Source organism: Notechis scutatus, chromosome 2, assembly GCF_049901735.1.
Source record: "Notechis scutatus isolate UNSWTSFEM ecotype Mainland chromosome 2, rNotScu1.2, whole genome shotgun sequence".
Classification (NCBI taxonomy): Eukaryota; Metazoa; Chordata; class Lepidosauria; order Squamata; family Elapidae; genus Notechis; species Notechis scutatus.
In genome coordinates this window covers 105,071,566-105,215,744 of record NC_142010.1, presented here as the reverse complement: position 1 = coordinate 105,215,744, position 144,179 = coordinate 105,071,566, and the positions used below count along the sequence as shown (strand labels likewise).

Here is a 144,179-nt window from a genome sequence, read left to right as displayed (position 1 = left end):
GTCGGGAAAGGCAGAAAGACCCAGCAGAAAAGGGGAAAGGAAGATATTAAGAAAGAGAGGGATATACACTGGAATGAGAAAAGATATGGGGAAAAGAGGGGGAGGAGAAGCAGTAAGAAACAGGTGCATGAAATAAAGAAATACGGAAATAGTAAAATGTTGAAAAGAAATTGTTTTTTCAGAGATAATGGTTGATGAATTAAAAGGGGGATTCTGCAGGGTGACAAGGGGTAATAAGAATATTTCTGCAATTAAAAATATTTATAAAATAGGGTAATATAGATACTGATAGCTCTTATTAAAAATCAAGGGGGGGAAATATACTGCGGAATCCAAATGAAAAGATGTAATGATTATTATTGTAATTTCTTAAAAATAATGGCTTATTGGGAATCAAGATGAGGGAATAAAGGTATATTTTAATCATTGAGGTGTCACACTCAAAGCAGTAAAAGGGGGGAAACCTATAATTAATAAGTTAATATAGACTATTAAAAGCAAAGGGAGACATTGGTTACCTTTTATTATTATTATTATTATTATTATTATTATTATTATTATTATTATTATTATTATTATTATTATTATTATTATTATTATGCAAACATATTGTTTATCTTTATTTTTAAAATAAATATTAAAGGATTATATTTGAAATAATTGAAATGAAACAAAAAGTTGTTTCGAAAGAGGCTAGAATTAGTGTGTTTGTTTCTCTCCTTACTGAAAATTTGGAATGGAAAAGGTAATAATAGAATTAAGTATGCATATATGAATGTATAATTGCTGTCATATTTGTATGTAAAGGTGATGACCTGGAAATATGTTGTCCACTAAAAAGAGATTTTTGTTTTTAATGTGAAAAACTGAATAACATTTGTTTAAAAAAAAAGAATTGTACGTAGTAAAATAAATATAACTTTTAGAAAGAATGGATATGAAATGAACGTGGAAATCATACAAAAGTGACTATGCAATATTTATTGAGTACGTTGAGATATTTTAATTATAAAGAGAGAATCAATGAGGATCAGATTACTAGGCAAATATAGAAAGAATGCCATTGGGTATTGGCCAACTTCCGGGTACTATTCAATGCACAACTTTGTTCAATGACCATTCAAAGTTACAATAACACTGAAAAATGACCAGTTAATGATCATTTTTCACACTTATGACCATTGCAGCATCCCCATGGTCACGTGACCCAAATTCAGACTCTTGGCAACTGATTCATATTTATGACCGTTGCAGTGTCCCAGGGTCATGAGATCCCCTTTTGCAACCATCTGACAAGCAAAGACAATGGGAAACTAGATTCACTTAACAGACATGTTACTAACTAAACAACTGCAGTGATTCACTTAACAACTGTGGCAAGAAAGGTTGTAAAACGGGGCAAAAATCACTTAACAAAACTGTCTCACTTAGCAACAAAACATTTGGCCTCAATTGTGGCTGTAAGTTGAGCACTACTTATGTACTACTTATATACTTAGAAAAACCTAAATGCCTTACACCAATGTTTTTCAATCTTGGCAACTTTAAGATGGGCAGATTTTGACCCCAAATCCCCTAAATCATGCTGGTTGGAGAATTCTGGGAGTTTAAGCCCACCAGTCTAAGTTGACAAGACTGAGAAATACTGCCCTCTCTGATTAGGATATCATTGGAAAATGTACCCTTATAAGTCTGTCTGGCTTTCATACATGTTTTTCTTCAGCAAGGGGTCATATATCAATTAACATATTTTAATTGCTTTTTTAAAATCTACCAAGGCTTTTCTTTTTGGTTCATTTTTACTTTAATTGCCAACCTTTGAATAAGTGATAGATGACCAACCAAATAAATACAGACAGATTCAACTCAGCACCATAAAACAGTAATTCTCAAAGTGTGATTCCTCTAGAGTCCTCAAAACCCTTTCAAGGGATCCACAAAAATGAAATAAATATTTTTAAATTTCTCTGCTTCAATTTCTAATACAGTAAATATCAATGGCTATAACTTGAATAAACCAAAGTAATTTGAGATCCCCAATCATTTTTAAAAATATATAAGGAGTCCCAAGACCAAAATGTTTGAAAACTGCTACTGTAAATTATTGTGCACTACATTACTATATCACTAGAATTCCCTCTTCAGTGATATTGACAAGTTATTCTCCACTGTTTATTAAGTGATATAGTGTGACATTGCTGGTTGCAGGTTTTATTTTAAACAAATTCATAGTATTTTAATCCTAAAGTATTTTTATTCTTTTATGGTTCTCATGTACTTGGGCCTGCTTTCTCCTAAAGCATCACATGCTCCATAAACTTACTTTAGCGTCAGCTGTTTGTGATGCCTATTCCAACTCTGAAGTAGTAAAGTGGATCTTACAGTTCCCCAGGCAACTCCTGAACTTTTACAAAGCAGCTGGAAGACACAGGGATTTCCCAGAGACACTAGCAATATATTCTCAAGGGCATGACCATTTTATTGCTTGCTACTTTTTTCCCTGTCAACTCTTCTGTCATTACTTCTCTCTTATAAAATGCATGATATTAAACATAAAGTTGAACATTGTTGTTAGCAATGCCTGGTGATCCTGCGATACAGAGACTGTAAAAGGTGATGGGATAATCTTGCTTAGTTTTCACAAAAAAATGAACATCTGAACTGCCTTTTGTATCAAGAGGCAAAACTTTGACTATTGTCAGTGGAAGTTACTCTGGATGAAAATACCAGCTTCTAAAGAGTTCATGAAAAAGTTTTTTTTAAGAGACAGTGTAGCACAACAAAATGGACCAGATTCAAATCATGTATTTAAATGTGAGTCAGACTCACAACCAAGGCCCAGGTTTCTCAAAAATGACATCCTTCTTCACGCCAGTTTATAGAACTAAGTGAAAGCTCCTCAGCAGTGAGCAGAAAGTTGTGACTACAGATCACAACTTCACTTAAAACCAAAAGTTGGGATCAGAATTTCCATTCCTAAGCAAGGTGGTTGTTATGCAAGTTGTGCCTGATTTGATGACCCTTTTTTGCCACAGTTGTTAAGCAAATGCTACAGTTAAATGAATCGAGCTTCACACATTGACTTTGCTTGTTGGAAGCTGGCTTGGGAAGGAATCAGATGGCTATGACATGACCATGGGACACTGCATCCATCATGAATATATGTACCTGAATTTTGATCACATGGCCATGGGGATGCTCTGATGGTCATAAATGCAAAAACTGGTTGTAAGTCATTTTTTTCAATGCTGTTGTAACTTTGGCACTAAATAAATGGTTGTAATTTGAGGCCTATCTGTACAACAACACTGTACAATTCCTATATGTTCCAGATCTGTGAAAAGATGGCATGCATTTGAAGAGTATTGTTTCATATCAATGGCTACTATATAAATCAGGCAAGTGGCATACCTCCCTCAATATACAATATTCTATCATTGAGCTTCCATGGTAAGATGGCTTCCATGGTAAGATGCTGACTCTGTGCACCGCTGAGGTCAGCTGCTTGATTCCCGTGAGCAAATAAACTGCCTAGGGAAAAGAAAGGAGCCTCCCCTGATTGCCTACCAGAATTCAGGCATCCCACGGGTAAAGATAACACCACCCAAAAAAATTCCTTTCACAGAGACAGCCAGTCACTTCAGTGATCCCTAGCTAACACATGTCATGCGCCAATTTTTTTTTTTAAAAAAAAATCCTATCCTCTTTCAATTTTCCCTTTAACTTGGAAATGTCACCCTTAGCTTGCCCTCTCAGTCAGATAAGACATAAATAAATTAGAGTATTAATTGCTTACCACTTGTAAATCAAGTAAGACTATATAGATAGATACTCTTATACTTATATATTAGCATACTGGAACACTCAGAAGTAAGGCTATTAATAAGTTGTTTTTAAAATAAACTTTACAATTATTAGGCAGGAAAAAAAGAGTAGTGCCTCTATCCTTTCCAATTGCTCTTGAGTTTTTCAAGGCAGGGTTGGCAATTTAATGGAAGCATGGATTTTTCCCTCAGGCAGACTGCCTTAGTATAGACCAGGATGCTCCAAAGTTGAGGACTTCCACTCCCAGGATTCCTCAGCTAGCCATACTGGCTGGGGAATTCTGAGAGTTGAAGTTCATAAGTCTTAAAGTTGTCAACTTTGGAGACACCTGGTATAGACAGATGAAAATACTTCATCATTAGACCTTGGTTGATTTGACCCTCCACCCCAAACCCAGAAGCATGGGTTAGGAATCATCAGCATTGACACTTCAATAAATGTAGAGATACGGTTTTTCAGGTTTCCAAACAGAAGCTTGTTTTGAAAGCTTCCCTGTCAACTCCTCATTCCCATTTCCTGAGCTGTGTGATGAGATTTCATCAATATGGTCTCTCTGACTTGAATAAACAACCTTGGAATCTCCCTATACTGAGCCTTAAATGATGGCTTGAACCACAAATTTTTATGACTAATGCAAGACCTGGTATTATATTTTGAATTGCCCAGTTTGAGAGGGAAGTTTGCAGCTGTTCTGAGAGAAGACTGCTTTATGCAACTGGATTGGACTCTTTGTTTTTCAGATGGGTTATAGATGGCTCTGTGTGCTATAAATGGCAGTACAGCTTTTTCCTATAAAATATATGAAAGCCCTTCACTGTTTTTGTGAATTTAGCTTTCCCACCCAGAGGCCACCAAGAAGGAGCACATGGAAACTTTTAATTAAACAGAGGACTGGATTTCTTTCTGATAGAGCCAAGTTATTTTCTGGGCTGCTGGAGAAAGTTAAGAACATTCAGGACAGAAAAGAAAGCTTGCTCTTTAACTTAGAAGTTTTGATTAAACAAAGGCAAGAGAAAGCCTTTCTCATACCTTTGAACTGAAGTGGAAAAAGCATAATTACTCTTATGGTGTATGAAACTACCTTCTATAAATGAAATGTGATTATGTGTAGCTTCCATTCATGTTAATGGTATTACACAGAAACACTTCCAAAGGGACTGATGTTTAGTGGTTTTTAAAACCACAAAAAATATGGCAACAGCAGGGAAAAAAATAAACAAGAGAAAAATTGTGAAAAAGAGGCAGAACAGCAATATACTTATTGCTGACATGATTAGCCCTTCTGTAGTGCTTTTCATGTTCAGCAGTCAACATTCTTCATCTTTTCTTCCAAAGTAATCTTTGAAAACTTATTTATCTCAGTGACAGAGAACATGATTTGCATGACTCAAATTCAGATCCTGACATATTTAAAAGGATCAGGAAAATAGAAAATAGTGATGAAAAACATCTCAACCTGAGATTTTGGTGACAACTACTGGAGACATCACAGACCTAGATGAATTACTGATCTGAGATAAATAAACCATGTTAATTTATTAAGTACTGTAAAAATATTTGGTATCTGGCAAGAAATTGGCCTGAAAGTAACCAGGTTCATCTTATGTTGATTGTGGGATACTTCATTCAGATTTCTACCCAATTCTTGATTATGAATATGGCAACTTGGAGGTTTGCCCTCCCTTCATCTAGATGGAATTATATAAATGCATAATAGTATTTACTATTACTTAAAGTTGAATAGTCAAAATTTGTAGAAAAGGCAGAGCAGGATTAGAGGACAGGGCCCACTAAATTTCATAGAATTCAATGTAGGAGCTCTTATGCTTTTGAGTCTTTGTGATCAGATGGATATATTTCCAAAACTGTTTGCTGGTTATTGTACTGATGCAATAAAAAAATCAGTCAAGTTATGCAAGAATTGAACTTTTACTTCTTTTTATATATGCAATATATCTGTGGCATTTTATGGCTTGGATTCTGATATTGTGGGTTTACCTGGGATGATAAAAACCATGCGGAAAAAAAATGTTACAAATTGAGTAGAATATGAATAAACAATAAGTATAAAGATAGATATCCTGGCCCTGTGTAAAATTGATGAATTGATTGATTTTTTTAAATTGCTATTTCTTTACAATAGCTGTCAAATAATTCTTTCCCTTTCCTACAGAAGTTATGCATCTAAAATGAAGACAGGTGACAATAATTAAGAATGTAAAGATAATTAAGAATGTAAAGAATGTAAAAAAATAATTAAGAATGTAAAAGGAGTGAAAACTATTTAATACTCACAATACTTTTCTGGTGTTACAATCATTTAATGCAATTTCCTTTATTTTGGCTAGGGGGTCTTGAAGTTTTAGAGGAAAAACTAGATCCCTCTTGCCAGAAAAAAACAGTCACATAACATGCAGAAACAGTATATATCTATATAAAATTTATATAAAAATCAATACAACAGAGGTCTCAACTTTTCAGTATTAGGCTTTGTTCTTTAACCACAAACTTGGTCCTATTGACTCCATTGAGACGTACTTGTTTGCAAACATTGGATGAGACTTGGAGTAAGCCTCACTGAATACAGTGGAATTAACTATCTAGTCATTTTACATATTTTATACTAGTGAAAAAAGACCTAATACAATTGGGGAGAAGACTAGAAACTATATCACAAAGCAGCAGTACCTACAGGGAAGTGATAAGAGTACCAAAATAAGATAGTTCTCTAGATATTAAAGATTTTTAAAAAATATGGTAGAGAAGGGGAAGTAAAAAGACAAAAGTTAGTTTTATCAATAAACAGAGATGAAATAAATCATGATTTTAGAATCACTAAACTGCAGAAACTCCTTTAAAGGAACAAAATAAAAGGTTAGTAAATAAGACTATTATACAGGTAGTCCTCAACTTATAACAGTTTAATGACCATTTGAAGTTACAATGGCACTAAAAAAGTTATGACCATTTTTCACACTTATGGCAGTTGCAGCATCCCCAGGGTCACATGATCAAAATTCAGATGCCTGGCAACTGACCCATATTTATGACTGTTGCAGTGTCCCAGAGGGTCATGCGATCACCTTTTGCAACTTTCTGACAAAGCCAAATGAAGCCAGATTCACTTAACAACCATGTTACTAACTTAACTGCAGTGATTCACTTAACAACTGTGGCAAGAAAGGTCATAAAATGGAAAAAAATAACTGTCTCGCTTTGCAACAAACATTTTGTTAGAATTGTGGATTGTTAAGTTGAGGACTATTTGTATTGCTCTGTCCTCAGCCTAGTTGGGTTGGGGTCATAGCTTCTTTTGGTTTCAGGAAGCCATGGCATGAAAATTGAAAGTTCTTTTAAAAGGAAGTATAAGACCCTAACATTAAAAAATAGAACATAATAATTAAAGCATATTCAAGAATATTGAAAAATGTGATAAAATGAAGAAAAACCTTATGCCCTTTCTGCCAGTCAAGGAACACTTCCCCCTCCCCCCCCCCTCTCTCTTTCTCTCTCTCTCACAAACAAACACACACACAAACACACCGAACATCAAAGCTTTCAAGGCCAGTAAATATATAGCACTCTCCCAATCAGCTCTGCGTCAAAGTTCCATCACAGAAAGATTTCTGATTAGCTTTCATAGGTTCCAAACCATAATTAAACACACTTGCGTTTCAATGGTCTCAATTCACTGAATTTTGCTAAGGTAAATCTATCTGTCTATCTTAGATTGGAATGTTTTGCCCTCTTATTAAGAATGCTAGAATGCGGCTATTGAGGTTCAAGGCTGGACTTCAAGTCCTGCCAGGAATGAGATAATGGAGGTTAAGGAGTCTTTGTTTATACCAGGTGATAATGAGACTAGATCACAGTTAGGGACTATTTGTCAGGGTTAATTGGATTGAAGATGTAAAAGATCATCCCTCTTACACAGGTGTCTCACCAGGGACAAGACAGAACAAATATAACCCAACTATAATCCATCAGCAACTAAAATGAATGCTTGCTTACCTTTGTACTACAATACTGAGCCATAATATAAATCTATAAAATTGTATGGATTTCTATGTACCATGGAAAGGGGTTCACGCCTCTACTTAATTTGTCTGCATCAATCTTCTGGCAAAACCACCAACACTACAGCTGTCTCAGAGTTTAATGACATACTATCATTCTCTCTATTACAGATTACAAAATAGGAAAAAAACTGAGGTTTCAGGCTTGGCAGAAAGAAAGGCATCTTTAAAATAACTTCATTTAATGTGTGGCTGGAATTGTCTATGTTCACATGAAAGGGCTATTCAATCAATTTCTGTAATAACACAGTACAGTACATTAGTACTGTGCATTAGTACTGTACACACTGTTCTCAAAAAGATGAGCCAGAAAATTTACTGGAGAGTCCACAGTGTGTATATGATTGTATCTGTGTGCATCTGTACTAAATGGGGTAAGCAGAAGATGCCTGACTGACAATACTTGATTTTAAAAATGGGAAGTAAGTTAGAAAGCATTGGGCAGCACCAGGAAAGGGCTGGGCTTTAGACCTTGTTCTGGCTGTGATTTCAAAGTGTGTGTATGCATGCTTCCATGTAGTCAGGCTGTGTAAAAATTCAAAGGATCAGTATTGTTTCATACACACAACTTCTCTAAAGCAATTCATTTCCCCACTTCTAAAGAGCAAAACAAAGCTACTATGTTTGTCTTGTATTTAAGACTTATTTCAATAATCCAGCAGCAGAAACAAATATTAACAGTTGATTAAGTGAGGTACCATGTGATTGCAATCAATTTTGTGATACTTTTTGTCATGGCCATTGAGTGAGACATCACATCAATGCGATTTGTGATCTTCTCTGCTGGCTTCCCATTGACTTTGCTTGGAATTCAGTTGAAGCCCAGCTACGAAGGTTGCAAATGGTGATCATGTGATTGTGGAATGTTGTGATAAATGTGTGACAGTTGCTAAGCAAATTGTGATCACATGACCACAAGGACATTAATGTTGTATGTGTAAGGGCCAGTTGTAAACCACATTTTCCAGGACTATTGTAATTTCAAGGACTACAAGTATGCAATCTTTCACAAAGTAGGACCTTCTGAGAAGTTAGGACAGCCCTTCAGCCTCCCAGAGGCTATCCCTTCCCAGAGGTCATTTGATGACATCTTGATGTCACTTGAAAGAATATGGTATTGAAGAGAAACTTGGAACAAGGAAGTCTCAGATAAGTAAAACCTTTACTAATCCCATTCCCCCACCCCCATCTCAGTCCAAAGTCATACCACTGAAAACAGAAACCAAAGTTTGAAGATCTGTGGTCCAAAAGTGGGGTTCTTGGGGGCTGAATGAACTGTGGTTTGGTCTTTTCTGACTTAGGGGAAAAACACAATGGTGGCCTTGCATATGGATGGAGTTGTTTGCAAGTAGGCTGCACAATTAGTCAGAATGAGACAGCCATCCAAGGTAGATAATTTCAGATATTATAAAAGAAGTCAAGGTGCTAGTTATTTCTTAACATTATATTTTTAATGCTGAGGAGGAAAGTGGCATCGTACAATTTTTTTTTTACCAATGCTATCAGTAATATGGGCAGGAGAGTGTCAACTCCAACTCAAGCCTTCTATTACAGAGATGGAGTAGAAAGAAATCCACCCAGCTTTTCTTTGGCCAAGAGTGAATTTTGCACATGGATTGCTTAGGTACAAACCCACTCATAAACTATTCACTCATTATGTGGTTTGTTAAGTATTGGCTTAGCCTGTTGTGTGAACCCAGCCAATTGTGGCTTACTCAGCATGGTAAAGCAAGCCATAGCTTAGCTCTTTTTCCTTCCCAATAAAAACAAAATGAACACTGATGAATCAATCTGTTGCTGCAAATTGGCTATTTACAAATGATTTGGCAGAAATAGCCTTTCTTCCACATCTTACTTTCCGATTGGTTATAGATGGATATTTTTCAAGCAAGGTACTTTGGCAAGAATACTGGATATTTTGGCAAGCTAGGATATATTCTGGGTGATTTGAATGATTAAAAGAAAGAGAGGAGGCAAATTGGATTATAGCCAGAATTAAAGTGTGCCCTGATACAGGAAAATATATACTATTTTCTTAAACTAATCAAAAGTTCACTCCAGGGAGGAGGAACAAGTTAAAGAAACAATGATTGCTTGGGGGGAAAATTTTGGATATGGGATTGATTTAGAAAAATGGCAAAAAATGTGGTCTCAAAATTATAAAATGACAATGTCAACTGCATATAAAGAAAATTTGTATAAGATGTTTTATAGGTGGCATCTACCCCCAACGAGACTTGCGAGAATGTTTAAGAATAAATCGGATAAATGTTGGAATGTCATCAGATAAATGTCATCAGATACCTGGTTCATATTACCATATGTGGTGGACATGCTCGGACGCAAAGAAATATTGGACTAAAATCCACACATGGTTGGAAAAAATGATAAAACAACATATAGACTTTAAACCAGAGATCTTTTTATTGGGAATTATACCGGAAATATACAACAAAGAGATGAAATATTTGGTTGTAAATGTACTAACAGTGGCTAGGATTGTATTTGCTAAGAATTGGAAAAATGATAAAATACCTATGCAGGAGGAAGTTATTAAGAAAATTATGGACTGTGCTGAAATGAGTAAATTGACATTTGAAATTAGAGAACAAGAAGATAAACAATTTTATATGATATGGGATTTGTTTTAGCAATGGTTGGACAAAAAGACATGGTAATGTAATAGACTAGATAATGTTGTGATAGAAATTTAATAGATTGATATAAGACATAATATAGACATATATAACCATTGGTTGAAAGTATAACATAAATTCTAAGATAAAACTTGGAACATCTCATATAAAATGATGGAATAAATAGTTTAGTCATGGATGATTAATAACTGATAAATATACAAGCATATGTTAGTTTGACAATGAAAAATTGATATAAATTGTGAGTAAATGACTACAAAAGAATAGCACAAAAGATTTGTAATCAACTGACACACTGTATGTATATAAAATGGAAGATGGTTTTATGTTTTTATGTTTTGTATGTGTATATTTGTTTTTAAAAATAAAAATTCTTTAAAAAAAAAGTTCATTCCAGGGAATAGAACCACAAAACTACAAAGGGTGTAACTGCCAGAGTCTTTGGTGGGCCTAATATACAAGAGTTTTCATAGGATAGATACTATTGTTCCTATCAACCTAGTAGTTGAGTCAGGCTTTGAAAGAGTAAGGAAGGAAAAAAAAACCTAGCCTGAACAAATGCTTTGCTGATACACAGAGCTCTCATCTCTGCAACATGAAAATCTAAAAATATCTAGGAAAAATGTGTAAAATAATCCAACCCACCAAGCAAGCTCCAAATTCTACCTGTATAATGATGCAAAGAAATTGGCCATATACTGTGTGCTACAGAGGAATCTTTGAACTATAAACTGGCAAACAGTCTGTAAAGAACCTCTGCCTCTCGGTGAATTAAAGCATTCAGCCACTTTCAGAAATTCAAGAAAAGGTTGCGCTAAGGAAAGCTGCTGCCAACAGAGTGGAAGAACTGCAAATGTTTTCAACATGCCATGTGGATGAGGGAGAAAGTATGTACAGTATTTGGGGACAGACATGAATTATTCTGTGTACATATAAATAAAAAATTTCCCCCAGCTCTGCTTCTGGCTCCCATCCAGAACATTGCAGATTCATTTTTAAAAAATGAATGGCACTGTGTGTTAACAAGTAGTTGATGAAGAAAACTACCCTAAGGGAACAGCCTTAAAAATGGAACCTTCAGTGGGAGTTGCTTGGCTCAAAATGGCTATACGAGAATGTAAACACTATTCCTATTCTGATTTATGCTGTTTTTAAGACTTTTGAAAGAAGTGTTAAGGAATGTGTGAGATACGAACCCCCCCCCCCCTTTAAAATAGTTATAGCAACTGTATTGTTTTCTTTTTTGTGTGTGGCTCTAGACAGTTACATTTAAAGCTGTTTTTGGATCTCTTTCATGTGACTTGAAGTTGCCTTGAAAATCTGAAAACAAATCTGCTTTAATGCTTTAGAGTTGCATAGCACTAGCAATTTTTATGTCACCTCATGGTAGCAAGGGCTATTTGTTAAGAAAGCAATCTTTCTTCATGTTATCCACTGCATTTCTCCCCAGAACATTCTTATATATGGGATCCATTCAGGGATTTTTCCTCTGACTTATTTGTCAATTATAATGAAAAAGTCACTAAAAAGACTAAGTACAGGTAGAATTTCTTCTCCGATTTAATAAGATTTGTTACTTCTTGAAGTCTTCACTGCAAAGCTTATAACTCTTCAAGTTTCCATGAGCAGACATCTTTAGATTCACTTCTAGTTCTCTTGCAATTAAAATTGAATTAAAGCAGAAGAATTTCACTGTTTACTAACTATTTTATTTATTTATTTATTTATTTATTTATTTATTCATTTATTTATTCATTTATTTATTTATTTGTCAAAAGCTTACACTATAACAGAAACAAGAATAAACATAAGTTTAAATATAAGAAATAGGAACTAATAATTGGGGACAATAGGACAGGGATGGTAGGCACGATTGTGTGCTTATGCATGCCCCTTACAGAGCTCTTAGGAATGGGGTGAGGTCAACAGAGGTTAGTTTGAGGGTAAAGGAGTGGGGGTTTGAGCAGATGACAACAGAATCAGGTAGTGAGTTCCAGACATTGACCACTCTGTTGCTGAAATCATACTTCCTGCAATCGAGTTTGGAGTGGTTTACATTTAGTTTATATCTGTTGTGTGCTCTAGTGTTGTTGTTGATAAAGCTGAAATATTCATCAACTGGTAAGATGTTGTAACATATGATTTCATGTACTATGCTTAAATCTAATCTTAGTCAGATTAGTAGTTCAAGGTTGTCTAAGCCAAGAATCTCAAGTCTGGTGCTGTAGGGTATTCTGTTGTGAAGAGAGGAATGTAGTACTCTTCTGGTAAAATACTTCTGGATTCGCTCAATTGTATTTATATCAGATATACAGTACAGATTCCAGACAGCAGAGCTGAATTCAAATATTGGTCTAGCAAAGATTTTGAATGCTCTAGTTAGCAAAATAGTATTACCAGAGGAGAAGCTTCGTAAAATTAAATTTACAACACTTAAAGCCTTTTTGGCAATACTGTTGCAGTGAGCTTTGGCGCTTAGATCATTCGATATGAGAACTCCAAGGTCCTTGACAAAGTGAGGGTCATCAACAAGGTCAAATCCACCTAGATTGTATTTGGTATATATATATATTTTACCAATGTGTAGGACAGAGCATTTGTTGGTAGATATTTGGAGTTGCCAATTGTTAGACCATTCAGACACATAATCAAGGTCTTTTTGAAGGACGGTAGCATTGACGGTGGTGTTGAATAGTTTTACATCATCAGCGAAGAGGACGCAGTTGCTAATAAGGTGATCACAAAGGTCATTTATATAGAGTGTAAGAGTGTGGGTCCTAGAACTCTCCCTTATGGGACACCGCTGATAACTGGTGCAGGGTTTGATAGGGCGTTTCCTATTTTTACTATTTGTTGCCTGTTTGTCAGGAAGGCAGTAATCCACTCGTGAAGGGATCCAGACATGCCGTAAGAATTTAATTTTAATAGTGGTTTGTCATGTACCACTGAGTCAAATGCTTTGCAGAAGTCAATGTAAATTACATCTATTACTTTATCCTGGTCGAGAAGTGTAGTTCATATGTTTTTGCAGTATAGAAATTGCAAATTGCAAGACAATTTTTTTCTGAAACCAAATTGATTATTGGAGAGTAAGTTGTTAGACTCTAGGTGGAAGGTAATGCACTGATTAATAATTGATTCCATAACTTTACATGTAACACAACACAATGAGATTGTGATATATTGGAGATATAGAAGATTGTATTAGATTTTTTTAGTGATCTTGATAATCCTTTGATTATCTTGATAATCTTTTCCTTACCCGAAAAGACCTTTCTTTCAAATTTAGTCAAAATATTTGTTTGCCTATTTGATGTCTAGGTTGCCCAGTCTGTTCTGTTGGCAATAACTCTGCATTGAATGAATGAATGAATGAATGAATGAATGAATGAATGAATTCTTTATTGGCCAAATGTGATTAGACACACAAGGAATTTATCTTGGTGCATATGCTCTCAGTGTACATAAAAAGAAAATCTATATTCATCAAAAATCATAACGTACAACACTTAATATAGTCATAGGGTACAAATAGGCAATCAAATCATACTAAGAAACAGTCAATATAAATTGTAAGGATACAAGCAGGAATTATTTGTTTAGCAGAGTGATGGTGTTCAGGAAAAAACTGTTCTTGTGTCTAGTTATTCTGATGTGCATTGCTCTATAGCATCGTTTGGAGGGTAGGAGTTGAAACAGTTTATGTCCAGGATGTGAGGGTTCTGTAAATATTTTCACAGGCCTCTTTTTGACTCATGCAGTATACAGGTCCTCAATGGAAGGCAAGTTGGCAGCAATTGTTTTTTCTGCAGTCCTAATTATTCTCCGAAGCCTGTGTTTGTCTTGTTTGGTTGCAGAATCAAACCAGACCATTATAGAGGTGCAGATGACAGACTCAGTAATTTCTCTGTAGAACTGTATCAGCAGCTCTTTGGGCAGTTTGAGCTTTCTGAACTGGTGCAGAAGGAACATTCTTTGTTCTGCTTTTTTGATGTTTTTGATGTTAGGTGTCCATTTTAGGTCTTGAGATATGATGGAACCTAATAATTTGAAAGTGTCTACTGTTGATACTGTGTTGTCTAGTACTGTAAGAGGTGGTAGTGTGGACTTCATTATTGTGGCTATATAGTGTATAGTTTTTTTCATTTGTGTCTCTTGCAAAATAATTTAACTTTTGTATTGACTGTTCTGCAGTATACATTACATTTTTATCCTGTCTCTTCACCTGAAGAGCTGTAGGCAGCACTGATTGTTCTTGCACTGATATCACTCATTCATGGACAACAATCTTGTGAAGGTTAAGTTGTAAGACAACTAGCCTTTAGACATTAATGTGTTTCATGACTATGGGAGAATATGAACCTGAATCTGCCTGATGCTAGAATGATAGGTACACATTCCTCATCCTGATATGTTGGATTTCAACATTCATCAGCCTAAATTGGGAGGAGCTGAAGTCCAATACATCAGGAGGGTATTATCCTGGGAAGGTTGCTTTGAAGTATATATCATCTGGGATTATTACTTTGAGATTACTAGTATAATGAAACTCAAGTCTATCAAGCATCTGTATTATTACTTCCACCATACCTAATAATAGATATAAATGACTTCAAACAATGTTTTAAAATCCAAATCCTATTTTTTAATTTTTTAATGTTTATTGCAAAATATTTATGGATAATTAATTTGATATATTTATCAACACATTTGAAATTATATTACGGGAGTTCCATTAATTTTCCCCATTGTAAAAGTGCCATTCTGGCAATAAGCTATATTTTATAGGATCTTAACGAACTCTTCAAAACTTTCTGACATAGTCAATAATATCACTACCTTCCTCTAAGGTTGAGGTCACTCAAAAGAATAAGTGAAGGTTAAAGAAACATACGTTTCTGCTAGTTTTGTCTTGTTCATATTGCTAGTTCAGAGTTTTCCCCCAAAACCTATTGTTTTCTTCTCTGTCAAAGACTGGCTTAATTATTTTTCGTACACTCTCATGATCTCATCACCCCCCCCCCCCAAAAAAAAAACACCTTTAAATCGTTCAGAGTGCAGAGCTGGGATGCAAGGGAGGTTTCAACCCTCTCCACAAAGCTAAGCTTACAAGGTCTGGAGATTTTCAAACGTTATCAGAAAACAGCATTTTGTGGCATGAAGTCTGTAATATGAAAGAGAACATAAACTGTACCATATTAAATAGAAAGAACTTTGGGTAATAAGGTGAAAACATTTGTCAGCCTGATAAAAATGAGTGAATATGTTTTTCAATATCCTGAAAATCCTCCCCTATTCTAGTGTTGATTCATTTGTAATGAAAGCATATGTAACACAATTTCACCAATATAAAATTATCTCCATTCAGTGAAATAGGTAAAGCAAACATTGGAGTTCTCCTTAAATTGACCTTGGGTTGTCTTCATAAGTATAAAAGGATTATTTATGGAACCCCTGCATCAGCAAAATAATTGCATTGCTAGCCCTATTTATATGACTTGGGAATTATATTTCCATTATAAGCCAGTCAGCTCTACTGACTGATATCTATTATTAACATGGAAACTATGCATATATAATGTAGGATGGAAACCTCCTTTCCTCAATAAATATTTGTTTGTCTGAATTTTTGAAAAATCTGAATTTTCTAACAATGTCCCTTAAATCAGTAATGCTCTACTATGGTTTTAAGATATTCATTCTGTATCCAGAGGTAACCAGAATAAAATTGATACTGTTGAGAAAAGAGCTTGAAAATTCTGATATTCAGACAATCAGAAAATTTGACAGAACTGAAACAGCAATTAGATTCAAATGAGTGAAACAGAAGAACAAGATTCACAGGATGTAATTATCATTACTGTATAGTATATTGTTCATTTGGTATCTTTTTTGTGGATCAGCTGTTGCAGCCTTTCTATTGCAAAAATAATGGTGGCAGGATACTTATATCCTTATCAAGTGTTAGCAGCCACTCATGTTTTTAGTTCATTGTTAAATATGGATAAATGTGAAGAAAAGGTGTAAGTGAAGTTGGATGAGAAGCAGGCAAGGATAGAGTATATGCAGATAAAGGTTTGTAATTGAACTTTAAGCATGTTTGGAGACAGATGGATATACATTCAATGCCCTTCAAAAGCAGGCGAAATATATGCAGAATGAATGACTGGATAAAAATGACTGGTTATGATGATTATGTGCCACCAACTCACTTAGCTCTTAGCAACTTCATATATTTTTTACATAATGACCTGTCCCTAACCTGGTCTTGCAGCTGGATATGGAGAAGATATAGATATATTAATAAATGCAGTGTGTGTGCTGATAGAGATTGAAATATGAGTTGCTTGCAAATGAAGATGGAAGGACACACAGGTCTTTTTCAAATCAATCATACTCGAAAAGAAGCAGCAATGTATCTGAAGCTGCTTGAAATTCCTAAATGTTATTCTCATCTAAAGCAATCAGTAGGAAGAAACTGTTAAGATCAAAAGCTTTTGGCAGAACCATTATTCTTTCTGAACTTTTCTCCTTCAAATAGTAGAATGTTACTATGGTAAAAAAAAAAATGCATATGCTCGACTTTTTAAGTCAAGATTTCTATAGGTTATACAAGCATATACATATTGTCAAACCTCGCAAACTAGGCTGATAAATCAGTTCTAAAACCATACACAATTTTCAATTATGGAATAGCACTTTATGAAATACACTGACAACTACCTTTTTAAAAGGAGCTATAAAAGTCTACTATAATATCTACTCCCCTTTTTTGTACTTAAAAATATCTGCTTTGAATAATTCACCAAGTGTCTGTGCTGGCATAACTTCAAAACCATTTTGGACTGTTAGCATAGTTTATAGTGTGTGTGTGTGTGTGTGTGTACACATACCAAGCCCAACAAGCCTAGTAAGGTGGCTTAATGGTGTTCTATCCATGAGGAAAGGTAGCTTTGAAAATAAAAAGTAGTTAAATTTGCTTTTTGTCCTATGAAGTCAATGCATTTGATTTCAAAAAAATTACGTTTTCCAGTCCTATTTACGTTTGATACTAATAGAAAAGTAACTGCATATTGCTGTTAATTTGTTATAATTAACATTAATGTGTTTCCTATTGTTAAATATCACAGATCACTGCAAAGCAAGATACACAGTGATGTGCTGTTTATATAGCACTTAATGAAACATGAGCAATAAAAACAGCAGATCTCATCCATTAGCTTAATAAAATATAGCCTATTAAAAGGTGTTTTAGAAGTAACATCTGACTTTGAGCTATAATAGAATATTATCATTAAAACATCAAAGCCAAACAGGAAGCTGAAAATACAAAAGTAGCCAGCCTCAAAGGAATAATCATTAACTTTCTATAAGAAAATATTTGAACAATTAGGAAATGAGTTAAAACAACACATCCCATTTGACCTCATAAAACCATTCTTTAGAGAAAATATGGAGTCGTTACTCTAAAGAACGGACATGCAAAAATTAAGGGAAAAAATAAGCTTATGCATAAAGCTTGGGTATTGGGAAAAGGAAGCTTAACTACTATACGGGAGTAGGAATTTTTTTCAGACTTATCTGAATTTTCAATAATCAAACTTTGCTTTTACATATGTACGTTAGTTGCTCTTTTACTAGATCATCAAGATAATTTGGCATCCTGCATGTATCATGGTTTTAAAACTCCATAATTCCTAGTCAGCAAGCTGAAAAATCAGGAATCATTTGGGAAGGTTTTCTTTTCACGAGATTGCTTTAGTGTATATTTTTAAAGCAGGCTCTTATTCTAATCAGCCCTTCTGACCAGCCACAGCTATACGAATATAGGCCAGAACATCCCAGTTAAAAGTTTCTACCTGGGAGTAGTTAAGTGGAGCAATGACAGTTTGCGTTGTGGCCACAAGCCATAATAACTTTCCTGAAAATCTAACCTTTGTCTGGATTGATGACATCTTGCTACTCGGCAATTTGAACACTTGTTGCAGATACTGAGCTTCCAATACTTTTGTTTACTAGTATGACTGTAAATATTCATCAGGATTTGTCTTGCTATTTCAAACCAGGCAGGGTGGATGAAAGTTATAAAGACATGAATCTATGAAGCGTGATGGCACAGAATCTATGAAGCGTGATGGCAAGCGTGAATGCAGTACTGCAGTCTAATTCTGCTGACTGCCGGCTGCTAGCAGTTCAGCAGTTTGATTCTCACTGGCTCGAGGTTGACTCAGCCTTCCAACCTTCTGAGGTTGGTAAACTGAGGACCCAGATTGTTGGGGGCAATATGCTGACTCTGTAAACTGCTAAGAGAGGGCTGTAAAGCACTGCAAAGCTGTATATAAGTCTAAGTGCTATTGCTATCTAATCTTGATAAGTAATTTCCATCCATAATTAAGGGAGACTATGTATTTGGCCAAAGAAGGGCGTGGAATTGTTCGAAAAGAAGATTTTCTGTTATTGACAATTAATTGGAAAACTATTTGGTGACACTAAAATGTAATAGTTCAATAGAATGATGCAATGGATAGAAAAAGTGGTAAAGAAGCAAAGGAGGTCTCTAGACTTCTCAGAATAATCCACCCTTGCAGTGTCAGGGACTGCTTTCCTGACTCCAAAGAATTAACATTTGATACAATCAAGCACACCACCCTTTGAAAATGGAAGAAAATGGGTAGAGCCAAATAAAACCTATAGAGCAAAACCGCAAAATTATTGGTGAGCAAATTATTTTATGCAGAACCTCTCAATTTTAAATCAGTAGGGTACAGTAACTTCAGAAACATTTTGTTTTAACAGGCAATTGGATCGATAAATGGATTATGGTTATAAATACCATTCATGGAGAAACACAATGTTAAGTAAATTACAGAAGGTTCTGACTAGCATGCCTGATATCAAAAATTGGATTAAACTCCTTTAGATACTTAAAAATGCAAATATGACAATTTCCCTCAAAAGTAGCATTTATAATGAAAATTACAATATACACATAGGATCCATTATATTTAGAATCAGATCATAAGGCAACTTTTATTTTTAAAATTTCAAACAGCTGTATAAAAACATATACAGGGTAAAATACACATATTTTCAAAGTAACCTTCCAAGAACTAATAACAGCACGCACATTTTTTTAGAAAATTAAAGAAAGAGAATGGAGAAAAAGAAATGTTGGGATCCCTTGAGAAGTCAGTTTAATTAGATGACAAATTAAAACAGTACATTACAAAATAAAGCCATTCCCAAACATTCTGGATTCTTCCGCCTTTTTTCCACTGTTCCACATTGTCCCTTTGAAGTTCCTGTCTCAGGAATTAAAAGCAATTTAAAATTGGGTTAATTGCATAGCTGCCATACTGAAACCATTGTAATGTTTCGCTTGCTACGGCCCTGATCCCCTTTTCTGGTGTCAAGAAAGACACAGGCAAACAAAAAGTGTTGTGCAGAACAAGAGTGTGATGTCCCTGCAGACTTTTAAAGAAAAAGTAGGCATGAAGCACCACCTGAGAGTACTTGGGAAGTTCAGCTCATAATTGGCAGGTAAGCAGGTTACCTGGATAAGTATCCATTCTCATTCAAAACCTTGTTGACAATTTTGAAGAACCAGTACCTTGTTCCTACCTGTCAGTCATTTAGAAAAATGCATATATTTTCCTTTCCCATGGCAATAACCAAGCAACTTTCACAAGTCAGTTGAGAACCTTCTGAGCTTATAAGCCAAATGTAGATAATCAGCCATAGACTGTATTGTGACCTTAGCACCCTCTCTTTTATTCTGCACAGTGTTTGGGAAATGCTATGAAAATAAGCAGTTTATTGAGAACTTGATGGATTAACATATCCGGATGTTTGGAATTAGCTTGGAGGCCTACAAGTTTAGCAGGTCTGTAAAAAACCTGTGCTGTTCCTTATCTTTATTGGAACTACTGCAAAGAAACAGCCTCTCAACAAGGATTTACTTCAGCACTTAAAACTGTGATGAATGTAAGGAATGTCCAAATAAGCCAGAGTCCAATGGAGAAAGGTTATTCAAGGCTCTCGGCATTTTGCATCCCACTTTTTACTACAAAGGCAGAGAAATCCAGACCCATTCAAAACTCCTCGGGGAAGGTAAACACACAAGCTTCCAGCCTGTCTATAATTCTGAAACCAACACTAGATTATTTGGCTAAGCAAATGAAAGAAGCTTCTGAATACTTTCCATCCACAGTTTCTTTGGGGAATACCAGAGAAGCTTCTAATATCACAGTAATCAACAGAGTGTAAACATGCCAGTGTCTAACCAAAAATGTAGCCAAAGGATGAAGGATCATGCTACATGACCTTTATATGTTCTCTTTGTTTGCAGCTGCATTTTTCAGCCATGAGGGGACTGAACCATCTCATATTATACCTTATTGTACTATAAAAGGTTCCCCTCTAGTCATTTCCAGCTGTAGGGGGTGGTGCTCATCTCCATTACAAAGCCGAAGAGCCAGCACTGTCCGAAGATGTCTCCATGGTCATGTGGCTGGCATGACTAAATGCTGAAGGCGCATGGAACACTGTTACTTTCTCACCAAAGTGGTCCCTATTTTTCAACTTGCATTTTTACATGCTTTCAAACTGCTAGGTTGGCAGAAGCTGGGACAAGTAAAAGAAGGTCACTCAGTTACACAGCGCTAGAGATTCAAACTGCCGAACTGCTGACCTTTCTGATCGACAAGCTCAGCGTCTTAGCCATTGAGCCACCACGTCTCTTTTACAAGCTGTTTAACTAAATCGTCTGGCTAGGGAATTCTGAGGGGTTGAAGTATATCCATCTTAAAAATGGCTGAGATTGAGAAACATTGATCTGATAGTTCTACTGAAATACTGTAGGAATTATCTAATACATTTGGCTGGCATTTTTAAAACTTATATTTAGCTGTTTTCTGGAATGTAAAAGTCTTCAGATATGCTTCTAAGAAGATAGATAACTTACTAAAGTGGGTAATTAAAAAAACCATATTCTTTCACGTGAGAAAGGTATTTTATTTAGAAGTTGACCAAATATGTATAAATGGAAATTTGAAGTGGGAATGTTTTTACTATCAAAGTATAATAGAAGAAGTAAGTGATCCAGAATATTTGTTGTCCATGATTTAATGATTTACTATTCTGTATTTATTATGGTAGACTATATGTTTTAGTTTTGCATTTTGAATATCATTTAATTTAGCTGAAGATCTGGTAATTATGACTGGGAATTTTAATCAAATTTTCAGTCCTTGAATCGTCTTAATGTTGTTCCAGCTAAATGTAGTTATTGTTCATAATAAGTATTAAAACTTATGCTGAAATGTAATTTGATAGATATATAACAACTGTAGAGTCCTTAGTGATCTTCGAGCTTGGTTGTTTCTTCATCAGAAACCTATGAAAGTAACATCAGATATAAGACTTTTAAATGTATTTTTCTCCAAACTCTATCAGACTTGTTTCTTACTTGACTATTATTTAAGTATTTCAATTTTAGTCATTTAGGCAGATAGGTCCTACAATATCCAATCATGCTCTAGTAACATAGTAATTATAAGAGAAGATCATCCTATTTTTTTCAGTGAGGTATTTAAATGGCATTATTTGATAAAATATTTTATAAGACATATCAAACAAGATTTTTTAATATTTTCAAAATAGCTATTGTAAGACAGGGATAGCCATATCCTGGGCAGCAGCCCACTACCGAGCCATGGCCATTCAGGACATGGCTGCAAGAGCTGCTGGCCAGCGCATGCAGTTCAACTTGCACTAACAGCAGGCTGATGCGTACAGCTTGTCTTACGCAAGCATATTTTTGTCCCACTACTGGTGGGTGCATACTGCTATATACTGGTTCCCCACTTTGGGCTGCCCAGCCATAACAATTGGAGACCACTGCTGTAAGTGTTCTCTGATTAACTGAAATGCTTGTAAAACATATTTGTGGACATATTACTGTTTCTTTTTTGGGTGATAAGAATAAAAAAAATGTTGGAAAATAAAATTAAGTAACTTTACTTAACTTTGTTGAAGTAAAACAACCAGAATTAGTTATAGTTGCTAAACTGGAACTTAAGTTTCCTGGTATAGACTAATAATGAATTGCATTCTGAGAATAAGAAGAAATAAATGGTAAATTATTGCCCTCTGGATTGAAATAGCAACAATAAAGTAGCATCATTTCAACTATTAAAGATGCAGTTAAGTATATAATGACTCTAATAAATCAGCAGTTTGTTTAGTAAATTATATAATGCTAAATCAAAGATTACTGAGAAAACTTATTATTTGAAATGATGAAAAAGCTGCTTAGTTACCTGTATTGTACATGCATACCATGAGAAAATAATACACTATTAAATCTGTACAAATAGTTTCAATGTGTCATATGAAACTAAGGATGCCTTTTAAACCTATTTTTTAATGTTTATTGGAATTTCACAATGTGTTTTTAAAAAATGGGCTATCAAATTAATTTTGCTGGAATTGTGAAAAGGAGAGTATACTTGTATTTTATCCCACTAATCTACTGGTTTGGTTTAATTAATATTATGCTTCTTAATTAGATTTTGGCAAGAAATAATGTGATTCTGAATTGTATAACAAAAAGTTGGAATTATCAGGAGCAAGAAATCAGGAGCCATGCTTAGGTTCAAAATGACTACAAATTTATTTCCTGCTACCTCTAAACAAGAATCTGAACTACTAGTGGTCAAGGCAAATTGGTGGTAGATGGAATTCAAGGAAGGTTAGACTCTTGTGGGCACAAAGGACTCCAAACTGATGATACACTTGACCCTTCAGGCTCAGCCCGATCATCTCTTACAGGTATATACTTCATTATATGAAGATATTTATTTATTCAGGAAATTTATATTGCTGCCTATTCGCACATGGTGACTCAAGGCAGCTTACATGAATATAAAAACCTAATATAAAAACAATGAGAGAATCATGTATTAAATTAATAAAGTAATAAAAAATAACCCCCCATCCCCACCACCATGGCGACAATACATTACACAAGCCATTTAATGGGCTCCATGCCGCTGGGTTCCCCAGGTCCGCTGGCAGAACCAGGTCTTCAGCATCTTTTGGAAGTGTTAGACTGGGGGCCATATTAATCTCTGGGGGAATGATGTTCCAGAGAGAGGGAGCCACCAAGGAGAAGGCCCCTGTTCTGGGTCCACAAGGTTTATCTCCCTAGGCGATGGAACCCGTAACATTCCCTGCCTCCTCACTCTGGTGGGTCGGGTAGATGTGACCGGCAAGAGACAGTCCCTCAGATAACCTGATCCCAAGCCATGAAGGGCATTAAATATACCCATTTCTCAAGAATGGGATGTAGCATATATGACTGCTCTTTTATGATTACAATTTGCAATTCATGATATTTATGTGCACTTATGGAAAGACTGATAAATATAATTCCATGTGGTCATGATTTAACACTGTTTAAAAATAAAAGTATTTTCTATTTATTTGTATTTTTTTTTTTTTTGTATATTAAAAGAAAGAAATCAAATGTTTAACTAAGGAACTTATTTGGAACTGATGGTTCAAAATCAAGCTTGAGCAATTGTGGTAATTAAAATAGAGAATCTAGCTTCCAAAACAAATCAAATATACACAAGTACTTTAATGTATCTTGCTCAGGATATGATATATGAATAAGCTGATGAAAAGCTCAAGATTTTGGTTATAGATAACAGCTTTCAGCACCTTTTCCAAAGATACAATGTCACTAAATTTACATTTAAAAATCTAACCAAATGAAAAAATAAGCTTGGCAAATAAAATCATTTTAAACATTCTTCACTTTAAAATGACCAATTTAGCAAGCCAAATGCTGGTCAAAAACTAGGCAGCAAAATAAATAGTAAGATGGAGGTAAAGTGACATCCTGTTGCAAATTAGGAAAGCCATCTAATTTGGTATTCTATTAAATCTTGGCCTTGATTTGTGATATAACTGTTCTGTTTTTGCAGTGGAATGTTTGTGTAGTACCGTATATTATGTTCCTTGGTATAGAGATGGAAGTTGTATTGTGTTATGTAGTGTTTATATTCACTGAATATAAACTGCTCAGAGATAGCATAAGATAATCAATAATTTGATCAGGGACAGCCTTATTTTGGAGCCAGGAAAAATGATTTTTTGAACAAATCATTGGGAAACTACAATGGGAGAAAAGATTTCTTCAGGTATGCTATACCAAGACTATTTGCTATAAAAGCAAATAACATTCAACACTTATGTTTATGCTGACTTATGCACAAAAATGCAGCATACAAATGCTAAACAATACAAATAAAAAGCAATTTGTATAATGAGTACAATAAAAGTCAGCATATGCAATTGAAATTTATATAACTAATCAAAGGCTATGTACCTCAGAATTAAATTAAGCTATTAGTCATTCCAGGTCTGCCAAGGAAAAGCATTAAGTACCAGACACAGGAATTTTGGAAAATTCTCTTTGCCTTTTATTCCACAGTAGGAACACAGGAGAAAGCCAAAGGTGGTACAATAAAAATGTGTGAGTAGTTATTTCTGCACATACATAAAGCAGCATTGATTTGTTTAAACATAGACCACATGGTGGTCTATGCCAAGAATTTTCTAAGCAAATGGAAAAACTTACAGTATTTTTTTTATTGTGAATGGTACATTTGATTTACTACTCTACTTTTTTTTCTTTCATGAGAACGTATTTGGGCATCAACTCTACAATTTAAGACCTGAATTGTATAAAAATGCATTTCGTTCCCCAGCAAAGAAAAACAAATGGAAATATGCTTAATCTAAGCTATTTGAAACCTATTTATGTTCCTATTTTTCAACATATAACGATCCTTCCAAAGAATCTTAAAACCTGTCTAGGGCTATTTCTAAATGGTTTTTTCCTATACAAGACTTGACAGCGAAGTTTTTGTGGAAGATTCAAACGGACATGACATTTGCTTGCCCTCCTCTATTTTTAGGAAGCCTTCTCTATCTTGGCCACCCCCAAATTAAAAGCATCCCCCCAAAAACGGGCAGGGCTTTTCGTCACCACAAACCAGCTCTTAGAGAAGGAATAAAGACCGGGTGTGGTGTGCGAGAATTTGGAAGAGCTGCTTAGCGATTGACTGAAATCTTTGCTCAGCCGTGCAGTTTGCTGAACGCTTCCACCTTCCAGCTACTGTGCGAGAAAAGAAACCACCTTTGCCGACTCGATAGCCATTGTTGCAAGCTTTTCAAGCTTCGTTAACACTAGAAGTAGCAACCTAACTTCCGCGGCAGCGCAAACCCACTACCAGCCTTTAGGACGCCACGTGGCAAAATCTCCCGTGGTGCTGGCCGGGGTGGGTGGGGAGTAAGGAGGCGTCAATCTTGCGAACGAACCTTTCCCGAACTCCTTTCGGCTACAACCCGAGCTTACTTGCTTGCTCGCTCTCTCCGGAAGACCCCGCCTAGTAACCCGGAAACGAAAAGAAATCTGTAGCCGGGAAAGGTCGTTCTCTTGTCCAAGATGGCGGCGCCCAGAAAGTCGCGTTGAAGGAAACGAAGGGCAGGCTGAGCGTCGGGGCCGTGGCCGGTCCCTCCGTTATCCGCTTTACCTCAGGTTAAGTCCGGCTCCGAGATTGAAACGCCTCAATCCGATCGTAGCTTTTGGTTCACTTCGCGGCGGTTGGAGGCGGGTGCCTCAAGGTAACGACTGTGTGGGGGAAGGTCAGTGCCTCGGACTCCCTGGATTTATTATCCCCACAAGAGCGGTGGATTGGAGTGGTTGATGGGGAGGGAGAGATGCTTCTTCCACCCATCATTTTTTCTTCGTCAGATTTCTGCTTTTTCTCCGGATGTTTCAAAGGGTGATTGGAGGTCACGATCGTTTATTTTAGGTAACTTGTTTCATTGCTTTTCAAGGTACCGTAAACTTAGAGGTTTAAATCAGATCATTCTCGGGCAGCTGTGAAGCTCTAGCTAATAAGAGGCGTTAAGCCATAATTAAAGGAAAGGGAAGGATTTTCGATTCATTTTATGTCGCTTATCCTGAATCGAGTTCTAGTTCCCGTTGACAGCACGGAGAAAGAGTAGCCGTCTTGATCGGTCCTAACATTAAATCAAAGCTCTTGCAAGGATTTTTTTTTTTTTTGGCAATCCATTTCTTTCTGAGTATTTGTACAATCATCAATCTTGACAAGCATCTTCATTTTCTAATCCATTTCAAAATATTTCTCCTTAATCTTGTAGTGCAAATTAGTGAAAGTAATACTTTCAATAAGGCAAATGTTTTAAGTTTTCCCTTCAGTGTGAAAAAGCTTCTCATTTTAAAATGTCTATGTGGCTAAAAGTGTCTCTTTGCTTCCTGGAGACATGTTCCATTAAATACTTGTATGCTTTTAATGCTTATGTAAAAATTAACACATACATAGAAGCTTATTTGATGCCTTTCAGTCAGTTTTTGACTTCTCACATCATCATTGATAAATTGCTACAGATTTCCTGGCAAGATTTCAAAAGTGGCTTGCCATTGGTTCCTTCCTGAGGCTGAGACAGAGTAACTGCCTCAAGGTCAGCCAGCTGGCTTTGTACATAAAAAACAATTGGAACTCAAGGTTTCTGGTTTTCTACTGGGGTTATTTAACCACTATACCAAACTAACTCTCAATAAATAAATATAAATAAATTGCATATGGATATTTTATATGTGTGTGTGTGTGGGCAGAATCTCATCTGCCATCATCAGGCTTTTTATATATATATAAATATATATTTATATATATATAAAATATAAGGGGTGGTCCTTGGTACTCTCTGAGCTTGCTTGTTTTCTAATAATGTTACCTAGTTTGGTTAATGAAAAGTTTGCAAGAAAACAAGCAAATTCAGCACCAAGGACACCCACCCATTTCACCCCGAACTATAAATATTCTCCTTTATTGATATAAAATATAGTTATTAAAAGGGATTTTTTTTTAGTTTGAGATTACTGAAACTGATTTTAATGGGTGTTTAGCAGATCTATAATATACGAGTTTGAACAGGAATATGTACTTTGGATTCTTAAAGCATTGTTTCAGCGTTTTGCTTAGTTGTCATGGTTTTTTACTATGACAGTTAAAAAGCTGAAGCTTTATGGTTGCTTTATATCATAGCAAGTAATTTTTAAGTTCTGTAATAAACATGTTTCAGCTGGTTAAACAATAAAATAAAACAATCCTGATGTTAATGTTCAGTACTTTTATGAGCTACTTTTAAACAAATGTTCCGTCTTACTGATGCTTGACTAATTTTAAACAATTTTGTAGCCAATGGAACTAGTAAAAGAACTTAGCTTGGTTGTTTGAAAATAAATACTAAATGATTTTCCTTTGTATTTGGCAAATTGTATGTAATTTCAGTTTTTTAAATCTTATTTCTCTTGTGCATCTTCCTCTTGCTACTGAATTTGAAGATCTACATAATTTTATTTTAGGAAATGGAAATGTCATGCACAAAACAACTATTTTTGAAATGGTTTTGTTCAAATTAAAGTGTATGGTTGGATATGGATTGAAACAGTCTAGCTATGGTCTAAAACATAGCCGTTCTTGCACAACTGTTGTGGTTTAGGAATGGAGAAAACCCTAAAAACATTACAGTGATAAGTGAAGCAAAGAAGGAAAGGAAATATACTGGCAGGCAGGACTTTAGGACATGTCACCTAGGATGGAGACAGTGGCAACCAAGAGAAGGGAAAATTTGGCAAAGATCAGGGGGAAGTAGGCTGGTGAGATATAATGAATTGGGATATTGGTCCCGACAAATGAGAGGAGGCAGAAGGAGGTGTGAAGAGAAAACATTGGGAAGATTAGTGCAAGGTTAGGTTTGTTCCTAGTTTGCCCATATTTGATAAAACTATGAAACCAGTGTTACTTGAGAGAGCATCTGGAGTATAATGGTTGCCATTGAGATTTGTATGGGTAAAGGTTTCTAATGCATATTTTTCCATTTAATATGCTTTGTAATTTGTATTTTATTGTTTTATAGTTTTTGTTTGTATTTTATTTTAAGTAACTGCTAGAAGTAGCATTGTGAAGAAACAATATACCAATATTATTAAATAAGTAAATGGCTTGTGCCAATGGTAGAGGCGAAGGAAGGAAAAAATGGATGGATGAAAGGATGCTGGGAAGTATGTGGGCTAGTGAGATAAACTGTCTTCAAAATAGTTTCATGGAAGGAAAATATGTATACTTTCTTGCACTGGGATCCCTGCAGACTTTATTTAGGCAACTGAAAACAGCAAAGAAGTTTTTTAATTTATTTTGCTGAACAGTATATGATGGCTTGGCAGAACTTCTCCTGTATTACATTTAGTGCATACACCTGTAGCATGCTGTAATATTTATTGTAAATGTTTTAAAGAGAAATTCTCTTTTGCAGGAAAATTTTTGAAGCACATCCAAGAAAATATATCATGCAACAGATGCCATGCAAGTTTGCAAGTTTCTTTAGAGTCATCAAAGTAAAGGGAGTTACATTTCAACAACTAAACTTCTTCAGGCGAAAAGTAAGCTTATATAACATTGCATGCTATCTCAAAAGCTGGAATTGATTACAGCTATACAATTTCTGGATTGATTAATTGATTATGAACCACTATGTCACTGTCAACTCTTAGCAACAACATAGATAAGCCATCTGGCCTTTTCAGCCTCTCACCATTTTGCCCATCACAGTTGTAATTGAGTCCATCCATTTTGCTGCTGTTTGTCCTCTTTTTTCTTTCTGTCTCTACCAGCACCCTTTCTTTATGCTCATATCCACTTGGATATGATGGCCCTTCAGTATTCGGAATTTACAAATGGAGATGAAGATACATTTGTTAAATATCCCAAAGAGAGAAAAAGTAACACTGGGATAGATTAAATTGTTGTTGCTCTTGGGTTATATTTTAGTCACATCATCCATGGATTATATTCGTATAGCAAGGAAGAATTGTAATTTATTTAAGGTAGCATTCATATGTGCTGTATAGAATGTAGCTAAAACAGGGCTGTCAAACTCCAGGTTCATCATGTGCTAACCACACCCACGTGTGGTTTAGTGAAGGGGAAAAAAATTCTGATAAGTCACGTGACACTGCCATGACAATGTGAGTTTGATACCCCTGAGCTAGAAAAACAGGTACATCTTTTATTTTCTATATATTTCTGTAAGTCTAGTGATGTTTAATGATTCACAGAGTATTAAAGTTGAAACTTTCAACTAGAATTTAAGGTATTCTTAGTAATAATCTTGCATTATTGTTTTAAAATATAAAATAATGTAAGATAAAGAAATATCCCTGGATGTGTTACTAGGGGAAAAAAGCTTCCCTGAAATTATCATATATAAATTCAATCAATATAATGTGACTTTTTCAGGAGTACATAGAACAAGAAAAGTGTGATTTGAAGAAACCTAAATATGTTAAAATGGCTGTTTTACAAAAAAAAATGTTTTTCTTTTCCAGTATGTAATGCAGCATAAGAAAACACTTTTTCAGCAAGCAAAGCTGAAGCCAGCATCAGCAGTACTGCCTTGCCTGGAAAGACAGCATTCAAATGAAGAGACAATGATTGTCCATGAGGTGAAATCAGTTCCCTTCTCAGAGAAACCAGTGATGAATGAAGAAACATTGAAATTGACAGCAGGTACTACTACTGTTGCAAAAACTGTGGAAGAATCAGTATCGAAAGAAGAAAAAGATTGGAAAGAAATGAAATTAAATTTGGATACTTTACCTAACATTTTGGCTCGTTTGACCAAAATTAAACTTACAGGTAGGTCTTTTTTCTTTTCTTTTATGGAACTGTTTTCATTACATGTATTTTCTTATTTGTATTTGTTTATTTTGATTTTTCAATCATTTTTTTTTAAAAGTTCTGCAACCTCATACAGTGCCTCCCAACTATTGATTAGTTACCCAAAATTTTGTGAAAGTGGTTTATCTTTGGACAGTGACATACAAACCCATTACCCAATCACAACAGTGACATTTAAATAATCTTAAAGTGGGGGTGTCAAACTTGTGTCCTCACAGCATCATCACATGACATATCGTGACTTTTTCCCTCTTCATTAAACCAGGCATGGGCGTGACCAGGATGTGATGCATCCAGCCCACAGGCCGCGAGTTTGACACCCCTGACTTAAAGTATTTTACCTACATTGCAGAGGTGGTATTCAGCAGGTTCTGACCAGTTCTGGAGAACTGGTAGCAAAAAATTTAAGTAGTTTGGAGAACCGGCAAATACCACCTCTGACTGGCCCCACCCTCATCTATTCTCTGCCTCCCGAGTCCCAGCAGATCAGCTAGGTCTTCTTTTGTTGCCCTGCACTGGAGAACAGAGCTGGAAAGCAGGTTAGTGGGGTGAGAAGGGAATGGAGATTTTGTAGTGTCCTTCCCCTGCCACGCCCACCAAGCCACGCCCACAGAACTGGTAGTAAAAAAAATGAATCCCACCCCTGCTACATTGGGTAAAAAGGAATTTCAAATCAGCATTTTTGTGTAATGAAGGAAAAAGTTTGGAAAGCACTTGTCTAATCTTGCATCTATTTAGCAAAAATGAAGAGCTGTGAATTCAGTAGACATGTTTGGCATTGCAGCCTTATTTCCTTGTCTATTATTAGTCATTTCATGTAAGGAAATGTAGTATTACAGAGTTGGTTTTTATATTCTCACATAAAGAAGCACAGTAACAGATTTCCATTTTTTGTGCTTTCAATTGTTCATCACACAATATCTCAGTGTTTCAAGTATAGTTCTTCATAAGCTGCCTTGAATTTCTTTGGATTTAAACTTGTTATTTGTAGAGAACATTTTCATTTAAAAGTATGGACAGTTCTATTTTTAAACTAAAATTGAGTTTTGGGGGAAAACTTCCATAGATGAATAGGGTTTGTATTGATTTTCTTTTAACTGCGCTCTTCATATATTTCACACACAGAAGAAAAAGAGAGAGATCCACAATTTTTCCAAAGGCTTTTAAGATTTTGAGATATCTGCTAGAATGAGATCAGTAGCTCTGCATCAAAACAAATGTTTTTGCTAGTTTTGCTGTATGCTTCTGCTATGATATTCATTCTGCCAGGGAACATTGGTGCCTCTGTATCATCAGAGAGCCATTTAGTTAAATGGTGGAGAATGGCAGTAGGGATGGGCAGAAACTATTTTTAAAGCACATTAAGCACACAGATAATCCTTATTTAATGTTGGTAATTGGGCCAACATTTCCATATCCAAGATACGCAGTCCTAAAGCACAACTTCATGTGACTGCAATGCTTAGCACTATAATGTTCCAGCACTATTCATTGCCATGATTAAATGAATCACCTTTGGTCATTAAATGAGGACCTCATGTGTCTGTAACTTCTGTTTTCCTGCCGGCTTCCCCATTGACTTTGCTTATGGGAAGGTTACAAATTGTGATCATGTGACCATGGGACACTGAGATGGTCAAAAATACAGGCCAGTTCGCAAGTGCTTAGTTTGCAGTCATGTGAATGTGGGGTTCTGTAAAGAACCAACTGTAAGTACCACTTACTCATCAGTGTTCTAAGTTTGAATGCTTGCTGAATAAATGCTAGTGTTAACCAAGAATCACCTATGTGTTTTTGTATGGGGCAAGGGTTTGTCTTGAAATATTGAAAAACAATATAGCTGATTTTTGGCAGTTATCCTTGTTTGCCTATACAGGTGAAACTCAAAAAATTAGAATATTGTGCAAAAGTTCATTTATTTCAGTAATGCAACTTAAATGGTGAAACTAATGTATGAGATAGACTCATTACATGCAAAGCAAGATAGTTCAAGCCGTGATAACTGAGATAATTATGGCTTACAGCTCATGAAAACCCCAAATCCACAATCTCATAAAATTAGAATATTGTGAAAAGGTTCAATATTCTAGGCTCAAAGTGTCCCACATCTAATCAGCTAATTAAGCCATAACACATGCAAAGGTTTCCTGATCCTTTAAATGGTCTCTCAGTCTGGTTCAGTAGGAATCACAATCATGGGAAAGACTGCTGACCTGACAGTTGTGCAGAAAACCATCATTGACACCCTCCATAAGGAGGGAAAGCCTCAAAAGGTAATTGCAAAAGAAGTTGGATGTTCCCAAAGTGCTGTATCAAAGCACATTAATAGAAAGTTATGTGGAAGGGAAAAGTGTGGAAGAAAAAGGTGTACAAGCAGCAGGGATGACCGCAGCCTGGAGAGGATTGTCAGGAAAAGGCCATTCAAAAGTGTTGGGGACTTTCACAAGGAGTGGACTGAGGCTGGAGTCAGTGCATCAAGAGCCACCACACATAGACGGATCCTGGACATGGGCTTCAAATGTATTCCTCTTGTCAAGCCACTCCTGAACAGCAAACAACGTTAGAAGCGTCTTACCTGGGCTAAAGAAAAACAGACCTGGTCTGTTGGTCAGTGGTCCAAAGTCCTTTTTTCTGAAGAGAGCAACTTTTGCATCTCATTTGGAAACCAAGGATCCAGAGTCTGGAGGGAGATTGGAGAGGCACACACTGCAAGATGCTTGAAGTGCAGTGTGAAGTTTCCACAGTCTGTGTTGATTTGGGGAGCCATGTCATCTGCTGGTGTTGGTCCACTGTGCTTCATTAAGTCCAGGGTCAATGCAACCGTCTACCAGGAGATTTTGGAGCACTTCATGCTTCCTTCCGCAGATGAGCTTTATGGGGATGCTGACTTCATTTTCCAGCAGGACTTGGCACCTGCCCACACTGCCAAAAGCACCAAAACCTGATTCAATGTCCGTGGGATTACTGTGCTTGATTGGCCAGCAAACTCGCCTGACCTGAACCCCAATAGAGAATCTATGGGGCATTGCCAAGAGAAAGATGAGAGACATGAGACCGAACAATGCAGAAGAGCTGAAGGCCGCTATTGAAGCATCCTGCTCTTCCATAATACCTCAGCAGTGCCACAGGCTGATAGCTTCCATGCCATGCCACATTGAGGCAGTAAATGCTGCAAAAGGGGCCCAAACCAAGTACTGAGTACATATGCATGCTTATACTTTTCAGAGGTCAGATATTGTTCTATGTACAATTCTTGTTTTATTGATTGCATGTAATATTCTAATTTTCTGAGATTGTGGATTTGGGGTTTTCATGAGCTGTAAGCCATAATCGTCACAATTATGACAAATCATGGCTTGAACTATCTTGCTTTGCATGTAATGAGTCTATCTCATATATTAGTTTTGCCTTTTAAGTTGCATTACTGAAATAAATGAACTTTTGCATGATATTCTAATTTTTCAAGTTTCACCTGTAGCTGTCCATGTTTGATGGAACAGTCAAAAATGCCTCCAGGATCTACAAGTCCACAATCCTTGTTCGCTAAGTCCTTGAAGTGAGAAAAATAAAAAGTATAGAGAGAAAGGGTAAGAGAGATCTTCATGCATTCAGATATGTTTGCTTCATGGAGACAGCAAATATATTTGAATGTATGAATTATTACAAATTAATTTTATTTAGAAGTAATTTGTGAATAATTGGCTTATTTTTGTTAATAGCTATTTTGGAGTATATACAGTGGCTTATTTCAATTATCAGATCCGTCTTCTATATTGCATTTAGGTTTTGGACAAGTTATTTGTTTATATCAATTTGCACTTTGAGAAACAGGTATTTAATTTAGTGATAAATGCTATGTTTCCACAGCAGCTGTTCTATGACAGAGCACATCGCTTTCAAAAGAACAATTTGTGTTCACAGTCCAAGAATAATTTGAATCTTCAAATTATTCCAAATACTATAGTATGTGTATTAGTGAGAAATCTGCTACATATCGATAGGTAGCTTATTGAATGCCTCGTTTAGCACCCATTTGAAGTTACAATGGTATAAAAAAATAACCCAAGAGGTCAGGAGGTTGTAAGCCTTTTGCAAGACATGATATTCTGCTCAGCAACTGTGGTTGCTAAATGAGGACTACCTATAGTGTTAAAATATTTTTCCCAGTTAAGTGACTGATAACAGACATCAACATGATTTGCAGATTCAACAATAATTCTTCTTTGCTTGGATCTCAGGACAGCAAAGTTAGAGTATTATATCTTAGCTTATGTTTTAAGTAGTTTAAATTAAATTTTACTAGTTTGAATTTGGAAGAAAAAGAAAAAATCAATATCTTATTTTATGAATAACAAAAAAAGTGTGGATTCTAGCAACTTTTACATAATATCTAAAAATACTGATTTAACACATTCTAGTAAATGGTTACATAAATTAGCAAAATTTGGGAATTGTTTGCTAGATGATACAACAATTTAGAGAACAGAATAGGTTTGCAGAGGCTTGTGTAATAATGATCCTGATTATGGTGAATGTTGTTAGCATTACAGTGTGCTTTTTTCAAGACAATTTTTTAAAATAGTTTGACTAACATTTGGTTCAAATACTGTCAATTGTGAGAATATTTTAAGCATATGGACTCTTTCTAATGTTCATGATGTAACTGCCGGTGGAACAACCATAAAACGAAAAACAAATCTAAGTATACTATGTAAACAAATTGGTGAGTCTTTTACCACTAACAATTACTCTTACCAAAGTGTGAAAGTGCAAGAAGAAAAATATTGATACAGACATTTTTTTGTAGCTTTCCTTGGGGAAATATTAAAATTTAGAGTAGTATGATGAAATTCTCCAACTATTCCCATTAAAGCAAAACTACATTTTCTTTCTTATTTTCACTACACATTTATTATAATATTTGTGATAATGATTTGTATGCAGGATTGTATGATGAAGAACACCATGACTTAGGTGGAGGTCTTTTAGGCAGTAGGCTGAGTGAGGTGGGGGGAAATATAGCAAATATTGTCTGCCACCCCAGAATTTCCAATCTCATAAACTCTACCTAGTTCTTTTAGACCTCTTAATGACATTCCACAATAGATAATCCTCAACTTACAAGCATAATTGGCCCAAAATTTATTTTGCTAAGTGAGATATTTACTAAGTGAGTTTTGCCCCATTTTACAACTTTTCTTGCCACATTTGATAAGTGAATTTCAACAGTTGTTAAATTAATAACATGGTTGTTAAGTGAACCTGGCTTTCCCATTGAGTTTGCTTGTCAGAAGGTCACAAAAGGTGATCACATGATCTCAGGATACTATAAACGTCATAAATATCCAGTTGTCAAGCATCTGAATGTAAATCACATTACCATGCGGATGCTGCAATGGTCACCAGTGTGGAAAATGGTCAAAAGTCACTTTTTTCAGGGATGTGGTAACTTTGAACAGTCACTAAATGAACTGTTGTAAGTCATGGAGGCTTGTACTTCCAAGTGTTGGTAAGTACGAGCACAGGTATTCCTCATTGTCTGACCATTTGTTCAGAAACCATTTGAAGTTACCATGGTGTTGAAAAAAAAAACCTTTATGGGCTGTTTACAACCTTTGCACTATACCTTAGTCATGTGATCACCATTATAGTCAGTATGTATTGTTTCCCTTTTTTTCTCCCTTCTCAAGGCGTAAATTAATTGGAAAGAAAGGGATTGCAAGAAAGCCCAGAGCTGGAAGTTGTACGAAAAATATGCAAAAACCTTACAGGACTATTTTGAAATCTTTTTCTTTCCAATCAATTTCAAATAGGAATTCTCTCCTTTGCCTGACCCTTTCCTGCTTCCAGCATAATTGTGTGGTTCTCAATGTCTACAAGAACAAACAGCTCATAACCCCAATTCAGACCAGAACTTCTATCGCTAAGGGAGGTCATCATTAAATGAGACATACCTGATTGTACAACCTTTTTATTTTGCAATGGTCGTTAAGTGAATCACATGATCATTAAGTGAAACCAGCTTCCCTCATTGACTTTGCTTGTCAGGAGCCGGCTAGGAAGGTTGAGAGTTGTGATCATGCGACTCTGGGAAAGAGATGCTGGTTGCCAAGCTTCCAAGTTTTGATCACAGGATTGTGGGGATGCTGCAGTGGTTATAAGTCCAGGGACTGGGTCATAAGTCACTTTTTATCTTTTGATGTGTAAAATAGAAAACCGTTTCCTCGCTTGAAATCTATCTCTGCTCTGAAGTGTGGGGGATAAGAGTCAGGCAAAGGAGAAATTGCTGACACAGATTGCTTGTTTTTTTTTCTCCTCTGCAGAGCAGAGTAATTGGAGAGGAGAGGAAGAGAGTTCAAAAAAGCGTGTTGGTTGCATAGTGCACCCAGTGCCTAGCCTCAAGTTGTGATTGATTGCATTGCTTTTGATGTATACAAAACAGTACACAGCACTTGAGTAGTCCACAGGGCAAGGGAGTGGTTAGAAGGCAAACAAAAGCTGAAAGTGAGAAAGTGGGTACAGCTTGTGTCTTTTCAACTGGAAAGCACAGGGGTGGTCACTTGATTTTCCACTGCTTAGCAGTGGAATTGTCAATCCCAAGTAAAGTCTTCAAATAAGACTCACCAGTAGTATGCTATGTTGGTTCCACTGCTGCCTAACTGAATGGATTTAGTCGAGGGTGGGAAGCTGAAAGGTAGTCCCAGAGGTTCCTTTATTTCAATAAAATTCAGAATAACAAAGTTGGAAGGGACCCTGTAGGTCATCTAGTCCAACCCCCTGCTCAATCAGGAGACCCTGTACCACTGTGTCAAACTCGCTGTGTCATGTTGCTGTCATGTGATGTTTCGCAATGTTTTTTTCATTTGCGGAGCTGGTCTGTGTGTGGCCTGTGCGTGATGCATCTGGTCCGTGGGCTGCCAGTTTGACACCCCTGCCCTATACCATTTCTGACAAGTGGCTGTCCAGTCTCTTCTTGAAAGAGTGTTGAAGCACCCTCAACTTTTGAAGGCAAGCTGTTCCATTGGTTGATTGTTCTGACTGTCAGAAAATGTCTCCTCATTTCTTACTTCCTATTTCTCAGAAAATGTCTCTTTGTCTCTCTTTGATCAGTTTCCATTCATTGTTCCTTGTCTGGCCTTCAGGTGCTTTAGAAAGTAGATTGTTCCCCCTCCTCTCTGTGACAGCCCCTCAAACATTGGAACACTGCTGTCATGTCACCCGTGGTCCTTCTTTTCACTAGACTAGCCATGCTTAGTTCTCACAACCATTCTTCATATGTTTTAGCCTCTAGGCCCCTATTCATTATTCATACCTTTTACTCCTACTTTTTAGCCATATGAAACCTTTGGGGGATGTCAATCAGCTGGATAGGATGAGATGATAATATTCAGATATACATCATTACCCAAGCCATAGTGGGGATCCTGTGGAAGTCTTGAGCCAATGTCTGGAGGCTGGGAAGGATTGGAAGAGAAGCATCAGCCCTACAAGTAGGCCAGACTAAGAATCCAATGCTGTATAAATCAGAACTATTACTGTAATGACTATAGTAACTATAATGACTATAGTAAAATCTTGTAAGACTGAATTTGCTTCTGACTTCCTTCATATGAAAAGGCTTGCCTGAGGCATTCCAAAACTAATTTCTTGCCCTAGGCCCCATTACCTTCGTAGTTACTCTTCCACCTGTCATTCAAGGCCATTTTTAATTCTGTGTACAAGAAAGAAGAAATGAAAATCAAATTCTTATAAATAGAGGTACTATTTAAAATTTTTGATCTGATTATTGTTAGCCTGAGGTTATTACTGTGAAAAAAATAACAGTGCCAGATAACAGCGTTCTTTAAGGAACACTTTTGTGACTGAGGAGCCATCCTAGATCCATAATTTACTACTAGATACACAAGTGGAAGGACTGGGTAGGCGGTGTTTGCACAATTTCAGCTGGGTGTATCAGTTATAGTTCTGTTTGGAGGTTCTGATAACTATCACCCATGAATTTATCAGCTCTAGCAAGGACTATTGAATTATATTCTACATGGGGCTGCCTTTAGGGACTACCTGTCTTGAAACTGTAGTTAGTACATAATGCAGAAGCCCATCTTCTGGTGAGTGAAAGCCTCTGGGATTTTATATATAACACCAATGCTGAGGTACTTTCCTGATTGCCTCAATTTCCAAGTACAATTCAGAGTGCTCTGGAGCCCTGTGTGCCTCAATTCCTAAGTCCTTAGAATATTCCCTACTCTCCTACTCTTCTACTAATAGAATATTATTCCCTGTTAGGAAGCTTAAGATTTGAGATTTAGGGAAGAAGTGTGAAGAAACAAAGCTTCTTGAATATACTTTCCATTCATAAGAAATTCCTTACTTTTAGGAGTTACTTTCAGATTGAACTCTCCTTGCTGATTTTTAACAGGGTATTCAAGTGAAATTGTTCCAGAGAATATTGTACAATTGTTCTTGAAATGGATGCCAAAGGTGGTAATGCTCTTTGTAAGACTTCATGATTATATTGTTCTTGATATATACAAATCTTCAGGAATCCCAATGGAGTATATGGAATACAGAGGCTATAATTAATAAATAAATAAATATGTGAAATCCTTGTATTCAGTAACACTATCTTATCTTGGGTTAGTTCACCATGTTCTGTGGCAACTATACCCTTCAAGAAGCTATAGGAAGTTTAACATAAGAAAACTTTATAGGAGTCAGCTTTAAAGGTAAACACATATTTATTCGCTTTATCAAAGACTGAGATGATGTACTTGACCCTAAGAACTTTGTTTATGGATATAAGGTCTGAGCCAGCTTACAGCTATAGCTAGCCAATTGGATAAAATAGAATGTATTACAGCTGCTTTCATGAGCTCCTGATAAGTTACAATGAAATTAACTTGGAGAAATCAATGAAGGTTTTAATTAGAACACTGGCTCTGGTATGGTAAATTCTTTGTGGGCATTAAAATAATAATGTTACACAGACTGCTCCTCATTTCCCTATTTATAAATGGGCTACTATCTTGCTATTATACATAAGTTTAAACAGTCTCTCTGATAAGTTTTAATTAAACTTCTAGTTGCAGTGAAAAAGAAAATATATGCCTTATTAATGGAAACCTTGTACGTGTAGCAAAACTTGATAAAAACCAAATAGAAAGTCAGCAATATATGCCATTTGCATTTTTAGCTATTCCCATTCTGTTTCTATGTTGTATTTTTTGTTGATAAGCCGTCGAGTTGCTACAGAGTCAAGTGGCCTCTAAATGTGGATGAATAACTACAGATAAAATGTGGATGAATAACTGTCAGTACAGGTAGACCCAACTTACGACCACAATTGAACCCAAGATTTCTGTTGTTAACTGAGGTCATCTTAAATTTTTTGCCCCATTTTATGACTTTTCTTGCCCCAGGTGTGATCCCGGGACACAGCAACTGTCATAAATATAAACCAGTTGCCAAGCAGATGAATTTTGATCACATGATCATGGGGATATTAGAAAGGTCGTAACAGTGAAAAACCATCATAAGCCACTTTTTTCAGTGCCGTTGTAACTTTGAACAGTCACTAAACAAACTATTGTAAGTTGAGGACTACCTGTACTAATTTTAATGGTTATAAATGTAGAAGGGCAATTTAAAATTGTACCTGTATTCTCCAGAGCTTTGACCCTAATAATTAAAGGATATTCCCTAGAGTAGATTACCATGGTAATTCATATAAGATGCACAATTACACAAGGGGAACACATTTCTGTGGGAACATCTTTGCTTTTTAATTTTTTTAAGAAAAATAATATGACTAAATAAAAGAATGAACAGTCCAATGCACAATTTTAAAATAATATAAAAATAATATAGATGAAAAATTTACAAATGGTAAAATATAGTCTAATGGCCAGCAAAACTAAAATGTTATGGCTAATATATACTGGTACATCTATTAGAAATGTCATTTCCATTTTTTTAATCAGAACAATGTTCTCTATTAACCTTCAAAACCTTCTGATTAACATAACAGAATTTAAATAATTAAAGAAAAAGGAAGAAAGAAGCATAGACCTTATTTCATCAATGAATTGTCAATTAATTATAAATTGGGCTTAACAAATATCCATTATTGTGTATTGTAAGATTTTAAAATTAGGTCATGTTTCTCAGTATTCTCCCTTGTCTTAGGCGATTCTTTTGTAGCAACGCTACTTATTTTAAAATACTGGAAACAGTTAACCAGAATTTACCCTGTTTTTCCTGTATTCTGTTAAGGCAAAATGCAGGATTATTGCTGTTCCACAAATATGGCACTGCTATCCATGATTGTTGTTCATTACTATCTTATTAATAATGTAACTGACATGTAATGAATGCAAGAGTGTAAATTATCTTCCATTTGTTTATTATTGCTGAATTGTTTATTTATATTTCAGTCCTGGTTGTAGGTACGGCTTCAGCTGGATTTGCACTTGCACCCGTGCCGTTTGACTTAAGCTGCTTCCTATTGGTCACCCTTGGAACAGGCCTGTCATCGTGTGCAGCTAATTCCATTAATCAGGTCAGTGTTTTATTAATACCTTTTTCACATATTTAGATCAGCAGCAACTTAACAGTTTTCATTTGTACTGATGAGGTTATACTATGGTGAATCAATGGGTAAGCATGTGGAAACAATTGTTTATGTTAGGAAAATAAAAATGTGATTTAAAGCAGCATAAGTGATATCAGGAATGCACGGTAGAAAAGGAACGAATTGTATAAAGCTAAAGGTACAGTTAGATATTGGCGGTGTTCTCAAATCTACTGTTATCTAATGTCTGAGTAAAGGACTTTCTTTCTATCTTTTGATTATGTGGTGCAAGTAATACGTGCCTTGGTGCACTGATTTAAATTGAAGGAAACTCAGAAAGTGTTGTACAATTCCGTTTTTTCTTGGAAAGTCAGATGTTGATGCACAAAATCAAAATTTCTTAAGCTTTATAGTGCTATAGAAACATCACACATACATCTTTCTTTAGTTGCATTGGCAACCAAAGTTTAGTTTTAACAGTCTTTGGAATAGCCACCTAATCCAAACAGATAATGGATAGTTTGCAGCATTGCCCAAAGGTGCTTTTTTCAAAAGGCAACTGGACTTTGGTTTTCCTTTGTTTTGAAAAGAAAGCACTTTTGGGAGAACCATGGCCTGCATGACTGAAAATCTCCACAGACATTTGAAGCATTGCCTGTCATTCCAGCAGGTATTGCTAATGAATCCAAACTTTCTTTTTTTTTAGGTTTAAGAAACAGTTTGAAAACCCTCCCCTCCCCACCTACTCCTGAGAAAGGAATAAAACTTTTGTCTGCATTCTGCACACTATTGCTTAATTTTCAATATAGAGAGTTCAGCTTCATTGGAATGAATTGAAAGAGAATTTGAAAGAAATGATAGGTGTACAAAATAAACTCATCATTAAAATGTATCACTAAATAACTTTGTGTCATTACATATATGAGTCTAAGTCTCTTGTAATTCTCCCTCCCAAGCCAAGAAAGACTACCAGAAGGCTTCTTTTCATTTTTAAATAATTGTAGCTTAGAATTATGTCCAACTCTCAAACTATAATTAATTCAAATTATGGTCTATTCTAAGTCAGCACACTGATTTTAATTAAACTATATTTCGTTTTAAGGTTAATTGATGTTAAGGTTAGTTGACTGAACACTGGCTAATTGAAAAGGTACATGAAAGAGAATAAGGATACTTACAAAATCTGCAGACTCATCATGTAAAAATAAAGTACAGTTTATTGCTACATTCAAACTAAGTTTATTGCTACATTCAAACCTATAATGTATAGGTTGCTTTGAATTGTAGTCTTAATTGAGAATGTGTGTTTTTCAGACATGATAGCAGATTCCGGAAAGTAAAGTTCATATAATCATAAAATATAAGGATTGGAACATATCTGAGATCATCTAATGCAAACTCCTCTAAAATGAGAAATCTATTACTACCATGTCTCAAATACTATGTCCAGACTTGGCAGATTGCTGATCTATAGCAGGAGTTTTCTTTTCCTTTCTTTTTCTGGATGTGAATGTTAAGCCGGGATTCCCCAACGGGTGTTAAGGAAAACAAACTAAACAGAACGTGCAGCGAAGTCAGATAGGAAGACAGGTAAATGTGTGAGATAAGCCTTCTCGTTAACACGCAGTAAAAATACAGATACGCTTGTGCTATCAAAATTATAATTTATTCCATTTAAGAATTATAGCATAGTCATGTAAACAGTCCAGTAGTCATATATCAATTTCAGTCAAGTCTTGTCAGGGATACTCTATTTGCAAAGTCCGTGTTGAATAGCCAATGTCAGTACACTTACAATAAATCAGTCCAATCTTCTCTCCGTTGAGAAATATCAACACACTTCTTCACTCCCCGTTTCAGCAAGAACGCAGTCTTCAATAAGCCAGCCAGTAAGAGCCAGAGAGTGCCTTGCTGCTTATATAGTACTTTTACAGCTGCACCCTTAATTACATTCCTTTAGCTTAAAGTCACATACACTTTATCTGACAAACCATGATTCATCATTTTATTATCTTTACCCAAAACAGTTAGGGTAAAACAATGTTATCCCTAACAGTGAACATTTTTGTCCCCTGGAATGCCTGATCATTTTTTCCTTAGTTTCCTGTGGGATCCCATCAAGTTCTCTTGGGGTCATCCTAGGGTTCCAAGCGATACAGTTTGAAAAATCTTATATATAAAATGCCTCCACTGCCTGATATAGGATTAATTCAGTTTAAAGGCTTTTGGGTCAGACTTACAAAGTGTCTTCCCAGTATATTTTTCACAGCTCTCATGAGGTATATTTCATCTCTTATCAGGCATCTGTCTTCATGAAAATTCATACCATGTTTAAAGAATCCAAAATATTTCCACAGTTGTTCACTTCCAGTATTCCTCCTTGTAGTGTTGTCAAAGCATGAATGGCCTGGATCAGTGGAAGGAGATTTTTCTTCCTGTTCAAACATGTTATCCATTTCTTCCAGGCATATGGAATAATATTCCATAATAAGAAAGGCAAAAGGAGTAATCTGTTTCATTTTCATTCAATTGCTGCTTTAAATAGTATGTAACACACAGATACGATTTGTTGATTGACTAATTCAAGCTATGATGATGACTCAGGTTTAATTGGTCAACATTTGTTCAGTACATTGATTTGATTTTTGATCTATGTTGCCTTTATCAATTTTAAAGTGACCTTGATTCAATACACAGAGAAAAGTTATGGGAAAACTGACAGTTACAACTGTAAATTGCAATTTGCTTCATTTAATTATAATGATGCATGAAAACAACTGTATGCAAGATTGATGTGCCATTCCTGGAGGTCTCTCTGTTTCATTACCTATTTTTTTAAAACTTAAGGGTGCATACTTGCTTTTCTCCTTTTCATTTTTTTAATTCACTCATTAATGTCCTATGTAAAAGCATTTTTATCATCTAACTGTATTATACTGTACTACTGCACACTTGTTACAATATGCATTTGACAGAATGCTGCTTAGGTTTCAGTCACTTCCTCCTCTTTGGGGCAGAAGCTTGAATCCACTCCTTTTCAGAGCTGAACAGTCCTCTTCCTCAATCCCTGAGGCTTTTGGCAGCCGGTCTTCACTGGAGGACTAGAAATAGTGTTAGCAAGAAGATTCTGGGATGCCTTCTAAAGCTGCAAAGAAAAAGAGCTTTCCTTTGTGTCAATTATTCCATCTTAACAACCCTTCCACTTGGTTTTCTTTCATCATCTGGGAGACTTAACTTTGTTTGTCTGTACTAGACTTTTCAGTGCCCAGTCCAAGATTTCTAATTTTCTATAGTAAATTTGAGGATGAACAGTTTGTCTTTAGCCTCTTCATGCCCTCTGCTAAGAAGGCATTTAGGTTGCCCTTATCCTTTACCCTTCTTTAAGTCTTGGTTATATTATATGGAATGTTAAAGTTAATTATGGATAATATGCATCTTAACTTATTAGATTTCAGACAGTGAACAATTTCATATTTGATGATACCAAGGTGTATGGTATATACTCGTAGATAAGACAAATATGCCAAAATCCATTAGATCAGTGGTTCCCAAAGTGGGTGGTACCACCGCCTGGGGGGCGGTGGGATGCCTTAGGGAGGCGCTGAGAGGCAAGGGGACCGGCAGGGGGGTGCTAAGAGGCGGTAGGGGGGCGCTGGAGGTGAGCGGCAGGGCACAATTCAGGGGTGAGAAAAAATGCCGCTGCCGCCGCGTTCGAGGCAAGGCCCCGCAGGATCATCCCATTGACTTGCATGCTCTGGTGCAAGGAGCTCCGCCCACGAATGCAGCGTTGGGAAAGGAGAGCAAAGCCAGAGTGCCTTTGCTCTCCTTTTCAAACATCCCACTGCCATGTTCGGGGCGGCGGGGCGGTGCCCCGAACGCAGCGTTGGGAATAGGAGAGCAAAGCCTTTTCAAACATCCCACCGCTGTGTTCAGGGCAGTGGGGCTGCGCCCCGAACACAGCGTTGGGGACAGGAGAGCAAAGCCAGAGTGACTTTGCTCTCCTTTTCAAATATCCTGCCGCCACTGTGTTTGGGGCGGCAGGGCAGTGCCCCAAACGCAGCATTGGGAATAGGAGAGCAAAGCCAGAAGGGCTTTGCTCTCCTTTTCAAACATCCTCCCGCCACCAGGTTCCACCCCATTGAGCCCCTTGCACCGGAGGCACGTGCCCAAGCAAATCGGAACGGAGCAGTGCACGAAGTCAATGGGGTGAGCCTGAGAGAGGGAAAGAGAGACAAAAGAGAGAGAGAGAGAAAAGGAAGAAGAGAAAGAGAAAAGGGAAAGAAAGAAAAAGGGACAAAGAAAGAAGGGGGATGGAAGGGACAGAAAGAAAAAGAAATAAAGAAGGAGGGAGGGAGGAGAAAGATAATGAGATATCTATTCTAGTCCAATCACCTGCTCCAGCAGGGTTAGAAGGGAGTGTGTGCGTGTGTGTTCTCCTTGTAATTTACCAGTACATTTTGATTTTGCCTTCTTCAGAATTGGCACTGTAATACATTGGGGAAAAGTAATTTTTTAGGGTGGAGATCTGGTGCAATGGATCCTGTTTAAAGCCTCAACAAAATGTGAGAGCTTCCTGATAGTTTTGTCCACAAAACCTTTAATTAATAGAAGCCAAAGATTTTTCAATGTGCTGGCAAAGATGCTGGCAAAGATGTTTCAATGTGGAAAAGGGCCTCTAAACTAGGCCTCATTTCAATCTGATGCATCAGGTCTCTCTCTCTCTCTCTCTCTCTCTCTCTCTCTCTCTCTCTCTCTCTCTCTCTCCCTCCCTCCCTCCCTCCCTCCCTCCCTCTCTCCCCCTCCCTCCCTCCATGCCCCCCTTCTTTGTTCCTTTTTCTTTCCCCTTTCTCTTTCTTTTCTTCCTTCTCTCTTTTCTCTCTCTCTCTTTCCTTCTCCCAGGCTCACCCCATTGATTTGGTGCACCGCTCTGCTCGGACTTGCTTGGGCAGGTCCCTCCAGTGCAGCGGGATCAATGGGGTGGACCCGCAGGGCCGGCACCTAGAACGTAGCAGTGCCGGCACGTTTGAAAAGTAGAGCAAAGCCAGAGGTCGGTAATTTTTGCTGCAAAGAATCACAAAAGCTTCTGGGTTGTGCACAAGAAGGGACACACATGTCAATACAATTCAGCAACATAAAATAAAGAAATGCAAATAAAACAAAAGAATCAGCAAAGCATCTCTGATTAGATTTTATTCACTACTAGAATCTAATCAGAGATGCTTTGCCAATTCTAGTCCAATGACCTGCTCCAGCAGGGTTAGAAGGGAGTGTGTGTGTATGTGTGTGCATGGCTGTCAAAACTCCAAAAACAGGTCAAATAGTTCTGGGGAGGCCAGTCATAAATTAGAACACTTGCTAAGCAACCGGCCATTAAGTGAGGACCACTTGTATTTGGTTTGCCAGTCACCAAACCACACTCACCCAGTCACATGACCAGCAAGCCATACCACCAGTCACATGACCAGCAAGCCATGCCCACCCAGCCATGTGACCAGCAAGTCACACCTACCCAATCACGTGACGAGCAAACCACACCCTCAAATTAGGCCATGCCCACAGACATTTGAATCCCGCCCCTGGGTGGGGGGCATTGAGGATGAATTTGTAGCACCAAGGGGGTGGTGGACTGAAAAAGTTGGGGAACCACTGCATTAGATGATCGTTTTGAATTGACACACTAAAAAGTGTTGCATGGCTCACTGTTTGAGCAACCTCCATGACTAAGAAGTCCTATTAGTTTTGTGTGTGAGTGTGTGTGTATTACTTATACATTTACTAAGTGTTTATAGGTTTTATGTTTTTTTATTTAGGATATGCATGTGTAATTGATTAGTGATAGTTGTAAGAATAAATAGGAAATTGTTTTTGGGGGTGGGACAAAAAGCTAATTGTAGTATCCATTTTTAGAAACAAATTCCATTCATTATGCTGTACACTGGAAATTATATTGTAAAGTGCATTAAATGGAACTTCTTCATCCTAGAGAGACAGTGCCAGTCTTTCTGAACAAGTAATTACTTTGGCCTCTTACAAAGGCTGGAACAAAAGGCTTGTTGAATTATGAAATATATCAGCTCTAGGATTTCCAAATTATGCCTCCCATTTTGCTTTTATAACCCTTATCTCCCAAATAAATAAGAGAAGAAAATAAAATCCCACCTTCCCATCCCATTTCTCTTCCATAAATATTTTATTATTATTTTCACAATATGAATCACATTTCCAACCTGGGTTTTTTAGTGAAGGATCCATTTTAGACTTGTAAATCTGTTGTCCAATCTTTATGAAAATTGAACATCAGGGCTATAATAGTGTATAACCCTTTATGTGGAAAAATACAGTATTAAAATTGAGCAACATTAATCTTTGTGTTATGCCACTCCAGTGGAGATAAAACCTGTAGTGTTTACAATAAAATCTATGGCTTTGAAATCTTAAAATAAGTAATATGAATTCTTCTCAGATTGGAATGGTTCAAAGTAGGAAAATGTTGAAAAAGAAACCAGGATGTTTAAAATGATTTGATTATAGTGGTTGAAATATAAACAATTGTGGTTGGGTTTGATAGATAATAACTTAAATTTCAGGTAAAACTTGGAATGGATATGAAAGTAAATGTGGTCAGCTAGAAGATTAAACAAATAAAAAGGGCTAAGGTAGATTCTCCAGAATTGATAAAAAGTATGTGGTAATTTGATGTTAAAATCTACCTTCCTCCCTCCCTCCCTTGTGTTTTTTAAAAGCAAAGTGCTGGATTTTTTGTGTGTTAATTATATTTCCTACTCTAGCAGTATATCCATAGGTATAGAACCTTACTTTAAAAGATCAGTGTGCTGCACATGGAATGTTGCATTGTCTAAAAACTATGGATAAAGCAAAAGAAACGACACAGTTAAATGGATTAATATGTCTTCTACTCCAAAACAATTTCCCTGGTATTTAATTCCAGAGAAATTGTTTCGGAAAAGAAGATAAATCAGATCCATTTAACTCTGTCATTTCTTTTGCTTTATCCATAGTTTCTATATTTTGCAATTCACAATAGTTCTTTACCTCTAAAATTCTCTATGGAAGTTATCATGGCATAATCATTTGTCTTGCTATATTTTTGAAACTGAAGAGATGGACAGAGATCATTCTGGCATCCTTGCAGCAAGATCTTCCTTGTCTGTACTTATAGTTTTTGGTTGAAGCCTGTTGAGAAATTAAAATGTTTGGTAACATTTCAGCCAATGCAGGATTTAAAATCTTTTATGGTTTACAACTGTTGCTGCTCTTGAGGGCCTCAACTAGGTAGCAGTTAAACCTGCAAGCTTGTCATAGAGAAGCTTCCTTGGCTCTATTGCTTCCAATATGCAATATCTGTAGCAAGAGATGGGGTATAATTTTAAAAATGTGGAGTGCTGCCTCAGTAATTTTACATTCAAAAGCCCTCCTTTATGAATATATGAATCTTATCAGGTGCTCCCTCTAAGACCTTATTCTAATCTCCTCTCTCTCCCCCAATAAATAATTTATTTATTAAATTTATATGCACCAATCTCACTCTCATTGAGACTGGTGCACTGTCATCCAGACTGTCACTGTCTGGGTGGCTTACATGGTAAAACAACATAATAACATTATATAACATTAAAACAATAAATATAACTAAAATTAACAGAGAATTGGCCAAAGTAGGGGGCAATATATGATGGGTTGGAGGTGGGATCTTCTGTTTAATCCACTAACCACTTCTACAGTGGCATGCCCTGGGGGCAATTAGCAGAACCAAAAGTTTTAAAGACCTTTCAGAAGGTGAAGAGGATGGGGGCAGATCACCTCAAAATATATGATGTTCCAGAGTGCAAGAGCCATAGCAGAAAAGGCTCTTCTCCTGGACCCCGCTAGCCAAAATTCCTTGACTGACGGGATCTGCAGCATGCCCCCTACTGCTGGCGCATGTGGAGAGGCCAATCCCATTGCAGTGAGATGGGAGTAAAAAAGAAAGAGGAAAGATCAGTGATAAACAGAAATTCAGTTTTGTTTCACTTTCTAGTGCCTGACTTTGGAATTTGATCAATGGGGAAGCTTTCGGATTTCAATTTTTTTTCTATTTGTTCAGGAGAAAATTCTATTTGCTAAAGATTCTTAGGTGTTTAATTTTAACAATATCCAGTATTGATTTCTTCTCTCCTTTTTGATACATTTTATTGCTATTATTTTCCATACTTTCCAATTTTTAACTTCAGTTAATAAATAAATATGTGGTTAATTCAAATATCAATGGTCAATTCAATTTTCATTTTCTATTTAATTAGCCTAATCTCTTAATTTCTGTTAATCTTGGATTCTCTTCCTGGATCAAGTCAGTCTTAGACTTCTCCAATTGAAGTCCATAATGCCAAAAGGAAGCCATCTTACTGCTGGTGCTTGGTCACCCATCATATCATTTATTCATCTAAATCAATTAGAAAAATCAAAAGCAAGAAAACTAAAAAGTAAGCAAATTCGTAATGATCTTTATTAGATTGTATTGACTGATACAGCCTAAGTAACTGCCCATATTTCATAAATTGAGAGGAAGAAGATCAGCTTGTTGTCTTTTGGTTAGAACACGATGAGAAGACTTCATTAAGCATTACAACCTGCATTTCGCTTTCTCTGTATTCCCCAGGAGTAAAAATGAAATTTGTTCATGTGAGAATGTCTCAATTTAATCTGGATAAACCTTTCAAGTTACATGCAATACATTGTGATCCTTGGATGAAATACGTTAAAAAACAAGACTAGTAGCCTCGTAATATTTTTGAATGAATAGAGAATGGGGAGTCAATGCGTGTTACTTCTGTGTATTTCATTTAAGATTAACACCTGATGCATCTCTGGTTTTCTCTGAAGTTTCTTTTTGTTTTGACTGAGCTGAGGGCCCGCAGCAGGCAGCTCTTCCTTTCATCTGTCTCTGATGATCAAAAAATTCCCAAGTTGTGGTTATTAAAAAACTGATGTTTAAGTTCTGGAGGACAAGACTGTTGGTGTAGGAGGCAGCCGATGATGTAATTTATAATATGTAATAAATATCTGGGAAGTGCAATGCTGGAATCTATCTCTGTTCTCAAAAAAGTTCTGATATATGTTGCTTTGATATTTAACTGCTTGGCAGGCTTCATTAGTGGTTACTTTGAGACTCATAACTTATGAGTCGTATAATTCATAACTGGAACTCCACAAGATCAAGTGAGCATGAAGAAATATTCAGTATTGAGGAAGAATGGCTCAACCATAAGCAGTAAAAATGACAAGCACTTAGAGACCCAACCTTCATAAATACAATAAATTTTAAAAGCAGAGATCATCTTTCCAAAGCACGAATTATTTGACCTGTGACTGAAACTTGATAAAGTATCTTCGGTAGAATGTAATAAATTAGTGAGTGATGTTAGGAAGACATCTTGAGTTATAAGCATGCTACAGATACCCATGGAGCACACAAGTGATGGGTGGGAGGCTTTTCTAATATTTGGTCTCTGGGTTTATTTTATATGCCAAATTAAATGGCTTTTAAACTAACAAAATAATAAATGTAATAAAGTAAAGAAGATATCTTTCTGATACTACTTTATTTACTTGTGTGATTTCAGATCACTAGAGTGGAGCAATGTTCAGGTTGCTTGCAATCTCATAATCTTGTATTCTCTCAGCTGTATTTTTTTTCTTTAAAAAACAATTTTCAACTTGGGTGAACGTTCTGCGTATTTAATAGTAGAAATCAGAATGCCAAGGAAACAATTTGCCATACAATTTCTGTGATGTAACTCAATTCACTGGGAATGCTTCTAAGCTAAAATGTATTGTTTAAGCACTCATTTCATTTGTTTAAAAAAAAAACTTGCAAAAAAAGTAGACTTAGATTTGTTTTCATTACAGAGTCTCTTCTAACAAATTCTAATAGATTTCTTTTTAAGAAAATGAAGGGAAGATGCAGGTACTACATGAGAGTAGGAAGAGAAGGCACAGAGACAAAGCCAGCATGTTTCTTAGATCCTGCTAAATAATATTGCTTTACAAGACAACCTGGAGATATCTGGTGAGATAGCCAGAACTGCAGAGAAATGGTCCCAGAAATAACCTAGTTCTAGCACCTTAATTTAGATCTGGAAGCCCACTGGGAGCCAATGGAATATGTGAAGCAATATGCTATATTAGTTAGGCATAGCATGGTGCACCCAAAGCTGCTCACACAACTGCATTCTAGAATAGCTGCAGTTTCTGGATGTTCTTTAAAGAAGGTCATGAGTAGAGTACATTACAATAATCAAGGTGGGATGCAACTAAGCCATAGTGACTGTGAGCAGAATTTCCTGTTCCCAAAATATGACACAGACTTACTGTACATAGCCAGGTAAGATGAATTAGTGCAAAGGACCTATTCTCTATGCTTGCCATGTGCTCTTGAGCAGAACTGCAAATCCAGAAGGAACTCCCTTAAAACCCATACCATTCAGTCTTGCTAAAGTTGAGTTGAAGCTTGTTCTTCCCCATCCAGACATTTATAGCCTCCAGACATTGCCAAAAAGTGATGGCATCACTTAGATAATGAAGGGCAGAATATAGACAAGTGCATTAGTATGTGAAGGCATTTAAGCCTGTATCAATAAAGGACCCTATTCAGCAGCTTCATGTAGATGTTAAATAGGAGTGAGGAGGAAGTGGAATTTTGAAGGTGGAGATCCCAGAGTGCAGAGATCTGAAACTAGAACAGTATCACCAATTCCTTAAGGCAGTCCAGAAGGGTACAGTAATGAATGATACTGAAAACTGCTGAGAAGTCAAGGATACATGCAGAGTTTCCATCCTGAGATTGCCAGAGTTCATACACATGCATCATCAGTGCCATTTGGTACTATAGCCTGGCCTTGAACTTGATTGAAAAGAATCTAGATAATCTAGAAACTGCAAGTCCACTACCCTACTTAACAACTTTCCCTAAAAGGAAAGTTTGGAAATCAAATGAAAACTCTTCAGTTCAGTAAGATTCAGCAATGGCTGAATTAGCAGGATCCAGCTATATGTCATCTTCCAGGAGGCTTTAGCTAGCCAGGTAGGAGGGGGATCTAATGTACTGTACTTAAAGGCCTAAGAACCTTATCACCTTTACGAGGACAAATCAACTCAGATTCCTCCCAGATAATAGAATAAGATCATATCAAGAACCAGAATGGATCAATTAAGTAGGTCCTTCCTCCCTTCGTAGCAGGGACCATGATTTGTTTGGAATAAGGGATTAACATAAATCCCACCCCCCAATGTCAGAGTATGTTATTACTGCCCTGATACCAAAACCAGATTTACTGTGTGGCTTTTGCAGAGGTCAGGGCATCAATAGATCAAGTCTATAATGGATATATTGAAGATCCCCAGAAACAAGTCTGGGAATTTTAGTGCCAATGCATTTATAATGACAAGCTTCTTAGAGAGGAAAATACCTATGCAGGAAGTGGTTTATGACAACTTGCCTCAGGACAACTAGCCATGGCCAACTCGCCTCAGGACAATTCATCGCGGGACAAGGGTTACACTAAAAACAAAGAAATTGTGTAATATAATCATAGAAAGGATGGAAAAGGAAGAACAAACAGTTCTACATTCTAACAGTTTTGCGCCATCACAGCTCAGTGTGTAAGCAGCAATGTCATCTGTTCCTTCAGGCCCACTTCATAAAAAGAGTTTCATATCAGACTATCTGTAATGTACCATTACTACCCCACAATCACAGCTGGTGTTATGTTAAAAAAAAAGTTGGGCATATCTCTCTCTGAGTCCCACCCAATTCCCAGCCAAGTTTCAGTAATTCATATTCGGTTGGCCCACTGATTCACAATTATGGACTGGGCAAACCATATTACAAATTGATTTTAAATTAAGCAGCAACTACCAGAGGTTGCACATTGACTCTTGGGTTTAGTGGTTTGTGCATGTATGTGTGCATGAATTGCATTCTATATTAGTTCTACTAATATAGAATGCAATCTGTATTCTCTCCAGATGTTTTTAGAGGCTGTGGTAACTGCAGTGTGCTGTCATTTAACTAACCTTTTTAAAGTGGGAGTTTGGAGAGAGGGAAACAATTTACCTTTATGATGGATCATCAGGAAAACTTCAGTTGAAGTGTTCCTTTTCAGATGCACTCCAGATTTTTCCTGTAAACTCTGATGGCTGGAAGAACAAAGACATATTAAAGAGCAGCAGCGATGAAATGTAGAGATAACATCAGACAAAGGGAATTTAATAGTTAATAACATTAATCTGCCCATGTAATCTACAGTGGCCTTGCATTCCAAAATATACTAGGCTCTTAAAACACAAGAATTATTAGGTTTCATTCTGTAGGCTGTATCTTTATTGTTTTAAATTAAGAAAATATGTTGTATGGCACAAACATTAAAATTTAATATTAAATGTATGAAAAAAAATAGCTTACTTTTTAAAGTAATATAACATGGAACTATATTTCTATATTTCTTTTACCATTCAATGTGGTACTCACCATTAACACCTGATATAGGTCCAGAGTGTTGCTTCTGGGAACATTACACTTTGAACCTACAAAGATTTTCAGTGAAAGTATAAATAATTTTTTGTTGCTTTCTCTGAAGCCCCTTTCTACTACTTTCTCTTTTTCTGTGGGAGAAGGAAAATAAATAAAATCGTATTGTCCTTTCTTCTGGAGATTTTTATTTTATTTTAAGAACTCTCCTTGCAAGCGTCTAGATTGTGAATAAAATTTATTTCATTCTCTGTGTAACATTGTGCCAGGAGTCTAGTATTAGTAAGCATGAAACATATATGTTGGTCCGATTTAATCTCTCCCTCCCTCCCTCCCTCTCTTCTAAGTCTTATGAGTTTATAAAATCATAAAAATTGAAATAAATTGGTAAACAATTTTATAAGAAAAATACCCACCAATAATTTTACATGTGTGTTTTAATTACAGTGATCTCTTTACTATAACACATTCCACTGCATGGGAGAAATAGGTATCAGGATTGATATAAATCAATAATTTTGCCTGTTGTTAACAAGTGCAAAGTACAGGTACATTATTCTAACTTTTAAGAATAGAGTTCCAATAGTCCTTGCCCAGGCCTACCTATAAGGGCTGATAATATGTATCATAGTGAATACCATGAACACAAAAACACTGGCCAAATTTTTCTGGTCTTTTCCCAGGCTTAAAAGAACAGTTTTTGTTGTTTATCACAAAAACATAATTTCCGTGGTGCTATCATTTTTATCACTGCTAATGTAATGCCTTACTTGCCTGACTAATTCTTGTTTGAAGCAACATCAAGTCATAGAACAAATCCATCCACTTTCAGCAAACAAACAAGTTTGGTGCAAAAGTAACCCCAATTTACAGGATCAATACCACTTGGTCACTATCCTAAGGAAAGAGTAGGAAATAAACATTGTCTGAAATAGTGCAACATTTTCTAATAATGGGAATCTAGTATTACACTATTTTATGCATAGTTTAAACACCAAGTCGTGTACAATTTACAAGTACACAACAGTTTTCACTGTTTTGTCTGTTCTGTATACGTGCAAAGAAATGAATGTTTACTTTCATGAAATGTCACTAAGAAAAAAATATTTCTGTAAATCAGCTTCTTTATTATTATATATAAAATATATTTTATCAGAAAGACACCTAGCAACCCAATTCAACACTGTTTTCTCCTCAATTGCAATCAGATTCTACCCTCTAAAACTGATCTCTTTATTTAAGTTCTTTAGTTTCAAAACTTTAGCAGGTGTGCGTGTGTATTCTAATAATCTTTTACAAGGTACATTAGTAGTTCAGAAAGAAAATCCTCTTTTTATTACATAGTGCAGGAGACAAAACAGTTTCTTGGAAGTGCTCCCTTTTGCAAAAATATTTGAGAAATACTTTTGGCAAGCTGATTGAGTTAATAACTGGGGGGAAAAGTTAAACACAAACTTAGCATCTGCCCTCTTTAACTTGTCACTTTGTGACAGGTACAGCCTGATGCTCTGGATGTTTGCATCCTAACGTCTACAAAATTGTAGGCAGTTAAAGTGTGATAAAAAGAGAGCAGCCTGGTTAATCCTGGCTGTCTCCTCTCTGACATTGAAGTTTTTCTCATTGTAAGCAATTTAAGTTTCTTTATGAGTAAGACTATAAAGTTCCCAGTAGTAGTACATGTCTCAAAAACAAAGTATTTCCTGTAGGGTATTTAATTTTCATGAATGTCATTAGAATTTCTGATGAAGAATTTTCTGCCCTTATCCTTCATTGAACATTTTCATTGACAGTGGATGTTAAGTTTCAAAATAAACACAAAACACAGCATAAATAAGACTAAGATTGTGAATAAGATTGATGTTGTAATTGCTATTGCTTCTGCTAAATTACCTAAAATATATGTTCATGCTCTAAAAAGAGTTAGAATCAAATTTATGTGTGCTTTTCCCCATGTATAAACAGTAATGCTGGACAAACTGTTCAATTGAGTACTTCGCAATGCAAGCAAAGAGCTCTTTCAAGGCACCACTTTTCTTTGAGATGTTTAAAACCCTTTCCTGGTTTTCTGATCATGAATGTCTATGACCAGCTTAGGAACAGATCATCATGGAGCAAATCTATGGGGCCGCCAAGAGTAGACATTGACTTATGCTAGGGAGAATTGCAACCATTAAAATGAACTTCTTGCCAGGAATACTTTTTCTCTTTCAAACTATTCCTATTAAATTAGACAAATTTTTTTAATGAATTAAATAAAATTACTATGAAATTTATTTAGTTAGGGAAAAAAGCAATAATAAAACTAAGCTCATTACAAGATAATAGATGCAGAGGTGGATTTGGACTCCCCGCCTGGGAACTATATTATAAAGCAGCAGTCCTAACAAGGATTAAAGAATGGGCCAACCTGAGAAATAAAAGAATTTTAACCCTAGAAGGGCATGATCTGGAGGCGGGGTGGCATGCCTTCATGTGGAACCCTGGAAATAAGAGTTATACACACTTTAATAGGCACGTAATCAGAAGCTCACTATTGAAAGTGTGGAAAGAGATTAAACATAAACATTATATGAAGATTCCAGGGTGGGTATCCGTCATGGAGGCAGTGATCCACCCCAATGCTTTAGAAACAAGAAGAAAGATATTACAATGTCTTAAATTCTCAAGGAGGATTAAAGACAAACCAAGAACTTAGAGAGCAAGGGATGAAAATAGAGTGGTGGTCTTATATGCAACTTAAGACGAGGTACAAAAAAGACATAGAAGAATTTGGAATTGAGGGAAAACCGAACCAATTAGATAAAATATTAGAGGGAACGGATGAAAAATTAATTTCTAAAATGTATAATTATCCATCAGAATTTGAAATGGTGGAAGAATTAGTTAAAGGCCCAATGATTGCATGGGCAAGGAATGTAGGGCACAACATTAATCTGGAAGACTGGAAAAAAGTTTTGAAACAAAATAACAAAATCGCCTGTCTATAAAGAAAATCAATATAAAATGTGTTACCGGTGGTACCTGGCACCCTCAAGATTAGCTAATGTGTACCCAAACTTAAGTCCGACTTGCTGGAAATGTAAGCAAGCAAGAGGTACCTTCTTCCACATTTGGTGGCTTTGCCCAAAAAGTAAAAAATACTGGAAAAAAATTAGAATTTGGATAAAAGAAATTACAAATATCCAACTAGAACTTAAGGCCGAAATATTTTTGTTGGGAATGTTAAAAGGGGACTACGCAAAAAAACCAAAATATTTAATTCTCCATATAATTACGGCAGCAAGAATTGCGTTGGCACAATGCTGGAAGGGTGACCAAATGCCAACATATAATTTGATTATTCAGAAAGTTCTTGACTGCACTGAAATGGACCTACTTACACAAAAACTTAAGGAAGATTCAAGACATAGTACAGCTTGTGAAAAATGGTATAAGTGGATTAAAGATAAAACTAGGGAATTAAAAGATAAAAATTTGAAAAATGAAGTGGTTAGATTAAGTGTGTTTACCAAAAATGAACTGAATATTAGTAAAATTGTTTTCAGTAAAACATCACACCATCTTAGTTGGTTAGAAATGTATACATTTTATTTTTATGTTTATTTGTTATGTAATTGTATGTTGATTTCGTTTGTAATGAAAGGTTGTATTCTATGTATTGTACATATTTTTCTTTTTAATTTTAATAAAGTTTATTTTTTAAAAAAGAGTAGACATTGACTTGATACCACATAATCAATCAAAGTCTATCACCAGAAGGCATTTCTCCTGGGATTTATGCTGTAGTGAAGCACATATGTTCAAAAGACTGAGAAAAGGCCTCCAGGTGTCTCCTCTGAATTGTTAGTAAAGCCCTAATAAACAGAGCACAAGGGAGAAGTATACAATTTAGTGTTTAGTGTTTCACACAGATTGTCCTGGCTCTTCCCTTACCTCTTTAATGATTTTCTTGTCTGCTCCAGGACCATGAAATTGCTACTATCTTGGTTGCCTGTAAATTGTGCATGTAGGTGGATAACACATGGCTCCTTCAGTCTTTATGTTTACTTACTGCCATTTTAATCTTACCATATTTGCTGGACCCTTAATATTTGATTTAACAAAGTTTTATTGATTGCTTCATGTGATTATTGTGATATGAGGGGGTCCTTGGTGCTCTCTGAGATTGCTTGTTTTCTTGCAGAGAAATTAGGTAATGTTATCAGTGGTAGTACTGGCACTGATGATGATGCTTAGTTTGGGTAATGAAACATCTGCAAGAAAATAAGCAAGCTCAGAGACCACCAAGGACCTGTCATATCAACCCTGATCTACAAATATTATCCTTTATTATTGTGATCCTTTACGTACAGTTTTTCCATTTTCTACTTTTACTATTTCCCAATATTGTAGTCTGAGTTATTTTAAATCTTCCTCTTTTCTTTTCTTTTTCTATGCACTACAGATTCCTGCACAGCCTATTATTTAGAGCTATGTCTTTATAAAGTTTAATTCTGACTTTTTTGGCACTGCGGTGTTGTACTCACTTCTCTACATTATTAACAGATACAGCCAATAAAGGATGTTTGTTCTTGGCACTTTTGGCTATTCCTTTTATTCCAATAGCAAATTCAAAGCTAAAGTCAAATCCCACAGCTTTGAAATTCACTCCCCCTACTCAGTGAATGATGGATGACATTTTAGTGTTTAAATCAAACTGTAAACATGCTGTAAGTCCTTCCTGCTAAAGAATTCCATCTGATGGAACCTAGGAGATGAGCCATTTCTGCCATAGCACCTACCTGTTTGAACATCATCAGCCCTGAGGTGAGGTTAACTCCAATTCCTATAGCCTTTCAGAATTCTCTTAAAATATGTATTTTCTTCAGAACTGGGGATATCCTGACAGCAGGGAGCCCCTTTGGCGGCTGAATCATAAACTTCCCGATTGTGATCCTCTCACAAGTTATGTCAGGATTCCGGCAGTTACGTCCATTTAAATCATGAATCATGAGCCAAACTTCCAAATTAAATTGTTTTAATTGGTTTTATAATACAGGTAGTCCTCGACTTACAACAGTAATTGGACCCAGAATTTCTATCGTATGTCATGATGGTCATAAATCAAGACACTCATATGACCACCCAATTATACAACTTTTTTTTTGCAGTGATCTCTTATGTCATTAACCACTTTGCTGTGGTTGTTACCTTCATCCACAATTGGCACCTTTGCTGGAAATGGGAAATAAACACTGATTTTCAGCAAAAAACAAACAAACCCACAATCATAAATAGTGATCATGTGACCAAGAAGTACTGCAAACAGCCATAAACAGCTGGAGTGGGTAGGGGAAGTGAATGTCAATGGGATGATTAGCTTCCTGAAGTAACGTGGTATGCCATGCTTTAAAGGTAATAACTAGCACCTTGAATTGCACCTAGAAGGAAATCAGTAGCCAGTGCAGCTTGTGCAGCAGTGATGTAGCATGGGTCGCCCTAGGGACCACAAGAACTCACTCTGCCCCAGTTGAAGTTTCCAAATGCCCTTTCAGAGTAGCCCCACATAGAGTGCATTGCAATAGGCATGAGATGACCAAAGCTTGAATGATTGAGCACAGGGACTCCCAGTTCAGGAAAGACTGCAACCAGCACATAAGGCAAAGTTGTGCAAAGGTTCTCCTAGCTGCAACTGACACCTGTTCTTGGGAGTCCAAGAGAACCCCCAAGTTGCAGACCAGGTTTGTCTGGAGTAGCACAACTCCATCCAGAACTAAGTTAGTTAAACTCCCAGATCTTGAAACTCTGTGCAGACAAAGCCATTCGGTCTTGCCAAGTCTGTTGTCCACCATCCAAGCCTTCACGGCCTTTTTTAAAACTATTATCTACTTAAAACTTTAGAAGTGATAGGCTAAATAGTTGGTTCTTGTTGCCTTATTTCTATTCTTATAAGCATTTCCTAAAAACCTGCAATTTACTATTACAAGTCACAAATGATTATTTTTTACAGTTATTTGCTATCTGTCAGAAATGGGGTTCTATTTTCCAAAATGCTATAATCTCAAAAAATAAAACACAGCACTTTGCAGCTCTTGGTGTTTCTTAATTACTTTAACCTTACCAACTTCAAAGACAATAAAAACTCCAGTCTACATTTATCTATTTTCATGTGAAAATTAGTAGATATTATATATTTCCATGGGAATTTCTTTGGTTTAATAATTTCATTTCTAGACAATTGTCTGAAGTCAGTTTTCTTTTTACAGTTGTCAAACTGCTGTCAAATTAAGCTATTTTATTCCTATGTTCATTTACATCTTGTGCCATTCTTAGACTGTCTGCTTCGTATCTTAATAGAACTAATGATTGAACTTCAAAATTCAGTCATCCTTCCCCACAGACAGTCACACCCTCTTGTTCTTTAAGTGGTTAGGAAATAGCTGTGTTTCTTCCAAACTTATTAAGGGTTAGTGGTTTTAGAATGGAATGCTGTCTCACTAACAGAAAACAAAAAACGTAGCAGCCGTAACTGTAATGTAATTTTGTAATATTTCACTCGAGAGCTTTTAAAACGTCTCTAAAATTCTAGTTTTTAGGCTGCCGGAGAGAAAAGGGGGAGAAATTAACATCTGGGAAATCCCCAACATCTCTTGGGTTTGCACGATCATTTGTGATAGTCGCTTTCTACCTTTTAAGTAATTTTGTATGCTTTAATAAAACAGATAAGTTGGAATTAAGTGGTATCTGCCTAACAAGGCTTTATTTATTTTTGAAAATATCAAAGGATTTCATTTTAATGAGGGAATATAGACATAAGTGGAATCCAGTTTTGTAGCATTTTTCTTGGTGTAAATTTTCATACAAAGGTGACATATTCTGGATTTTTTTTGAAGCAGCAACATGATCAAAGGAATACATTTCTACATGCCATTGATGTCTTGCTACAAAGTAAAGTAGCCTAAGGTTACTATCTGCTTTATAAGCATTCCTTAAAGACAGGTTGGACTTTGGGGTTAAATGAGTATTTTAGAGTTCAGTACATTTTCTGCATTAGGATTCACTAGAAATACATTCGCAAGTATTTCTGTTCAGTATTGAACTGAGTCTTAGAGAGTCCTTTTGAAAAAGTAACCTTCAATCATAGCCACCAAGAATAATTCAGTATGGAACTATAATTGTTTTATTTATTTATTTGTTTCCTGCTTTATTTATTCTCCATCCTACTATTTTTCCCACATCAATTCTCTGAGGTGGATTGGACTGAGAAAAGGCTGAGGGGATTGTGGGGACTGGCCCAAAGTTACTTAGCCGGCTTTCATCTCTAAGGCAGGACTAGAACTCACAGCTGTAATTACATTATGATGAATAAAAGCTACTTCTTGAAAATACAGTATGGTCTCTTTCCCTCTCTCTCTCTCCCTCTCTTTTGAAAGCTTATTGATGATTGTAAATATTTAAATATTCTGCATTTTCTCTGGTTAAGGAAAATAATAAAGTTGCTAAGTTATATTCTTTCTTGGACAGTGATTGGTCTTTTTCATATGTGGATTCAACTAAATTACAGTAAAGTGCAAGGCAAGGTGAAATTGTATGCTAGCTGGGGGAACAGATAAAACCAACTGAAAATTAATTGCAGCTGTGAAAGTTATTGATAATATCATGCTTACTTCTTAGCAGTCTTTTGGTAAACCACATTATTCATTACCAGATGTGTCATGCTATATCTTCAAGGTAAATCGTCTATTTGATTCTTGTCACATATTTTATCCATTAAAATGGTTAAATAGGTGTTTTCCAACTGGTATACCAGTTTGTGGTATTCAGAGAAATAAAAGTGTGTTGTCTTTTTATCTGGACAAAACAGTAAATGTTGTATTGAATAACAGCTGCTAAAATGTTAGCAGTTAAACTTTTACGTTTTTGTGGACTGATTTAAGTTTCCATCTTTAACATACTAACACACACATCTCCCTAACATTGTGCATAGTACCCTTTAGAGCATCAACCTTTCTTTTCTATCACCAGGTAAAAAGCAAAATATTAAGTTCTAAGTAATATATCATCAGGCTTCTGTATAGTGTCTGAAACGTTGCTACAGCTTTAAAAGCACAACTATAATGACATGGGAAAATACCCCAACAAAGCTGAATACCATACATATAGATACCCACAAAAACTTAAGAAAACAAACATACACACACACACATACATACATACATACATATGTGGATTGCTTATGTAAGTGATTTTTATATATAATATTAAATATTAAAGTTTATTCAGAAAATAATTGTACTTTAAATGATTAATGATTAAATGATTAATCATTAATAAATGATTTTATTATATTTCAATTTGTGATATAACTAGAGCTATAATCTGCCAGACAAAGCTGCCAATTTTATCCTTATCAAGAAAAATATTAATGCAAAGTATTAATGTTTAAGACAGGCAAAACCTGACTTTAACATTAATACATGAGCATTACAATTAATTGTTACATTCTGACTGTTGACTTCCTGTGTATATAATTATACCCCCCAAAAAAACACACAGAAAAAAGTTTAGGATTTTTATTCTCCACTGCAACAAACAGATACTGAAAACAATTTTTGCCAAAATGTGAGAAAAATTGTGAAAATTAAAATAAATTCTACTTGCATGTAAAACATTGCCTAATCAATCTCATTTTCTGAATCTGAAATACAATGATTATAAGCAGAACGTCTGATTCCCCCCCATAATTTTTAGTGATTTTCAAAATCTGAAACATGGCTTGCATTAAGGAAGGTTTTTTGTACACTTTAGCATACATTTATTCACCAACTTAGTGTTTGGGTAATCTTTTGCTGTTGTTATTTTGTTTTCATGGATTTGGCTAAATGTAAATTTGGCTAAATTTGTTTTGTCCCTGCTAGTTCCCTTGAGTGTTAGAAGAATGTCTTGTTTACTTAAAAATGAAATTAAAGGAAGGGAAATATTTGGCAATCATGAAAAAAAAGTAGGAGTAGAGTAGTGTACTCTATAATTAGGGATAATGATCTACAAAGAGTAAACTGGAAGACTGTACTGGAAACTCTTTCTGCTAGTTCTATAGCATTTAACAGATTGGGAAAGGCAGCCTCTTAGGTATCCATGATTTTCCATTTTGATCTGTATTTTGTTTATGGTGGAAGAGGAAACAAAGGAGTACTTTGTTTATGCTCTTGAACCAATGGTACCTTCTAAGATTGATGTTTCGTAGAACAACAGAATTGGAACAGATAAAAACAAAAAGAATAAAGAATCATTCATTTATTCTGAAACAGGACTTACACATAAAGTCCAGTATTACTTCTCAATACCAGAGTCTATACTGAATATGAATTGTCATTTAAGGAGAAGAGAATGAAACTTCTAAACTAACTATATAATTAAAAACAACAAACCTTTTCCACCTGAGTTTTACCGATAGCATCTGGCTAGCAATATATACTTTTACAGGTTTCTGTTGACTGAGAAAAGATTTGAACTAAATTATGAAACCTTATGGGTTTTGTTCAACTTGGTACCTAGTAAACCTAATATGAATACATTCAAACATTTATTTGTACACTATCCCCTTTCTACCTCTTAATGCTTTCTTAACCATGTATTTTCCTGAGCATGCACAATTACTATGAACATGCAGGGAAAAAGTGTCTCCCACATAAAATTGTTTCAACTGTATTGTTTACTATTATGTTATTATTTGCATGAAGTAAGTCTTACTAAAATCTCATAATGACATTTTTATAAAGAAAGCATAGTGTAATAAAATGTCCAAATATATGCACCAAAGTTAATATGAGCAACAGTTAAATGTCACATTAAGCAATGTACCTGTTCTGTTTAATGTAACTATAACAGAGTTTGAATTATATTAAAAAAACAAATCAAAGCTCAGTGATGATGTCAATCATTTTTTAAATAATGGAATTATACAAGTTGTCTGATTTCCTTAGCAATTACATATTCTTTGCTGCCATTTTGTCAAACATTCAATTTCAGATCCTTTATATCAGCAGTCCCCAACCTTTACAATTTGACAGTCCAGCGAGGGGGGATCTGGGCCGTGTGAATGACGGGCTGCATGCACGTGCACAGCTTGACTTGTGCAAGCAGTGGGTTGATGCATGCAAGGACTTGCCAGTCCACTGGTCATGCAAATTGAATTGCTCACACACGTGCTCTCCGGCCAGCCACTCACGTGGCCTAATTCCGAATAAGCCACGGCCCAGTAGTAGGCCGTGGCCCAGTGGTTAGGAATCCCTGCTTTATATTAAAAAAAATTATAGATGCATTGTAGTCAGTTGCTGTAATTTCCTAGGTGTGTGTGTGTGTGTGTGTGTGTGTATAGTTTGATATAGATTACAACTATATATAGTTCAGCTTTGCAGAATCAACATTATTCTTTTGCTGTTCCTGTGATTTCACCACTGGAATCTGATGCAAAAGGGATATCTAGCATTTAAGAATCCTAAATAGAAGCATTTATTATGAACACTAGCAAACAGTGGCAGTTGTTCCACTAAAAATGTGCTCTTATTATTCTAGTTTTTTTTCTTTTACAGCAGTATCATTTGGAGTAGAACTGAGTTATTTGCTGCTTTAATGGCTTTATTGTTGCCATTTATCCATGTACCACTATAATCCTTATAGATTCTAGACAGGTTACCAGTAATAATAATAACAGCTTACAATAACAATAATCAATAATACAGTTAGTTTACTCATTAAAACTAATAATAGACATAGATACCAATGGATCCACAGTTAGTCCCTGAAGACTTTCTGGGACATCCAGGTTTTTACCAACTTCTAAAAGGCTATAATAGTAAAGCAATCCTTGATTTAGGGAGCAGACAGTTCTAAAAACAGAAGACTGCTACAGACAACAATTTCCTTTCGCCCACTCCCACTGCACCTCCTGCTAAATGTGCACTATTAATAGGTGATCTTTAGTTGTCTTGATTAGGTGGGCAGAATCTGTCAGGAGAAAGCAGTCTCTACACAGTTTTAAAGTTAATAATCAGCACCTTAAATTGCACTTAAAAACATGCTGATGGCCAGTGCAGCTCCCAAAGTAATGGAATGATGTAGTAGAAGCAAGTGGGCTTTCTGCTACCTGAAGTGTTGAGTTTTGGAAAATAGCCCATATTATAAAATTATATCAAGAGTATGAATGATTGTACTTAGTTGATCCTGTTTTTCAGGTAAGCTTACAAGTGGTTGAAGCTGAACTAAAGGTCTTCTAGCCACAGCTTTCACCTGCTTATTAAACTATAAGTTCAAGAGAATCTCCATGTTGCAGATAAAGATGGTACTGTCCTGGAATCAGTAGACCTCTGAATTTATATTAATTCTATTTTGCTTGGATTGAGCTCTAGCATGTTTTGCCTCATCCAGATTGGAACATTGGACCAGGGTTTCTACTACATTAACCACTGGTCCTGAGGTGGTGAGGTATAGGTCGGTAGCATTAGCATTTTAATAACATCTCACTCCAGATCCAATTAGTTATCAGATTTTTTTGTTTTTGCCCTGTAATTCATGGAGAAGCTTATCGTTAGAGCCTTCTAGCTATCCTGAATAAAATTATGTTACTTAAAGATTAAATGTGCTAAGCAATGATACCTACATCCTATTCCTTTTTTGGTTCTATATCTTTAATTCCAGTCCCATAGAAGCAAGTAACCTTTTAATGCTATCACATTGAAAAATAAATGAGAAAAGAAATCCATGATCTTAACTTTTGCACTATTAATTTAATAATTTGACCCCTGAAAACTGTGTGAGGTAAAATAATTGACTTTATTAATGAGTGAAATTAAACCTGTAACAGGAATTTTCTCATCATATGACATAGTTGTGTAAAGGTTGAAAATACATAAAGCAAGAAGAGTTATAAAATACAATTTTATGTATATCATAAAGTTAATTATACAAAATTGTAATAAAAATTTTAATTGAACAAACATTATTTTTATGAGGTACTACTACATAGGTTTATTTTAAAGTAAATGGTTTTATCCCCAAGGAAACTATGAAATAGAGGCATAAATCTCCTTTGTTCTAGAGCTAAGCATTTCAAATGTATTCTGTATTAGTTTGGTATCTATAGTTTAGCATGCTCAGTTTGCAATAAAGCTTGGGTGTTATTACTGGTGCAATAAGCGTATGTAATTTAGTTTGAAAGCCTAGAAAAAAACTTAAATCTTTCCATATAAAATAGGTATTTTTTTATTCTGTCTTTTAAATGTGCTAGTTACAAGCATATTATGTATCATTATTTTATGTCTCTTTGCTCAGTTCTGTTTTAAGAATGCAGCTTAACTGCTGTTATCAAGAAAGTAATTTCCTTCATCTCCCAGGTTTGTGTTATATGCCTTTGAAAAAACAGCTACAGTAGTCTTTTACTAAAATAGCGCAAATAGAATAATCTTATAGTAATTTTACTCCCTAACAACTTCTGGACTGATTGATTAGATCAGTTAATACTTTCTGTGAAGACAATCCAGTTTTACAAAATATTTTGTTATTTTTAAGTTTTATACCATGGTTGCTTTCTTTTACTTATGAATTGTGGTTTAGTGGGAATGAATTAATATGTATAATGTGTTGATAATTTCCAGGAATCTCTATGAAGTACAATGGTATATATGAGGTATTTAAAGTCATATAAACCTATTATTTAATTATTTACACTTTAATACTTGGAAAAAGACGTGATATATTCTGATCAGATTGGATTTAATCCAAAGATACACATGATAGATAACATTAAATATTTTGAATGCTATTGATTATATAAACCAGATTTAAAAACATGGACTTTTTTTACATATGGAGAATGCCTCTAATAATTTGGAATGGCCTTTTTTATTTACAACTCTGAAAAATTAACTGGTAAGAATTTTTCTTACATAGAGGTAGTCCTCAATTTACTATCACTGGGTTTGTCAAAAACAGATAATGCCAGACAAATCTTACTGCATTCTTGGACAAAGTGACAAAGTTAGTGAATGAGCAAAATGCTGTGAATATAATTTACTTGGACTTCAGTAAGGTATTTGATAAAACTGATCACAATCTACTACTTGATAAGATAGAAAAATGTGGGTCAGGCAGCATCACCACTAGATGGATTTGTAACTGGACAACCAACTGCACTCAGTGTGTAGTCCTTACTGGAACTGCATCTACATGGAGGGAAATAGGCAGTAGGATATTCCAAGTTTCTGTCTTAGGACCAGTACTTTTCAATATCTTCATCAATAATTTAGACAAGGGGATAGAAGTGGAACTCATCAAATTTGCAGATGACACCAAGTTAGCCAGTATTCCAGAAGATAGGGTCAAGATCCAGAAGGATCTTGACAGACTTCAATATTGGTCCCTACCTAACAAAATGAAATTCAATGGAGAAAAGTAAGGTTTTACATTTAGGCAAGAGAAACCAAATGTACAGGTATAGCATAGGTGGTACTTGGCTCAATAGTAGTAATTGTGAGAGGGATCTTGGAATCCTAGTGGACAATCACTTAAATATGAGCCAGCAATGTACTGCAGCTGCCAAAAAAAGCCAACACAGTGCTAGGCTGCATTAACAGAGGAATAGAATCAGATCACATGAAGTGTTAATACCATTTTATAATGCCTTGGTAAGACCACACTTGGAATATTGCATTCAGCTTTGGTCACAATATAAAAAAGGTGTTGAGACTCTAGAAAGAGTGAAGAGAACTACAACAAAGATGATTAGGAAATTGGAGAATAAAACATATAAAGAAAGGTTGCAGGAATTGGGTACGTCTAGTTTAATGAAAAAAAGAACTTAGGGTGATATGATAGCAGTATCTGTCTAAGAGACTGCTATAAAGAAAAGGGGGGTCATCCTATTCTCCAAAACACCTGAAGGCAGGACAAGAAGCAATGGATGGAAACTAGTCAAGGAGAAAACGAACCTAGAACCTTATAAGGATAAATTTCCTTAATTAATCAGTGAAACAACTTGTCTCCAGAAGTTCTAAGTGCTTCAACACTGGAAGTTTTTAAGAAGAGATTGGACAACATTTGTCTGAAATTGTATAGAGTTTCCTGCTTTAAAAGGGGTTTGGATTATAAGACCTCCAAGGTCCCTTCAAACTCTGTTATTCTGTTAAATAAAAACTATGCTTAAAGTTGGTGTTTCAGCTTAGAAGAGTACTAGTTTTTCTTTTTCTTCTTCTTGTTTTCAATTAAAAGCAGAAACCAGTGAACAAATTAGCTGGGATCATCAAGTTTGGTGGGTACCTGTGGCTGCAGGGACAGTGGCAGCCATCCATATGACATAAGACATTAAAGAACTGAAAAAAAAATTGAGAAATGAAAGAAGTGAGCTAGTAGTATACCATCCCTTCTAAGATTATTGTGGAAATCTTTCTTACCACTATCACTGTAAATGGTTACTACATTTTGTTTTTGCTACCTACTCCTTTTCATGAACAAATATTTCTATAGTTGTAATCAAATTGAAAAATGCAGCTCTAGAATGGGAAATACATACTAAATATTACAGTTGAATCGGTAAGGTACTTTTTGCTTTCTGATTCAAGACTTTCTAGTAGATAATGTTGGCCTTGGATTGCATATTGTTCAGTTAAAGGTTAAGGTTACAATAGAATAAATATTTAGCACTCTCCAGTTTTAGAGCTGTATAAATTCCCTTTAGCTCACAAGATTACAGCATGAAATAACCTATGATATTCACTATTCAACAGTCAGTCTGTACTAGTATAAACTCTTATTAGTTGCTGTTTGTGCCTAACTGGGTGGTCCTCCAAACATTATAATCAGCATGCACAATCTTTCTTATCAATGTGCAGTTTGGCACTATAAATTTATTTTTATCGTGTGGTAACAGCAAGGCTTTACTCTCAGAGTTGTGTGAAACCATCTGCAAATAGTTTCTCAAAAGTGACCATTATGAATTGCATTTAGATTTGGATTTTCTTTGCAGCTATGAAGATATTCCCCTGGCAGCTAGCTGTAGTGGTGTTCTAATTTTTATTTTTATTTTATTTCATTTCATTTCATTTATAAAGTTTGGCGGGGGGGATAGGCAACAGACTTATTTCTCCTCTGCAGCAGATTCTTGTTGTTGGAATGAGCCGTAACAGCTAAGCTGATTTTTTTTTCAAATTAACATCCATTTGTATTGATTATTATAAACACATGCATGCTAGAAATAATTATAATGGACATTCAAAATTAGTTTGATGATAGGTAGGCTATGAAAGTATTATGAAAATTGAAATAACACATATCCATTATTTTATTGGTTGCTTAAATAGAAGTTTTGAAATACTGCTGTGAAATGTGTAATCCTAACCCATTTTGCTTCAGCACAAAATTACATTGTTTGTAAAAGGAAGCTGAAAATCAGGTTATTAAGTTGAGTGAAATATTACAGATAATTTAAAGCAAATGATTAAAGTAGCTCCTTTCTAAGATTTCTTGATACGTATGTTCTGGAATGTTGAACATTAATCATGGAGTGAGAGTCTTTCTTTTCTTTTCCCATTCTTCCCTTCTCTTTGGGTCTTCAGTGAAAATAAAGAATACCACCCCCACCCCCCCCCGACAGTACGAAAAGAGTATATTGACCTATTTCTTTTATGGTTCTTTTGAGAAGGTTCCACTTTTAGTCTGCAAGCACTGAGAGGATTTCAGAATTAATGTTCTGGATATCAGAAGACATCTTACCCCCACTTTTAGTTTTTGAAATACATGTCAGTCCTTAAGTTGGGTAGACAGCAGCACTAATCATATTAAGCACAGTCTCTAAACTCATGGGGAATGCATAATTAATTCATTGTTTTAGTTGTGCCCATTTACTGGTCAAAGGCAAGTGGGCCAGGCAGAGCTTCCCATGTGGATAAAAAGAAGAAAGCCAATGCACTGTTCAGTATGACATTGCTGTTCCCTCTTCCCACTAAATCTTATTTGTTACACCTCTGCCATGAGCCAAAACCATCAAGCAGTTTCCATTAAAGTGCTCGCCACAAAGAGGGCTAATTCAGTGTCAATTAGAAAAATGCTTCAAATGTGGGGAAGGGGTGCAATTAAAAAGAAGGATCTATTGATTTGTTACTAAGTCCTCAATCTTACTCTTCTCCCTTCACCATTTTGCAGTCTTGTACCGTACTGCAAACTGTTTTTTCCTCACATTTACTGTTCTAAAATGAAGCATATTAAGCAATACTCCCAAGCATGCCAACAAAAAATACTTGTGTAAAAGGGGTATACTAATAAACACTTACCTATTAATGAATTCAAAATTTGAAAAGTTGTAAAGATTTTTTTCACAACTGTTTTGAACTCTGAACTATTCACTTCATTGCAAATTAAAATGAGAGAATAATAAAGTAATTAATGAAATGCATTTTAAAGTAATTAGAAGCAAATAAGGGTGTGACTAATAGAAAAAAGTCTGAATTCAGTTCAAAGTAAACAAAAGCAATTGCACAGAGAAGTGGTAGACTCTCCTCTCTGAATGCACTTATATAAAGGCGAGATGGCCCTGTGAGTGGAATATTTTAATTTATATTCCTGTTCTTGGATTTGATTTTCAGTGGTCTGATACCAGTGTTAAAAATAGGAAGTCATGTTATTTGCTGAAAATTTAGTTTTGGAAAAAGATGCATGTTTCTGCCTGACTTTTTCTTACTGAGGCATAGATATGATAGTTGATGTGATCATCTTAAATTCAGTCTTGTCTTTCTTTCTTTCAGATAGATATATTGAGCTGAACCAATACCTTAGTAATACAGATAGATTTCTTCATTTATTGCTTTTTTATTTTTGAAGTGAATGCAGCTTTGTATTATAAGGCATACAGACTTAAAATGTCTAGTATTGCAGCAAATGAAGAAGCTCTGGAATGTATGGGAATGCTAGAGGCTGAAAATTTTATTCTGATGTTGTATCTCCTGGGTAACTGTTATTTGCTTGTATTAGTTTCTTTAATAGATTGGTAGTTGATTAAACAAGAGAAGTACTTGTTCATTGCAATGAAGACATGCAAAAAGTGTGATTTCCCCTTCCCCAATTTTTATTGGAGCCATTGTTAATAAATTTGGTCCAAATGATTCCAATTGAGAATTTAGGATATATTTGTTCACAGTCAGTTTGCTTCCCTCTCCCTCTCCCTCTCCATCCATCCGAATACAGGTGCCCTTGGAAGTTTAACTAATGCTTGAGGCTATCCTTAAAAGTTTTATTTATTTATTTATTTATTTTTGACTGGAATCTACATTGTTGTCAAACTATAGTTGTCAACATAGATATCTTCTGAGTCTTAAAATCCTCATAGTGGGAGATCTATATTGTCTGGTCAAGCAGTGAAATAAGGAAGATACTTAAGATTCTCTTGAAGTTGGGTATTCTGGGATTTATTGGATTTGGCTTGACCTCTAGATACTATTCAATGAGTAACTTTGAGAACAAAACCAGATGAACACTAATAATGCCCACCAATTTTAAATGGCTTTAAAAATTGATTTGACAAATGCATGGAGATTTAATCTATCAAAATCTAAAAGTCATGGTGAACTATTACCACTGATATGAGAGGCACGGGTGGTAGTTGTTGTCTTTCTATTGGCATATTGTTGGCTAGCATGAGAATACAAAGCTGAATTAAATGGATCTTGGATCTGAGACAGCACATTTTTTCTGGTATGATTATTTGTATCCAGTCAGTATCGATAGCATCCATGTCAGGATAAAAGCTATGAAAAATGCAGTTATTGGGTAAAATATGTACAAACCAAATTAACAATGCAATGACTAGTAATGTATGAAATACCATTTTCATGGTGCCAAGTTGTGCAAAGTTTCAGGCATAGTTTGGCAACTACATATATTGACAGAACATTACGCAGTATCTACTGTATTGTTCATTTCTGTATATTATCCATAGTGTTAAGATAATGTATCCAACCACTTCACGGTTGAGCACATTTACCATTAAATTTGCCATAATAACATGATCTATAGCAACAAAAGCATGCAAGCATTGCATGAGATACTCATTGACTTTAGCGTAACAGCTGCTTCCATACACTAGAGATATAGTGTGCGCCGAAGCTCTGCCTGATCAAGGACTTGTTATTAACTTCACTTGAGGGACCAGCTTCGTAAATCCCTATGGTATATTGAGCTGTCCTCTCCTTTAACGTGAATGGGGAAGCCAAATTCTCATGGTAGCTTTGTGTGTGCTGTGGGAGTGCATGTTGTACAATAGAAAAAAAATGTTTTAAATGAAAGCAAAGTTCTGTTTTTCCAGTAATGCTAGAAAGTCTTGTGCAGCTTCAGAAGGAATTTAATTGGCTATTCTAATTTTCTATTGAGATGTCTTCGTTATAAATAAATTTATACATTTCACAAAGATAGTGTAGTCTAGGAAATATTGATTAAACATCCACATAATTAAATTAATTGTCTCATCTACAATTTCTTTTTTCTTTTTTGAAATTTTATTTGGGTTTTCACAAAAAAAAAAACCATAATACAAATAAAACATCTTTTTTTGAAAATAGCATGGTCCCGGGTTACACTTCTTCATACAGACACAAACTCAATTTCATGCTCATTTTTGTGTTCTATTCAATATCTTATTACTGTTTTACATTTTCTACATAGTTTTTCCCCTCTTTTAATTTTCTCAACTTTATTTTGATTATCTCATCTCAATTCAAATCATTATATTTATACTTTTGTCTGTCCTGTTTCAATTTCATATTATTTTTTCTCATTAAACAAATTTTCTCCTGTAGTTACTAATTGGAGTATGACACCTTTATATCTTTTAATTTTATCCATTCAACTCTTATTTAAACTTCAATGTATACCTTTAAGATTATAACATTCAATATAATACATAACTTCCAATCGAATTCTGCTTGGTACATTATTAAAATACACACTATATTCTTTAAAAAAAAGATTATATATATATGTAAATAAAAAACTCATTCAATTTCAATTCAATTCTATCATTAATATTCATTAACATCTTAACATCTTTAACATTTCTTTTCAATTAAATATCATACTTCCTTGGGAACACTTATAAACTTTCCATAATTAATTTTTTCCATATTTCTCTTCACTTATATTTTATAAATCATTAATAATAATTAAAATGTTCCCATCCTTTCCTAATTTAATTCTCTCATTCACTTTATTTCATTTGTTTATTAACAAGCATTTCACGAGATTACAATAAATATTTTATCCATCATTTTAAGCATATTTTCAAAGATTATTTATATTTGTAATACAACAATACTATCTTATGTATCTTTGCAGAATCCCTTTTACAATTAAGTTTCACCCATTATCTCTAAACAGGCTTATACTTTCAATTCTTATACCTTTGCCCTGTTTCTCTATATCTTGTTTCTGTGCTTTATAACTTCTTTTCCTTTCTTTCTTACCTCTCTTCTTATCCCTCCCTTTTTTACCCCCTTGTCTCTCTACTTCTAATTCTCTCTTCTGTAATCCCCTCTTCTGTTGCTTTCTAATATACTTATTTTTCAAACTATTCTTCTTCTTTTTTTTTGGTTTTTTTTCAAATCTTAAGCTTTTCATTCTCTTCCCCCCTTTCCTTTTTGACCCCCACATAAAATTAAAGATGACTCCTTCCTTGTCCCAGTCTTCTTGTTCTGCAAGCGTTTCTTGTTGTTTCTCATAGTTCCAGATCTCCATTTCTAAGAGTTGAAATATGAAGCCAAAAGAACCTCTCCCTTCTTGTGCATCTTCTTTGTACCTTTTAAGTTCCATTTTCAGTTCTTCTAAAAATGGTGCCATTTTAAACACTTTTAAACAACCACCCAATTGATTTTAGTCATTTAAATGCAGTAACCAAAAATCCAAATCACCAAGTAATCCAAATAATCCCAAGCTGTTTCTTCTTGCTTCTTTTTTCCATTTTCTCTTCCTGGGGTTCTATTATTTTGTTGCCAAGTTTCAGTTAAAATGTATCTTTTAGGAATCTTGTTGAGGTTTTAGTTCCAGGCAGTCTCTTCCATTTTTCCAGATCCTGCCCTTTTATTCTTTTTCTCTCCTTTCCTGCTTTTAAAAGCTTTTAAGTATCCAGAAATCTTTATTATCCCTTTGACATTTTATTTTCAGCTTAAATGCCTGTTGATGTCAAAGTGGATTTTTTTCAATTTCTTGCTTAAGTCTCTTAGCTGTCAGTATATGGAAGGGAAGAGAAAAAACAAAAACAAATCCTTTCCCTTCCCTCTCTCCTTCACTGCTTCAAAATCTTCTTTGGGAACAATGTTATTTTTTTTTATAATTTAAATTCCAGGGTACCTTACGTTGTTGCTTTTGCAGTTTAACCCGGTCAACCAAGACTTTCTCTTCTTATCTTCCTCCTACACATTCTTTTCCGGTCAAGTTCTTCTTTGAGGGGGCCATTTCTGACCACCGCTGCAACCGCCTTCAGGAAAGGGAGTAATGGCCAGCTGAGGAGGAGAGATGAAGCTCTCCTCAACCCTGCTGGCAGTCTCCCCCCTCTTCACCACCTCTACGGGGTGGCTTAGCCCCGAAGCCAGCTGGCTCGGGGCACTCCGGCGGCGAGCATGGATCAAAACTGCGCACGATCGCGGTTTCGATCTGTCCACGAAGAAACTCAAACCAGAAGTCTCCTCATCTACAATTTCAATCTATCTGAACACACTTAAAATATAGATAGATTTTAGGAGAAGCCTTCCTATTCTAGCACTTCTTACAATATTAGGCAAGACAATATCAACAATAGAGACCTTTAAGTTTCTGGGTTCTACAATCTCCCAGGACTTGAAATGGACACCTAACATTTAGAACCATCATTAAAAAGAAACAACAAAGAATGTTCTTCCTCAACTCAGAAAGCTCACAGTGCTGCTACAGTTCTGCAGAGGAATTCTTGAGTCTGTCATTTGTACTGCTATAACTGTCTGTTTAGTACAGCAACTAACCAGGTCAGGCACAGACATCACCGGGCAGTTAGGACTGTGGAAAAAACAGTTGGAACCAGCCTGCCTTCCACTGAGGACCTGTATACTGCATGAGCCAGAAAATATCTACAGATTCCTCACATCCTGGACATAAACTGTTACAACTTCTCCCCTCAGGATGCCGCTATAGGGCAACTAGACACTAGAACAGTTTTCAAGTTATTATTTATTTCAAATTCTACCCTCCCTCATTGCTGATTATTACCAATTAGTATTTGATAGGAGCTTGAGTACAATAAGTTTTGGAAAACCATACATTGCTATCTTTCTTGCCAGGTAACGTATTTGAAGGTAGAGTTTAAAAGCAGTGGAAAGCACTTTTTGAACACACAGGTGCTTTTTACTAATAATTCATTTTAATAAGCATCAATAGTTTATAAAATCAAACATCAAACATGGCTATAAGGTTATACAATTACCACATTTGGGACAATCAGACTATATGTCACTGCTTTTAGCACCAGCATACATTCCTCTTAGGAGACGGGCTCTTCCTATAATAAAGACAGTGAAATCTTGGCCAGAAGATGCTTCCCAACAACTTCAGGATTGTTTTGAGAACACAAATTGGGATATCTTTTACCATCCTGACTCTAGAGGAGCACACTGCAACTGTTCTGTGCTATATCAAACACTGCACAGACACTATCATTGTGGATAAACGTATTAGGATCTATCTCAATCAGAAACCCTGGATGACCAAGGAAGTCCAGTGCCTCTTGCGTGACAGGACCAAGGCCTTTAGGTCCGGTGATGGGGCAAGATACAGTGTTGTCAGAGATAATCTGAAGAAAGGTATTCGGAAGGCCAGGACTGATTATAAGAGGAAGATTGAGGATAATTTTTATAGCAATAACATGAGGCAGGTGTGGCAAGGAATTCAACAAATTACAAACCATCAACCGACCAATGTCATCCCTGCTGAAGGGGATGCTTCATTGGCAGAGGAACTGAATCATTTCTTTGCTCACTTTGAAGTGGAGACATCAGAGACAAATAAAATACAACCACCAGCCAATTGTAGCCCCCACCTCATTGTGGAGGAACAGGAGGTGAGGAGCATTCTGAGGGCTGTGGACCCTAGAAAGGCTGCCAGTCCTGACGGTACCTCTGGCCAAGTGCTTAAAAAATGTGCTGATCAGTTGGCAGAAGTCTTTACCAGGATCTTCAGTTATTGAAGATAACTGGCTATCAATAACCTCAACGATTACAGACCAGTGGCACTCCTATCATCATGAAGTGCTTTGAGAAATTGGTCTGCCAGCACATCATTTCTGGTCTTCCGCATACATTTGATAAACACTAGTTTGCATACAGAAGAAATAGATCTACAGAGGACGCTATAGCCGTCACTCTTCACACTGCTCTGACTCATCTAGAATAGTGGGGGGGGGGGCTATGTGAGGATGCTTTTTGTAGATTTTAGTTCTGCATTTAACACAATTCTTCCACATAGACTACTGTCTAAACTTCTGGGCCTTGGACTTTCTTATTCAATCTGCCTTTGGATTATGAATTTCCTGTCTGGCCGCTCACAGAGGGTCAGATTAGGTAATCATACCTCTTCAGCCCTTATTCTTAACACTGGTGCATCATAGGGTTGCGTGTTAAGTCCCTTACTCTATACTCTTTATGTGCATGACTGCATTCCCACTCATGCTAGTAATACTATTGCTAAATTTGCAGATGATACAACAGTGGTGGGACTTATCTCCGGGGGATGAGTCTACCTACTGAGATGAGGTGGACCAGTTGCTTTTGTGGTGTGGAGACAATAACTTGGTCCTCAACACCAATAAGACCAAGGAGCTTATAGTGTATTATAGAAGGAACAGATCAGACATCCAGCCCTTGCTTATCAATGAAGACCAAGTGGAGCAAGCGGTCAGTTTTAAGGTTCTGGGTATCACCATAAAAGAGGACCTGACCTGGGATGCTCACATTGCAGCACTGGTCAGAAGGGCCCAGCAGAAATTATAGTACCTGAGATTTCTCAGAAAACAAAAATTGAATGAAAAACTGCTGGTGACCTTCTACCGCTGCATCATAGAGGGTATCATAACTTATTGCACCTCTGTATGGTTTGCCAATTGCACAGTGGCAGATAGAAAAGAACTCCAGAGGGTTAACGTCATTGCCCAGAAGATCATTGGTTGCCCTCTCCCTTCTTTGGAAGAGCTTTATAGCTCCCGCTGCCTTAAGAAAGTTCAAAACATTCTCAAAGATCCATCTCATCCTGGGAACCCTTTTTTTGAACTATTACTATCTGGCAGACAGTACAGAATAATAAAAACAAGCACAAATAGGCTGAAAAACAGCTTCTATCCCAGGGCAGTAGCTCTTTTGAATTCTTCTGTATAGTGCAGTGTTGGTGAGGTATTGCGGGTTTTCGGTTCAGTGTGTACAGTGTGAAGGATGTGTGTTTGCGTTTATTTTCATGGTCATGATGTGCACTGAAGATGGTGTTTGATTTTGTTGACGAGGTGCAATGACAATAAAGTAAACTAAATAAAAACTTTGCTTTCTTTTCATCCTATCCCTTTCCTCACTAATAGTAGGCAACACAATAAATTTTGATAATTATTTTAAAGTAATAGAGATTCACAGTTTTGGTAATTTAGTGTATTCATAATTTAAGTAAATCTTCAAAGGATCACATTTTTGCAGTCTGATCATAAAAATATTTTTTAAAGTAATGATAAATAGGACTTTTTCTATCATCAATATTTTTCAGAACATTGACTTCTTTTTTCATCCAGTATAATGCAATTCCATGCAGATATTTTAAAGTACAAAATTGTTAGAAAAAAAATAAAATAAGTAGCAGCACTTGTTAGAACAATTTTCTTAAATGGACACTTTTTATTGCCTGAGGGGGGGATGGTCTGATCAGAGTAGTATTTAAAAAATAAGAAGTGATGTTTAGCAAGTAATTCTTGCCCCTATTCTGTGTGGTGGCATTGTTTTCTATGACTTTAGCCCAGCTGAAATTGCACCCTTAGGCAAGAATGAAAATACTATGCAATGTGAAAAATAAGCTCAAAGAGGGAGCTTATTAATTTGTTGAATTGCTGACCCTTAAATGAACATTTCAGTTGACTATCTGCTGATATATATTTAAGTCATATTCCTGGAGATTTATCTTATATTGGTTTTTGTTAATCTGCTACAGTGTACTTATAGTTCACATGCTTCTGAAATTAAAATAAAATATTATTGTAATAAACAAGGTGAAAATTATGTTGACAAACTTTTATGTTGAAAAATATATTTGTTTTTGTGAAAACTACTTATTTTAGTCCTAGCCTATACATTTTATCCACTGAAATATTTCTCTCATTTGTTATTATGAGATCTGATATTTCCATAAATATGATAGTTATAATGATTTTAAAATGCTACTTTTATTACTATAGTGGGAAATAAGGAATGGATTTACTTCTTTCCTATTACATGAAACTAGTATTTTGAAAAAAATCTGAAACTCTCCAGATGTTATCATCAATTTCTTTCCTTTTCATGTACCTTTGAATCAGTTAAAAGGCTATAATTCCTAATGATCTTTACATTACTTTATATATTATCATATAAATATAATTTTCTTGTATAACCTTATTTAAAGAAAATATAACTCTCAGCATAGAGTTTGCTTTCATGTTTAACATTCTTCTATTTTGTTTAGTAATACAATGCTATTTTATTTTTAGTTGTTTAAATTGAACAATTGTGAATATGTTTTACTATCAACAATATTTAATCTTTTATAATTATTAAATCTTTGGAAAAGTAGATTTATTTTATACAGAAGTCCTGGGAAGAAAAATAATCCTAATATTTTTAAAATATAAAGGCTCTGAACAACATCAGTAACAGTAATGGAAGGCTAAGGCTGTAATGTAGTACACGCTAACTTTAAAAGCTGTTCCATTGAAATAATAAATTTTCTTTTAGGTAGACATATTTAAGATTGTATAGTAAGCTGAATGACATTTACCACATCTTAATAGAATGTTGTATATATTTCTGTGTTCCTCTGATTCCATACAAGTCCTACATTTTATAGCCAGGAAGTTAAACATGAATAGTGTTTAAAGTTCTTTTTAAATTGCTCAGGATTTCAATACTTTTTTCAATGTTTTTGAATTGATTTGTAAAAAGTAAATTTTAAGTTCTTAAGCATAATTGCAATGTATTTTAAAACTTCTACAATATTAGCTTCTTTGGAATGTAAATGGTTATGATTGATAGTAAGTCTGGAAATCGGAAAGATTGATAAGCAAAAGTACAACCTTTGTCTGATTTACTTACTCTGTAAAATTTAATTTCAAGTTTGCAGGTTGGTGTATGAGAAGTTCTAGTATATTTTTTAAGAAAGGAAATTGAAGATAATATATGTTTATCTTCAAGAAAAAAAAATAGTCCTGCCCTGCAAAATTTTAAATAATATATATTCTTACTTAGTAATCTGTGTAAAATTTCTTATAGCCCAATGATTGCATTCATATGTAAAAGATTTAAAGAAACTTTGCCAAATGTAATAATACTATTTAAACATTTACCATTTTTGTTGTTGAAATAAATACTAATTTGGCATCTTTTCATCTTGAAAATTAACGCTGTGTAAATCAGTGTAATCTTAATATTCAAGGGTTATCATTTTATTACTTTCTCAGTAATATTCACTTTAAAACCCTTCCAGAAATGAGCAGAAAAACTGATGGGTCAAATCTGATTCATCACACTAACTCAATATGTAAACTTATTGTAATATCTTATTACAAGAAAAGAATGTCAAATCATGTAGTAGGGTTGTATTACTATTATCCTTCTCATCTTTCCTATTATGGTATATATTCTTTTAGTATCTTACAACTATAACTTTGTTGTTTGTATCTTATGATTTATGTTGATTGCTTTATTTAGTATCCTGTCTCCATTGAAGCATTTTGTAGCATAGATTCCAAAGATTTAGCTACAGGCAATTCCCAGTGGCCCTGATTATTCTCTTTTCATGGCAGGCTACTACTCTCAAATAGACCTTTTGAGTGTTCGAGTGAGCACTTCTGTGTCAAGTGGCTGCTTGAGCTTCTGCAATTTCTAAGCATTTTGTGATGTCTCCTACAGCATCTCCTCTGTGAGCTTTGATACCATTTAAATTATGGCTCGGGATCTTCTGGCTTGCTAGGGACCTGGCCAGAAAAGTATATAGTTTTGCTTTCAAACCACTGCTATTTAAGTGGAGGAAAGTACAACCACTTAGTTCTTTATTTTCTTATAATGCCTTCATTTTTATTTCATTATGCAAAGTGATTGTTTGAAATATTAGATCAAGTATTATTTGGGTGATTCACATACTGGTATACCTGTATGCTGAACGGCTTCTAAAATTACATAGTCAATGATATATATCCTGTTGACATAGTGAAACAAATGTAGAATGTGGAGCCGTTGTGCAAGGCACAATATTTGTGTATGCAGATGACATCAGTATTTTTTCAGCTTTTCAGCAGACTTTCTACAGTTCCATGGATCTCCATCGTCCATGTGAATTAACAAGCCTATGTTGTGTTGTCTTCATTTGATGTGGATACAAAGTGACAAGCAAGAGAGTAGTGGTGATCTCAGCAGTTGGCAGGAGCAAAGTCAAATGGTAGAGACCACAGGTACAGCTGCTGAAAGCTGTCAAAATGTTGTCTGGTTTTCTACTTAAATGATCTTCAGTGATGGTCTCCCTTCATAGCTGGAGACCTTTCTCCTTAAGTTTCTGAGCAGAATCACGTGGTGTTTTCCCTGGAAGCATGGCCAAGATTTGATTTTTTTTTTTTTTTACTTTGCATGAAAACATCTGTGCTTTCATTCCTTCAACACTCTGAACTTTGCTCACTCCATGTCCCTAATATTTATTCATTTTTCCCCCTGGGCACGGCTTTCCAATCCTTTCCCCTTTTTTATTAATTAAGTGAAATAAACAACAAAAGCAAAACCATACAAACACACATACCCACACACCTCTACAATAAACTTCAAACTAGAGGGAGATTGAAGTGAAAATATTATTAAAAAGAACACACATTTTAAAAAGACAAAACAGACAAACAGAAAATACAGAAAAAAAGCATGCTAGTAGCCTCCTTTTTTTCCTCCCCTTTTTTTCTAAATGGTAATCCCTACTTAAATGGTTTTATATGCTTTGGACATCTGTGATTGTAACTCGTTTCAATTTGGATTATTTAAACTATTTATGTTTTTCTTTAAAAATAATATTGTTGCATAATATTCATTTGTTTGTTCATCACATTTATATGGCTACCTATCTCATAAAATATGACTCTGGGAGGCATACAACAGGCATATAAAACAGGGATATAAAAAACAATCAATGGATCCAAACAATTAAAACTTGTGACTAAAAGCTAAAAAAAATATTAACTGGTATGTAATCAAGCCTTCTGAGCAATTCATCAGTCCCTTAGGGCCCTCAGGCCTAATGGCATAACCAGGTTTTGAAGGACTTCTGAAAAATGAACAGAGTTAGAAGCAATTTTACTTCAGGGAAGATGTTATTAAGATGAGTGCCATAGGAGAAAAGGCCTTTCTCCTGCATCCCACCAAATGCATCTCTGTGGCAAACAGGACTGTAGTATACCTCTTCTAACAGATGCGATCTGAGGGACAGATGTAATCAGAGGGATTGATTCTTGCTACTGTCAGATATATCTTAATAAATTGTGGAATTTTTTATTTATTTCCTCTGGGCTAATACCTGATAAACTATTTGTGGTTTTAAATTGAACTTGATTTTCGGAACTTTCTAGATGTTTTGGTGTATTTCTTTCCAGTACTTTTATGTCTTTTTGCATAACCACCATGTATAGTAAAATGATCCTTCTTTGTTCTGACATCTCCAACATTTATTGTTGTATGATTTGTTCATCTTGGTAATCTAACTGTTTCCTTGGTAGGTTTCAAAAGCAGTTTGGCTGTGTGTGTGTGTGGGAGAGGGAGAAGGAGAGAGAGAGAATTGCCTTTAAAAGTATTTCTTATCTATCATGTATTTTGATGGCTTCCCTGATTATTCTCTTGTTGAAGTGTTCAGTATTGGAGATTAATTTGTTTCCCTCAAAATTAATTTCATGTCCTGTGGCTTTAAGGTGCTGGAAAAGGGAAATCAGGGAAGCCATTGAAATAGAGAAACACCCCATAACATGAATAAACGGGACGATACCTCCCACCTACCAGACATCTGGAAACTAGCCCCTATCAACAAACGAGTCCCAGCCATGAAAACCAACACCAGACCCAAAACAACACACGATGCCACCACCAATCTCCTTCACCAGATTCAAACCCAAACCCATCCCATAGACGAAAGGCAACCACCGTCCAGAAACCAGACCACAGCTGCATCACCATTTGCCACACACCCCAACCCCCAAACCAAGCAAACTGACACACGCCATGAACACATAGTCAGACCTCAAACTCGAGCCAAACCAAATCCCAGAACGTTGCATCACAGCCACCTGCTCAGGATATCACATCACAGAACTCAGGAGGTTACACCACAAAACCTCAGGATGTTACAACACAGCCAACGACCCAGGAGATTACAGCACAAGACCCAGGATGTCACAACAATCAAACTCAGAAGGTCATTACACAACCTGTTAGGAATATGAGTCACCTAACAGCTATTTGGGTTAGAAATATATAAACCAGGATAAACATTTTAAAACTGTATCTTTAAGAAAATGCAAAACTGTAATTAGGTGTGGTTTCTCAAACAGCCATAAGATGGAGCCAGAAACCTGTGTTGTTTAGCCTTAGTCTCAGAAGAGAGTGTGAGTGTATCTCTGTTTCCTTCTGTTGGAAAGTATTGCCGTTCCTCCATTTTTTCTTAATTGACTGATATTCATGGATTTAATGTAAGTCTGATACTGAACTGTTTTTGACACTGGACTTTGTTACTGGATTATCCCTGGATTGAAAAACTGACTGATTTACCTGTGAATGACTTTTGGACTGCTTATCTTGAACTTTGCTTAAACTGTCTGGAAGCAAAAACCTACATTTACTGTACAGTGTATCTGTGTACTGTGTGTGTATTATTCAAACACTACTCTCAGATACGTCTCCCTGTATGCGCTCATTCTCCTAACGGGGAATTACCTCAACACAGCCCACTACCCAGGTCGTTACAACACAGGAGGCTGATAGACACACAGCCAGTACCTCAGCCACACATGTTCTTACGAAAAAGCCAACCAATCTGCAAACATCAACTCCATCAACTAATCAAGAAATAACAACACAGCCAACCAGCCCGCTTACAACAGAGCCAGCACAGCGCACCTCCCCACCAGTATTTATAGAGAGACGTCAGCTCCGATCACACTTTGCTTGCACAAGCACGAAGCCGAAAGCACCATCCTGAAGATGGCGAGTGGGACCGTGTCGAAATGTCACCAAGATACTCTCAATCTTACACAGGAAAAGACCCAAACACGCCAAGACCTGCATACCTGTACCCGTGAAAATATATATATGTATGTATGTATGTGTATATGTATGTATGTATGTGTGTGTGTGTATGTATGTATGTATGTATGTGTGTGTGTGTGTGTATATATATATATATATATGGCCTTCAGCTTTGTTCGGGTATTTTCCCACGTCATAGTAGTGGTGCTTTTAAAGTTGTAGCAACGTTTCAGCAGAATCTCATCTGTCATCATCAGGCTTCTGTATTGTGTCCGTCTGTGAGTCAGACTTTTACAGTGGTTTCAGATTTAAATTTGGGGCAGCCTATTGCTGTGCCAGAATGGTTTTTTTCTTCATCCTGATTGGTTGGGAGTCTTGGTCTGTGTTTATTGGTCTCGGAGTTTGCTGTGTTCTGCTTGATTGGTGTCTCTAATATCTTCTGTCTGTTTTTTGGCTCTTTTTGTATCTTGATTGGCTGGCAGCATTGTGTTACTTTATTGGAGGCCTTTAGTGCAGCTTGGCTTCGGGTAAATGGACGACATATATATATATGTTTTCTTAAGTTTTCGCGGGTACTTACATGTATGGCCTTCAGCTTTGTTCGGGTATTTTCCCACGTCATAGTAGTGGTGCTTTTAAAGTTGTAGCAACGTTTCAGCAGAATCTCATCTGCCATCATCAGGCTTCTGTATTGTGTCCGTCTGTGAGTCAGACTTATATATATATATATATATATATATATATATATATATATATATATATATATATATATATATATATATATATATAAGTCTTAAGTTCGGTACTTACATGTATGGCATTCAGCTTTGTTCGGGTATTTTCCCACGTCGTTATAGTTGTGCTTTTAAAGCACAATTATAATGACGTGGGAAAATACCCGAACAAAGCTGAATACCATATATATATATATGTATATATATAACTGTTTCACCTCTTGTTCAGTGACAAATTCTGATTTCGTGGCAATTAGTAGTAAGTTATTTCCATAAAGAACCACAATATATCAGTTTATGAGTTATTTAAATGAGTATTGTTTCATAAATACTCAGTAATCATTACTATAAGCATTCCAATGAAAACAGTGGAAATAATTCATCATAACACTGTTCTTATTTGTGTCAGTACGAAGAAAGGAGTTAATGAATCAATTGCTGCCCTTGCTACACTACAATCTCTAAAGATTTGGATTTATTGTGGTTATTTCTTATTCTGGAGGTTCACCTAAATTCGTCTTTTATCCATTAACACTGTTTCCTATCAATGAATTAACTATAACTTTACAGCCTATCAGTATTTGGGAACTCTCATTTCTGAATTCAAAATTGTATCTGTCCATTTGCATATAGCATGTTTTACTACTCTACTGTTGATTTCTTTCAAATATTCATTAATAACATTATCCCTTTTATTGCTTTTACTATTCTAGTGGAAGTCTACAATACACTTTTTTCTTAGATCCCGCAGTTATTTATTATTTATTTATTTATTGAATTTATATTGCTGTCTATTTGGCCCATGGCAGCTCAAGGCGGCTTACAGAATATAAAACCACATTTAAAACAATAAAAACTAACAAAAAGAATCAAATAAATTAATATAGTACAATATAACAAAATCACCCCCCAACTCCCATCCCCCACCCCAACAACAGCAGATCACACAAGCCGTTTAATGGGCTCCATCCCGCTCTGGGTTGCCCAGGCCTGCTGGCAGAACCAGGTCTTCAGCTCCTTCTGGAAGAGTATTAGAATGAAGGCCATTCTAATCTCTGGGGGAATGATGTTCCAGAGAGAGGGAGCCACCACAGAAAAGGCCCTTCTTCTGGTGTATTTCCCTCGGGGATGGAACCCGCAACATTTCCTGCCTTCCCACCCTGATGGGTTGGGTAGGTGTGATTGGCAAGAGACGGTCCCTCAGATAACCTGAGGGACTATGTTTCAACAGCAGGACATTCTAATCCATTATCATCCGTCATATCTAATGAATGTTTGATTTTTGCTTTTTCCCCTGACAAGACAATATACATGGCCTGATCTTCTCTTTAGAATAAGTTTAAGGTATTGATACAGTAAGTCTTGCTGCTGATAGCTGAATTGAATGAATAATGCCTCCATAGAAAGGTGTTCTTTTTCCTATATTTCTTGCTGTATCTCATAAGATGTATAAATAAATGGAAGTATTACTTGACTCTGGTGAAGTAGAAATGTATACATTTTTCTGCTAGAAATTAGATTAATTAAAGGCCTTTTCTCTTTCTCCTGTTTTTTTATTTACACACTTCATTTAAAATGTGAAATTTCTATAGCATAAAAATAGCTATTTTCTGAGTAGAAATTCTTCTCCCAATTTCCCTACAAATCTTTAATCTAGATTTCATTTGGAGGACGCACCTATGTAATTTAGTTAAGGAAAGATAAAATGTAGCCTAAGCTGCAAGAATGAAACTTTATGTAGCATCCATCCACATATTTGGAGGGGGGGGCATGCAGAAAATGAAATAGAGGGAAAAATCAAATATTTATAAAGCTTTTACTCATAACCAAGTCCTCCAGCTTACAAAATTCCCATAAAGCACATGCCAGTTGCCTCTTTTGCCTTCTGTAGAGATAGGCAGGCATTTCTAATATGGTGTTTGCTTCTCTGTGTGCCAGAGAAATGGTAATATATTTGTTGATGACAAAACCAACAGGTGCCAAGGCTGTTGGGTACTGAAGCTATTTGGCTCTTTGCCTATAGTAACACAGTAGATATATTGTATGTCTGTAGCTTTTGTGTGTTTCTGTGTTCTTTTGAGCAATGGGATAACCCAGTTGAAATATATAAACTCCAGAGGGATTAAATATGTTTCCTTTCTTTTACAGTTCAGAATTTTACAGTTTCTTTTTTGGGGGATTCTCAGATTGCTTAATGATTTGTTCCCTCTTTTTTTGCCCAGATGTGAGTAATGGCTGTATTTGAACCTTACTAGGTTTAGTAATTTTATTACTCAACATATGGTATAGTCCTTAATCCCCCCCCCCCCCATTGTATCAGTCTTTTGCTTTAGGGGGCCAGTAAAACATGATGGGAGTCTTACTTTAATTGGATTTCATGAATTTAACCTTTAATCTTTTTTTTGTCGAGTTTCAAGGTAGCAGGACTTAAGTTTCATTTTAACTGTATTTGAAAAAAAAATATTCTCAAGAAGCTATTTAGATATGGCTATCACAATTTTAATGTGGTTTTCAGATGCCATAACCTTTGAATTAAGTGCAACAGTTTTCCTGTTTAAATACAGTAGTTTATGAGTTTATTATAATTGACTATGACATACAACCATTGCCAAAATGTAGACAGCATTTTTGAAAAATATGTTTAAAGATTGTTTTTTAACCAAACTAATAATAAGCTAGAGTCAGTCCCTTAAAAGAGCAAAGGCCAATTCCTAGATTATTTTCTCCCCCGTATTTCCAACTTTTTTCCTTATCCCTCTAGTTAGAGACTGAGTAAGGTATAAAACAAATGAGCTATGTAAGAAGGACCAGTAATGAGCAGGGTTCCATTTTGCATATCTTTGTTAACAGTTTTATACTTGGTAGGCAACTACAAAACATATTCTCAAGCCACTTTGTAAATTTAAAGAGACCATAGCTTATCCCTTATCACATATCACTCTGAATAAAAACTAAATCCTAATATGGTTTAACACAGAGGCCCCCAACTATTTGGGCACCAGGAACCGGTTCCATGGAGAAAGGTTTTTCTGTGGACCAGAGGGGGCGTGGTTTCGGTGCTGCCTGCATCCCATAGATGGGACTTCACTTGCGTGCACAGCCCAGTTTCTGGCATGTCACAGCCCACTGCCAGTCCACAGACAAGGGGTTGTGGGCCCCTGATTTAAAAGATTGGGAACTTAGCCAGTGCATGTATCAGTGAAAATGTTATACCATGCTCTCCATGATATTTATTACTTAGTATCTACATCACATCAGGATCACAAACTAATCTGCTTGCCCTGAAGATTATTGCCACTGGTGCCATAATTCTGGATGTTCTTGAATTTGATTAAGAGGAAATCTATTAACAGTGATTCATTCCATGGAATGTATATCCTTTATACCCAGGATTTCTACATGGTATTTTTGAATGTCTTCTTTAGCTCTTCATAATCACTTTGTTTTTATCTATCTGATTCCTCCTTCATAATCACTTTGGTTTTCATCAGCTGGACTCAGATGTTATGTGGACCAGTGATTTTCATAATAGCAATCTATTTGAAATATTCTTTTTAATTGTATATCCTTGCTACATTCCAGTTGAGATTGAGTTCCCATATCACATGTGTTGTCCCCAGCTCAATGCTCTTTACAAAGTGTGTCATTTTTTTTGGTCCAGTATCTAATCTCAACTTTGAAGGGAAGATGATTGAGAAGATGGTTGCACAGTAATTTCAGAAGCCCTTCAAAGAGGTGAATTATCTGAATCACACTATGAGTATGACACAGAAACATCATTGGATAATCTCTGGCAAGGGTAGAACAAAAATTATGCATCTTATGCATCCATTCTTGCTCTACTTAACTTCTTCACAGAGCTTTCAAAACCATTAAGCATGGAATAGCTCTGAGGATTGGGGATGGATAGCAGTGTTATGCTGGTTCACCTCCTTCCTCCATGGTCCAGGGCAGTGATTGGGAGGAGACATCTAGTCCTTGGTCTCTACTCTGTGAGATGCCACACAGTTCAGTACTTTTCTCTCTTTTTGTTTAACATCTACACGAGACTGCTAGGTGAACTAATTTGTTGTCATAGGGTGGAATATCATCAGTATGTTGATGACACCCTATTATTCTATCCTTGATGAATTTAGCAGTGCTATGAATGTTGTATCCTGGAAGCTATGAGAGTCTGGATGGGGAAAAAAATCTCAACCCTAACAAGACTGAGTGGTTTTGGCATTGGGGGCCTTCAGGTTCTAGGAATATGCCATTTTATGTTAGATGAGGGGTACGGCCCCAGAGAAACCCAGTATGCAATTTGAAGGTCCTCTTACACTTATGACTCTTGCTCAAAGAGCAAGTGGCAGCGATAGCTAGAAGAGCCTTTGCATCTGCCTTCAGGGTGAAGACTGCTCCTACCCTCCTAACCTTCCATAAGCGCCTGAAATCCTGGCTCTGCCATCTGGCTTGGGGTCAGTGGGGAGTATCACACTGAAGGTGGTTGATGGACCAATAGCAGTTCCCACCTCACCCCTGCGGCTTCCTTCTCCATCTTTTAATTATCATTTGTATTTTAATTTTTAATTAATGTTATTAGAAATATTTTTTTATTGCTTTTTTTTGCATTCCACCCAGAGACACCTTCTGGTGAAGGTGGGCAACAAACAAATTTAATAAAGAAATACCTAAAATAAATAAATGGCCCCTATAGCCCCAAGAGAATTGAGAAAGAAAAATGTTCCTAACATGTTTTAGATTAAAAAATTATTTCCCCATGCTTTTGCCTTCTGAATTAAATCAACTGCTTCTGAGTGTGCAAATTAAGAAACTATAGTACAAACCATCCTTCCAAACCTAGATTAAAAATTATGTTTTGATGCAAGTTCAAATTCCTAGCTATACCAAGAGCATATGCACCAAGACAAATGCCTTGTGTGTCCAATCACACTTGGCCAATAAAGAATTCTATTCTATTCTATTCTATTCTATTCTATTATTCTATTCTATTCTATTCTATGTTGAGTAGAATGAATGGAGTGCTTAAGGGATAGTTGCTGTTTTACTCACAATTCTGGATGAACATTATAGGTTCAGAATTGTTAGAATATAGCCTGCTACACACTTATTTTCATTTCAGTAATCTAACATTCAACAAAACATTGACTGTGCGCATTAAAACTATATTTTCCCATAAGAAAAACTATGCCCTACAATGACATTTTTGTGATAATTTTGTTGTTCTTTACCAGTACTTTCATGTTACATTATAAAAAAACAAATTATAATTTAATAATTATAATAACAATAAGTTGTTGGCCCAATTTTTTGAAAATAAACTGTTTGAAAATAAACACTTAATTTGTCTACATTACAGAGGCATTGTGTCTTAAATAATTCAGTAGAAAGTCTGAAGAACTTTTAATTCTAATAGCATTTCTGAAGTGTGTGTATACCCATCTGTCTTCCCAGTTTGAATAGTCACATAATTTTGCTTTGCTACTAGCATATCTTTTGTATTTCCTCTATGAAATTGGGATAATTAACTCCCTGCAAGGATACTCAAAACTAATTTTAGTGGTGCTTTATGTTGCTTAGAAGATGTGAAAAATTGTTAATGTATGCCAGTGCCTTTATTTAAAGAATAACATGTTTAACTCTAGCATAGTGTGGAACATTTAGTAGCCTCCATGAATTGTAGATTGTGAATGCTAGAAAAATTAACTGTACAAAGTATTTTAAGTTATTTAACATATTTATATCTTTCAGCACAAAGCTTTCCATAGGCACCTTACAACTAGATTCATTAGTTATTGCAAAAACATGCTTTCAATGATTGATAGCTCAATCTAACTTTAGTGTTTCCAGTCCAAACTCTAATGACTATTAGCCATTCAAGCCATACTTTTCGTTTATTATTTAGATAAAGATGTGCCTGCTTATAAAATTTTGTTATGAAACAAAATGAAGGGGCTATTAATTTGAAGCTTAGTAGTGTTCAGATTTATCAATTTTATTCAGATAGGAGTCCATCAGGGTTGTAAAGTAGACTAGGAATTAAAAACCACCACCACCACCAGCAGCAGAAGGCAATAGCAAACCACTTCTGTACAGTACTGTTGGCAAGGAATCTGCATAGCCATATCTGGAATGGAATTTTATTTGATGGACTAAACTTTACTTTCATTTAGGTGTGGTTTACACTTTTTTTCAAAGCCCTTCAGATGAATTCAAGGCAGTAATTTAGCAGGTCATAGAAGTTTTCTGAACACAGTCGAAAGCTCCTGGCCTCAACAACAGTGACTGAGAATAGAAAGGAGAATTTACAGAGTGTTGATTTTTGTGGTATATGTCTTTAAAGTTAGTCGATCAACTATTTCTGGCTATGCTATCTGGAATTTTTTACACAATCGTCTGACATTAAATAACTTTATTTAAAAAGCAATTTGTATTTTATAAACCTCATCAAGCTTATATAAAAGTAGAACATGTAGTTATTAGAAACATTATGTATTTTCAGTCCTGAAATTAGATAAGATTTTAAACCTTATAAAAATATTTCTATGCCTTGAGCAATAGCATATATTTTTGTTCATCTAAGTTTTCAATATAAATTCAATTTATTTAAGCTGTTTAGAATTAACCCACCTAGTTTCTCTGCTTAACAATATGTTTATTGTTAAAAATAGAAAAAGCTATGTACGCCCTCAGATTACTGTAATTCTGCCAGTAAAAAATTTGAAACATAATCCAAGTGAAAAGCAACACTGGTCATTATTAATATTTAGAGTAGCTAAGAGCAAACATAGAGTGGATAAAATGGTCCAATAAATCCAAGGCAGCAATCTCTATTTCTTAAAAACAATAATCAAAAGAAACCACAATCTTACTTTAAAATACTCAGAAAAATTAATATCACAAGGAGAGTCTCAAATCATATTTTTAGCATATGAGAACTTATGTGCAGAGCAGACCCACAGTTTAATGGATAATGTTGCTTGACAACTATTTTACATTACTCAGATGGTTTTGAAAAATAATGTATTTTTGAATTATTCCTCAAAACTATTATAAATACTTTAAAATTGAGGATTCACGGAACACGGTCAATGCTGATGCCTCATTGGTAGAAGAGTTGAACATCTTCTTCTCCCGCTACAAGGCGAAAAGACCAGACCACATAGCCTCTGCCTGCCAGCCTTCTGATTTCCAGCCACTCACCCTATACGAACCTCAAGTGTGAGCTGCACTGAAGGCTGTGAATCCCAGTAAAGCTGCAGGTCCAGATGGGGTGCTGGGGATAGTGGTAAAGACTTGTGCTATCAATTAGCAGGGGTCCCGACAAAGTTCTTTAACATCTCCCTGCAAATGGCCTGTGTTCCATCATGTTTGAAAACAGCCACTATTGGCCCAGTCCCCAAGAATACAGCAATTAACTGTCTAAATGACTACAGACCTATCACATTAACATTAATAGTGATGAAATGGTTCTCCAACATCTTAGAACATACCTCCCACCAGACTTTGACAAATATCAGTTTGCCTATGGAGGAACAGGTTGACAGACGACGCCATAGCTACTGCTTTACATACTGTAGTGAGCCATCTGGAGAAACCCGGAAACTATGTCAGGATGCTTTTCATTGACTAAAGCTCAGCCTTCAATACTATCCTGCCGTGCATCCTTATCGAAAAGCTGGCTGACTTGGATTTTCCCTCTTCCATCTCCGACTAGATCAAAGACTTTCTGAGGGACCAACCACAAACAGTGAGGGCTGGGTCTGTCACATCCACCTCCCTGAAACTTAGCACTGGCTCCCCACAGAGCTGTGTGCTCAGTCCCTACCTGTACTCACTGTACACACATGATGTGTATCATCTGACCCATCCACTGTGATCATTAAGTTCTCAGATGATACTACCATATTGGGTCTCCTTACAGGTGGAAACGAAACAGCATTCAGGAGGGAGGTTCGAAAATTATCCTCATGGTGCCAAGAAAACAACCTGCACCTAAACATCAGCAAGACAAAGGAGATGGTGTTAGTCTTTCGGAAGAAGAGAGAGGAACCCACCCCACTTTACATCGAGGGGGGCTATGTGAAAAGAGTTTCCTCCTTTAAATTCCTGGGACACTACCTCAGTGAAGATCTTACATGGAAAATCAACACAACCCAGGTGGCCAGAAAGGCCCAACAGAGGCTCCATTTCCTTAGGGTCTTGCAAAATAATAAAGTGGAACAACGACTGATGACCTTTTACCAGTCCACAATACAAAGCATCCTCACATATTACGTTATGGTGTGGTATGCTGGCTTGACAGCCGTGGACAGAAGACATTACAGAGGATGGTGAGCACAGCACAAAACATCGTGGGCTGTTCCCTGATACCACTAGATGACATTGCTAGGGCTCGCTGCCTTAGAAGAGTGAGGAAAATTCTCAGGGACGACTTACATTCCGGTCAGCACTTCATCTCCTGCCATTGGGTAGGAGATATAGAAGCATAGTCCCCCGTACAGGCTGAAAAACAGTTTCTATCTGTGGGCGGTCAGACTTCTGAATGGAAAATAACACAGACTTGCGGGGCCGGCGTGTTATACAACAAGGTCACATAGTGTAATAAAATTGGGACTGGGTTAGGAACTTCTGTCCTCACTGTAAGTTGTGTCAGGGGGGAGGGTGCATGAAGGGCGGCTCAGCCAATCTCATTGTACACATGTTGTCCTCTGACAATAAAGGTAATAATAACACAATTCCTAGTATCACACAAATGTACACTCAAGTCCACCCTACTAGTTCCTTCTATGGTAGTAATGCAAAATGGAGAAAAACAGGGAAAACAGTGGACAAATAAAGGCAGGGAAAAGAATAGGAAATATAGAAAAAACTAATGTACATCAATACTATTTACTGTACATCTTCTGTCCTTGAAAAGCAATTTTGCTTCTACCTCATCTTCACATAGGATACATATATCATATTTTCTTCTTTAAGCTTCTCACCTCTCTTTGAACATCTTGTCAACATCATTTCTCCACAACTTTCTCTATCATTCCTTTCCCCTTAACCTTTCCACCTTTCCTATATTGGTTTTACAAAGCTGACTTTATTATGTGACCACCTGCTTCTTTTTTTCTTTCATTCACACACTTCTTACTCTTTTTTTTAGTCCACTTTCATTCAGCATTCTTTTTTGGAAGGATGGGGATGTTATCTCACGCACAGACACTTCTTTAGTGTTACATTTCCAATGCATCTACTCTCAGGTCCAAATAACAATGTGCCAAAAAAATGCTCTTAGACATAGCTATTTTTGCTTTTCGACAAACATTCATTCCTTACCAAAGGCCAGAGATAAACTTTCTTCTCCTTTCTACCAATATTTGCATGACTTCAATTTTCTGTATTTGCATGACTTCAATTTTCCTGTCTTCAGTAAACATTCTACCAAAGTACACACATTTATCAACCTGCTCTGCTTTTCATCATTTATAACCTGCAGTTTTTCATTCTGTTTTCCATGTCAGTCATAACTATCTTGGAGATTCTTTTTAAATTAATTTGTGGAGCCATTGTTCTTGCTAAATAAAGGACAGTGTTTGTTCTATGCTAAAAGAAATCATCAATTTTCTGAAAAATGCTTTGAAATCCGTTGTATGGTATTAAGTGTAAGTTTTGTTATATTTTGCTATATCATTAGGCTTTCACCTAACTTTGAATATGCTGTAATTATTTTATTTATTTATTTATTTTAAAAAGCCATACTTTTTTCTTAACCTTCTCAATTGGAAGGATGTTTTGATAAACTTTTTGCATATTCCACATACCCATCAATTATATGTCATTTTTGAGGTATCTCTTACTTTTATGTTTGAATACAAATGTTAAAGGCAGAATATACAATAATGCAAAGTACTTGAATCAGGTAATACTTGAATCAGAGGCTTGTTTCAGTATCTTAACAGGAAATACTATCTAATCTGCTTTAAGAATAAAGCAAAGCCTGGGTGCACTATAGCCTCTCATCCTCCAAAATGTTCCTTAAACAGAAAAGCTTTGTGAATGTTACTTGATTATATAACTGACTTAACCTACATACTCACATGTAAACTAATTCTAAACTGGTCCTCATAAGCATATAGTGCATATGCTTGTTAATATGTCTAGAACCTATTTCATTTAGATCATTTATACATAATGTTGTATATTTTGGGTAAGAACTACAGCAAAGCTTTATTTAGCATTTAATTGGAAGAATACTGAGTTAATATTTTACCACTTTGACTGGGGACAGAGTAGTTGCCTTCTATTTGGGAAGATCAAATAATTGCAGGTTTTTGTGTAAATATTATACACAGGCTGTGGCTATTTAGTTTTTAGTTCAAGTGAAAGCCTAAGCAACCTACCGTCTATGGTATTCTCTTTCAGTTTAGCGTACCTTAAATGCATGTTGAACTTGTTTTTAATTTGAAGCTAATTTGAAGTGGAAAATAATGAAGAAATTTATAAATAGCAGTTAGTTGCATTGAATTCATTTTTAGCTGCTTACAAATTTTAATAAAGATCAATTTCTAATCCCATTGGTTCTGCTTTATGTTCATATATTGAGGACAGGCAAGTGTTAGGTGCAGTTTCTGAAATCAAACATTCTCTACTATTCCTACTCCCAAAAGACTTCTGAGATTTTCCTTTGATGAAATTGTATAGGAAGTTTTCAAGATTTGCTCAGTCTGTGTTGTAGACTTTTGTTTCCCATAATAATTAGTCAAAACACAAAAAATAATCTTAAAAATATATAGGTGGAAAGTGATCTTAAAGCTATTAAAAATAATAAAAAGTATAGATCTCCTTTGAATCCTATCACTTTATGGACATCTTTATGCAGCTTTTTTCCCCTACAAGAAAATTAGTTTTGTCATTTTCTTTTGTCTGCAAAATTGATCCTTCTGATGAATTCTGAACAAGATCTAAACCCATTTAGTACAGCAAACATGTGCTATCTATATATTTTCTCAAAGACTTTTCAGCATCTAAAGACAAAATTACAAATAGATCTTTTACTTTTTATTGGAATGTAGTAAATATACCAGTAATCCAGGGGTCTTCAAACTTGACAGTTTTAAGACTTGTGGACTTGAACTCCAGTCATGTTAGCTCAGGAATTCTGGGAGTTGAAGTCCATAAGTCTTAAACTTGCCAAGTTTGAAGGCCCTTGCACTAATCTAATATTATCTGCTGCTTGCCTGGTTTTTATAAACTCTGTTTGATAATTCTTAATAATGAACAATATCACTTACTGTAATTAAGTTGATAGCTATTAATTCATGATTGCTGTTAAGTTTTTTTCATCAACGTTAATCAGCAAGATTGGACAAGAATTAGCACATTGAGTATGATCTTTACCTGATTCTAGTGTAATTGCAATATAAGTGCCTCTGATAATATTCCCTTATCAAGTATCTCACTATTTAATTTTTTAAAGGGAAGCAACTTCTTAGACTTAGCCAGAAATGAGACAAGGATAAGATTTTGTTCCTCTCATGTTAGAATTCAGGATTATCTAATGAAATGAGTTAATGGGAGATCTAGAACAAAGAGAGTATTCACACAGTGCTTAAATATAGAATACTGTAGGTTGAGCATCTTTTGGAAATGATTTGGAAGAAGGCCTTTGGAATATGCAAGAGTGCCATTTCTGCACCTCCAGCAGCATTTTTTTTTTCAAATTTGCATAGAACATGAGCTGTTTTAAATGAGTGCTGCACTTGAGCGTTCCAGATTCCAAAACATGTTTACCAAATTATTTTCAAAGGTTGCACAGCCATAAAAATCAATATTACAATAAGACATTAATTTGAATAACTTTAAACTATAATTATACGGTATAGTAGAACATAGAGCATTAGTTTTTCCATAGATCTTTTTTTGTAAAAGCTGTATATTACAATTTTATCCTTTCTTTTTTTACCCTTGCTAACCGACATGACCAGGAAGCTACTGTTGTCCAGCTTGTTTAATTCCCCTGTTGGCTTCAGTATTAGTCACAGTAGAAAGAGAAAGCCATAGTAATTAAATCTTTGATCTGATTCAGAACAGTTTTTCTTATATTCTTATTATACTATAGATTCACTTCTTTCATTAGCAAATAAGTTATGAAACTTTTACATATGTCACAATTATTTTTCATTTTGCCCTTTCCTCTGTATTTCTTTTTCTCTGCTTCACTGAATATAGATATATAAGAATTATTTTCTTTTTAGAGTGACTTACCAAAGACATTTAATAGCCAATAAAAGAGAAAAATGTGGCAGTGTCTTAAGTTGTCCCATAACCTATTTGTAAGTCATGACCCACCATCTGAAAACCACTGAGCAAGAGAGCTCTTTAATCTGGCTCTAAATCCGATTGATACTCAAGCATCAGTTTTATATTTGTATGTAAAATCTAACATTTTCACACAGTCCTAATTCTTTCATAAACATGATAAGTGAAGGCCAGTTCAGAAGAAAACTGATGAGAAACATATGATTGTTCGTAACATTAAACAATAAAATAGCAGTTGACCTTACACTTTTAGAACCACAAAATGTAATTAGGTTGTCAATTCAATGAAAGCTATGTAATGGGAATGATCTTTAACAGAAGTTTACCCACAAGTCATATTTAATGTGGTTTTTCTCAACATCATGATTTAAATATTTATTTCTATTGATTTCAAAAGTTCCGTATACTCTTAATATCACAGCCAAGTTATGAGAGTTAATGGTACTCTATCACTGTAGATTTAATTCTCTCTATATCCTCCTGCTATTGAAATTGCCAGAATTGTAGGAAAGGTAATATTCTGCATCAGTCAAATGAAATGATGCATTCAGACTTCCTGAGAAAACAGCTTTTTTAAGCAGCTAAAATATTTATTTATCCAGGTTTCATCTTATGGTTTTTTTCCCCAAAAAACAAGCAAAACTCTCAAGTCTTGACCCCTGCTTAGAACTAGATATGAATGACATTTGAAATACATTTTTAAAGAAAAGTAGAGGGGTACTTTTGCCCCCAAACATCTGGGGGAAAGTACAGAAAATCTGATAACTGATCCCTTACTGACATTATTTGGATCTGAAGTGATTGTATACACTTTTTCTTAGATACTGTCTATTTATAAAAATTACTGTTAAATATCGCAGAAAGACAAATTGAGGTAACACATTAGGAACTAGGTTTAACATACAGTATCTTACAGACTTTCCTGTCACCCACTATACCCACCTAGAGAAAATGGAACAATGATACTGGATAGTCCCAAGGAATATGTTACTTTTAATTCCTGAACCTAAACCTTTAGCAGCTGAATTATTTAAAAAGCTAAATTGTATTTTCTGCATTACAAAACAAAATATTGAGTACTTTAATGTGTCGAAACATAACAAAGATGTGCTAGATTAGACTTAGACCCATTTAATCTAGCATTTTTGTTCCCAATCCTTCTTTGGAGACAGGAATATTCTCAAAATATCTGGTGTTTAAACGCATCCTTAACTGAACCTAACAACAAACAATGATTTGAAACAATTGATAGCCATATCCTCTGTGAATTCCCTATTAGAGAAATGCAAATTGGTGGCTATCATTTTATTTGATAGTAAAGATACGTAAATATTTCTCTTTTCCTTCTCAATAGCTTATCATTCAACTACACTGGAATGCTTCTTTTATTGTGGACATATTCCATGTATTTGTGAATAATAAAATATTTTCTCGGTGTGACTAGTTGGAGATGTGAGGGTCAAAATTATTGATAATGGAATAACCATGACATAGAAATCTATCGGTCTGTGTCTGTCAATCTAATCTATTTAATTTAATATAATCTTTTTCCCAGTAGAATAATCTAATAAAAACACTAAAAACTTCATAAAACTCAAAACAATTATACATATTGTCTAAATATTGATAGTTTGTTATGATTCCTTAAAATAGTCTCTACTGAAAGTTTTTATTACTGAACTATGAAATATTAAACACCACTCCTGTCAGAGGTGGTATTCAGCAGGTTCTGACCAGTTCTGGAGAACCGGTAGCGGAAATTTTGAGTAGTTCAGAGAACCGGCAAATACCACTTCTGACTGGCCCCACCCCTATCTATTCTCTGCCTCCTGAGTCCCAGCTGATCGGCTGGGTCTTCTTTTGTTGCCCTGCACAGGAGAACAGAGCTAAAAAACAGGTTAGTGAGGTGGGAAGGGAATGGGATTTTGCAGTAAACTTCCCCCTGGAGTGGGGAGGGAATGGAGATTTTACAGTATCCATCCCCGCCACCCTAACCAAGGCACGCCCACCAAGCTATGCCATGCCCACAGAACTGGTAGTAAAGAAAATGAATCCCACCACTGAGTCCTATCCAATTAAAATTATTTTTTTCAATGATTGCTCTTTTTACTGTCTAAGAAAAGAAGGTCCAGATACTTTAATACTTTTTCATTGCCAGTGCATTTTTTGCCATTTTTTTTTCTTGATTCCCTCCCTGTATCTAGTTGGCATCAGTTTAAAAGAATGTTACAATTCCTGCACTGATTTGCTTGTCTGTCCCACTTGAAAGAAAATGAATTGTCAGGACTTCCGGTTTGAGCTTCTTCAGCGACAGACCGAAACTTCTTCTCTGCGAGGCTTCGATCCGTGCTCGCCGCTGGAGCGCCCCGAGCCGGCTGGGTTCGGGGCTAAGCCACCCCGTAGAGGTGGTGAAGAGGGGGAAGACTGCCAGCAGGGTTGAGGAGAGCCTCATCTCTCCTCCCCAGCTGGCCATTACTCCCTTTTCCGAAAGTGGTTGCAGCAGTGGTCAGAAATGGCCACCACAAAGAAGAACTCGACCGGAAAAGAATGTGCAGGAGGAAGATAAGAAGAGAAAGTTTTGGTTGACCAGGTCAAACAGCAAAAGCAACAAATAAGGTACCCTGGAATTGAAACTGTTAAAAAACAATAACATTGTTCCCTAAGAAGATTTTTAAGCTGCGAAGGAGAGAGAAAAGGGAAAAGATTTGGTTTTCTCCTTTTCCTATACTGACAGCTAAGAGACTTAAGCAAGAAATTGGAAAAAAATCCACTTTGACATCAATAGGCATTTAATGCTGAAAATAAAAAGTCAAAGGGATAATAAAGATTTCTGGATAATTAAAAGCTTTTGAAAACAGGAAAGGAGAGAAAAAGAATAAAAGGGTAGGATCTGGAAGGGAGGAGACTGCCTGGAATTAAAAAAGAACTTACAGCAAAATCTCAACAAGACTTCCAAAAGATACATTCTAACTGAAATATCACAACAAAAACCCCAGGAAGAGAAAGTCGAAAAAGAAATAAGAAGATATAACTCGGGACTATCTGGATTACTTGATGATTTCTGGATTCTTGGTTATTGTTTTGAATGACTAAACTTAATCGGGTGGTTGTTTAAAACTGTTTAAAATGGCTCCACTTTTAGAAGAACTGAAAATGGAACTTAAAAAGTACAAAGAAGATGCAAAAGAAGGGAGAGGTTCTTTTGGCTTCGTATTTCAGTTTTTAGAAATGGAGATTTGGAATTATGAGAAACAACAAGAAATGCCTACAGAACAAGAAGATTGTGACAAAGAAGAAGCCATCTTTAATGAACAAGTAATCTTAGATGGGGGAGGAAAGGGGGAAAGAGAATGGAAAGTTTAAGATTGGGAAAAACAACTTCAAAAAAATAGAGTGAAAAATAAGTATAAAATCATAAAAGCAACAGAAGAGGGAAATGCAGAAGAGAGAATTAGAAGTAGAGAGACAAGGGGGTAAAAGGGGAGGGAGAAGATGAGAGGGAAGAAAGAAAGGAAAAGAAGTTATAAATGACAGAAGCAAAATATAGAGAAACAGGGCCTATTTAGAGATAATGGGTGAAAACTTAATGGAAAAAGGGATTCTGCAAAGGTACATAAGATAGTATGTGGTTATATTAGAAGCAGAAATAATTTTAGAAAATATGAAACAATGTATGATTAAAATGTCTGATAAAATAGCTATCGTAATTCAGTGGAATGCTTGTCAATAAATAAATGTAACAAAAGGTATATTTAATGATTTATAAAACATATGTGAAGAGAAATAAGGGAAAAATTAATTATGGAGATTATATGCGTTTTTAAGGAAGTATGATATTTAATTGAAAAAATGTGTTAAAGATGTTATGGTTTTAATGATTATTAATGATAGAACTGAACTGGAATGGAATGAAGGTTTATAATTACATATATTTACAATCTTTCTTTTTTTTTAAAGAATATAGTGTGTATTATAAGAATGTGCCAAGCAGAATTCGATTGGAAGTTATGTATTATGTATTATATTGAAGGTCATAAACTTAAGGTATATATTGAAGTTTAAATAAGAGTTGAATGGATATAATTAAAAGATATAACTACAGGAGAAAATTTGTTTAATGAGAAAAGATAATATGAAATTGAAACAGAACAGACAAAAGTATAAATATAATGATTTGAATTGAGATGAGATAATCAAAATAAAATTGAGAAAATTAAAAGAGGGGAAAAACTATATAGAAAATGTAAAATAGTATAAGATATGGAATAGAATACAAAAAGGAGCATGAAATTGCGTTTTGTGTCTGTATAAAGAAGTTCAACCCGGGACCATGCTATTTTCAAAAAATATGTTTTACTTGTATTTTGTGTGTGAAAACCCAAATAAAACTTTATTTTTTTAAAAAAAAGAAAGATAATGAATTGTCATAGAAAATTATTTGTTAGCAGTGACCAAAAGCATAGCATGAGCTAGCTGATACCTTACTTATTTTCTTCTGTCAGCAACATTCACCGACTGTGAATGCAAGCCTTACCTTTTGCTGCTTTCAGACAACAGAAATTTCTTTTATGTTTAAGGTTTTCTGTTAAAGAAACAGTCACAAGGTCACCCTTGAAATTCATATGAATAATTTCATAAAAAGGATGGAAACCTACTGAAACCTGTTGCTAATTATTTTATATTGCTTTCATGAATAAATAAAAAAGATAGACATTTTTGTTTCCCTAGATTTTGCTTTAATAGCTATGGACATGTTTTCTTTGCAAAATGGATTCACAGGATTATATTAGGCTGAACTGCCATGGAGTGGAAAAGGATTCTCTTTAGTAGCAGTAGCATATGCTAGAATAACTGACTCTTGACTGGGTAACACAGACCTCAAATTTTGGTAATCTTAAATTGTTACACTATTAATCTTTAAAACAAATAACTTGCAATTAACAATGATTGTGCACTGTTATTTAAAAAATATGCAGAAGGAAGAAGGTGTTTTTATGGAAGAATTGTCAGATTTGCCAAAAGCTTTGAAGGGAATGGATTTTTGGGGGGCTTATTTTCAAAGTTTTTGTTCATGCAGTTCCCCTGTCCTTTAAGGAAATGTAGGAAAAGTTACATATAAAATAATATTGCACTATCTCAGTTGTACCTTGATATATTTTTTTGCATGAAGACCAAGCAGATGCAAAAATAATTCATACTTTCAACAGCTTGAATGCCTCTTAAAATTCTTTTCTTTTGTAGTTCTTTGAGGTTCCATTTGATGCAAATATGAACAGGACAAAAAACAGACCTCTAGTACAAGGACAGATCAGGTAAGATTGCACATATGCTTTCTTTAAGCAGAAATGTTGCTGTATGTATTTCCCCCATTTTCAATCTTCCTTTGTGCTTAGTTAAATAAAGAATAAAAGGCATGGAAAGAAATCATTTTGAATGCTTTGATGATTCTGACACTTATAATGCCACCTAGAAAATACACCAACTTGCCTTCATCATGTTCATAGGTTGCATAAGGACCATTATAGATATGCTTATTAAGAGTTACAGACTTCAACATTTTCGTATAAAAATAAACAAACATCAGAAGCCAAATGCTGATCCTACTGGGACTTGAAGATTTCCAGAAAAGCTAAAGTCTCCTGCATTAAATCTTAAAAGAAACTTACCTTACCTAACACAAGTAAATAGGCTTATGCTCTTTAAATATTTGGATACAAACCACATAATACCTGATCACTGATTTATGATATTCTAGTAGATTAGAAGCACAATAAGTTTTCTACTGCCAGTGACATAATCACAGGAGATTTACATTATTAGAATGATTCAAGAGCCCTGGTAGTTTCGGAAATAAATAATATATAATTGTGATTGCCATGAATTAAGGATAACATTTTGGGACCAAAATGTACACATACACAATTATTCAAAAGTAACATAAAGCATTAATATTACAATTATGGATAAGTGCTGTACCATATCACAGCAGTTGGAACTAACTGAGAATGTGCTATTTCCTGTAACTGTTGAACATGTTAGCCCTGCATTCTGTTGGGTCCTTGGTGGTCTCTGAGCTTGGTGGTTTTCTTGCAGACATTTCATTACCATACACTGTGATCTAACTAACATCATAAGGCTGATGATGTTACCTAGTTTGGTAATGAAATATCTGCAAGAAAGCCAACAAGCTCAGAGAGCACCAAGGACCCCACAATTTAACCTTGAACTACAAATATTTGCTTCTATTGGTACCTGCATTCACTTCCTACCTCAAATCTTAATTGTATCATTTTATACATATTACATTTAATGATAGAGAACTTTTTAAACTTTCCATTTAAAATAGTACAGCTCTGTAAATGAAGTGTGACTTATGTGAAAAAACTTAGATAACTGAATGTATATCAAAACTTGTTCATATCTTTTTCTAAAGACCTTGAGAATATGCTGCTAAATACTATATATGAAATATAGTTATCCTTTTATAAATCATTTTAACACTTTTTGCCAAGATTTTACAAAAAATAATTCTTAAATATGTCTCATCTTTTGTGCATACACTTTTCTTTGTGTATACATATAAATAAAAAGCCAAGGTCCCAGGAGGCTTCTGTTTGAACATAAAGCAACCTTGATTTCTGCTTGTGTGTCTGTTCAGTTTCTTAAAGGATTCAGTTCCAAGTTCTAGGGGGATGGAGAATGCTGCACCTTATTTGCAAACTTTAAACTAAAGCCCTTATTCATAAACTATTCAACAAACAATTTTCAGATAGCATTTCCATGATTTGTGCCAAGGATTATTTATAACAAAATTATGTTTTCCCTTAGGCATCTATGAACAGTTGGTCCTATTTATTTCTGTGTTTTATCCATCATCTTTGGAGGATTGAAGAAAAGTGATGGATGAAATTACATGAAAATTGAAACAAAATAGTAAAGCAAGCCCTGGGGGTAAACTCACCCTCACTGTAAATAGAGTACTTTAGTAAACTTGTTCTGATTTGTTCTGTGAGGTGGTGCTAATTATAGATTTCTAAGTTCAGTTAATTTTATTTTAAAAACATCAGGAGGAAAATTTTAAAGAGAACATCTGTTGAGCACACAGTAAGCCAAAAATTGAGCCCAGTCAAAATTCAGTGAAATGGATCTATACCCTTCACTCTAGTCTTTGAATTTGGTTAGGTAACTATATATGAAATAAAATTCCTCCTTTCTCATTCCCAGAAAAAATTAAAGGTTTTTTTTTTTCTGATCTGAATTACGTTCACAGTAACTCACACAGGCAATCCAGTGCTTGCATGTGTTTCCTACAGAAAAATGTTCTAAAATACATTAAGGGACAGAGCTCTCAATTGCTAAAGCACATATATAAAATACCTGTTTCCCCACATTATTTAGATGAAATTGGAAGGATTTGAAAGAAACACCATTTGGCCAAAATCATATATTTTTTTTTTAAAAAAAGAAACTATATATTGTATTTAAATTGTCCTCTTTACCCTGCATGCTGTAATCATTGCCTGGAAGGGCGGGGGGGAGTGGTCCCAAGCATGTATTTATAGTATTTAATGATCTTTAAAATGTACATAGTTTAAATGATAAATTCCTATAGATTTCATGTTAGTTCAACTGCCACTATTTCTTCAGCTGACCAAAAGTATGCTTAGCACAAGATCCATCTTATTGTGGGGTGCTGTCCTAATGTTTGAAATCATCATCATCATCGTCATCATCATCATCACAGTCAGCCAGATGTTCAAACTGGGTTTGGCATTTTTGTCTACCTATTGAGTCAATAGGCAAATCAATATTGAGTCCTTACTCAATAGGCAATAGGCAAATCTGGATGTTTGATGGTATTATCATCATCATCATCATCATCATCACATTTCTTCTACAGTTAACACTGAAGGCAAATCAAAACTACATAGAGATACATAGAGTATTTGAAAAGTTGGTATGGTGTATTCTGGGAATCATTCCAAACATGTTTGGGGCATGTATAAGGAATTTTGCATGCCTTCAAAGCATTGTTGGGTGGGGGGGCGGTGTTGTGATACATTTGACTTTCATCAAGTTTAATGATGGGCTAGTTTATTCTTGTTCTTTTAGTTTAACTTTTTGATGATGTAAATACAGAGACAACTACTGAGAAAATGTTTTGAAGTCTATTGATTTTACATAGCATACTAAACTGTGCAATTTTCGCTGATCAAAATACTTTAAGATTCATGAATGTATAGATCATCTTTTGATACCCTTCTCAAATATATATATATTTTGCTGTCTTCAGATCAATAGAGGGTGAGGTTTTCACTATGAAGCCCTGTTAGCAATGACTCACTTTCCCTTCATTTCACATGTTCATATGCCTCTCTTCTCTCACATCCTATCAAACTTTTTAGACAAAAACAGCTTATTTCCGTCTGTTCTGATTTTATGCTTGATGCATAAATGGATGCATCTTGATTGAATCAATAGGCTCAGTTAGATGCCTACTCTCTACAACTATTAAATCCATTGGATTTTTAAATTATTTGTGAAGATTATTGTGCAATCCAGCTTCAATTATTTTGTTTTTTTATATAATAGAGCTATAATGGACCAAACTTTGTAACTATTTTAGATTTAATGTTAATTGTTTGTTTGTTTGTTTGTTTAGAATATAGCTGCTTTTTTGACATAGCCATGACAAATATTATGTAGACTAAATATGAGATAACATTGGGCCACATTTTCCTGTCATGGTAAGCTATAATTTGGGAAAGAGATCTTATTAATTGTTCCAACCAGAAATTGCCCCAAGGCTAAGGAAATTGTTCAAGTTATTTATTCTTCCACAGCTTGTGAAATGAGTCACTGTAAGCATGAGTTTTGGCACAACTCCACCACATGACATCAAGGAAGCCAGTCGGATGTAGCAGTTACAAATGTGATCCTTATGAAAGCATTACACTCCTAATTATTATTAGGATAGTAAATCCATCACTTCTGACTGAGTGACAAAGAAACATTTATATTTGCTAGGCATATTTTATCCTCAAGTAGTTTTGACAATGTATCATAGACATTTGATAGTTTGTTAAAGTAATTCCATTCAGCACCCAATCTCAACTTACCATCTTGGTAAATTTCCTTTCCACTATGCATATTATCCTCTGAAAAACTAGGGCTGTGAGTTTGTATGACATGATAAGATTCAAATCTATCTAAATAAAGTGCAACTCAACTTTCCCTTATGTGTTTTTCAAAGTTTTTTTTTTAGACTTTTACCATTGAATTTGCATGGCACTTGAAACATAGGAACCCCAAAGGATTTCCTATAGACCTACTTTATGCTCCTTATGTTTTTCTTATTGCTTGCCAGGCCTAGTACCTCTTTTAATTTATGCTTAAATTGCTTTTAAGATATCACTGTTGGCTTTCTGTGAAATTACTATTTTGTTCTACTCTATGGAGACAAATAAATTGTTTGGCATTTGTAGTTTAGAGCCCATCACTACTTTGTAATTAATTATTTTCCCTGATTCAAAAGAAGCAAAAGTTTTGTTTCATGAACCAGACTTAGTGTTAAGTTGTTACTTGTTAATTTTTCATCCTCATCACTTTATCCTCTATGTATTGTTTATAGATTGGCTACACCTATCATGGTTGCTTTCCAATAACAGGGCCCAGACCACTGCCTCAAAATTCCAAATGTGTTCACTTGACTTGAAAAAGTTGGGAATCCTACACTCCTCATAAAGATACTTGAAAAAAAAACACCCCAATTTATAATCTGCTATTATGTTGATTTAAAAAAAATTAAAAATTCTGTACTTTTATGAGATTTCTCAGTGATAAGAAAATTACAAATGAATAACTTGGATACCAGACTGTTTTAAGCAGGGATTATTTCAAGGCTACATTATGGGTCATAATAAGATATTTTCCTAAAGTTAATTTGCTATATTTATTCTTCATATAAATATAAAACCTATGAGACCAAAGTAAGCTTTCTTATTTTAGCATTTTCTGCTGCTATCATGGAAATAATCAAAATGCAGACCTTTATTTGTATGTTATTTTGTCATTACATGATTAACATAATGAAAACATGAGCTTGAGATGGTAGGTTGGAACTTCCAGTGAGGATTAACAGCAGTCTAGTCCATCTCAGAGGTGTAGAGATGACATCACAGTTTGATTGGCACCCTGCAGCCAGCATTGGATGTCAAACATTCTCCAGAGGAAGCATGAAATTAATCAATTTATGTTTAGCTAAATTGTGCACTATTCTGTAAATCTCCCTATGTTGTCTAATAGCATAAGCCAAAGATTTCCGACAAATATCAGAAAGCAAGAGTGAAAGTGGATATCCTTGTCTAATCCCTCTAAATAATGGAAGTGACAGAAAACAAGTGATTGATCTTTATTTTAGATGTGGGAAACTCCTATACTATTTTCATCTATTTTATACATTTCAAAGGGAATACAAACCTGTCAAACAGAGCAAACATACACTGTCTATATATTTCATCAAAGACTTTTCAATGTCTAATGACAGGGTTATAGATTTGTCATGGTTTTCATTCAATTTTTTAAGCAAATCTACAACTCACCTAATATTGTTTGCTGCTTCCCTAGTTTTTATAAACCAGCTTGATCGTTCTTAATAATGAGTGGTAACACTTGCTATAATCTATTTGCTAGCATTGCTAAGAACTTTGTCAAGAATAATCAATAAGATTGCTTAATATAAAAAATTGACAAAATTTATTCAATTAGAGAAAGACACTGATTAATTTTAGTGATGGTTAGAAGGCCCTTTTTGATTTCCTGCATGAAACCGTAAAACATGAAATTATGATATATGGGTTTGATGATTAGAAAAAAGAGTAGATAGTAAAAAAATGAAAGCTATGTTGTAATCTTAGAGTGAAATGTTAATGTAAATTTATAAGATCTGCTGTAAAAGAAAATCAGATGTCATTTCTTTATTGGTTTTTCTTTCTGCACTTTTGGCTTTGCCTTTTCTTTTATTCTTTACTTTTTTTCCTCCTTTCTATCATAATTACAGTACTACTTTGGTCTTTCTAGTTTAAAAAAACAATCTAATAAACTTATATAAAAGAGAGAGAGAGATTGAGATGGCATGTTAACTCTTCAAACAATTCAAGCACCGCCTGAACCCAGCAGTAACTGCACCACAATTACCAATTCATCAAGGACTATCAGTAATGGCTTTTCTGATATCTGTTTTAAAAAATGTTATCCAGAACAGTGTCCTTAAATCCCTGTCTGCAAGAATTTTGATTCAAGTACTGACATGGAATCAAGCAAGGTAACACCCATATCATAAATAGAAGCCAATCAAATTTCCATAATTTAAGTGAAAATACACTGCCAAACTGATACAGGTTTCTACAACACCCAAGGGCAGCATACTAAATTAATGGTGAAAAATAGTCTATGTGGCATATTCATTCTGTCCTCCAGAAAAAAATGATGAGGTGGAAAACTGTTGCTCCTGTTTCCCAGCACCTGCCAAATGAAGCAAAAGCCTTCCCTTGACTAATGGAAGAGCTGGTTCTGTTCTTTGAAGTACAGTGAGGTTTTTTTTCAAACCCAGCTCTACTTCTTTGTACATGCCTCTCGGTCTTCTCTCTTACTTTGGCCTTATGTTTTCTTCTTCAGAGATTTTCTCTTTTTTTCAACAGAAGGACATTGACGAATTCTGTATTTTATTCCCTCAATCTTGTCAAGAAAATTGCAAGGATTTGTCCAGGCAGTCACCAGGAGTCAATAATGTCTTGAAGGCACCAAAAAATAATACCTATCTGACCATAGCTTTTAGTATAGAAACATCTTAGTACATATTGGCCTTGAACTAAGGGCCAATAGAAGTTCTTTTAGGGTAATCATCAGATTACCAAACAGCTTAGCCCCTTAGAAAATACTGAGGTAGGCATAAATATCTATTTTCTTCAGCTTCAGTATCCCACTTCACAGTTAAAGCAAGGCCTCTGAAAGTAGTCCAACTCTCATATATTTTAGCCTTCTCAAAAGGTTGAGATCTAATCATATGTTTTGTTGTCTAACGTTAAATGTTATTTGTGTTTCTGAATAAAAACAGATGCACAAACAAAAGCATGTAACCTTTTGTATTAAATAATTAACATGCCAAATATCTCATTCTTCATTGGGCAGTTCATTGCAGGTGCTACTTGCATGGCATGACAGACCTCTCTTATCATATGAATAATGTCTGCCATTATTACACTAATACAAATGGAGCAATCTCAACTGCTAAACTTCACCTCTTATTCATTTCAAGTCATTGGGACATACCTGGCACTGCCAGATACTTAAGCACAATTCATAGAGGATTTTCAAATGTCACTTGTCCCATAAATATCTGTTGGTGAGTAACAAATATTTTTGTTTAATTTCATGCTTGTTAAAGAGAGAGGGAGTGCTCCCTTTTAAAATGGCATAGTTCTAAAGAGACAATGCAGTAGTGTTTTCTTCAAATGTTTATCCTGGACATTTGTAATTTTTATAAAATTAAGTATATTCCACCCTGATGAGTTTCTTTTCTTTTGTACGTTTTCTCTCAAAAGTAGGAAGCTGACATCAGCTGAACATGGTAAATCAAAAATTTAATAAGGTAGCTTTATATTTTGACATGTACAACTACTTGTGAAAATATTCCCCTGGCATTCTAAGCTGTGGGATATTTATTCACTTCTCTCATTTAGGTAGTTGTGTAACAGTCAGTGAAAAGAAAATCCTTGGGCTAGAACATAGAAGATAAAACCCACATCAAAGGATGGACTAATGGAATGTTATAATGCCTACTGTCTGGAACAGCAGTGGCTATTTAACACCACTGTCTGCAGATTACTTGGTTTATAGACAATACAAGATCTGTATGCTTTTCTCAGATCAGAATTTATAATTCTGGTGTGTAAACTTGTGCTGTGCATTTAAAAAAATTCTGTGCAAGAATAAAACTTAATATGTGCAAAATGGCTTTACAGATGTCATTGTCTATTCAGTGCACTGTTTCTCTTGGTTATGCTCTCTGGAAAATGACTGCTGCAAGTTGGTAGGGACATTCCATTATAAGCAATTGCATGTGTTAAATAGAAATCCTATGGAAACATTTGACCCTCACACTTCGCTGCTTTTCAATTCAACTGTGAGGCCTTTGCCATGGTATTATTTATCAAGGCCTTTAATTGCATGTGGGACAGTTGATAAATTTAAGTGCATTGTGCATCATATCCAGTTAGGAAACATCCCAGATGCTCATATATAAGCCAGGAGTCATGGTGCATTTGAATAAATAGACCTCCATCTGCTTCTGAAGACTACTGCTGTGGAGTGATACACACTCCTAATGGAGTTGTCTTAGCCTAATGTGTCACAACACAGCAGGAGATAGAGCCTAACTATTTGAAGAAAGACAAGAATTGTATCCTATAATCCTTTTCACTGTGACCTCCAATATAAGTAAACTTTTGAGATTTATCATTTTTGCCATTTCAATTTTCTTGAAAAATAATGGAGGGAAACTTTCCCTTCAAAGCAGTCTTCAAAAGTAGAATCTTAGATTATAGTCCATTGTGATATTCAACTAAAAATTAGTTGTATGGTAGATATGTCTATATAAGATATTTGCTCGTTCACCTGGATAAATAGATGTCAGTAGGAAAATGTACACACATTACCTTTTTTTTCACCCGGATGCAACTATTGTAGTGTGAGATTGTTTATTAAGATGACTTAAATATTTTCTGCATTTGGGGAGATAGTGAACAGTATGAGAGTCTTTGAATTCTCACTCAAAAGCCTGCCCAGTCACTACAGTACCATTTATATACAGTATGAAATGTTTAAACACATGCCTTCTGTTGTTTGGGCACTTTTGTGTAAGTAGTCATGGCAGAAAACTAAGAGAAGAGAAAGAAAAGAGTGAGAGAGGTAAGAGAGTAAGGAGATAGTATGTATAAAAAAAATAAAAAGAGAAACATTGGTGGCCCATTCAAAAAAAGTAAACTATTATTTCACAAGTAAGCAGAGAATTATGTATCTCTAAACAACAACTAATCATTTTATCTGTTGATACATTATTGTTAAACAACGTTTTAATTATTCATAATCTTCTGTTCCTATCAATAAATGTGATGGAATATATTTCTTAACTCCAAACAACATACTATATCAGAAGAAAAACCAATAAGAGAGGAGATAATATTAGAACCTAATTTTATTATTATTAGGGTGGTACTGAGGTAGCAAGGTTTTAAACGTAGATAAACGTTATAAAACTGCTTACTTTAAGATTTGCTGGCATAAAATTTTCTGTTACTGTGAAAAGCTAGTTTCTAAAATTCAAGGGAAAATCCAACATCAGATTTCCCTCTCCTAAATGGAAACATGTATCTGACATTGGAGAGAGAAATTCAAAGAAAACTTCTGTAATGTTATACTAGAGGATATATTTGCATTATACAGTATGAAATAATATGATATGAGTTTTGGCAATTCACCATTAAAAGCATCAGTCAAACAACTTTAAGAAAACTGGTTATGTGATTTTGTGAAAGATCCAGTAATGGTTTAAAAAATCTTACTGGGGATAGAGATAATGTGAATGAATATGATATGAATGAATATATTTGCTAAGAAAACATTGGTAGGTTAGCATAACAGTAGCTGTTACACTAGTAAAAATAAAATCAAGTCAAATTTCTTTATAGCAACAGAATCACGATAGAATACACCATGTCATATGTAGCACAGTTATAAGTGATGAAAGTTTGAACCAAAAATCTACCTCTGAGGTATGAAATGTAACATTAGAGTCTCTCAAAATGTAGTTTTACATAACCATTTGTTTCATGGTAATCAATCTGAAAGTTGATCAATTTGAAAATCCCTTAAAATACATAGCCGTTTTTACAAAAGACTAAAAAGTACAAAGAGTTTCTTACCAAGTAAGCTTTTGGACATCAACATTCATTCTAATAATATTACTAAAATCAGTTCCTAATATAACAATTATGAATGTGAAAATTTTTGTTTTCACCCACAATGTTACTTACTGTGTTGTGTGAATCAAGGCACCCCAGGGGCTGTGCTGTGGTTTGCAATGGAAGTTTATAGGCTAAGCTTTATGTGTGTCAAAACTCAGAGGAATGTTCATATCAGAAGAAGCAGGTCCCTCTGTTGAATTCTTAGATCTAAGATGCTCTAAATGGCTTCTTGGTTTTTTAATAGCCATTGGGAACTAGAGAGGAAAGCAACAGGCAGATAATTCTGTCATCATTAAGCAGAAATAAACTGATCTTCACTGAGCTTGGAAACTATCCTGGGTCAAGTCTACATAACACTTGGAAGGGAAATAGTTTAAGAGAACTAGAGTTGGGGGCAAAACTGGGGAGTTGACCCCCTGACAGCAAACAAATGCAAAGTGCTTCCTTCTGTTGTCAATAAATGTGCAAAGGTATGCCTATAAATCTGCCATGAGTAAAAAGAGACTTGACTTTTTGTTACGGAAATAACAAGCAAAAATGTGTATTTCTTAAAAATTAGAGACCAGAAAGCAACTGGATATACTGTATATTCTCAAAAATATCCATTTGGTTGGGTTAAATAATAAAATTTGTCTGAGAATAGACTCTCCTTATGGAGTCTATTAAATTTATTTACATTTGTATTTATACATTTTGCTTTAAGGCAATCCAATTCCCTGGCACTCTGGCTCTGTTTTTAATCTTGTAAGACTTTATCTTACCAACAGTGGCCCGTTATTCAACATGTGCCAAGTAGTTTCAAAAATGACACTACTCAGCAAGTCTATTACCAAACTGTCTCGGATGCTAAATGGCTTGCAACTCAAATTCTATTTGCAGTAAGTCACGTAAAAAGTGCATTTCTTCTGTAAATGGTTGAGTTTATTAGGCCTTTAAACAAGGGAGAGCTTACATATTATCAACTTGGCAAGTCAGATACCAGGGTTTACACTTTAATTAGGCATTGCTAGCATAGTCATTGCTGCAGAGCTTGCATTCCAGAGACTAAGATATACAAAGAGCTCTCTCACCCATTTTATTGGAATCTACTTGATAAAAAAAATCACAGTTTATATTCTAATAATTTTTGCTGAAAGGGAGCCTATCTGGTTAATGGGATTTGTATATTCACTTCTATGCTGGTTTGCTTTACTTTAAATTTTTAATGATCTACTCAGTGTCTCTGCACAAATATTTAAAAGGATGAACACCTCTTGCAGAAAAGGTGATAATGTGCAAAAAACAGAAACCACTGAAACCTAAATGTAGGAAAGGTTGCATAGGAAATAAATATTCTGCCATAAAAAATAATATTGAAGGAGATGGTGAAATCGTCACTCTAGATAAAATTAATATATATTGTTACTATTTCTTATGCCATTCTTCAAATATAGTTTGGGATACTTAATAACTGAATGACAATAAATATATTCATTATCATTAGCTGTAATATTATATATTATTTGTTATGATATTGTTATCTAAGAGTAAGTAGGACCAGTATTTTACGGCAGAATCTCCCTGATTTGAACTCCAACCATTCTCCTTTCTATTTTTCATTTCTTTCTGCCTTTCCATTTCTTGGAATTCAGTCAAATAACCAACCCTATTGGATATGGATAGGATATAAGTAAGACATGCTATTAATACATAGTTTATTCTGCAAGTTGTGAGTAAAAATTCATGTACATATGTACACATAGGAAGGTAGAGTTATGAAATTGATAGAGAATCTTAAAATCCTTCTCAGAATTATGTTGCCTTATAGAATGGAATACCCCGACCTTTCCAGTTTTGTGGACCGGTGGGCGGGGGGGAGAGAGAGGCAAATGGAGCACACACATTCACCCATCACTCGCACAAGTGGAGATGTGTGTGCATGCGCTTGCCCAGCACTTCTGTGGCCCAGTTCAGAATGGCTCACGGCCTGAGAATTGAGGACCCTTGTTATAGAAAATCCTCTACAAATGAGCTGATGAGCTGAAACTAACTGCAGGGGATGTTTAGATTACAGATAGTCCTCAATTTACAAGCATTCATTTAGTGAGTGTTCTAAAAATGTGACTTTTGTCCATTCTTCACGCTTATGACCACTGCAGCATCCCCATGGTCATGCGAGCACTGGGCAACTAGTATGTATTTATGACTGTTGCAGTGCGCCAGGATCCTGTGATCACCTTGTGACCATCTGACAAGTAGAATCAATATGAGAGACAGATTCACTTAAGAACCGTGTTACTCATTTAACAACTGCAGTGATTCATTTAACAAGAAAGTTTAGAAAATAGGGCAAAATTCAGTTAACAATTTTGGGCTCAATTGTGGTCATCGGTCAAGGACTACTGTGTTTCAAATAGAACTCTGGGTGATTCTGAGTTGTAACTGTTGTTCATAATTTCATTTAAGAGTAATACTGAAATAATGAAAAGCCTTTCTACATAAATGAAACTGTAATAAATTCAGGTCTCATTGCACTGATATCATTCTCCTTCCTTTCCAACTGGAAATAATACATTTGGAAATAAGAATTTGATTCTCTGCAGAATATGTGCTTGAAGGAAAAGAAGGACTTATGCTACTTTTAACATGTTCTTTCTATTCTCATATCTTATCTTGTAAGTTTAGTGCAGTAGAGATTCTCATGAGAACTGGTAAAATAATATAAAAATCAAGTTTAATGAATTGTTCTCTTCACTGTTTTATTTTTTGAAATTTCTTTTGATTGATTGCCTTGTAATCAGACACTGTAATATGATAATTTCATTGCCTTTTTAAATCACCAGTAATGCCAGCTTTCTGGGAGATGTATAAATAAATAGAAATCATAGAAAAATCTAAGAACAGCATGAAAAACGAAAAATGATAATAGCAATAATAATTATAGAAAAATTTAAAAAATACAAGTACAAACATACAAATGCAAAAATGCAAACATACCATATCATATTTTTTTTAAAAAAGAAATGAATTATTCTTAAAAATGGTTGTAATGTTGTAAAAATGAGTGAGATGAGGCTATTTTTTGAGAAATAAGTGACTGCTTCAAACTAGGCTGATTTGTTTATAAAGTTGCTAACGTCTGCAAAGGAAATGGAACATCTGCAACTGAGATTGGTTAAGGTCTGGGAAAACTAATTACCTTCAGTTTGGTTAAGATGCAGGGTCAATTACATTTTCAAACAACAGCTTACATGCTCTCTGATAGCAAAGCTGGGATGTCATATATTATCTGTTTCCTTGTTTGGAGAGAAAGAAATGAATTTACATAGCTATGTGATATTTTAATGTAGCCGGTACAAATTACTTTGCAAAGAAAGGGAAGCTGGCAACTTTGGACTAAAAATGTCATGTCAGGAATCCAAGAGATATTTGTTTTTCTCAGCCACATTTCTGTCAGTTGAATTGGTTTTTAATAGCAGCAATCTAAAGAAGTGGCTTTTAAAAGATGGTTTCTTACAAGCATCTACTCCTGATGTAACAGAGTGAAACCGATTACCTCTCTTTCCTTTAACCCCCAGAATCCACAAAAACTATTCCTGGGGGTTGGGAAGCAATTTAATGGTGAGCAAGCTACAGTGGGAAGCAGAAAAGTCACTATGTGAACAAAGGTCTGTCCATGGCTATTATTCAGAATTTTTTCATTTTTATACATGTGTTTTCTGAATAAAAATTCAAACCGGTTCATTGTAGTAGCCTTTATACTAAAAGTTCTTAATTTATTTTTTAAAACAGCCAATACAGTATATTGCATTTATAATATATTGCCTCAGAAATCAGTTGTTAAATGGTAATAAACCTTTTTTTATGGAAAACAGTGCTAATGCAATATGTTTAATTCTATTAAAAAACAGAATATGGAATTTAATATCTTTTTTTTCTGGATTTGATTTTATCTTTAAAAGGTTTCTTGCAGTACTTGACACTTTTTAAAAAAATGATTTTATGTTCACCTTGATAAGTTTATTTTTGATCCAAATCAGATAGATTGATAAACAAAGAATGGATACATGTGTACACACACATGTATTCATATATGTGTGTGTGTATCTATGAATATGTACCTCACTTGTTTCATAAAATAATTATGGTGCTGAAATATTTCATATTTGTGGGTGGGTAAATATTGGGGACCCCTATTAATGGTTTTGATCTCATAGGTCCCTGAGGCATATGATTTTGCAGTAGAGTAGGGGCGTTAAGAATCAGATTTCCATTTTCCCGCCACTATTATGCCATTGTTCCAGACTGCTTCTTTGTTGCAATTACTTTAAATCATTGGTCAGAAGTAAAATAATGACTGTCATGGACTCAAATAGCCCGTAGTCTACAAAACAACCTTTTGGGGAACATTGGTAATGACAGTGGGAATCCTTATTTAACTTATTTAACTGTCTTCTAGCTAATAGTTTCTGAGAATGAAAGATGAAACAAACACATTTGCTGTTCTAAGCTACAAGAAAATCTAAAAATCTGATATAAAATTGAAAAGCTGTAGATTAGTTTTTTCATCTTGTTTATTTCGTGAGGTTATACTTAATGCATGAAAACGAGACTGCAGGAAGATGATACTTTTATCTTTTATTGTTGGTTAGCTTGATGTTCTCTAACTTTACACAATGTTCAATCAATGTTCTGCTTTGTCTATTTGTATAACACTGTACAGAAGCATTCATATTATTTAGCTACCACACTGTCCAAATGTAACTGAAAGTATATATTCAATTAACAATTCTTAAAGTGTCTTTGTTTTTCCTCAAAAGCATTTGTGGAGATACAGTGCAAATAAGTCTTTTTGTTGAAGATTTTAGTCTTTATTATGCTTCTTCCATCTCAGCCAGATGATTTCAGTATAAGTCAAGAATACTTCAGTTTATCACTGATGAGACTGGGTTGCCACATACAATATCAGAGGTATTAGCAGCTCAACTATTCTTCCTTTCTAAGTCTTTGCACATCAAAGGCATTTCTTCTTTCCAAACAATTGAAGTTGTTAAGGCTTTATCAGGAGATTAAATATTATGATGTTTGTCAAAATTCCTTCCTTAAGTGCTTTTAAGCATAAAAGCCTTTACTTAATGAATTTTTGTGGATTCCACATTACTCCTTAACAAAATAAAGCATCGTGTTAGCTATTCTATTAGGATGAGTGTAAATGGGAATGTATTGGCTGCATTGTATGACATTTTATCTGTTGACCTGACTTCAATAATCACAAAGATTTTACAAGGTGAGGAAAGCACTGTGCTTTAATATAGGGGTGATGCTTCTGAATTCATTGGTTTATCTTCCTCTCTACAGCAGTCTGATTTAATCAAATAAATAGCAGTAATTCTATCACATTTATTTTCTTCAGACTTCAGTTTACAGGTCATATTCCATACTTATGATAATGGAAACAAAAATCTACCTGAATATTGCTTTTGTATTGAAATCTATGCAATTTGGCATACATTTTTAAAAATGCAAATGTCAGAATAATGTATGTATAGTCCCAGTCTTTTTGCTCATTAATGAAGTGTAAAGTAGGCATATTTGTATAAAAACAGTGATGAGAGAATTTTCTCTCCTATTCTTAGCCCCAATTAACTTTAAAATTAGTTTATATACTTTCATTATTGGATTTTTATTCTTTATAAAGGAGACATTCAGCACTCATAACAATTAGAGAAATATATTACATTTTATTAATATTATTTAAAAAATAAAACAGTTCATTCCCAGCCAACTAGAACTTGAACCAGCAGCTTATTGGAACTGTCTAATACTCAACTGTAAGCAATAAATCCTGGAATTTCAGAGCTAATTTCTAATCTCTAATTTCTCTTCAAAACAGAATAATTTCCAAAAATAAATTCATGTTAATTTTGAAGATTTCCAGAAAGTTCTTTGTCCTCAACTCAGCACCAAATATTTGTTAACAGGAGAGGTAACATTACAATAACCATACTTATATCCAGTAACTTTGAATATTGTTTTCTGTGGTGTCTTTGCTTTCTGAGTTTGATAGTTTGTGGTGTGGTGTGGTGAAGATTTCAAATTTAAGGGAAGTTGTATACCAGTCACTAAATCAGTGAACTAGAGTCCTTCAGCATTTTTTTTTTAATGACTCCTGATCCACATTCACTTGGTTGTGTTGGGTGGCTATAGAAAATGAATGAATGAATGAACGAACAAAAAAACTGTGTCTGGACGAGTCCCTGAAGTATTCTTGGCAAGATTTCAGAAGTGGCTTGACGTTGACTACTTCTAGGGCTGAAAGGGAATGATTGGCCCAAAGTCATCTAGCTCAGTGGCCCCCAACCTTTTTTGTGCCACGGCCCGGTACCGGCATCACAAAATGATCCGCGGCCTGGTACCAGCATCAGCACGCATGCCAAGGCAAGGCGAGCCAAGCAACCGGCCAGCCAGCCATCCCCCACTTCTCCCCGCCACCTTCAACTCCTTTGTACCTTTGTCGATTGGCTTTGGGACGGCTTTGGGACGGTCGCTCGGCTCGCCTTGCCTTGGGTGCTGAAAGAATCCTCGTGCCTTAGTTTCGTTTGAAGCCTCCCCCCCCCCCTCGATGAAATTAAGGTGCGAGGATTCCTTCAGGACCCAAACGCCGCTTTCCAACCAGAAAAGCTCACCCGGAAGCACTTTCTCATTGAAACAAGATGGCGGTGCCCAGCAAACCAGCGGCCCGGTAGAAAATGTTCCACGGACCGGTACCGGTCCGGGGCTCGGTGGTTGGGGACCCCTGATCTAGCTGACTTGTAACCTAAGGCAGGACTAGAACTCACTACTTCTTGTTTCTAGCCTGATACCTTAGCCACAACACAAAACCAATATCAAATCTTAAGGGAGTAATTTTCATCTGGCTTAGTCTTTCCTGATAACCGGCTTGAATTGAAAGTCCTATTGTGATAAACCTATTTGGTACATGTTCTAGAATGACTTATGATTTACAAATTTTGATTTACATATTTTATAATTTTTGCTCAGTCTTGGAGATTTCTCTTTCAGTGAAATAAAAGTGCAACAGCCTAGGATATTAAGAGAAGTATACCTCTCTTATTTCATAGATTTAAACCTTTCAGCCAAGTTGGGTCTTTTTGCATCCTTTATGCCAGTGTATGTGGGACAATTAAAATGTGTAGATTATGGCAAAAACAAATTGGGAATTCATTGTTTGCTTTACTCAGTTTCTATTCTCTGAGGTGAAATATCCAGCTAAGCTGCACAATGTTCTGTTTAAAGCATGCAGGACTTTTTGCATTATCTTTTCTTTCCTGGCTTATCATTAAGTCCCTTGTCTGTCGTGAAGACTGATAAAAATCTACATGTCCAGAAGGCAAAGTCAGGATACTATATATTTATTTACATGGGTAAGTAAAGATTTTCAAAAATCCTGGGAGAGGACTTTATGATCTTCTCTCATTCTTTTCCACCCTCACCTAAGACCTGGTGCATTTCTCATTCTTTAGGCATGAGTGGTGGTGAAGAATTCAAAGCCTCCGGATTGATCGGAGAAGACTTGAGTTCTCAATTAAAACTGTAATTTAGTTTTGCATTTCAATTTGGAAACCAAGCAGTTTCCAGTCCTTTTCATGAGTCATGAACCTTTTTGCATGAGTGACTGGCGGAATCAGTGAATATGCATATTAGTATTCTCCCCACCACCACCATCACCACCCTTTCAGTAATGCCTATTTTGTTTGCTTAAATGAGCGCCCTTTTACTTCATTACACTTTGTTCGGGTTAATGTAATTTTGTGTCTTTGCAAAGAGCAGATCTGGTGTCAGTTTTCCTGCTCATTCATAAACATTAAAAAAAAACACCCAGAAAAAGTGCAATAGCAGTGTTCCTCCTCTTAAAGGATATCATTGTTACTTCCTGTGTGTGCCCTCCATCAAAGAAGTGGCTCTAGCAATAAATTAGCAATGCTCATGCTTAGAGTATGTTTTCCTGTTAATTGGAAGATATAACTCATTAGACATGAACAAAATTTCTGATTAAAACCACTAATTGAATGTTAAAACGTATTTGCCCCATTTGTGTTGAAACATTCTGGAGGTTACAAATGCCACCTTTCAGTTGTATTAAAGGAGAAACATAATGGATACTTTTTAATAATAATGTAAAGTTTAAGATTGATATGTGAATGACAATATTTTATGCAGATGCCAGATAAAGCTCCTGTAATTCTGACAATGCATGAGTTAATTTGTGAGGGGGGGGGTGTCCGTTTGCTTTCATTTTAAAGAAAAATAATATTCCATGAAATAAGTATTAGTTTGGAGGGCTGCATATTCCTTCCATATTAGTTTCACTTTTATCGTTACTGCTGTGGTATTTTTCGAACCTGAAAATGTTAGTAAATGTGGTTTGTATTATACTACATATAAATATAGCTGCCTGAAATGGTATGTGGATCAAGTTAGCTTGTGCTTTCAGCACTGAGGAAGTGCCAGGATTCACATGTTTGTGGCGATTTCTTAATTTGTTACGAATGCTTTCTTCATTATCATTCGCTCAGAAGTTAGCCCAAGCCATTTGAGCCAGTCAGTAGCTTGTTCTGTGGGTGAACACAAGGTATCAGCATACCAAGTCAGAAACGTGAGGACCCCAAGATATTAATTAAAGATAGGCTTCATACAATTGACCATTGCAGTTCTCACAATTGCTGTGGTTGCTCAGCTAATGTCTGGTTTGCTCTGTTGTTACAGAGCAGAGCCAGACAGCCTTTTAGTGCGCCAAGTGTGGTATTCAGGTTTCCACATTTTGGCAGGCTACAACTGCACCCAGAAAATGGATAGGACCGGAAAAAAGAGACCAAGAATAAATGAGAAAACCTGGCAGGGATATAGCAAAGAAAGAAAGGGGATTTAATACTTAAAAAAATAAAATACAAGAACAGCCTCGTTTCTTATAGTAGTTAACCAGGCACTTTTTTACCCAAATAAAATAAAATCTGAGTCAGGTGAGGGACTTTGATTTGGTGTTACCTACTTTTGTAGTCATTTATAATTGTTTTAGGCCATTGAGTAGCTTTTCTTAGCCACAAGAGTTGGTGATTCTATTTAAATAAATAAAAGGATTAGACTACAAATATGTTAAGTTTGGGCTTCAATTACTATAGATGCTGTTAGTCCAGATATTGTATGTTGTGGAAAGAAAGGTTTGAAAAATCCTATTTTCTTCCCTTCTCTATTTTGTTGTTGTTGTTGTTTCCTTGTTTGTTTTTGATGTCTTGCATATTGACTTTTTCAAAAGAACTTGAATCCATCTGTGTAACATTGTGAGAAAGAAACAAAAGATCAAAAAGGTTGTTTCTTCCAAGTCTCTGTTTATGATTTTAAAGAGCTGCTGTCCTTAGAATAAACAGGATTAATGATCATAATTTAATTTCTGGAGTATTTTCATTGTTAACCACTGTATAATCAAAAAACATGTCTCTGCTATGCCTTGGTACCTTTTTTAAAGTAGTGTTTAGAAGAATATAGGATATGACATGCTGTGCTTTGAGTAACAAGTACTTCCATGAAGGTTCATTGATGTTCATTGAAACATTATGGAAGTAAATTGCAATAACCTGTTCTATAAAATAATTATCCACCTCTGTTTTCAGCAAGTTCTAGTTGTTTGCCTTTTGGCACGGTGGGATTAAGTGGAGATGGTTCAGAGGAATGTCGGAAAAAGCTGTGTATGTTTGCTTGAGATTTACATAGTCTGTTGATGCAAGCTAGCTTTTTACTTACCTTAAGTGTACAGAATACATCCCTTTCATCCTTCATCAAAGATTTGTAATAATTTTTGATTACTATTTTGCTACAATTGATGATTTAGAAACAGAATACACCAGCTGGATTATCAGCTTCCAAGCTATGTCTGCAAACAGAAAAATCTGCTTGAGACTTGTCAACTGAACAGATGTTACACTCAGGGAAATGGAACATATTGTACCCGGAGGGGTCTGTCACTGTCACACAAATACTCTTAAGAATGACTGCATTGAATTTGCCAGAGTAAACTTGCTCTTTTTTTCTCTCTCTACTGTAGACTTTGAACCTGAGCTGAATTTTTTCCTTCTAGAATTAAAGTGTTGGATATTTGGTGTTTTTGGGGAGAAAATATTCCACATTACACAAAATGCAGACATTTACTGCATATAGAATATGCTCTGAGTTTTATATACTGCCAATATAAATAGCTTCTATTATTAAGCTCCACTTCTGAGTTACTTTTTGCTGTAACCAAACACATTTTTATATAGTAGCTTTTATAGAAGGGTAAATTTTAACCAGGACCATCACAGACTATTACCTGTATTTATTTAAGAATGTTTCAGTCATCATGTAATCCTGTAACAGTGTTTTTTCTATACAGAATAATCAGCCCTTCATTGAAAGTTGTGGAAAATTATTTATTTTGACCAGTGATCCAAAGCTGTTTAGCCCTATAAAGCAGATGAGTTTTGTAACCTCATGGAACCAGAAAATCAGTTATTTTTGACCAATTGCACTCCCTGCTATAAGCATGCTCATAGAGAGTATAGTGCATACAATTATAAATAAATAAAACATATTTGATTTTTGAAAAAAATTATCTACCCGAAAGACAAAAATCTAATCCTGGTTAACAATGCCTTTTGAATTTAATGTGTGTCAGGTGATATAATAAGTATTTTTATTCTGAGAGAAGCAGTTTCAATCAAAATAGCAACAGTGTGTATATTCTACAGTATTGTGGATGCCCTATATATGAAACTTTTAACATTATTCAGAGTAGATACTGCATTTTGCATTCTTGTTTGGGTTTGGGTTTGGGTTTAGAGATAAATAAATTATAGCATTTTAATTACATTATAACTGTGATGGCAAACCTATGGCACGTGTGGCACAGGTGGCATACAGAGCCATTTGTGCTGGCACGCGAGCTGCAGGCAAACTTACCTCACTGCATATGTATGTGCCTCACAGCTGATTTTTGGCGGGTTTCAGGCCTTTTTCGGCCTCCCAAAGGCTTGAAGGCTTCTGCAGGCTTTGTAGGTCGAAATCTAGTCCCGTTTCGTCACTTCCGGGTTTTTTGGAAAAACAGGAAGTGATGAAATGGGGCTAGATTTCAGCCTACAAATCTGCAGAAGCCTTCCTCAAGCCTGTTTCCTGTTCCTGTTTTCCTGTTCAATGTGAAACACCTCTTTTGAGTAATCCTAATTGTTGGTGTTTTCTTTATCTTTTCTAGTCAATTTCTTCCATGGAATTACTTCTCTTGTAATTTGGAACAAATGCTGTCATTATTAAGCTCTTGGCTTTTATTTAAAAGCAAAATATATAGACAAAACAAATGGTTCATTTGTAATCTTTTAAATTTGTTAGTTTTCAGGGCAGCAAACATGGAACAACCTCATTTTGTCCTCTCAGATTTTTATGGAGTATGTTAAACTAGGGGAAATTGTCCTAAATTGCCATTGCTTTTGATGTTTTAATAGGGATTTGACTCCCAACTTTTTACATCAACTCCAATCATACTACAACTAAATGATAAAATGCCAAGGGGGAAAACTTGGTTTTTCTTACATTTCTTCCAACAATCAGAACTTGACCACTACAGTATTCCCTTGTCTTTGATTTTGACAATCATCAAAACTCCCAGCTCAATGTTTAGAAACAGAAGTATCTGCTTAAAGGTGAAGTGCACCTGGTAACAATTAAATGGCAAAAAGAAAAGGTCTAGTGCTTGAGGATCTGGTAATTTTATTGTAAAGCTACAAAAACAGCTTTTTTTCTTCGTTTAAAAAACCATTCCTGGAATGATCTGTATTATTATTATTATTACATTGGTGTTTTCAGAATCTAGATGAGAGGTCTCATTCTCGCGGCCTGCGGGCCAATTGCGGCCTGCAGGACGATATCCTGTGGCCCCCACTGTGATATGAAAGTATAATATTAGTGTATAATATAAATATAAAGTATAATATAAAGTATAATATTATGCGGCCCAGCCTCACCCAGACTCTGCCTCCAGCGGCCCCCAGGTAAATTGTGTTTGAGACCCCTGATCTAGATACATAACAACATTCATATATTGAAAAGTATTTGGGGAAACCTCGAAAACAAGTTAGCCTTGGCAAATTGACTGGCAAATTGCCACAGACCCCTTCATGACTTATAATGAACCTTAAGTCCAGTTTCAGGCACAGACACCCACAGTCATTCACCTCTGAGACAATGCTACCAGTCACTGCAATGATCACAGCAGCCTGCCTCCATAAACTTAATGTTTCGCTGTACAGGACCTTCAAGGGTGGCAGATTTCCAACAGGGCTATGACCCTATTTTCTGCTTTCTGTTTCCACTGTAAGAAGAAACTTTGTTTAATTCTTGCTTTTGTGCAACAAAAAAATATGTAACATCTAAAGCAATAAACAGAACTGCAGGATGTTTCTTCTTCGTTGTTAAGAGTCCTTCCTTCTCTTCAGCCCATTCAGCAAAAAATATGATCTTTAACATTTGCTAATGGCTTGAATTGGGGTCAGTTCAGACATCCCGTTAAGGCAGAATCAAATCAATCAATAGGCTTGCCTCCAGTTTGCAAATGATGGATTCACACACAATAAAGCTTGTCATATAACAATATTCTGACATAGTTTACACTGTTGTGTCAAATTAGGTCCCTGTGTTAGTGTTTCACATGTTTTCATTGAAAGCTGTGTATGGTTTTCTTGGCTCCAAAGCTTGTGAAAAAAATGTAATAAACATTGCAATTCACTAAATTAAATTACCAAAATCCACAGTTGGGCTTGTAAAATGGGTCAAATTATGTTTCAGTTTATCAAATTGTTGGCTTGGTCCATTTAATTAAAAGTTAAATTAAAGGCAGACATCCCTTCCTTCTTAGCATTCTAACAAGATTGATACAGAGCCAGTCCTGGGGTTATTTTACGATTCTAAATAAACACTATAAGTGGTCTGTATGAAAGTATAAAAATCCACACCAAATGTTTATATATGTTATTAAAAATAATTTCTTCTGTGCTTTTGAGAGTTGACATGGTTATGGCTGAAACACTAATAAAATCCATAGTTTAGGTTTATAGAGTTTTGATAAAAAAAAATTCAGGACAATACAATTTCAGTGCAGATTTCTATAAAGCAGTGCATGGTTAATTAAAATTTAGTGCAGGAAATATGTCTATAACTATGTACAAGCAGCATCAGAATTTCTGGATGGATGCTTAATGCGTAATACATTTAATGTGAATCACAAATATTTCCATCTATCTATTTAATCTACCTACAGGGATTTACCATATTCCCCATGCTTCCATCGTGCTGTATAAACAAAAGAAAGCAAAGTATAGTAAGGGTGCAATGCATTCTGCTTTTCTTTTTCACCTGCCTGGCAGTTTTGCAGCTTACTTAGTATACCACCAAAGATATACCCTTCTATAGATGCTGATTGTCATCACTGAACTTAAAAATATGAAAAGTTTAGGACAAGAGAAAATGCTTATGAAATCTTAGATCCTTTACTGATACCATCCAAATTCTTTGTTCTTGTTTTAAAACAGTCCTCTCCTTGCTGTCTCCTTCGGAATCTGCTGTGCAGTTCCAGCAATAACCTTGCTGATCCTTGGAGTAAATCCTCTTATTGGTGCCTTAGGAACCTTCAACATTTTCCTGTATTCCTGCTGCTATACACCTCTAAAAAGAGTTAGCATTGTGAATACATGGGTAGGAGCTGTGGTTGGTGCCGTTCCTCCAGTCGTGGGTTGGCTTGCAGCAACTGGTAGTCTGGATGCAGGTGAGTATAAAGTGAACATCCATCACATCATAGAGAAGAATGGGAATTTCAAAAATTCCTTTTTGCTTTGGGATTAGCAAAAAGCAACTGCAGTATATATTGAAAATAAGTGCTTTGTTTCTCATAAGTTTCTTTATTACAAATAAAACATTCTCTTTTTAATCAACACTTGCTGGAATAGCCTTTACATTTTCCAGAATCTACATCTTCCGTATTGAATTCCATAGAACTCCTTGCTACATACTGATATATGAGTAAAAATCAAGAATATCTTTGGTTCAGAAACTCCCAAATATATGTAGAGGTTCTTGGGCAACATACACAGAGGCATGAGACTAGCATCCTAACCTCAGGGTTGAAATCACTGGTGGGTTGGACTAGATGACTTACCAAGTCCCTTCCAACTTTGTTAATCTGTAGTCTGTAAAACACTTCAAAAATTACTTTAATAATAGGCTATTACATCCTGGGAATGGCTCCAGGCAATGGACTTTTTAAATAGTGGGTAATATAATAAAGTCAAAGAAAAAGGGGTAACATGCATATAAACACATGGTTAGCTTGACTTCTGGTTCAAAGCTGATGGAGATCATGGTTTATTTGAAAAAGCTTGAAGGTAGTGCAGTGCTAGAAAAGAATAGTATTGATGATTTGAAGAGATGTACAGTATTTTTGTGGTCATATAAGATTCATCTGTCACTTTAGCTACTATAAGAAGTTGACAGGTATGGCCTGCAAGATAGCTTTCTTTAAATGCTATTTGTTTAACAAAATATTCATCTTGGCAAGATAGGATTGAGAGGTTTCGCCTCATGGATTTGACAAAGGTACCAAGAAGTGAAGTAGATGCTGCCAGATATTTTGAGCTATTTGTACAACATTTACAATACACTTGAATCAAAATGGAAGCAGGTTGCTATTCCTGAGTAGAGAGATGAGATGGCAGAGCAACTTTTCAATTGATCTCTAGAAGAAACCAGGAACTGGGGTTCATGTGATTTAGAAACAATCCTTACCAGAATGTTAGAGTGATTTCCTTGTACCAGAAGTTACACTTAGCCTATGATTTTCAATAGTGCTGTGTTTGGGTATGTCAAAAACCAAGCAAGCTGTTAATGTGCATATCTGTTCTTTGAAATTACCTGTGCCTGATCTCTTCCTGCTTAGCCTTTGCCATCAGCATTTTCACATACTTTAAAATTTTGCTGTCTATTCATTCCTAAGATATGAGCAATCTTTTAGTAGCCAGGAGCTGTGCTTAATTTTCTTTTCTTTTTCTTTTTCTTTTTTTCTTTTTTGAGGCAGTGATGGAGTGATGGTACAAAGTGCATGGGGCAATTTTTTTCTCTTGAGTTTTAGAAAAAGTTGAGTTTATTTACATATATATGTTTAGCCAATTTTAGACTTTACAATTGTTTTCCTGATTTTAAAAGCTGAGACCAAAGTTGGCTTCAAAGGTGACCCACCTATGCCTTTGATATCATGTGAAAATACCTTTTATTGACTTTTCTTGTCCTGTTCCAAGCCAGTCTCACAATGCGTGTACACCAAGTTTACTTGAAAGACAATTTCAAGCCAAGTCAAACAGGGAGATTATTCAAGTACAGCACAGAACAACAAAATCCCAGTTCCTACTGGACTTACTTACTTACTTGCAAAAAAGGATTCAAAAGAGCCAGAATTCAGATGGTGAAGGCAAAATTATAGTCAGGTCATCACCCAGAAGTCCAGGAGTCCAAAGGTAGGTTTACTGTTGGTCTGAGGCAGCAAGAGGGCAGCTTCTACAGGCAACAAGTTCAGTAAACATACGCACAACGTTACAATAACCAAACTGGTTGTTTCCAACAGAGGATTGCTAGTGACAATAGTGACAATTCAGTAGTATCTGCTTCTGCTGTAGACAACAAAAGCAGGACAACCCTGACATGTGAGAAACCATGCAAAATGGCTTTGCATTCTTTGAGCTTCTGCACAATGTAATTGGAGATCTAGGCTCTTCTGGAGGCTCATATTTGTCCAATACCCTCCAGCAATTCCAGGTGTTCCATCTGGTGCAGCAAATAGCATGGATCAGAACCTACAGATGACTGGCATTTCATACCACTGAATCTTCCATATAGAAGTCTTTGGAGAGCATCCATGAAGAAAAGAATGGTTCTCACCATGGTTTTGCAAAGGCAACTGCTCTGGCATGCTGAGCTTTGCAAATTCAGCTGTTTGCTCACATTAAGCATTATTTCTATTTCCATTAAATAGAAATATATCCAATTCGTGCCAGGTCTGTCTCGCATCATTCTTTTATTGTTGTTGTTGGACTTGCAGGCAGTAGCATTCACTCTGGAAGTTGTATTGAATAGCCACTTGCTGACATTTGGTATGCTCTGGGTCTCTTCTATGCAATTTAGTTAAAAGTGTTGATTGCATAGATTGCACATTCTCTCATTGTCAGTTTGGCATTTATATTTTCATTGTAAATGTTGGAATTCCTGTCAAACATAAAGGTTTTAAATGTAAGCAGTATTTCATTGTTTTACATAATTTCTAGGATGGGCAGTACAAAATAAATTGTAAATAAATGTAAAATTACTAATGAATGAAGGGCAGTTCTCATATGTACTCTTACTTCAGGGCTTTGTTTCATAAGAATTCATTCAAAAGTTACTCCAGAAGAGAGAAGAAAGAAAGGATTTTTTTTTTAAAAAAATATTTTTGAAAGACAGATTTTGAATACCTTTGTTAGTGTGGGCAAGGAGACAGAATTCCATGCCAGATTACTGGAATCCATTAGTAGTTCATCATTAATTAGCATATATAACTTTAAGTAAAAAGGCAGAAATACATTTGTGCATGCCTAAAAATAAAGAAAGTGAAGTTCTCTTACTGAAAAAGTAATTCAACAAGGAAGAGAGAATTAGACAGAAAGAAATCCAAGATTTTATTGGCACTTTCTGTATTTTATTTTTTATGGGAAAGGAAATTTGTTTATTCGGTGTGTTAAATCTGGCCATTTAGAGTGAATCATCAATTCGTTTTTCCTTTGGGCAAGAGTTTAATACTAATATATCCTTCTACTTCTTGATTCATGGCATACCATCTAGTCCTCTTTAGTGGTTCTGCAATTCCACGATGAGAATTGTGCTGTAAACCAGAAAATCTAAAAACCAATTTCAATTTTGCAAAGAAAAATGATTAAAAATACAATTAATCTAGGTAGAGAGGATTAATCAAAAGATTAATTTATATATTCACAGACCTCTCCTGAAAGTGAATTTTTTTCATATTAAAGATAAATTGCGATAGTTGAAATATAGCACACGTATTAGTATTTATGAAGAACTTTTCTTTTTTTAAATGTTCCTTTTATCCTTTCACAAAAAGAAAAAATGCAAAGAACAAAATTATGTATCAAAATAAGAGAAATCTCAATTTCTCAATTGCTCTTGTTTATCTAATAACTTGCATTTTTAGTATTATTTTATTTGCTTGGTTTCATTTGGAGAAAAACGTGTAGTGTAGTTTAGGAATTTGAGGCATTTAAATTTATTATGCCTCAAATTCAATCATTATTGCAGTTAATAGACTATCATTAATTCATATGTATAATTTCTTAATGAAAAAACTAATTTTAAGTTTTGGGTATGTTTCTGAGTTACACTTTCATTATTACAATATTACTGTAATATCAGTTATCAGCATCTCAGTGATCCCTGCCTTAATTTTGTAATTTTTTGCAGTCACCCATGTATCCAAATCTTGTCTTTATAAACAACAAGTAGAAATTTAAAATAATAAACTTAATAAGAGAAACCAGAAAAAGACAGGTTGGAACACAATAATCCCTACAGCAAGTATGGCCATCTAACAGTCAAGACTTTTCTATTATTGCCACATTTCCATATGAAAGCAGAAGGTCCTGATAGCCTTGCAAGATGGTGTCTAGTTCCAACTTCCGCAGTGGACTCCAGAGACCATGGAACGTGGCATCTCCATGATGATAAAATGTATCCAATGTGAAACAATCCTGTTTGCAAGAGGGATGTTTGCCAGAGAAGGCTTTATCAGATAAGAGGATTTACTCTGATACAGTGGTGTTGGTGGCATGGAAGATAACAACAGCCTAGCAACTCTGTTAGACATTAAAGACCTACAGTGGCCTAGACCCATTGGTATTACTGGGTCCAAGAATGTTTATCTCAAGGGACTATTTAGTTTATCTCAGATGCCCCACTTCTGCCTTCTATTTTTCCTGAAAGACATCTTGCCCTAATTTTCATTCATTTTCAGATAATTTAAATAATTCCTGGGGCTGTGGAATTTATAGACTGCCTGTATGTACTAATGTTAATCACACTGAGGCTGCTTTTCAAATTGCCTTGACTTTGTAATTCAAATTGGGTCGTAGGGTAGACATTAATTATGTCAGCCCACATCTATTTACAACTGGGGATTTTAAACTGGGCACTTCTTATCAGTAAGTGACAGGTGGCAGATGGATAGGTTTAACAACAAAACACCAAGGGGAAAAGAAAAAGACAATTGTGTGTGTGGCCCTTCCTCTTGGAAAAGCCCTCAACTACCCAGAAGAAGGGTAGTAAAGAAAAACCCCTCACTTTGTTTGGAAGCAATGGCACTAATGAAACTTCAAGTGAAGTTTCCTTCAGTAGGTAGGAAGGAAGATAGATAGACAGACAGTTCATGTTTTGAACCACCTTCAAGCAAAATGTGTAACCGATTGCAAAAAAAGTGGGTGAAGCTTCTTTGCCTGGAGCATATTATGTTGCCATGGGCGAATAGGTGGCAATATAAATTTAATAAATAAATAAAATATTATCCTGGTCTTGGGGAATTATATAGAGAATTAAGTTGCATAGATCTTTAGTAAAACCCTGAAATTTTTTTTATCTTCTTCAAAAATGACAACACCCAAAACATCTTACCCAGTTTAAAAAAAAAGACAAACATCTCAATAGCGATGAATAATAGTAAAAGATTCTTGAAGGCAAAATACTATGCTGCTCATCTAACAAATATAGAAACATATGGATAATGCTTGTAGGCACTTCAGTTGATTCTTCTTTCCCAGTCGTCATTTTGCTGTTGAGATACCTGAGGGATTGGTGCAATCAAAGTCAGGATCTGGTCAATAAATTCATTGTCATCTTCACTGTACACAGCTGTGTTAAGTTCCTAGTGCTTTCAAATAAAAGAAAAAAATACTCAGCCACCCATATGGGACAGCTGCTCCAGTTTGTTCTACCCTGGGTCTCTATTAGAAAGTAATCAGCAGGGGGCACCAAAGTAGTAGCAAGAACAATGAGTTGACTTGACATTAGTGTGTGAGAATAATAGGACTGAAATTGATTTGATTACAGCCTCATTAACTGAAACAATATTATGGAAACATATTGTAAACATGTTATGAATACAACCTTGGATGTTTTTTGAAAATTCTAATTCAAGAGGTGATGAACTCCTGTTTTAATTATTGCATTACTCATCCTCTCTCGTCATCTGCTGTTCACCTTCTACTTATTTTTGTTCAGAGCTCTGCTGCTCAATATTTCCATCCTTTGGGCAAGATAAATCCTTCCATTTGTCAATCCAGGGGAAGTACTCATTTTTCTTCTTGCTCCTTTAAAATCTGTTGTTGATTCAAGAATGGAGGAAGAAAACAACAGCTGTTAATAGGGAAAGGCCCTAGGACATCTAGGGTCTATATCATCCCTCTGGAAAGCATCAAACAATGTGATTACTTGGAAGTAAGTTCCAAGTAGATGTATTTTAACCATACTGGAACCACACAAAATTCAGTATGGTCATAGCAGGTGTTTGATCTCCCACTGGAAATGAATCAGACTTTCACAGAGCTTCTCTTCTTCTTTACATAAGAGATTAAATCACCTAGGTCGTCTACTTTTTTGGAATTGAAGGGGAAGAAGTTATTCCATAAGGCCAGATTTCTAATATACTGATCCTGAAGTCATACTGGATTTAAATCAACCAATAGCCTAGCTATTTTAAAGGATACCTGATTTAAATAATAATAATAAAAACACTCTGAGACTTACTCTGTTCATATAATTATTGGAAAGTAAGCCCCAGTGAACTTGAAGTGACTGATTATTCTCAGATCAGTTTAATTGGAGCTCTTGCTTTAATCATGCTCTGTATCATGGTTCTGATGGAAAAAGTTGATAATTTGTATTCAGGATTAAGCGATACTTAAGTAACTTAGTGATTCTATGGAAGAAAGGAAGGAGTCTGTGGTTAACTTCTATAGAGAATTGGTGCACTCAGGTTTGCTTTGAGGCAGATTAAAAGTGAAATGTCAAAATGCAGCTCATATTTTAAATTCTTCCCATTTGGGGATGTTGCAGTTGTGTTCATACCACAAGCTTACCCCATTATTAACAGAGGCATGGTTTATTCTGCTAATCCAATTTTCTGGGTATCCCTGTCACACTGAATTATGAACTGTCATGCAGGCAAGGTTCACACAAGATTGAAATGTGGCTAAGGTAAATTTGTAGCTCTGTCTGTCATGGAAACAATAGTATGTTTAATTTGGAGAGATAAGAAATTTAAGCTAGTTTGGAGCTGCAAATCAACTAAGGCTAGTGCAAGAATAAACACACATATTTTATTTACTATTTTTGCATGCAATTTCCAAAAGCTCTGAGCATCTGACAAAATCAATTCATAAACAAAAAACTCCCTCAAAAATATTATATTACACTCAGGTTTAATAATTAACAACTATCAAAGCTACCAATAGTAAACAAAATGATGCACTTACTAGTTTCTTCATCCCAACATGCCAACTGGATCTCTCTCTGCAGAGAGCAAAATCCAAAGTATGGCAATAGCAATAAAAATATTCATTTCTTGGATCACATCAGATAATATTTGAATGTAGATGATGGAACTCAGATATTTTAATTGCATCTAATGGGTTGAGCAGTATAGAAATTGCAGTCCCACAGAAACTTGGGTCTGAATCCATGTAGAGGTTTAAAGCCAACATTGGCACCTTAAAGCACTTCTAGAACTCCACTGGCAACCAATGTAGATCTGAAGCAGTAGGTTCACCCAGGTTTATTGGGGTATGCCCATCACTGTTCAGACTGCCACATTTTGTACCAATTGCAGTTTCTAACTGCTTTTCGTGTATGTATAGACTGTATCACAGTGACAATAAATGATATAGCTGTTTTTCTACATTGAAAATAGTCCACGATTGTGCAGCCTGTATGACTTTTGCATGACATGATTTATATCTACTTATATCTCATATAAAAAATCAAAGCAAGATGCCTTTCTTGATGGTGTATATTTCCCAGAGCAAAAACTGTACATTGCTAATCAGGAGAAAGGTATCCTATTTCAGTAGACTAATTTTAATAATAAAAAAGTAGCATGACTTGTTGTATTATATCCATAATCCTTGACCTCAGAAGTCACTTTTTTAATTTAAAAGTATTTTTATAATATCTTTAAAAATTGAATCTGTGAGCTTCTTAGGTCACATTGGATAATTCAGACAAAGCTAAATACTTTTAAGTGGCCATTGTAGTCCATAAAAGAAAAAGCATATCCTTAAATTAGAATTAATGAAAGTTAAAAGTGCTCAGTATATTTCCTTAAGAGTCTGGATCACTGATAAAAGAGGTACACTTTTAAGAGTCTGGGGAGGACTTGGACGAGGGATTTGTGTCCGACACAGAGAGGGGTCCAGGGCTATCTGACTCCGGAGCTTCCAGAATCTGATATCAGCAAGGCAGAGGAATAGGGGGAGCCTGTTCCCAGTGCGTGCTTTGCGCAGAGCTGCCAGAAAGCAAGAATAGTTAAGACAAAAGGGGCGATTCGGGAGTAAGGCTTGGAGATTATTGGCCCCTCCCATAAGACATAAAGGAGGAGCAAAGGGACATGAGCCTTTGCAGGAAGCAGCTTTGTTCATTCTGGTGGGTTTAAACTCTGAAGCCGCATGTTGACTTTGTGCTCCATTTGGCCTTGTACAACTAATTGGCAATTTAGTGGTTGGCAGCATTTCAAGGGAAATAAAGGTGGGTTCTTATCAGCCTTATCCCGAAAAGACTGTGGCAGACTTCTGTTGGACTATTCACAAAACTGTTTGGGACTCATTATGGGCTGTGAATAGCCATTGAAATAAAAGGAGGGTTTTGGGGACTAAGTGTGTGATTGTTACTGTCTTAGGAAGCCTTGATTCAGAACAACAAAGTTTATACATAAATAAGGCTCAATTATACTAAATTTCAATTTCTAGGTTAAATATGAAAAAAATATCTATCTTCCATTCAGCAATGTACAGCTTTTGCTTTGGGAAATATACCCATCAAGAAAGGCATCTTGCTTAGTTTTTTTATATGAATATTATGTAGTTAACATTAATGTTTCTCCTATTGCAAAATGTAGCTAAATTGATGCTTGTTTTCTGATTCTAATATCAGTTGTTCACACCAGTGTTTCTTAAAGTCTACTCTGAGAACCTCTTGGGAGTACCCTCTTAGGGGTACACAAAATCAAAATTTTTGCCAGATATTGAAGATATTTGCAAAAATTTAAAATTGTCACTCTTCTCATTACTTTATTTTGTTAAATACAAATCTGTTTTATTCTTGTGAATAAATTCCTGTTATGCTTTTAAGTTTGAATGCATAAAACTTGTTTGGAACCAGACTTATAAAATTCAGTTACGCTTCTGAGCCTAGTAATGCTTATTAAAAAGTCTCTCATGAAAGACAGATTTTCTGAGACTATTGGGTATCTTTGCTAAATGTTAGTGTCATAAGATCTAGTGTCATTAATATCTAATGTTTTAATATTGTTATTTTTACCTGATTCAATAAATCAATATTGTATGAATCTGATGTTAATGTTTAATATAGTAAATATCAATAAATATAACAAAAGCTCTGTTGGGGTCCTCCATAATTTTTAGAAGTGGGAAGAAGTCTTGAGAAAAAAATAAGAAACACTGATCTAGACTAAGGGAAATTAATTTATTTAGTTTCTTATAAGCTAGGATGATCTAGGATTTTTACCAAAACCAATTAAAACACCCATCTAACCCTCTAAACAGAGATTCTTAAAGACTGGATTTAAACTTCAGAATACCTACGTTATCTTACATAACTAGTAAAGTCTTAGGCATGTATTCTCTACCACCAAGCACACATACTTTCTCCTTAAGTATATCAACTGGCTCCTAGAATGTGGCTCCTAGAAGGAATTTTAAAATTCCTTCATATTATTCAGAAAGAATTACCCAAATTGTGTGTTTAAAAAAACTTTTTTGGTAGCTAACGCAATAAACATTGCCTTTAGAAACATTGCCTTAGTAATAAGACTTCCAACATCTGTTTTTGAGCTGATATTGTTACCATTTAGTGTTGACTATACAATGCCTAGTTGGCTGTCTCTGTTATATGCATATGAAACCAGAAACCAAGACTTTGAAAGAGGTAGCAAATTGGTTTGAAGTTCCAGTTTGGTAATTGTAAATCATACAAAGTTGAACGAACCAAAGTTTTACATTCCAAGACTTTTTGCAAAACATTACCATGAGATTCCATTCAGATATATGTATGCAGACATAACTATAGTTAAAAGATTTTTTTTGTGTGCAGTTTATAAACTGGTCTTTAACAGAATGAGGAATAGCTACTTCTGATGTGGAAGGGATTAGCTTAAACAGTGTTCTAGTCCAAATTTGCAGATTCTATTTTTAATACAGGCACATAGATTATAACAGGAAAAAAATGGCTTGAGTAGTGGAGCATAATATATTTTTAATAGAAACTGTAGATCAGAGAATTATTAGCCACAAAAGAGTGGAAGGAAGTACATACCATGGCAAAAATATTGCTCAACATCATTAGAGCAATTTCTCCATTCTCTTGTGAATAAAACAGATATTCCTGTTATGCTTTGAAATTTGAATGCATAAAATTAGTTCATAACTGGACCTGTGAAATTCAGTTAAATCTCTGGGTCTAGTAATGCCTATTAAAAGTTTCTCATGAAAGACAGGTTTTCTGAAGAGAGTATTAGGTGTCTTTACTAAATTTTAGAATCATAAGATTCAATCTTTTGAAGCATATGATTTTGAACATGGACTGTAATTATAAAATATTTCATAATTATTGTGACAATTACAGTGCCCAAGTGCCTGAGCTCTTATTCTAGGTCGGTTTCTCGTTTTCCCTTTAGTTTTTGCTTTTGCATCAAGTTTTAAAGTTGTCCAAAAATAGATAACTCACAAACAGAATAAATAGACCCACATTGTAAATAATTAAGGTTCTGTATGTTTAAACCCCGTACTCTTGATTTGTATAGAGCAACAATTTCTATAGAGCAACAATAAAGTGCTATGGCACATGGATTTTGTAGTGGTGAATGGTTACATGCTTATCCACACTTATAGCATATTCGGCTGTACATTGTTATACATCTAAATTACATGGCTACCACAAGATCAATTTCATGCATTTCTGCTTAATAAACCTGCACCAGAAACATGGCAAGGTAATATTCAGGTGCCATTTTATTTAAACTACTTCTATACCTCTTGAAAGCAGAATGATTGCTTTTGGAAAATCGGCAGCCACTTTGCCTGATTGTGTAGGGTGTACAGAAACGATCAGAGATAGGTAATCTTTCAAATAGTCATGAAGAGCTTTATAGCCATAACCAGCTTCTTGGGTTGTACTCAGAAGAAGCCAATTGTCAACCAGGAGATCTCACAGAGAAAAGGTATCACACGAACATAGAAAGGCATGCTTGTTACCGCCTGAGCTTCTGAATTCGGGACCAGTTGTAGCTTTCAAAAAGTCTTCAAGGCTTGCCACGTGTAGAATGCATTGTAGTTGTCCACTTACAAAATGACTAGGGTATAAATGGTTATATAGAATGTTTTTCATTCCAAGAATTTTGCAGCTCTTTTGTAAGATATGATGACTGAGTAAATTGCACTTTTCTGAGTTAAGATGTGAAAAGTAATGCTTTATTTTCAAATAATTCCATTTTATTAATAAACATTGTAATTCGTTTATCCAGAGAAATCACTGCTAATGGTGAATTCTAACCAGAGAATTCCTGTGAGCAAAAATTGAGTGGGAGGCCACCTGAAAATAGAGTTACTAAAATCAAGGATTGGCTAGGGGTTGTTCATTCTGAGAAAGTTTTGTTCATTTTTTAAAATATTTCATACATCATGCTAATAGCAATAATAATACATATAATACATAACACATACAACATTTGGTCATCTGTCACCTGATTTTATGACTTTATTGCTTTCACATACAAAGCAAGTACTTAGAGGTTACATGGGCAAACTACATAAACTGTTCCTTACAGCTGCATTATGTATACCTTTCACTGCCTTGGAGCAAGAGTATGTGATTTCTGCATCTGCAAATGATTTACTAGTTATATAAAATAACAAACAGAAATTTCAGCCAAGCTGTTGTTGTTATTGTTAAAATTTGCTGTGGCCATTAACTCCAGAAGACTTTGGGCATTAAAAATTTTAAGAACAGAATAATAAAACATTAACACCCAGACTAAAAGGCAACTCTAGCAATAAAGTTTCTGTTATTGAAATAATCCATTTTAGCCACTGCATGAACAATTGAATACTTTACATTTCTCTTTGTTGCAGGATCACTAGTGCTTGGAGGAATTCTTTACTCCTGGCAGTTTCCTCATTTCAATGCCCTGAGCTGGGGCCTCCGTGAAGATTACTCCCGAAGTGGTTACTGCATGATGTCTGTCACTCACCCTGCACTGTGTAGGCGAGTGGCTCTGCGTCACTGCTTTGCCTTAATTGGACTCGCGTCATTGGCTCCTGTCCTTGATGTCACCACATGGACTTTCCCTGTAATTTCTCTCCCAATCAACTTATACATTTCCTACCTTGGCTTTCGTTTCTACAGAGATGCAGACCGTGCCAGCTCAAGGAAGTTGTTTTTGTGCAGCCTCTGGCACTTGCCATTGCTCATTTTTCTTATGTTAGCCTGCAAGAAGTCACTGGCCCATGAGGACAAGCCAAAGCAATCTACCACCTGAGATTAATTGCCTCATGTTGAAAAAGTCATGTGTTTTGAAATTAAAGATGGCTTCAGAAGCTTTCCTTCCAAATGGACAGTTTTGATTAATCATGGCAGATGGAAGAAGTTGGTGTTGATATGGTCTGAATTATTGCTGTCCAATAAACACAGTGTTTATTATTTTCAAATTAAATAATTTTATTTCAGGCACTTTCATGGCTCTTGGGTTTGAGTACTGTGATTATTATGATTAATTTATTTTACTGCTACCCCACCTCTTCAGAGGATCCCAGAGTACTGCAGAGAAAATATTTTATAAAGGTAGATGTTCAATAATAGCATAAAGAATTACACCCTAATATTCTTTGTAATGTGTTGTACTATAGCTTTGTAAGACCATTATGCAAAAGTTAATTCCTTTTGTGACAATATCGTATCTGAGATAACTATATCTATCTATAAACCTAAGCTATACTTGTCCCATATTGGGACAAATGACCTACTGTTTCTTGAACCACTATGTTTGGACAGCTATAAACTGCTTCCTATACAAACCTGCTTTTAAATGACCTGTTTTGTCCCAATACAACAATGTTATATTGTATGAATGAAACAGCCACATTTCCATTTGCTTCTGCCTTCTCTGATATTTTGGGACTAATTCCTCCCTATTATTTATATATTTTGAAAGACAAATATATCTCTTTGCTCAAATGATTCTTAAGATGGTTTGACTAGCAAATGTTATGTCAGCTATCTTTACATAAAACTTATTAATTTGCTTGTACAACAGAAGGTATTGACTGACAAAATGGTTCCAGGCCAGATTGATCAATACATCATATTGCATAAGTTAGTGGAATGTGGTGGCTTGACGGCTTAATGAAGTGAGTTCTGCTGCTTGCTCCCCAGTTTCTGCCCACCCAGCATTTCGAAAGCATGCAATAGTGCAAGTAGATAATTGGGTACCACTTCAGTGGGAAAAATCTCATTGCGTTCATGTGTGCGGAGAGCAGAAGCCAGTGTTGGACCTGGACGGATGTGAGGCAATGCAACACGAGGCAAGAGGAGACCAGCCGAATAGCCTGGAAGAGGCAGAAACCTGAGCACTACTAGTCAGCTGGTGTAAGCCAGTTTGCCCCCTGCGCTAAAAGGATAGGCATGCAAGAGCTGAACAGAATGAACTACCGCAGTAATTTTAAGTGGTCTGGACTGCATTGTGTCTAGCATTTGTAGATTTCTCTGACACTGTATGCCATATGCTAAATAAATAAATCACATAACATGATAGAAAAATATTCCAATTACCCAGGAAGAACTCTTTATACCACTTTTATTTGTTTAAGGTTGGCTTTCAATTAAAATTCCAAAATGAGGCTTTGGAGGAAACTGAGAGCCCCTCTATAAATCAATTTTTATCAAGATTGATCATGATGCTGTTTGAAAACACATCTTTTCATACAGGTGTATGAAAACTGAAGGACTGTGCTTCAGTTCCCATTCTGAAGAATATTAAGCAAGGGCTATTTTTAACCCAACTTGACTTCTATTTAGTTTTTACACTGGTTCTGTTGTAAAAACTCTGCCTAAAATTGAGGTTCATCTCTTGGGTGCTAAACAACAATCCTTTTCCATTTTACAATGAGCTGCTGATGTCTAAACCTTTCACTAGTTCAGACAATGCTCTTTAGTGAAGTTTCCAAGCCTTTGTATAATGTCACAAGGAGGAACTTGAAATGAGGAAGAACTTGAAATAACTACTTTTAAAAAAAAGTGATTCTATCTACTAATTATTATACAAATTGCAATTATATATGGAACATCCTCAGTTTGAACAGTCAAATATATTTAATACTTGGAATTTACTTTCAGTCTTCCACTGTGAGATTGGAAATACCAATCTCATATTGTAACTTTTCAATTCATACTCGAGAAGGTTTCCTATTGTTATAATGAATTTTCTCAGATATAACTGCAATACAATAATTTTATTTTCACTCCTCTTTGCTTTGTTTAGTGCAAAGGTGCTGAGCTAACTGATTTTTATGCAATACAGAACATTTGTGCTGAGCTTCATTCACAAGAAGTCAATTCTGTTTAAACTTGGTCCTTGGTATCAAAATGCTACTTGGCTCCCACATTGAGCCATTTGATTTTTTTAATAAAAATTGCTAGTAATCTTATGAACATTTTGCTCATCTAGTAACAGCATATATCTTTGGCACTCTAGAGTTACTACTTTTCATTTCTATAAACACATTTTCTTGCTGCCTGGAGTAATATTGTTTTCCTAGGAACAAAAGCAGGGAAGATGACTTCCACTAAGGAGTATCACAGAGAATCAAATGTCTTATTAGCAGTGGCACTTAGACTTTTGGTAATGCTTCAGTGTTTACAGCCCTCTCTAAGTTGTTTACAGAATCAGCATATTTCCCCTAACAATCTGGGTTCTCATTTTACTGACCTTGGAAGGATGGAAGCTGAGTCAACCTTGAGCCAATCAGAATCGAACTGCTGGCAGTGTGGTGCAAGTTGGAATGCTAAATGGAGGGGATCATCTGAGTTTGGCAATGGAGAAAACATTTTGAACCAATCAGAAATAACCTTAGGGTGAAACCTTTTGAAGGATTAACCACAGAAACAGAAGCTTGCTCACTTTATAAGCCAGCCTTGTTTATGACTTCAATATGTTATGAGTACAAAATAGTTTATACCATAGCATAATTTTAATTGCTATTTTAAATATCATCAAGTCTCAATATTCCCAATACCATCTATAGACTTTAAAAATATAAACATATGTTTCTTAATTGTCTGTAAAGTGTGATACAAACCAATAAAAAACAGACAGAAATTTTACTTAGTTTCATCTACACCTTCATTTACTCTGCAGCATTTTCCAATGTAGGGTCCAGAATTAAAATAGCTATACTTGGTCATACTATATCTAAGTCACTTTTTTGCACTCATTTATATACATAGAAATTAAATCAATCTAATTTAAAGAGCAGTCTTAAGTCCTGCAATAGTATCCCAGAAACCATGTAACAGAATGGTCTCTTCTTCCAAGGAGAGACTATGGTTTCAATGGGAGAAAACTAATAATGGACAATGTCTCCACCCATACTGAATGGAGTATGTGTAGTAGCAACAATAGTATTTGCCTTAAATTAAGAAAGTGAGAAACTACATCCCTGGCGCACAAACCTAAAGTATCTGCACTGTCTCCAATGGATTATGTAGTTCTCCTCAACTCGTTTATGCCAGACTACACACCATTATTAGAGAGCAAAACTAATCCACTCACTTTAAACAACCAAAATCTGAATAGAAGACATAGTACTGCTGAGGCACAGCCATGACATGATGTTATCACCTTACTATTTCATGAAGAAAAGCAACCTCAGTTTACTATGTTTAATACACTACATTTCTGTGCAAAGTTTCTCCTTAATTTGAATAACTCTGGTAAATGTGGTAAGCTCATTAGCAAAATAGTTACAGTACATTGAAGTTTCCCGACATCAATTACCCATTACAGAATACTGATTTCACTAACTAATCAGATACCAATAAAAAAATCTGAATGCTTTCAAATATAACTAAGCATTCTGTAGTTTCAGTGAAAAGTGCCAGGCTGAGATTATGTTTCTTTTCTTGCCTGTTTTCTTTTTGCCTGGAATGCGGGTGAGGCGACTTTTGTTGTGCAGAACCTAAGACCAACTGGATGAAGCAGTGATTTTTCATTCCTGGTTCTTAATATTTCCTATTGGCAGAAATGTACACAGTCATCGATCACTTTTAAATGCTTTTGAGGGCTTGGGGGCCTGAAAATGACAATTTGGGTTAGTGGAAGTTTGGATGTGCCTCTAGAGAAAATTTTAAAACAGGAAGTGCCCATTGTATTGCTCATTTCATTCAGTGTGTGCATTTATTTTATTTTATTTTCTCTCATTTTTCTGAAGAAACTAAATGAAAATGGAAGTTCCACTTTTGTAGAAGTTTCCTGAACACCAAATGTTTATAGCAACATGGGAAAGACTCCTGTCCAAAATCCTGGGTAGCTACTGTCAATCATCCAATCTAATGCCTTGTCCATGTGTTGGGTTATAAGTCCCATTAATAGGAATGGTGGTAGAATTATCAAAGCCTAGTAACATACAATTGGAAGAAGCCACTGTGGCCATAAACTCCAAGACTCTGCTCAGGGCAGATATCCAGTTTAAAGCATCCCATTCCATCCATGAGTTATCTTCAGGTAAGATGACTCCCTATAAATTTAGAGAGAGAGAGATGATAGATGATAGATAGATAGATAGATAGATAGATAGATAGATAGATAGATAGATAATAGATAGATAGATAGATAGATAGATAGATAGATAGATAGATAGATAGATAGACAGACCTTGATAACCAACTAGCCCTTGTTTATCTCACTGTAATAACTCAACAAGCCATTAGCTTTAGGAGTATCATGTCCCATATTAATACTTTCTGAAAAAATACACTAAACTAACACATTTATTATGGTATTATCATTACATCTGTATTTTATACCTAGGGAAATTGGAATGCCAAGAACCAAGCTCCATTAATCACCCAGTGAGTATATTAAGTTGTAGGCAATTTGTAGACAAGTTGGTTCCAGGAACCTGCATGTTGTTAATTAAGGCCAAAATGTGACCACTTCCTCTAATCTATCTAACACTTCATTTTAATTCTTTGGGAGCATTAGGGAGGTTTGGCTACTTCAGGATTCTTGTTTGGTTTTCACAAAAAGAAAAAAAAGAAAAAGAAAACATATTTTCAGCTGAACTCTGGATCATGAAATGGAATGAAAGACGAATTCCTTTTGCCTGCAACTAAAAGACTGGATGGTGTTGAAAGTAGGGGAAACAGTTACAACAGGAGATCAAACAAAGTGATCTGGATTTATTTAAGTAAACTTGGGAGCAATGTGGTGTTATGTATTATAATGGAAAATAAGAAAATGAAATTTGACAACGAAAAGCATTCAACATGACACATTGGAAACGAATACTAAATGTATAATTACCAAACGGGGAGGAAGATTGTCTAAGTTCTAGCATTACTGAGAAGAAATTAGAAGTCACAGAATAAATCTGAAGTGAAGCTTGCAATATAGTATTTCTTGGAAAACAACACAAACTACTTGCAGTTGTTTCAACAGCATTCCCGCTTGCCAGACAGGAGAAGATAACAGTGTTATTTGATTTGGCACAGATGAGGTCTCAAGTGCAGTCTTGGGTCCAGTTGTGGTCACCGTATTGAAAAAGAAGATTAAAGTAAAAAGGGGAGAGAGCTGACATTATGGAATATATAAGACGTAGAAAGAGAAACCGGGGAACCTCAAAAAAGGGATGAAGAGACCAATCAGAGCTCTCTCCTGTAGTTAAAGCACTCTCCATTCCATGGAAGTTTTATTTGAAGCATCTGAAGAAGATAGTGGCAAAACACAAAACATGGTGCTTTCACTAATGCTTTTTTTTTTTTTTTTTTTCGTTTCTTGCCTGCAGTGGTTCATTTCAGATAGGAAGTAGGCATCACAACCATTCCAGTGACATCATAATATTATACATGGCTGCTAATTTTAACATTTGATTTGTGTTCAGACTGCTGCATGCCCATTTAGAAAAAGGATGCAATTTAAATGTAAAAAGTGTGTGTGTGTGCACGCACACATGCGGGCACAGATTTATGGGCCAAAGAATTCCGATCATTTCCTAGGTGCTTTTCCAGAAGAGCTTATGCCTCCCAGTGTAACAATTCTGATCTAGACTGACTGATGGATTGATTTAGCAAAACAAAAAAACAAAAACCTTCCTACACTCTAAGCTGAAAAGTTCGTGCCAATGAATCTTTCTTGGCATAAAAAGCCAGATCCCAGTGTCATTCCATTCTTTCCTGATCTGCCAGTTTCTTATTTGTAAGAATCCTTCCAGGATATTTTGAATGAAGTATGCAGCATCTCATCATAAGATTGGAATAAATGAGTTGTTGGAAAACTCTGTACTATTGAAAGAAAATTACTCGGAGAAGCTGTAGAATGTCCAGTCATAAAAACATTTAAGGAGGAATGGGCGAAGCTGACTCTGATATTCTAGGAATAAGATTGGGTGGGTGGTTTTCAAATTATTTTCTCAAAGCAGAGCGATGTATTTGCTTTATTGCCATTCAGTTTTGCTTGAAGAAATGTCAAATTTGACATAAACAGACTTAAGCACTTTTTAAAGATGAAGGACGATTTGCTATGGTAGTCTTAATGAGCTTCAAGCAGCAATATGCTAGCCTTGCATGGAACGAATTTAAATGAAACATTGAAGCCGCTTTTCCTTCCTGCCCACTTCAAAAGGCTGTGGTAATGTGTCCTCCGGGGTCTCCCTCACTGCAGGATCCAACAGGAGATGTGAAAACATCTGCTCAAGCCAGGCTGGAGCCTTTTCAGCCCCTGTTTTCCCCTTGCTAATAATTGTCTATGTTCTGTCATCTAGAGAGGCTATGTTGTATGTTCTCTCCCTGGTATTCTAGTGCTAATTTGTTTGGCAAAAAAAAAAAAAAAAGAGGCTAAACAGATGAGAGCCATTTGGTTAAGTTGTACTTCATTTGTTAGGAAATGCAAAGGCTTCTTGGAAGGATATTAAATATTATCTTAGCTATTCCCCAACACTTCATATTTCAAAAGACGCAGGGCAGTGGAGAATTGCACTCCATAAATCAACCTAGATCTTTAAAAAAAGAAAAAGAAAAAAAAAGACAGAATAATGCAAACATTTGATAAATCTGTGTCATTATGTCTGCAGATCAAAGAGCTTTGCATATGTATTTATGCAAGGGGCAACCTAGGAAACAATAATAACAAACACAGACAGCTTTGCAAAAATAAAAATTAGCCTGTTCTAATCTGTAATTACCTGGGAAATGTGCAAGGTAAGAGGTTGCTGGCTGTGAAGCCTTTAAACCTATAATGCCAATAGGATGGAGCTGCAATAGTTTGAAGGCCAGCCACAAATTCCAAAGTTGGAAAATCTGAAGGGGGCTAATATTGCTAAATGCCATGCACTCTGTTTAAGTCTGGCTTAGCACCACAGCAATACATACATCAGTATAGCTGATAAATAAAGATCAAATCATTCGTCATGCAGTCTTTCACGCAGATGACATTCATGATGAAAT

The 144,179-nt window shown here is 35.5% G+C and overlaps 1 protein-coding gene across 5 annotated transcripts; it reads left to right on the top strand.

The window, feature by feature from the left end:
* Positions 1 to 26,050: 26,050 nt before the first annotated feature.
* COX10 (cytochrome c oxidase assembly factor heme A:farnesyltransferase COX10) lies at positions 26,051 to 137,192 on the top strand. 5 transcript variants are annotated; one of them, XM_087955682.1, is made up of 8 exons: positions 26,051 to 26,254; positions 26,385 to 26,470; positions 28,973 to 29,099; positions 30,045 to 30,354; positions 40,830 to 40,954; positions 101,308 to 101,378; positions 124,679 to 124,911; positions 136,595 to 137,192. In XM_087955682.1, the coding sequence occupies exons 3-8, from the start codon at positions 29,007 to 29,009 to the stop codon at positions 136,999 to 137,001; spliced, it is 1,239 nt and encodes a 412-aa protein (XP_087811808.1). In that variant the 5' UTR covers positions 26,051 to 26,254; positions 26,385 to 26,470; positions 28,973 to 29,006; the 3' UTR covers positions 137,002 to 137,192. The 5 variants fall into 5 exon arrangements, with proteins under 5 accessions (XP_087811808.1, XP_087811809.1, XP_026523396.2 ...); XM_087955683.1 differs by lacking the exon at positions 26,385 to 26,470 and having other exon boundaries at positions 30,057 to 30,354; XM_026667611.2 differs by lacking the exon at positions 26,385 to 26,470.
* The last annotated feature ends 6,987 nt before the right edge of the window (positions 137,193 to 144,179 follow it).

What these genes read in the sequence shown, in the direction of transcription:
- COX10 (XM_087955680.1), top strand. Translation starts at nt 26,337, where the DNA reads ATGGGGAGGGAGAGATGCTTCTTCCACCCATCATTTTTTCTTCGTCAG. An exon ending in TTGTTTCATTGCTTTTCAAG is followed by an intron (nt 26,471 to 28,972) that starts GTACCGTAAACT and finishes TCTCTTTTGCAG; the next exon opens with GAAAATTTTTGAAGCACATC. An exon ending in CAGCTAATTCCATTAATCAG is followed by an intron (nt 40,955 to 101,307) that starts GTCAGTGTTTTA and finishes TTTCTTTTGTAG; the next exon opens with TTCTTTGAGGTTCCATTTGA.